Genomic DNA, 120358 nt, shown 5'->3' on the forward strand with positions numbered 1-120358 from the left:
ATTAGGAAAACATTTCCTTACATTAGGGTGGTTGAATATGATTTCACTTTTCTAACTTTAGTTAGTGTGTAATGTTGCTGTTTGAGCATAAATAACATCTGCAAAGTTACGGCGCTAAAAGTTCAAATCAAAGGGAGATATTTGCTTTTAAAGAAATTGCTTTTAAGGACTACAACAAACGGCTGGTAGGGACTACATGACCTTCCTCCCAGGTTAGTGAAATTTACATTACCCCTGCCCCCTGAACACGATTTATAGACTATCAAGACAGAATATGCTAATCAATGACTAGAAGATAACTACACATAAGCTACATAAATTCATCAACTAACCATTCAGAAATGTCATGTTGCATTCTACATGTTGTCACTTCTTCTTGAGTCTCTCCATCTTACTGACTTCAGTTTTAACATAAAAAGTTAAAAGTTTTTGAAAAGGACACAAGCTGTTGTAGCTCCACCCCCTGTGCTGGGAGCAGTAGCTCATTTGCATTTAAAGGGACAGACACAAAAACGGTGCGTTTTTGCTCACCCTCAAAAAGTGACAACTTTAACATGCTATATGAAAATATATGTGGGGTATTTTGAGCTCAAACTTCACATACACACTCTGGGGACATCAAAGACTTATTTTACATCTTGTAAGCTCCACCCACTCTTGACTTTCCCTTGAGAGATGAAAGTCGAGTGTCTGTATCTCGTGGTTCGGGTCCCACAGCTGTCAAGGAGGCAGGGCGCGTTCGATCACGAGGATTGTTGGCGGACCATGGGAAGGAGTCTGACGGGAGTTTTTTCCTTCTTTTATCAGCTTCTCCTGATAGCTCCATTACTCTCAAATCCCATTTTTGAGATTTGCTGAGGTTTTAGCCTATTGAACGATTGGTCGTATTGAGGTGATGATGCGACCCCTTCATTTGTGGTTGCTCTCCCTCTAGTATTATCGGAATTGTTGGCAATGAACTGCTGAGACGGTAACCTATTGAAGGAGAGGTTACAGTGAGGCGGTGAGATGATGCAACCCCTTCTTTTTGGTTGCCCACTCTCCAGTGTTACTGAAGCTTATCGCTGGAGTGGTCGCAGTGAGATGATGCAACTCCTTTACCATTAAGCCATGCTTCTTCCAGCTCAGCTGGTGAAACTGTTGAGAAAAAATCGTTTCTTAATAGGGTTAGTTGTGGTAGAGCCTTACGACACCCTCACTTTCGGTTGCTCTCCCTCTATTTGGAGGTGAGGCGGCAGCTTACTGAAGGAGTGGTTGCGGTGAGATGATGCAACCCCTTTAATTTTGGCTGCCTTGCTAAGGGATGATCATTTAACAGAAGGTACGGTTGTTTTGTGACCCCTTTTTTTTGCGATTTCCTCATACCTATGGCAGGAGGTGTGTTCAGTTAGCCTCGTAGTTACCATAGCAACAATTGTCTGGATGGCTATGATGGCTATGTGAGCAGGATTGTCACTGAAAAATGCCCATCCTCTCTCTATTGCCTGTATATCACATGCTTAGTCTGAATTGCGTTTTCTGTGTCAACCACGCTCCTTCACATGTGCTCTGCTGAGAGCTGTATTTGCTCTCCTCCAGTTTATGGAATTTGAGGGCCACAGGCGTGTTATATACCCAGTAATAAATTATACTTCGGTATGTATCGTTATTCATTCTCAGTTATCTAGAACTGACAAATGATGGTTTATACCATCCCAAGTTGTTTTAATCTTTTTATATTCATACAAATATTTTACGTTAAGAAATCTGCTTCAAAAAAAGCAGTTGTAAGAAAGTGATAGGACATTTCTTTTTTTGCTTAGTTAATATGGGTGAAAACTACGGAGCCCCGGACATGACATGCACGATTTACTATTTTGTTCCCTCGATTTATAAATCGTGCGCACGATATAGCAAATCATGGGTACGAAATAGTAAATGACCAATAGATGTGCAAATTTAAATTATGATGATTTTTTTTTTCAAGTGAGCATCAGATGGTAAATGTATTTGGGCAAATCCAATTTCATCTGATAATGATAAATTAAATAAAAAGCCTATATTTTATTATCTACAGTGTAAATAATTTAATTGTGGCTGAAGTCTCCAAACATATATGTGGGAAGGTTTTGCATGAGAGTCAGTCTATTAGAGAAGAAAAAGGTAGCCACAATATATGGACAAACGAAGGCAGCTTAAACAATGTAAACAGTCTAATCTTCAGGCCGGATGTGTAATGACTGATTGCAGTGCAGTGTGTACCTGCGGTCGTCGTGTGTTTGCTAATGACCAATGGAAACAGCCTGACTTTAGCTCCTATCTCATGTAAAGACTTACGCTAAGAAAGTATATTTCCTAATATATACACAATATATTAAATTATATAACAGTATATTAGAAAATATATATAATACCATATTGTGTAAATATATTACAATATATTGAATAATACATATGGAATTGCCGCTTTCATATATTGGAAAATATGTGAACATATATTTACTTATATCATAATGTATGTTATTTCATATTCAGTAATATACTTCATAACATATAGCTGTACATGTGATAGATATGGCACATGTATAAATATATTGAACATATATTTACTCATTATTACTGCAGTATACACAATCATATAGAAATATATTATGTAGCTAATAGGCTCCTCATATTTTGTAACTAATTACATTATATATGTTTGATACTTTCATACATAGCTAGTTAACAATAGTCGAAGCGCACCTGCTATTACTATTTATAAGCTATAAGCCTGCTTGCTATTTATTTAGCAAGGAGACCAACACTGGGATAAAGAGTGAGCAGACATTTCTTTTTAAGTAAAGTAACATAAAGCCAATCGTCGACCTAACCAGAGGCTCTACTCTTCAACACAATGGTAACCCCAAAAACTCAGACATTTATAATAGAACATTAAAAACTAACATATCTCCCCTTATATTAATATTGAAAAAAAACATTTCATTTTAACATTTACTCTCCTTTAACAGAAGCAAAGCATGCTGTGAACTAGAAATCTGCTGCAACTCATTCCATTAATCTGTATATATATATATATATATATATATATATATATATATATATATACACACACATATGTGTGTGTGTGTGTGTGTGTGTGTGTGTGTGTGTGTGTGTGTGTGTGTGTGTGTGTGTGTGTGTGTGTGTGTGTGTGTGTGTGTGTACATACATTCACATTTATATGGGAACATGTATGTGCAATATGTGCACAATAAATGATCAAACTTTATGAATATTACATGTAGCCTAATGCTATTTTTGTCTTCATTTCTAAACATTTTTTTTTACATTTATCAATATATAGCCATACATGCTCAATGTATATATTGCAGTGACGAATATTAGCACTACTTGTTGTTTCCTATATAGACTATATCACATTATATTTTGCAGTATGTTCCCATATATTTTCGTTACATAGCCTAAGGGGAAGATGGTGAATGCACGTGACTTTAAAGAACAAGTGAAGTTAATAGACTACATTTTTAATGATTCTTTATAAGCATGCAGTATTTTGAAGGAACCACAGGGTAAGAATGATGGGATTATAAAAAAACAAAACAAAAACTCGGCGTCAAAGAAAAAGGTTCTTGGGATATTCTTCATATCATACACAAGAATATAGCTACAGGAGTTTCAAATGTTATAATTATAATAAAGGTAATAATATAGCATGTATGTGTCGCCAAAAGTCTCGGAAAACTATACCGCCAGAGGAGGTAGGCCTATGCTGCTCATGCACATTTTCACGCGGTGGGCATTGGCAATATCGATAAAGCACCAGTAGGCTAATATAGCAACTTAGGCTATCACTTTATTATAGATGTAACTAGCACAAATATGTCATAAAACCGTTAATGTTTTGTTAAAAAATCTTTTAGGCAACTGACGTTAAGATAACTAGCGTCAAATTACAGATTGTTTCGCGAGACGAACTCGAAAGGTTGTTCCCTGGAAATTAGCTGTAAAGTTAGCATTTACTTTTTTAATTTGCTTTTTCAAATTTCCTTTAAAAGTCGACATATCTATAAAATAGTCAGTCCCATCAGAGTCATTGTTTATTTTGCATGAGGAACAGCCCATCCCATGACTAAACTTTTGTTGTAAAATAGCAATTAATCAATCAAATCAGATGATGTAAGAACCTGCAGCGGTGGCCATCAGTTTTGTTTGAACTAGATTGAGGCCAAAGACAATGGAGTCCCTTCTGTGTCTCCACTCTCCTCCAGTTGTTTGTGAAAGTTGAGCATGACCTTTAAAAGTGTTCTTTTTATATAATGATGCCATCTGACAAAAGTTTCCCACAGAGAAAAGAAAAAAGAGTGCAAACCGCCAAACACAAGAACCACATTTTCCCACTGGGACAAACTGAATCGGGGACCATGAAGCTTAGTTACACTTCACAAAAAAGAGTTGAGGAAGAGGGACGGAGACAAAAGAGTAAGAACTTTATAGAATGTATATGTTAATATCTGTTTTCATATCAAACACTGTATCTAAAAGAGGAATGACAGAAAGTGAAAGTCTCACTTAAGAAAGAAAGAAAGAAAGAAAGTAAAAGAAAATACCTTTTCTCTTTACAGGTAACTTGATTCCCGCTGTGGCATATGGCCCTGGCTGGCCGGCTGGAAAACCCAAACTCTGTCATGGGATCCCTGCTTAGAGGAAGGAATCCCTCAAAAAGAACAAATGTCCCCTTTCTTTTATTGACGCTTTTCTATTGCAAAACAGGTGTGTGTGTGTGTGTGTGTGTGTGTGTGTGTGTGTGTGTGTGTGTGTGTGTGTGTGTGTGTGTGTGTGTGTGTGTGTGTGTGTGTGTGTGTGTGTTTCGTGACAGAATGATGAAATATACCCTTTTCTGGGAGTTGCTTTCAAAAAGAAAGAGTTACAGAACACACCAAAGTATGACTCATCTTAACATAGAGACCTAATTATGCTGTTCTAGTTATATTAATATTAGTAAATTACGCTTAAATGTAAATGATCAGGAATGAATTAATTATGCAGTTCATAAACACAGAACTTTATCTTTTAACTTCAAAATAAAAAAAGCAGATTTATCATTTCTGATCCTTAGAATAGTTAATTATCTTAAGTGATGCAGAAAAACAGGATGTTAAATTTAAAATGAAAACCATGAGAATCAAAACAACTCTGATGTTCTAGCAGCTCAAATCATCTGATTGCAATTGAGTGTTTGTTAAGGATGTACTAGAAGGGAATCTGATTGAATATTTCAATGAGGCTGATAAGACATCATCTGTAAACCACATCAGCTCTCTCTGTGGCCCTTGATTTGCATGGGTAGTGCAGGAGTGCTAATACAATCCTGTAATGATTTTCTCAGTCACAGAGAAAGTTAATCAAAAATCCTGTCTCTCTCTCTCTGTGTGTGTGTGTATGTTTAATTAAAGGTGAGTAATGACTGAGAACGGAGCATGTGTTGTGAATGTGGCACGCCTTGGGGGCCAGGCCAGACCTGAAAAACCAGCTTTCAGTCCAGAGAGCTCTGATATAGCACGTCGTCTCTACCTCTCTACCAAGTGCTGAAACCATCCAATGCTTTCAACTTCTTCACTTTTCAATCACTCATTCTACCTGTTCAAACTCCTTTCAGACAAGGTTTCCATTTTGTTTTTGTGTCCCAGCTCTGTTAGCAGCAGTGTGTGCGAGGGAAAGTGCGTGTGGACTATGCTCACTTCAGTCGATTAAAGGAGGGGGAGTGGAGGGATTGATTCTGTGGAAAGAGAAGCCCCACGACAGGGAACTGATCGTACAGGTAAGCCAAATTACAACTGGGTTTTACCTATTTTCACTTTGTACATTACATTTTGTGTGTGATTTATCATCTTGGGACCTCAGAGTGTCTCTGGCTGCATGCCTCGTGTGTGTAGGAAAGTTATTGAGATGGACAGATTGTGTATATTCAAAGCGAGTTGAATAAGTGGCTATTATTCAACTCATTTTGTATCTGTTGTATACAGCAAAAATAGTAGTAAACACGTTAACTAAAGTAAACAAACTCTCAGATCTCAGTAGGTCAGATCATGTTTCATGACAGATACACTAAAACGTAAATTCTTGCTGTTCTTACCTTAAAGTGAAATTTCTACCTGATCTGACCTTTAAATATTATTTTTGTTGGTATTATGTAATATATTCAGGTCAATTTAGTCGTAAACTGTTTTTACAAGTTGTAAATACAAAGATTACTGGAGTGTGTTTAACAAGAAAATACTTTTTCAGTCTTTCTACTTCAAAATTTCACTCAGTTAATGCTTGCTAATTCTTCGTAATAATTTGTGAAATTTAGCAATTTCTGCACTGTTATTTTCAGTTACCACATGAAGAATCTGAGGTATTACACTGTAAACCAAGTTGAGACTACTCAAATGATTTGAGGAAAGTGGTTGCGTAAGTTTTTTTGAGTAATGGGAAAATTCTAACTTAATTAATTGAGTTGACCTAATGTGGCCTTCTCATTGAATTAACTTAAATGTTTAAGTAAATATAACTTAAAAGGCAAATGGACTAAACTCAAACTTGCCAGTTTATATTTTGTTGACTTATTAGTAAATAAATACATTTTAAATAAATGATAAATCATTAAACCAAGTTTTTCACATCAACAGCTTTATTAGGATTACATTACATATCTTAACTTCTATAATGCATAGTGACTGAACATCGTATATTAACATTTAATCAGTAAAAAATACAATTACAATACTTGCAGTAAATTAAATAAATAGATTAAAAATGTATTTAGAAATCGGTCATTTAAAAGTGAAATTGACCAGATCAGAACAATTAAAAGCACACTGTAATGAACAACAACAGACATGTTTGTCATCTACTTTAACTTATCTTTCACCCTTTGTAATAGTTGTGTGTGAATTCCTCAGTTGTCCTCGGTGTGAATAGAAAGATCTCAACATCATACAGTCACTTTTAGAATGGGTTCAAATATTCAAAATATGCTGGAAAACCAAAAAAATGTACAGGACCTGATGCTCAGGAGAAACAAGTGACACATGAACATTCATCACAAAACAAACAAACAAAAAACAGTCGTCGATCATCCAGGTAACGACACAGAATTAAGAGAGAAAAGTATTATTAAAAAAATTATGTAAACCGTTCCCGGCAGCAACCATTCATCTGAAGGACCATTCACCAATGAGAACCTTTTGAACCAACAGTGGCAGTTTCCACAGGATGAGATCTCACTGATGTTAGCCTGAAGTACTGACTCTATCACACACATACAGTTGTGGTCAAAAGAGGATCCTGTGACATTGTACAGTTCTCGTTGTTTAAGCACAGGTTAGAGTGATATAATAATAAAAATGTAACAATACAAAGCAATTTTGTTAGTTGGACAGCAACAAGAATGGAAATAATCAAAGCAAGTCAAAGTGCTTTCTTGCTGTTTCAGTAACTAAATAAAATACAAGATAACTTGGGAAACTGAATGGTATTCAAACAAAAACTCTTTCTGTGTGCGTTACCTTATTGATGACTCTGTTCTTTGAAGATCAGCAGTATTCGAGAAGAATGGCAACATTTACCACCTGGCCTGAAAACAATCATATATCCACAGTAAATTACATCATAATAAAACTAAGTACATGGTAGATTTCTACACTTATAACATTGAAACAAACAAAACGAGTGAAATTTACACTGCACTTCAACAAATATGATATATTTTTAAATACGTTACTTAAACACACCTTTTCTGCCTTGCCTGCCTCACATGAATCAAAAGTCAGCTGCAGTTCTTCCTTCAGTGCTGTTTTTGAAGCCTCTGAGGACAGTTGAGAAGAAAGTGTCTGCTGATTTGTCAAAGGAGAATACGTTAACAACTCTAGGCTAACATTAATTAATAAACATGAATATTTAAGTAATTTGACTAACTTCTTAGAAATGTATGTAGTTAGCAGTTGCTAAGTAACGTACCAGTTAGCAGTTACCAAGCTAGCTAAGATAGCTAGACTAATTTTACAACATAAACACACTCAATTTAAATCAACAACACCCAATCTTATGTTTTGGTAAATACTCTATTTAAAAAGGTTTTATGAGTTTGCACTAACGTTACCTTCGTCTGATATAAATGTCTGAAAACACAGGACGATATTCAGCGCACGCAGTAAAGTTAACTGAAGGCAGTGGGCTAAAAGATACGGTTCAGATAAAATATGACATTGAAAAACTTTGCCGTTGTTTTATGGTAAACATGTTATTTACAATGATTTTATGAATTCACACTTACCTTCGTCTGATGTAACAGTTAGCCAAAATCTCACAGAAAATACCGGACGGGAATAAACGGCTCGAAAACAACGTCGGGCTAGAAAATACAGTTAAAAAACTGTTACAACGTTGAACAAATTTTGATGTCATGTTCTGGCAAACATGTTATTTAAAATAGTTTTATGAATTCACACTTACCATACGTTTTCTCAGCCTCAGAAAATACCGGACGCTCTCTGCGCGCGTATAAGTAACTTAATGCTAAGTTATGATACCTTGATTTCTTTACTAATGACAAAATTGGGGTTTACAGTGTAGTCCTAATAATATGAGAAACTAATAACAGTAGCATTGTTATAATGTATAATATTTGAAGGCCTGATGTTAGTTTTCTTCCTCTCCCTTTGTGTTTAATTATGACTAACGTCTAATGACATTGAACTAATGAGGTTCCTAGTAGGAACTATCACATTGTTGTTTTTTCCTTTTCCGAGAAGACCAAGAGGATGTGCTTTTCTGCACATCCTCTGAGAATCTGATAAACACACAATCACTTTTTTTAACTTTCTTTTTGACTTTGATTGCATCCTTTAGACTGACATTGCAGACGAAGCTCTGGCAGGCCAGTCACTGCTTATTGTGTCCTGGTGTTCTGGAACAATACTGAGGGTTCCTGTAAACAGTCTGGCAGGGTTCATTTTCATGCTGTGTATTTTGAAGCAGTAGTTTTTTTTTAGTGAGTGAGGAGTTGGGGACGTGTTTAAGAATCCGGCTTCAGACGGACACATACCTGTAACAGAAGTGATGAATGGACCATTGTTCAAGTCAGGGGAACTGAGGACTGATCTTGTGTGTATAGAAAGGCTGTAGACAGGGCTGTGACGTGCACTGAAGGCCAGACATGCGTGAGCGCACCTGTGATCTAATCGTGTTTTACTGGTTAAATATTGACTCCTGATCTTAACTCAAATTGATCAAGTTACACCAAATCGACTGACAGTGACACACATATACGTTTATGAATTTGACCTACGGTTTAACTCATTAGTTAATAGATTGGTGGATTACATTACACCAATGACAAGTGGTTACATTTTAGTCAAAAGCAATCATAACAGCTTATTTAAAATGAGTGAATAATTATAAGCCAATTGTTAGAAATCGATCAAGCAGAGACTTAATAAATCTTCTGGAATGAGTTATGACCACACCTTTTGCTGGCAACAATAAAAAAAATAAAAAAATAAAAACACTTCAAAGGAAGATAGACAGATTGAGAAAGAGTGAAAGATCACACTGAGTGCTTTCTAGAGTTGCAGTTTTCTCCACAGGTTTTTTTTTTTTTCAATCTAAACCTGAGACGAAAAGGTGTTCAGATTCATACACTCCTAAATACTTTTTTGAAACTGGAAGTATTGATAAATATGATTAATACAATTATGTGTATGAATAATATGGTGATTTGTATTTCTGTGGAGCAGTGTTGGGAGTAATTAATTACTAAATAATCTAATTACAGTAATTTAATTACCTTCTTCCTTTACACACTTTGATCAGTTCAAGAATAATTTATGCAACTGCATATTGTTTATTTGAAAGAATTAAAAGTGCAGTTTCGTGCCTATCCTTGTATTGTTCAACGTGTCACGGTTGATACCGGATTTATAAAGAGAGAGTAATTAGTACAGTAATAATTGCACTATTAATGATGTAATTAGTAGCTAGTAATTAAGTTTTTAGAGTAATTTACCCAACACTGCTGTGGACAATGAGATTAGTTAAAGCCAAACACACTTTTTTGATTAATATAACAATTTTATTTTAGCTCTTTTATAAAACATTATTTATGATACTGTCCTTTATTTATTTTTTTCTGATTTTAGAATAAGCTTGTTTAATTTTTATTTTAATTATCAGTTTTTGATCCAGAAGCAAAGTGTTCTGGGGTTTTTGTTTTGTTTTTCGTTTTTCAGCCAAGATTTAAATTGTTGAGTTGAATTTAGCAGAAATGTGGCTCTGGCAGGATTCAAGATTTGTCTTGTTCTGTTCCAGCAGCCTCTGTTCGTCTGTGAGATTGTAAAGTGGCTATAAATTCAATCAAGTGGCACAGCCTGACACTTCAAACCTGAGAGTGTATTATGGTCTGTTTTATGGTGGTGTGAAACCGAGCTCCATACTGATGTCCTGTGATTCACCTTGTAGCTCAGGCAACAGAATTTACAACTATTTGCTGTTCTTTGGTGGTACAGGCGCTGTATTTTTCTTTCCATCAGCGCTGATTGCTTCTGTCAGAAATACTCATAAGAGCCAGCCTCGGACGTTATGGCCTGCCTGGAACAGAAGAGGCTGTTTTACGAAGCGAGGCACTGAAAATAGGAGGATGAGCTTGGCAACTGTGTAAATAAATGCAGGTTATTAGGTGCCTCTAAAAATGTCTATTCTCATCTCAGATCTACTTCCTTAAAATGATCAATAATAGATGGACATCTGTTGATAAATAACATCATATAGTAAATATGCACATGAATCTGCATATAAATTGTAAGGCACAAAAATGACAGATTACCGATATTAAAAGTAATTTATTGATGATTATGTCCATATAATATTAACTCCATACTGTTTTGTCTACATATTTTTTTGTGTGCAAGTGAATTCAAGCATCACAGCATTATAATATACCATATTAAAATAGATACTCATTTTGAGATTTCCAAAAATGACATTTACAAAGATTTTCTTTGCCATCAGAGTTCTCTTTGAAAGTGTTCATCTAAATGTAAAAGTAGAGGAAATGAGCATGAACAATGACATTTTCAATATCATCTGATAATGATTTTAAAAAAAGTATAATATCCTTCTAAAAATCTTTATCAGACCAGCCAAATGAACTCAAAATAAAGTGGGGGTTCAGTTCTAATTCGCTCCAAAAGTCCATCACTGGTAAAGGCGTCCCAAAAGTAGACAATTGGTAAACATATTTTTCACTGATTTGCTCATTTAGACTGAGAAGACCCTGAACGCTGATGTGAAGCCCACGCTGTCAGAATGTGTAATAGCTCTTATGAAACTAAAGGTTTTGCATGTTTTGTAGTTTCCAGTTTATTTGAATGTAATCAGCAGGGGAAGAATAGACTTCACATGTGCTGGAAAGTGTGTGATCATGTAGGAGGGAGAGAGTCTGCAAGGATTTTCACTGTATGAATGCACTTGGTTGAGTGATTTGGGAGAAATGGACGGAGATTATGTGTGTTCTGGGTTATTCAGCTTTTTATAGCCAAAGCCATTTTCACTTGAAGCAGCTCTGATTGTATCTCCGAGGATACTCCAGAGTCAGTTAAATCTAAAACCAACAGCAAGCTGTATAATTTTGAGGTTGCGGCGAGCCACTGCAGTTCAGTACATCAGCGATGCACCAGAACTGAGAGTTCACCGAGTACAAACAAATTTGTTCCAATATGGACCATGACTCTGCTGGACAGACTAATGGAGCTGGACACACTGTGCTGCATTAACCGATTTAAAAAAACGGAAGTTGATGGGTGTGAGATATTTATTGCTGACAGATATATGGGAGAATTATATACACCTCTCAGGCATTCTTCAACAGATTGACTTAAACTATTTAAACATATAATCACTCTGTCAAGTGCCTAAAGCACATAAACAGGGAGCTGACATGAAATCTTGGTGGCAGATAGGCCTTGTAGATGTAGAATTAGCAGTAAAAGCAGTATCAAATAAAATGACCGTTTTGAGACTATAATTCACAAATAGGGTTTCTAAACTAATTAGTAGTTTACTGAACATTATGAATCATGTATTCAGTGTGGTTAAAGTCCCCAAAACAGCAATTTGGACTAATTAACACTTTGTTTTATACAAGGCAAACAGCTTTTTCAAAATCCGTAGAGCCAAAGGCACAGCAGTTGTTGTTGTTGAAGTAAAATGATAACATTAAAACATTCCTTGCCTGTTTATGAATTGTAAATGAAAATCTATAATTGTACGTTTAACCATTTTTTCACTTCTTATTTTTTTGTATCTTTTTTTCCAGGACAAATCTAAAGATGCAAAGGGCGGCCACAGCATCCGTGACCCAATCCACAACAACACAGAACACCACAGCCGCCACCAAGTCTAGAGACCAAATCCTCACGCAGAGTAAGTTTCAGAAGGACACTCTATGGCCCCGTTTACACCTGGTATTAAGATGCTTTTTGGTCGATCGGATCACAAGTAGACGAGGGAAACACATACCCGTTTACACCTGGTGTTTTAATCTGTCTTTTTTGTCCACTTTCAACCACTTCTGTCCTGATTTCTTCGAGGGTCTTTTCAGATCTTTCGATCTAATGGACAGCTTTCGTTTCTGCTCTAATAGCTAAAGTTTAAATCTCGTCTGGCTAGCGTGCTTCCCATAATGTTCACGCATTATGTTAGTAGGTGGAGAGCAGGGGGTCTCTTGTGGCTGTTCGAACACATTCGACCACGTGAGCATCTACACTATGAAAGCAAACCGGTCGAATGCGTTTTCGACTACCTCTGAAAGTGGTCAAAAGTGGACAAGCTCAAAACGTTTTAGATCCCATTTACACCTGTATTTAGTGTCGTCAACTTGTGATCCGATCGACCAAAACGCATCTTAATACCAGGTGTAAACATGGCTAATGATAAAGTCTGACTGGATGCCCTATTCAATTTCTGACATATTCACACACTTGTGCTACTTCTGACGTGAAGGAAAAATAGATTTGGAACATTCACTTTGATACGTCCAGTGTTGACAGCCTGAAGGTGTTGCACAACGCTACACTCTGTGTGAGAGGGAGAAATCTAGAGCATGAACATTCTCCTGGAACTTGTTCTACAGCATGTTTTAAAAGATTCACATTCAATTTTGTATTGCGTTTTCTACTATTGCTTTACTCATTTTGTGATCAAATGAACGTACTTCTCTAAATGTCTTTATTGGTGTCTTTTATTGTTCTTTTTTTAACTACAGAATTCTGCTTACAAATTTTTTTCGTGCCGTTTTGGCTTTATTCGTATTGAGGTTTTCATTGAATGATTGGAAGGGAACATGTGATCTTCCCAACCCTAAGCTTAATGTTCACAATATGTCTAATAAAACATTCCCTGTTTGTTGTGTTCACAGGCTCAGGAGCCATGATAGCTATAATCGTCATTGGTATAATCATCATTCTCACATTTTTGCTTATAGTCCTCAAGACGTACAACAGGTATGGCAACATTTTGATGTAAACTATAATGAGTTACATACCATGATGTGAACAGAACACCTTTTCTATCTCCTCACAATAGCAGGACAATTTTAGACAGACCTTTAAATGAGGCCTAAAAATAGAAATGACATTCTCAAAATCCATTTGAGGACAAAGACACTCTTAAAATGTTCTCAGGGCTGAATGGAACAGGTTATGGAAGATTCAGATCTGTTTAATTAAGATAACTAAATTGATTTCTATGGTTTATTATTTTAGTGATCATCAAGTCATCAGTATAATATGTTAATTTAAGCATCACATTATAATGTACAGTATGAAAAGCTTCATGCATTTTTTAATCAACTCTTGAATGTGGGTAAGTTTCATAAAAAAAGCAACAATTTAAACAAAAAAATGGAAAAAAAAATAGTTTTTTCCCCCTCAAAAAGACTACACACACTCATAGAACATACTTTTTTAGCGGTCCTGAAGTAATTACTCATTCAAAATAAGTACCTACTCAAGAGAAAATGCGATTTCAGGCTCAGCCATTTCCTCATAAATGACGGAAAATTCTGTCACTGGGAGGGAAAGAGTTCAATTATTAGCATTTTGTAATATCGATTTTAAAGGGGTGGTATGCCCTTTTCAAAAGATGTAGAATAAGTCTGTATGTGAAGTTTTAGCTCAAAATACCCCACAGATATTTTTATATAGCATGTTAAAATTGTCACTTTTTGAGGGTGAGCAAAAACGCACTGTTTTTGTGTCTGTCTCTTTAAATGCTAATAATCTGATGCTGCTCGCGGCACAGAGGGCGGAGCTTCAACAGCTTGTGTCCTTTTACCTCACACAGACATGCACTGAACATTTCAAAAACTTTTAGCCTTTTATGTTCAAACCGGAGTCAGACAATGATGGAGAGACTCAAGAAGAAGTGACAACATGTAGAATGCAACAGGACATTTCTGAATGATTAGTTGATGAATTTATGTAGCTTATGTGTAGTTATCTTCTAGTCCTTGATTAGCATATTCTGTTATGATAATCTATAAATCACGTTCCCGGGGGCGGGTTTATGTACATTTTAGGGTTAGTGATGTCACTAACCCGGGAGGAATGTCTTGAAGTCCCTACCAGTCATTTGTTGAAGTCCTTAAAAAGCTATTTCTTTAAAAGAAAATATCTCCCTTCGCTTTGAACATTGTAACTTTGCAGATGTTGTTTATGCTCAAACAGCAACATTACACACTAACTAAAGTTAGAAAAGTGAAATCATAATCAACCACCCCTTTAATATATATATAATTACTTAAATATCGGCCGATAACCAACATGGTACCCATCCTTAAATTTTACTCTTTAATTTTATTCTTTTTGAACAACATTTATCTATTTATCAATCCATTTTTTTTCAATTATTTATGACAGGAGGACGCATGCGAAAAGGATGATGGCAGGAGGCTCCAGCAAACCACGGAAGAAAGTGTCCTCAACCACTACAAATACAAACATGGCCATGAGCAACGTGGGAGCAAACTCAGTCTCTGGAAGCTTTGCGCAGTCTAACGCGTCCTCAGACAACGGGTTCCGCATTCCACGGGTCGAACTGGGAAACATGGAGCGGAGTAATGGGGAGCATCTCAGCACCAACAGTGGCTCAACTATTGTGACAATTCACGACATGCCATCAGTTGATAACACATAGCAGACATTCTCTGGACTTACATGTGCTACCAAACATACAGATACCAAACATACCAACATGAACAAACGACCAACGGAAGAGGCCCGGTCATATCTGAGCACACACCATTAACTGTACATTCCCTGCCCGTTTAGGATATTATTGAACTTTGAGGATTTTAAAGATTGAAAAGTCTAATTTAAGAGTCTGGATTTGATAATGAGGAACTTGAAGAACAGTACTGACAAGTGTCTTAGCATTTGATGGGATCATAGTTTTATTTTAGGACTCGATTTGGTGATGAAATGTAGGTTAAAACAATGTAGGTTTCTGCCTTGAGCTGAAAACGTTTTTTGTTAAAAATTTAATTGGTGGAAACCAGAATCAGTTAGAGATGTTAAGGATGCTACATCAATGTTATTTTTGTATTACCAGGACATTTGCACTCTTAATAGAAAAGGCTTTAATATAAGATTGTTCAAATATTATACTGTTTAAAATATGCTGAACATTCAAACTTTACATTTATGCACCTTGCAGACACTGATCCAAAGCAGCTTAGATTGCATTCAAGGTATATCTTTTGTGTTCATGCAATTCCTGAAACTCAAACCCATGACCTTGACAGTGCTAGTGGCATTTTAGGGCTCAAGCCATTGGTGAGATGGGAAAACACTGATATTCAGATGTTGTCTTGTATGTTGGTGGTAATCAGGCTACATCTTAAGACACGGCAGTGTTTCCTGCACTAAACAACTGCGATGCTTGATTTGTTAACAATTTGTTGGCTTATCCTTGTTCTTTTCAAGGTGTCAGTTGAAAAGATTCAAACATGTTTGTGAGTTAGCTGTTCGAATCAGACTCAGTGACTCATTTATTCATTACTGAGTTTGCAGCTGATTACATCACTGAATAATGAATCATTTATTATAACAGATTTGAAATGAATCGGCAACTACTGTTTGTTTTTAAAGCTACACATATATATACAGTTTTGTTCTAATAAAAAATATTCTAAAAAGATATTCAAAAATGTCTCAAAATATTGCAGATCAAAGTTAACAGAGTAAGGCCAGAATGTAATAAATTGTAAGTGAAAAAGATTGACGTTGCCATTTTATTTGGCACATATAGAATCAGAATCACTACAATGACAGCATCAAAAGGGAAATAAACCATTTTTATCAACTAAAAAGTAATCTGATTTCCAAATATGGTTTAATTGTAGGAGTCACGATGTCTATGATTGCATTTTTCTTTAGTCTGGAGCCCTGTATTATGAATGCAGAAAACTTCAGATCCAGACATTTCCAGAAGTAACCTCAAGAAAATTTATTCACAATCTGCAACAAAACTAAAGTATTGCATAAGAATAAAAGAAAAACAAAGAAGAAAAATACAGCAGTGCTTGATTATATAAACATGTAGAAACTTTTTTTTCTCTGTGAGCACGGTTATACCAAGCTCTCTGGCTAATGTTCTAGTGCAACATCTTAACAAAAACACTCAGGCACAAGATAAACTTTTTCTCGAGGAGATTGACTCACATTTTGCATGAGAAGAGACATTTACAGCTATAAAGAAAAGATGCAAGAACACATATTTTGAGTACTGCTCCAAGGCAACCAAGTCAAGAAGATCAGTCCTTTCAACACAAGTGTCTTCATTACATCTATGATAGTGTCTTGAGTTATTGTTTAATATCAAGTGCAAAAAGTAAATTCAAAGTAATGGATACTGGAAGTAAATGATTGTTAAAAGCCTTTCTGACATACATTATATGTGTCAATTTCATCATACTGATTGTGGATCTGTCTGGATCTACAGTGTCCATCTATTGCTGAAGAATATGGTTAACTGAAAGAATTGCTTTTTATTTGTATTTTTCTGGAAAGGAATTACTTCAAGACCAAAGAGAGTACATATAAGGCATTGACCTGTTAAACACACTCAGTTTGTTTGAAAAAAGAAAGACATAACACTATAAATTAAGTACAAATATAAGCAGATTTTACCTGAGAAGGAAAAGGTGCCACAGGTTATGGCACATATCAAACATACACAACATGATGGCCTTTTAAGTTAGCTAAATACTGAGAAATAAATTAAAGTCTTTCCTAAATTTTGGACACTGGTTAGACTGTTGTGGTCAGTATTTTTAAACAGTTAAGTGCTCAGTTAAGTGCAGTAATTCTATGGGACTTAAGACAGTTGGGCCGTACTGGCTTTGTTTCACGCTGGTAACATCCTCACAAGTGCTCATAACTTATCTATGAATTGTGCCAGTTATTTCACCTGATTTGAAGTTTCATTCATTATTAAGAAGATATTTTTCTTCATCAGCCAATTGTTTGGTCTTTGAAACCTCTCTCTGCGTCGGTTTTTAACGAACACACCAAAAAATAGTTTTAGCAACAGCAGAAAATTACAGAATAGAAAAATAAATATCAATCCACCTGTTCACCTTTCATTGAAAAGCAAATGAAGAGGACAAAAATAAAAAATTTGGACACATTTTATGATGCAAGTACTCCACGTTGAATCACGTCCGAACCGTAACGTCTAGTCATCGGGCTTCGAAGTCTTTGGGCGTGACACCTCTTGCCCTGCTCTGATTGGCCAAGATCAGACTCTTCCACGTGGCTCCGGTTTTCACTTCCTGTCCGCAGCCGGGTCCTAATTTGAGGGGAGGCGGCGGCGGGACTTGTATTAAAAGTTTTTAAGGAAGTTTGGTCCACCACGTCGTTTCTGTCCTGCACATCTTTCCCTGCTGATGTTCTCTCACTCCGTTTGGGGATTCTGAAACTGCCCCAGTTTTTCAGATGCCGCCTAGTTGTTCCATTTGGCACTAATTTTCCCTGATGTTGGCTCGCGTTTGTCTTCCTCGGCGATCCGTTATACATGGTCGGAGAACTAGAAGAGGTTCTGCTGTGAGACAGCAACAATCTTTCATCCATGTTGTCGAGCTCTGTCTTATCCTCAATAGACTTCGACTGTCTGAGTTTGTCTTTGATGGACACCTGTTCCCACAGCTTGCTCCTCCTCCTGTCCTCCAGGGGGCACTCGCTCTCCTCATCTCTTCTATGAGATTCACCACTCCTAAGCCTGCCCTCCGAACGTTTCGCTGTAGCTGACGCCGATGTCTCGTTTTTCTGAATTTTACAAGCTCCAGAGCCTGAATCAATGACCCCAGAACTGGGAACGTTGTCCATGACCATGCTGTCCAGTGTGGGAATCTTTGCAGGCTTGTCTGCTTCGATATGCCTTGAGACTCTATAAGGGTTGCTCCCCTTCTCAGTGGAGCCCAGGGTGCTGTTCTGCCCACAGTGACCCTTTAGAGGTTGGGGGGACGCAGGCACGGGTGGCGCTGTTCGAAAGTAAAACATGGCCTCCTCCAAACGTCTAGTAGAAGATATACCTGATCAGGAGAGAAAAAGGAAGAGGTAACAGTTAAAAAGGAAGGGGAAAAACTATTTCAGTGAGTGTAGTAAGCATCATACTAACCAGCAACGCGTCCCTGCTCGAGCAGCCTGACGTGGTGATGAAAGATCTGTTCCTGCACTCTGCACACGGTCCGTTTAATCCTCTCCCGGCGGCTGACCATGTACGTCAAATTACGCACCTGAACACATACATGTATGCAAGAAATATGAAATATACTAAAAGAAACTTTTTAAAGTGCTAAGTTTTTCATTCATCTTCAAAACACAAATAAAGACATTTCCGATATTTCTATCATCCTTCTTGACATGCGACAACCTATAAGGTTTGCCTTGACATGCGACAACCTATAAGGTTTGTTCTCTCGTGTCAAACAGGCACAGTTGAGCTTCCATATTTTATGTGCTCTATGTATGTGCTTTGATCAATGTTTATATACAGTATTAACAAAACCCTAAATGAAATCGGTTCTTCATGTAAAGCTATTATCTCTTGGGTTTAACCACTTGATTTATTTGGATTACTTTTATTGTGTATATTTGAACTTTTTAATGCATGAAAGGTTTGTTTGGATGGACTTTCAGAATAAAAAAAATAGTGTTATATAATAAAAATGTGTTAAGAACATGAATGGGTTTGCAAAGACATAAGGGAGTCAGTTTTCTTACATGGAAGACATGCTCTCATCATGAGAAACCAGAGGCTTATGGGTAAATGACACATTAAAAGAATGTTCTGGGATGAAGACAAGATCTATCGAAAACATTTATAATTGATAAAAAAAACAGGCCAACGTTTCAAAGCAAAAATGAGAAAGCTTGTGCTCAAAGCACTTACATCAACTGCTCTGTAAAAATGTTTATTATTTGTCTAAATATTCCTTTTTGAAGTGGGAATAGTTTTTAGGTTACCAACATAATTATTGTGGCTGGAGTTCACCGTTATATCACATTCCTTACTGTTTTCTTCCTATCAGACTAATAATTTAAATTCCTTGACAACTCATGTTTAAGCCCGCCAATAAAAAAAAAAATAAAAAAAGAAGGGGATAGTGTGTATATTTTCTATTAGGGTTTGGCCTAACAACATATTTTATGGTCTAAAGGTAAAGATACAGGTGTGATAATGATGTGGTGTGACAATGAAACTAGAACAGAAATTATGTAAAATGTTAATGATAAAACTAGTTTAAAACCTTGATAAAATATGAACTACATTGAACTGTCTGCAACTCACTAACTGTTCATTTGAAATCAGGGAAGGCAGAGATTGGATCCTGCTATCTAACTGTCCTGAGCTGTGATTGGCAGCTGCTATCTTTCCTCACACTGATCTAAACCCCTTCTGAAGGTGGTAATGTGGCTCTGCAAAACGTACCCTCTCTAGATCCTGTCGTAAATGCGTGAAGAGGCGGAGTCGCCGCAAAAGCACTTCCTGTTCTCGCCGGGCAAGGCTATCTTCTTCTTCTTTCTTCGGCATGATGAGCGGCTGGTTAAAGTTCACTTTCCTTTTCAACTTCCAGTATTGTAACAAGAAGTCCACCATCTCTAGGGGCAACTGCAGGTGCTCGGCAACTTCATCAGCGGCGACAAAGCGATAGAATTCATCCTCGAGCTGCTGGACTCGAAGCTTACGCTCACTGAGTCTGGTCTCTTCTCTGTTTTGTGCAAGTCTGGGCTGTGAAGAGGATGAGATTTCTGCTCCCCTATTTCTCCTTCTGTCTTCACTGGTCGGGACCTTCACTGGCCTGTCATCATCCCCCTCTTCCTCATTCCAGTCCATGCCTGAGTGCTTAGGACAAAACGATTTGAACTTGACTTCATCTGCATCTGTGAGGATCGTGTTCATCTTCAACCCACAATGCAGACCGCAGGTCACATGGAACGCCACACGGCAACTTTTGGCAGAACACTAGGGGGATTTGGAAAGAGAGGATGTCAGGATTAAACCGCAGAAGATGCGGAAAATGTGAAGCAGAATTTTCTGTTTGATTTTTTTTATAAATTAACTAAATTCTACATTTAAACATTAAACATATAATAATGATATATCAATTATATAAAGATATATATAAAGATATTAATCTGGTCATTTGGGCTCATATGAATATACAGAATTTCAAAAATGTTTACTATACAGTACTATTTAATTCATATGTTTAAACTTTTTATTAAGAGAAAAATTACTAAGTGCTTTAACTTTAAGTGCCCTCTGGAAGGTTCTGAATATCTGCATGAACAGCATAAAAATAGATAAACATCAGCACTCTGTACCTGAATACAAGCTCCTGTTTTCTCTTTACACAGACAGCATATTAGAGCCCATCTGTTGCTGGGTATTTGAGACACATTAGTGATAGGCTCCATCTTCTCAGGGTTACCAATGCTTACCTATAGATAAAGAGCACACAACAGTCCAGTCTGAGCTCACATTGTACTCTTCCGAGTCATTAATGCAATCTCTTTAAAAGTCTTAATTTGGGCGTGCATCCTTACCTCTGGTATCCAGAGGGCACAGCTGACGTGGACCCACTTGGTGCCACTGCGGGTGGGTTTCATTGCTCCGCCTTTTTTAGGACAGAGATGGCATTTGGGAAAGATGCCCAGCGCGCAGGTACGGCAAAGCCAGCTGCCCTCAGGAACCTTCAGTATACCGTAACATGCCTGTGGGGAGGTACATTGTTATGTAATTCATAAAGATTTTTCTGGTCGACTAGTAGTCGTTCATCCATTAGTCGACTAATCGCATGTTTATATTAATGTAATTACTTAAATATATACTGGGGGGGGGGGGGAGACTAAACCATAATGAGCCTTTAATATATATAGGTGTAATATATAGCCTATTCTGCACTCAAGTGCATGCATAAAGCTTGTTGCAAAGCACCAGCAAAAGTAACGACTATGAATGTATCAGAAAAAATAGCAAGGAGACATTTTAATGACTTATTAATAAACTAGTGTTTTCTGAGTTCAATGAAGCTTCAGCTTCAATGAAGTTGCGATGCCGACTCACCAACTCCGCAGTCGACACACCTTTAGAGAGAAATGCACCTTTCATACGGATTACAGAGGGTAGGTTTTTATATTAACTGGTTCATTCAAAAGAATGAATTTTTAAGCTTTCTAAAGATAAAAGATAGATAACCTATTTCACATTTCTGTGAGGCAAGAAACCTATATGCTGAGTTTCGTTTAATTTTTGTGATGAGACGGCAGAAAGCACATGCTGTTATTTTACAAAAGCACAAACACTCAGATGCCCAAACACACATACCTGATGCACACAGATGTTGCACTTGTCACAGAACACCATTTCGTTGCCATCCTCGCCATCAGGGGACTGACAGACGTCACACACCACATCCTCATCGTACTCTATGCCAAGCCCCTCCTCCGTTTCCATGGCATGGCTCATGTTGTCATAGCAACGGCGCTCAAACTCCTCCATGACCCGCTCCATTGTCAGCTCATCCAGGAGTTGCATGCCTACAGGCAAACCAGTTAGCCTGACGTGACATTTGTTTCCACAGAGTGCAAGAAATTTGAGTGCATAATGGGTAAAATGAAAACTCCAGACTGGATATGCTCACCCATCTTACTGAACTCCTCATTAGTGATCTGCAGCCAAGCTACATCCTCCTCATTCAAGTCATAACGACACATGCCATCAGCTAGTGTCTGAATACCCACGTATCCCAGCATCGATGACTCAGATGAGCGAATGAGTTTCTTCGGCCTGATGAATAGAGGAGCAGGGCTTTTCGCAGCTACAGTGCTGTAGTGAAAGAAAAAAAAGAAAGAAAAACACAAATAGATTAAATTTTTAATTAGTAGATTTAGATTGAATGGCAACCACCACTAAATAAGATTAGTTTGACAGGTAAAAGAAAAGAAAAAAAATGTCATACCGCACTGTACACTGTGGTATGGAGTCGGGACTGACAGGGACTTGTACCCCTTTCTCCCACTCCTGTCGCCAGGGATCGGCCAGCTCATAATAATCCTCTGGATTCAGCTGGTAAGAATCATGCAGCTTCATAGCGGTGATCAGGTCTGTCCTGAACACCTGTAAGAGAGAGAGAGAGAAGAGGGGTTGCATGAAAAGATTTGTGTTTGTGACAGAGCAACAAATCTCTACAACATTATCATCTTTATCTGTTAGGGTCGTATTGGGGAAGTAGTCTGAGTGCAAGACAGTCCCACGTACCTCTGAGGGTCTCTTTCCATTCTGTTTCCTGTGCTTGGAGTGCTGAGACCAGGACGTGGAGATACCTGAAAGAGACAGAAAAACATGCTACTCTATGAACTGAGGACATAAATTGTATGACTGCGAGAGAGACTACTCATGTTATCAGCAGCAATAATGATCATTTTCATTTCAGCAAATGGCAGTATTAGTTTATATAAGGAGAGGGATTGTGGGGCTATAGCTAAAGGGCTGAATGCTAAAACATCTTTGTTTCTCTTCTATTGTAACATATTTCCAAGTGAAACGGCTTCTTAAAAAATTTTTTTTTTTTAATTAGTGCTAGACTTGGAATATCGTTGTTTCCTAATTGCGGCAATCTCATGCGAGTGACAGTTTGCTATTGTCCAGATCTCTTGTCCGGTGCACACTTCATCAGAGAAAAGATGTTGCTGAGAGGTTAACTTGAAACTTGAGAGGACAAGTTTTGGAAAGATTTCAAGGGCACATCAATTTTAAAGAAAAATAACGACGAGTGCAGATACATTATTTATAATAAACACTGCAATATTCTGTAAAAGAAAAAAGGAAATCAATCAAAGTCATCGTGAAGAAAAATATTGCAATTTTCAATAGCATCTCAATTTTCCAATTGCACCGTGAGGAGGAAAGGAACGAGGACTGAGGAAGCGCCTAGAGGAGCTATGAGCGAGGATGCACAGATGTATCCTATACAGAAGTGTCTCTTAATGAAAAAACTGAAACCTGTTTAAATTCTCCTCTCCCTTCACATCTTTAACAATAATTTTAGTTTATGTTTTCCCTTGCAATCTCACATATTTCAACAGGGGCACAATTAATATTTATTAGCAATTTCTTAAATAACCATAGATCAAAAACATAAGGGCAGAACATAAGATACAGATGATGATGCTTTGAAAAGACACTTGAGCGATCAAGAATATTCCAATACACAAATATGATTTCCTTCGATTCTTCCATCCTTATTTTCTTTCCTTGCATCCTTCCCTCGCATCCTAAGGGGGGAGGGTCTGAGACGCAAGGAAAGTTAATAAAGATGAACAAATAAGACATGAGAACCACCCTAGGTTTCTCTAGGCAAGTTGGTACTAGAACATAGCGTCTGTTTACTTACTTCCATTGTCAGAGTCCTCACTGGTGCTTGGGACACGGCTTCGCTTCATCCTCAGCTGCCGTGGCCTTTCAGTGATGCAGAAATCTGCAGAGGTTGATCAAACATTAGTGGAACATTCCTGAAAACTGATCCTGCAGAGATCACCACTGTGTGCTTGTGCTTCCCTCAGCCAGCCACAACTTGACAGACTGAATCCAGTAGAGACAGGCAGATTTAGAGTAAAATGAGACTTGACTTAAACCTAATTCAAATTAAATGCTGTTAAAATTCTTAATATTAGACTTCATATAATTGCATCTCAGCCTTGATGCATCACAATATGCAGATTCAACTTCTAAGTAATACAGAGTCATAGCTGACTCCTTCAAAAAGTCAGTTTTTGAAAGTTTACACTTTCAAAAAGTGTAAACAATGTGACGCTATACAACTGTTGCTGTTTGGTTGAGCATCTGGACATAACAACGTCGGCTCAACCAATACCGTGGGTCTGAGGGCGGGACTACCTGTTGAACCGAACATTGGCAAACGGGGCGTGTGCATGAAATTTTACACGCTTCACCTTAAAGTTTAGGTTATTCTGCTCTGATAAAGATATCAGTTTAAAACAATTTGAATTTGTAATTTTTCAAATGTAATATCGAGCAGTCAAATCACATAACAACACGGAGAAAAAAAACGGACCTACTGCTATACCATAACTGGATACCTGGATCTAATCAGCTTCTGTATCTAAAAGCCAATCAATTATATATTTTTAATCTATCATGTGTAGCAAAATAAATTGTCACACTTCTGTGCAATGCACACATGCCTGGGATATCAAAAGCAATAACAGTAGACTGACAGCCCAGTTTCACTGAAAAATAAAATTAAATCCTTGTATTTTTCATGCACTTTCTAGCTTTAGACACAGACCGAATTTTTAGCCACTTAACACAGTTAAAGCAGAACTACTTTTCATTAAAGGGCATAAAACAACATTAACAAAGGAAATAGCGTTTTTTATGAATATATTCATGCGACTAAGCAAAGCAAACTCGTTTATAAAAACATTGAAAATAGTTTAGTCTGCCCAAATTGCGTTTATATGAATTTAACCAAAATCATAAGGTTTAAAATACTTCAACATCTCACAACTATCAGCTAATTTCAACTGCATGACCAGATGGCAAAAGAAAAACTACAAATATTAACCCTTTAATTCTGACTGCATATAGCAGAACGTCTCACTCCGTATAAACAACAGCAGTTCACGCAGTGCAAACGCTTCATGTGACGCTGCTGCCAGACCACGCCTCTTGACGTCACATAGCTGTTCATTTTAATGCCAGTTAGAAATTAAAAACATTATTTATTTTAATAATAGTAATTCAAAAAATATATATAACAGTAATTCTACAGTGTTTAATACACAACCTATGCTCCACGTTGGTATCTTTAAACACCAACCTATAGCATCAACAACAAACAAATATGTCGCTACATTCGTTCGATCAGAAAACTAAGTTCTATTGCACAATTACATACATTTGGCAGATTTAACTTTTAACGCAAATCCTAAAGAAATTTTTCTACCGTTATTTTCCCAACATCACGGCAGAGATGAAATCGGACCAACCCAGACCGTTGCATGCGGAAAAATATCAAACATCCCTCTGAAACCTAATCACAATTCATTTATAAACTAAAATTGCAAGACATCGACAAGCGTTTGGTATCATTTGCTGGTTCAATACCAAAACTTTTAGGCTAAATAACATAAGCCGCAGTCAGGCCAGGACGCGCGCGCCTAACTTACGACATGACGCTTGGACACACATACACGCACACACACATGCGCGCGCACGGCCAGCAGCTATGCGATTCAAAGTAACTACCAAATATCATGGCAAACAGCACCGTTAACTTATAGGAATTAATAAGGAGGCCAAATGCATGTAAACATTCATTGAGGGAATCGTCTGCTGCATCTCAACTTAATCTTTTGGCGCCATTTTAATGACGTGCTACATTTGCACCGGACCATCTGCATTAAGAGCTCGCGGAAATTATGGAAAACATTTGCACGTCCCTGCCTGTAAAACATATATACTACATCACAGCAAATATTTTTAATGTACCTACAAAAAAGGTCTTCTTGTTCCTGCGGTGGCGTTTCTATATGGCGCTTGCTCAGAGTTTGAGTAGTCGCCTCTCCTCCACCCCACAAACACATGCAGGTTACGTATGCGCGCCTCTACTGCTGTTTTCCTCATGCACCCGCAGGGGGAGCTGGTGCGCGCGCACGCGCGCACACACAAACACACACAAAATTATTATCATGACTTCCATTTCAGCTGTTTCATAATACCCAAATCTGGTTTGTTTGGAGATGATGGCAGGGATTTTTGTAAAGCTCAGGATAAAACGTAATATTTATATTTTATTATGAATCCAAAGGAAACCTGTGTAAATAAAGAATTTAATATTATGTCATACAAAAATAAAATTGTATACTACCAATCAAAAGTTGGTTTAATAATGTAATACATTTTAATTATGAATCAAATCGAATGAATCACTCATACAAAAGTATGAACACATTGGGGTTGTTTACTTGCTTTCTAAGTAGGGGACTTGCATCATCATGAACATCTTAGGCATGGAAAGGTACAAAATAAAAAAAGCTCGAAATCACACAGGATCACTTCACAACAAAAAGCTTTTTTTCCATCAATTTCCTTTATTCGATTTTAGATCCTGTTGAAGGATGTATAAATGAATTGTGTTAGGAATACGTGACACAAAACCCACCATATTGATGAAATGGAGTGAGGCCAGAAATAAAAATCAACTAATGCTATTTTTAATGGATTTTTTTTGGTTGTGTGTACATTTTTAGTATGTTTTCTATTGAGTTAGTGCAACAAATAACCACTAGGGGGTCACACTTAACCATGTGTCAAGATGGCAGTGCATAGAAACACTAGACAGGATGGAGGGAGGAGCTTATTTTTGACACATCAGTGGCCAATCGAAAACAGCTCCTCATCCCACCCCCTCTCAAACCACTTCTGTAGGCCTCAGGAGAAAGGTTCACAAATAGCTAAATCAAATCACTACTAAAACAGTATTTTGGAGGAAATGTAAGGATCAGGACTGGGCTAACGCTGTGTTAGATAAAGTACTGCTTCATAACTAGCCAGGAGACCCAAAACGAGGCCAAGGTGGAACAACAGAAGTCTGACATTTGCATGCATGAACATGATTTCTGACGTGTCTGATCACAACAGGTCTGCAGATGGGGCAGAAGGGGTCCTGATTACGGACTCCGCTTTGGTGCATGTTCATTTGAGAGCCAGAATAGCGTCGTATGATTTTCCAGTGCGACAGACCTGCACGTCCCTGAATCCTGCATCAGTGAGCAGACGTGTATAATGAGAGGGTGGATGCTCCTTCCCTTCTGTCTGGACCAGCATGTTCAGAGAAAACATCTGAACTGTGGTTGGACCCCGGCGGTTCTCAAACAACAGTGCCTCTGCGATCAGAACGCCTCCACCTAGATAAAAAAGCAAGTCAGATGCTTTGAAATGTATCATTTTAGGGCCATTAATTATCGACCTATTAATGACATGATTTCTCACCTGGATGACATGCTGTGTGAATCTTCCTCAGAAGTTTGAGATTTTTTTCCTCTTTCCAGTCATGAATGATTCGGGCCAGAATGTACAAATCTGCAGGAGGGATTTCTCCTTCAAAAAAGTCCCCTACAAGCACACAGAAACAAATACCTAGTTTTTTTTTTTCATAGATTAGAAATGCCATACTAGAGTTATAATACTTAAAAATTTTCATTAGTTTAGTTTTCACACCATCATGAACATCATTGCTGGTTTTACACAACCATTTACAGTTTTTTATGATTGCTATGACTGATTTTTTAATACTTTTAACAATTTGAAGGAAATGAATAGTGGAATAAAGTCGTTATTTTTGTTTGTTTTTGCGCACAAAAAGTATTCTCGTCGCTTGATATACTTAAGATTGAGCCACTGTAGTCACTTGGACTATATTAACAATCTCTTTAATAACTTTTCTGGGCCAGCAAGTTTGGGCCACCTAGCAGTCTATAGAGAAGTAATCAGCTCTCAGATTTCATCAAAAATATCTTAATTTGTGTTCCGAAGATGAACGAAAGTCTTACGCGGTTGGAACAACATGAGGGTGAGTAATTACTGACAGAATTTTCATTTTTGGGTGAACTAACCCTTTAACACACATTTAAAATGCTTGAACTTCTTTTACACACAAGACCAAAACAATGGATTTTTACTGCCAAATTTACCAATGCTTTAACACTGTATGTCAGAACAGATAACACCATGTTCTAAACCTAACCTTACAGGCTAAAGTCAAGGTAAACAGCTGTTTATATTGTGAATTGAAACAAATATATCCCCTGTATTTTATTCTATTGTTACTGAGAAACAGCTGATTGAATTATGCAAATAGATAATTAGAAGATGACTCTTTTTTTTCTTTTCTTTTTTTGTTCTGGTGCTTTTTCTGTTCGTATTTTTACATAATGAATGGCAGCTATATATTTTTGTTATCTTGCAGTAATGTCCTTTTGCAAATAAAGTCTTTATTGCAGCAATTCTGTCTCTGTCTTCGTTTTTTCATTAACCGTACATTCTATAAAGCATCTGAGATGGGTCTTTTTTTATTGAATTTCTGCAGCAAAAGACCTAAACCCAACAAAACAAAAATGTAGAGAGGCTTCAACAGAAACTGCAGTGCAAAACACAATCTATGATCAATACAATATACTGTATGTTGTTTAAGGGCATACCTGACACATATAAAATAATATAGTTTCTGTAATTCCATCTGATGTTAGTATTTTTATGACATTGTGCTATGATTGACTAAATCTTCCTGTTGGACGAGAACATATGTTGGTGTTTTGAAAAATTATTTGATTTTGAGACATGTTTGCAGTGTTTTGGTAGACATAGTGTATTGTTGCTAGTGTATTATTGTATTTTGAAAATTAGTGTTGGAGTTTAGTTTACAATGTGTGATTTTGAGCATGAAATTAACTGTTTTGCCAATTGTGTTGATGCGTTAAGAGTTTAGGAAATTTGTTAAAAGTATTGCAAAAATTGTCATAGCGATTGTAAAAAACTATAAAAGTTTGTGGTCAGTTCGATTTTTAATGTTTTTTAAAAGTCTCTTATGCTCATCAAGGCTGAATTTATTTGATCAAAAATACAGTAAAACTGTAAAATATGTGAAATATTATTATAATTTAAAAGAATTGTTTTAAAATACATTTTAAAATGTAATTTATTCTTGTGATGTCAAAGCTGAATTTTCATCTTTAATGACACATGATCCTTCAAAATCCAATGTAGATTAGGCCGATAAAAAACATTTCTCATAATGTTGAAACAGTTGTGCTGCATAATAATATCTGTGGAAAATGTGATAAAAATGTTCAGGGTTATTTAATGAATAGAAAGTTAAATAAAATATTTTGTAATTATGTAGTCTTTACTGTCACTTTTGATCAATTTAATGCATCCTTGCTAAATGTAAGTATTCATTTCTTACTGATCCCAAAAATATGAATGAATGCAGTGTAGAGGTTTCTAGTTTCAGCTGACTTAGTTAATGTGATAACAACTGGTATCATTTAAAAATGCCTACATTTATCAGCACAGTGTTACTGCTATACAGATATAATATTTATAATATTTAATTCAGACAGTTTTATAATACACTATGTATTTAAAAACTAAAACACAATAATTTGAGACCATTTTTGTTTGAGTTAGTTTTGGAGTCATGCAAATGTATTTTAATGACAGTTTTTCCTAATTATTTTATTTTCAGTTTAGCTAAGATTATTAGCTAAGGACAGCCACTAGACTGTTTTTTGGGGGTTTTTTTGCAACAAAATTTGCATTTATTGTTAATGCAACCATTACCAATGTTACAATGTTACAATGCATCAATACACACCCTCTTGAAAACCGATGGTGTCATCTTGCTGAGCAAAATGCTGCTGAGCAGTCTGAACCACAGCTGGGAGATCCAGAACCGTGACAGTGGAGGAAGGATACTCTTTCGCCAGCTCCCGCGCTAATGCACCAGAGCAGCCTGCAAAAAATACCAGCTTGCAATGCTACTGCCTCTTGCATACTAGATTAAAAACTGCAATTGTAAAACTACATCCACACTCACCTCCCAGATCTATGACGGACTTGAATCTAGATAGATCGAACGCTGTCACTATGTCATGGCCGTCAATGACCCAAGTAGAGTTCATCAGTCCCATGAACTTCAGCATCTCCGCTTCTGACCTGAAACAAAACAGCACACACCGGTGTCAACAGATGGATCTTTTCCAGATGGATTCACATGAAAAGTAGGACAAACAAACCTTAAAATTGAAGCTTGTACCATCTGTTAGAGAACATGTGCACTGACTTCAAACAGATGCACAATCGTAAAAAAAGGGTATGCATTTATCCAATTATAGGAAAATTAATGAAAAGAAAAAATAAGACATTGTAATAATTTTTAAACAAAAATTTGCGTAACACTTTACAATAAGGTCTTGTTTGTCAACATTAGAGCTGCAGAGCCGAAGCACAAACAAAACATGTTCTTCCGCAAAATACATGCGGTTGTTTTTTTAACCGCTAGTGTCATTTTAATAAAAATATGTATTAGTAAATGGTGAAATTAACTTGAACCATAAATGAACAACAATTCCACAGCATTTATTAAGCTTAGTTAATGTTAACTAATAGTTAACTATTGTTAATAAATTGATCCTTATTGTAAAGTGTTGCCAATGTACCAGTTATTGAATTTACATCTCCATACACAGTTCCATGCACCCAAACTAGTAGACTGTGAGATGCCTTCATGCACACTCACAGCATCACAAAACCCCCAACAATTACAAAACACGCAGTTCATACAATTACACAAGTCATTCTTTCACAATCACATACACACTATAGCACACACCACCCCTCCAGATGTGGGAACAGCCTTTCATAAAGCCTCAAAATTGAATGGGTTTAAAGTCCATGACCTAGAATTACACAGCACCAGCGGCTAATCGCTTAAGACTGCCTCACTGCAGTCAAAGAAATTACTTTTAATCTAGTGACGTCTAAGGACAACAAAAACATTCCCCCATATGGTACTGCTAATATTATAAAAACTATTTTTTTTTTTTTTTTTTTACAAATTCACACAAACCTGTATATGGCAGAGAAGATCTCTTCAGACGGGAGGCCAAAGGTTTTCTCATTCTGGTTCTTTCCATCCCTGAGAGGTTTTCAGACATTCAGATTATTCAACTGTTGTTTTAGAAATGCAGATGACTTCCAAATAACTGTTTAGTTTTAAGAAGGCAGGCTTTTCTTTTTCATTGATCACTAATCCTGATGTGTCCAAACATCACATTTATCATGAAAGGAGGATTTTAAAGTGGCCTGGGAACAAGTGCTTTTCAAAACAGTGATGGGGGATGAAAACGCAGATGCCTACCTAACAGCATCTACCAGATTGTTCCAGAGCGGGTAGATGGTCTGAGAGTAATAAATAATCAAATCATGTAGAGATTTGGGGCTGGTCTTGGCCAGGTATAGATTAGCAACATCTGTACTGCTGTAATGAGCTATAAGAGAAGAGAAGACAAGAGTAAAGGTTTAGAGACTGGGCAAATAATAAACTAGACACAACGAATGGATGATTTTATGAACAAACAAATCCTGTTCTGACATTTATCACCTTTACATTATAGAGGAATCGGGTTATTTCCAGCTACTTGTGGAGGAATATAAAATACTTCAGCAGCTCACCAGTTCCGTGTATCACTTCCACATCCACAATCTCAATGGCGACCAGCACATCCAGTAACCGCTCTATACCATCTTCACTGGTGCCAAGCGTCTGTGCCACTTCAGCTGCATTTAGGGGCTTCTGGGACTGAAGGAGAAGGTCGAACAACCCTAACTCACAAGCTGAGAATATTGCCTGAAGGAGAATGATTAAATAAAAAAGTCACTGGGAACTACTCATGTTATTTCTGTGTTTGCCATGTCTTTAAAAAGATATAGGAAACACAAGCATACATGCAAAATGCATTTAACACACACACACACACACACACACACAATTGTTTCCAGTTTAAGGAATTTTCTACTCAAAAACAAATTTTTGGGATTAAACTTAAGAGTAATATTGTGAAAATATATTATTACTATTTAAAATGTCTCATTGACTTATGATTTCTATATTTTCTATATTGTTAAATGTAATTTATATCTGTGATGGCAAAGCTGAATTTTCAGCAGCCATTACAGAAATCTTTGTAATATTCTGATTAAGAAACATGCTTATAATTATCAATAATTATTAATAATTTTGTGGAAGTCGTGATACATTTTCTTTCAGGATCCGTTGATAAATAGAAAGGTTCAAAATAACAATATTTATTTAAATTAAAAATCTTTTGTAACATTTCAAATGCCTTTACTGTCACTTTTGATCAAATAAATACATATTTTTGCTGATTTAAAAAACTAAAAACTAAAACTACATACCCAAAGTTAAGGGTAGTATAAATATTATACATAATTACGTATTGTAGTAGTATAATTATGTATAATTATGAAGGATGACGAAGAAGATCACAATAATAGTTTAGTTTATTAAATAAAGAAACTCAGGTAATCCACAGAGGTACAAAATCAACGAAACAGTGTGCAAACACAAACAACAGCAGAAGACGAACCGAAGAGCTTAAATACACAAGATAATGAACAAAATACAAACAGGTGTGATGTAATTAATGAATAACCATGGTGACAAACTAGTGGCGGAAAACAGAGAAAAAAGGAAAACAAACTACACTCTAAAAAAATGGTTCTTTAAAGGTTCTTTACACGTAGTAACAGTTCGATTTAGTACCGTGTCATCCTGAAGAACCCTTTATATGCTGAAATGGTTCTTTGTGTTAGAGTTTAGGGTTCTTTATTCCCGCCTGTTTGTTTTTCAAATCTGTAACTGCCAAAGCCTCCTCATTACTGATTTTCTGGAGCTCAGCTATACAACTACAGTACACAGACTGTAAACATACTCTCAACAGGTAAATTATTTCTTTCTTAAAATGTCTATAAATTATAACTTTAAAAATTGTAACAATCATTTCCTAACTATCATGTCTTTTTCTCTTTTTAGTTTAACAGAACATGTAAGTGTGTGAAGCTCTGTTCAGTTAAGGATACTCATCTTCTCTTCTCCACAAAGTAAGTAATAGAAATATTGAATTTATGATCCATATTGTTAGATTTTTTTTAATTATGACTTTATGCCTAAACATACCCAGTCAAAAAAAAAAACAAAAAAAAAAACATTAAAGCTATACCATGTCTTTATATCACTCTTTCCTTTTAACATTGTAAAGGGCTCATACTGTCCATTTTCTTTATTTATAATTTTGGCCTTCATTAACATAATTGTTTTTACATAATCAAATGGAAAAGACACATAACTCTAAACTCAATTGTGTATTTCGGATGCTGTCACGTATCAAAACCTCATCATCTGCAGAGAGAAACTGTGTAGGATGTAAAGAGGATTATGAAGATATTTCACTGGAACTTGGTTTTCATTACATCTATATCGTGTTCAATGTCAATTGTTATTTATTAATGTATTCAGCTAACCTCTGTTGTAAGAGCACTGTCATTTTTGCAACAATCTGCAATGTCAATAAAAAAATAAAAGTACCTAATTGACACAACATGCTGTTTTTTTTTAAATGTAAAACCCAATTAGAGGATTTCTAGGATTTAACAATCTTACAGAATCTCATGGTACAACAAAGGCCTGAGTCATCTCAGGGTTCCACTCAGTGGCTTTTAAAATATCATAGGCCGGTGCTGCTGGAGGCGAAATAAGCCCTGACGGCCACAGAGGAAAATGAGACACGACAGGGTTAGACACTGCTACAAATAATAGATGCTCTCACATTAAACATTTACTCATAATCCAACAATAAATACCACGTGTGGTAAACACATTATTAAAATGGTCTGCTAATGATATTTGAGGTGATTCCTGTACCTGTAGAAAGGAGCAGAGAAGCACTCATAAAAAAAAGTGTATTAGAGAGATACAGCATGAACCACAGACCTTTGAGATCCGGAATCCATTCAAATATTCCAAGAGCTTGAAAGGGTAGTCCAGTTCACTCTGGGATAAATGCTCAGCCATGATGAGAAACGTCCCTCCTGCAAAAAGTGAAACACCATCATCAGCATCACAATCATGAACAGGCTCCAACTTACAATGCAACTCAACTGTCAGATCCTCACAATTCTTTTTGGAGGAAAAATTCCTGAATTAACACTTTAACCGCATTACCTTTTCACAGAAAATACAGAAAACTAAAATATGATGACATCATGTACCAATCTTGCAGGCCCATAATTTCTTTAGTTTGTATTGGATGATGTACATCATCTTACAGATATATACATGCTATACAACTTATTTTCTGTACTCCATTCTTTGTAAAAAGTATTTAAATGCTTTAAAACAAAATATGCACGACTGAGAAGACCCAAAAGCAGAAAGCATCATTGGCTACTTGTCTATGACAAAGGCTGTTTTCAAACGGTCCATGGAAAAGTTTAGAATGTGTAAAAATAAATAAAAATAAATGAATAATTAAGGTTGATTAAAATAAGACAATTTATTAAAATAAAAATGTACATTTGATTTAAATAAACAAACAAACATCTAACAGTACAGCGAGTAGGAAAACATGTAATGTAACAATATAATTTATTTTACACTTTTTTCCCCTCCACAGTATATAAATTGTGACTCTTTATAGATGAAAATGTATAGCTACTTTAGATTGGTCCGTGGCATATCTAAATATATATATATATATATATATATATATATATATATATATATATATCAGTCTAGATTAACTAGACTAATTTCAGTCTGTATGCATTTTTCCTCTCAAATGAGATTTGAGAACACATTTTCATACAGCCGGTGAAACAATGTATTGTGTAACCACAAAATCATCATGCGAGCTCCCCACGAGGGTACATGATGCACTGACCAGTTTTGTGAGAATAATACGAGTCGATAGTATATATTGTGTATAAAACTGCAAGATATCGACAAATGCAGAGTTCAAGACCATATCATCACTCGACACTTAAGCACTAGTGTTTACAGTTCAAGAAAACGAGACTTACCAAACAAAAGATAGCCGGTTTGATATGCTGTTCTGTTGTAAATAATTCTAATCCAAATTTGACTCTTCTCTGACAGTCATCCCGTGAAAAAGAAAGTACCGAGTTCGAGAAATTAAATACGCAAGAATCGCACTATTTTACACTATTTTGTTCTGCTGACGTCCAATTTGTTGACCTAGCGTTCATTTGAGTCGGATCCTTTCAGTGAATCTGTTGAGCCAGTTCATAAAACCGGATCGATCCATTCACGAACTGGACTGAATTAAGTCCGAGCGGCTTCTACTGAATCATTAAACTGAGAACCATAAAAAACAGTCGTGCTACTTATCGCTTTACTGTAACGTTTAGAGCATTTAATATGGCACGCCAGTCACGGAGGACGTCATAACTCAAAAGAATCGCTGAAATTCTGAACCGGTTCGAACGAACTGTTGAAAACACCCGAAAGAACCTATTGGCGGGAGTCGAACATCTCATCACTGGTCTGCCTGTCAAGTGAACCATTAGAGTTTTAGTGACATCTGGCGGTTAATATCCCACAATTTCAATTACTATGCTGTTAGTGTTTTATCATTTTTGTTTAATGAAAATAATAATAATGATATCCCCCAGGAAGTGGCATTATTTATGGTGGGAAAACACCACCACTGACATCAGTATTGACAGGTATTCCTGTTCACTTTCTTGCCAGTGTTAAAATCAAGCTATCAAAAGTCTTAGCTTGACCACTGCAAAGTCTAGTGTGCTTTCAATAAAATAAATTAAATGACAATACACAAACTCATTTAAGAAACAGAGTTCAAAAAGTTTTTTAGGTAAAGGATTGAGCATCATTTAATGAAGTAAACTGGGCTTAATTAGAGGCCCAAACTGTCCTGTGAAATAAGCTTGTAGTTTAGACATTCAGTGATTTAGTTTTGTTGCACCGCTAATTGTGTAAATGGGGTGAGAGATCCACAGTACTGATGTCTCGGTGTTGTTCAGTTCTAACAAGATTGTGACATTTCACACTGTTTGAAAATATATCAAAGTTTGCAAGTAACAAGAAAATGCAATTATTTTCTAGACAAACTACTATGATTGCTAAATTTTTTGCATATGCAATATCAGAAATTATAACTGGAGCCTGGCATACCTCAACCAACCACATATTTCCTCACTTTCGCTTCATATTTAATGCCAAGCAAAATGCCTTACTATGGAAATGCAAAATCTTCAAATTGGTTCACACTCCCCAAAAAATATAACAGTGGCATGACATTTGATCCATTAAGGCACATTTAGTAAACCAATAAATCTACTGGTTTCTTAACATTTGACTTTTTAGCAGTAAGTCTTCTCAGCCATTTGTATAGCTTCGAAATTTAAAATATTGCTCTTTGTGAGAGACAAAACGATTTTTCACACTCAAGACCAACATATCAAAGGGGCAGATAACAGTATAACAGTAATATAACAGTAGAGGATAACAGTAGTTATTAACCAAATGTATTTATTTCTGCAACAACATGTTCTTGTCCTCCCCATGAGCACACGCACGCACACACACACACACACACCCTTGCAAACTCCATTTAAATACATGACGTGAGAGCCAGCATTACCTCACTGTTTGCTGCACATGCTTTAATAAAATGATACACATATTTACATAATCCACAATTTTTGAATTTCGCCTCATCCCCTCCCCAGCAAAGACAAAATATTCTTCCAAACTCGTAGTTTCCCTCTCCAGAAGAAAAACAAAATATAACACTTGAGGGTGGATTTGAAAATTACCCACAATTAAAAATAAATTCAGCAGAGAAAAAAAAAAAAGAAAAAAAAAAAAGAGGGGGGAAAAAAGAGAGATGGAAACCGAGAAAGAGCAATGATCTTTTGGCCAGTACAACACAGCAGTGCGTGGAGTTTAATAACAGCGCAGATATGGCAGTAACACTGAAATAGCTCATAAAGTCTATGTACAAAGTCACGATAACGGCGGTTGAGCCTCCCGTGTCTGATTCGCTCACAGACGTGAGCACGCCTCGTCGTACGAACTGAGGAAATGGAGGGGAAAGATGCCTTGGCTTCTGAAAACCCCCCTAAAAGCAGATAATGTGGAAAGGGCAGAGCAGAACATGTTTTATCTTTGCGGTTTCTCCCTCTGGTTTTCATACCTGTATCTTTCTACATCTCTTGACTATTCTGTAGTAGAATTAAACGGAAATAAGGCACAATAACTACGCTGACTGTTTCATTAACGGGGAGAGTTCTGTTGACCGATGAGCAGACGAGCTGATCCAATTGAACTACCCTACTGATCTTCCCTTTTCATCCCAACCAGCCGTTCAGATTTATACAATTCAAATAAAACAACAGTTTTATGGCAAAAATGCTAACGATACCCAACCCCCCACAAACATTTCCCATCCCTCATGTTTTACAATCACATTGTGACAAGAATTGCTACACACTAGTGGTGCACACAAAACAAACATTGCTGAGCACCCGCCCACCCCAGACCCACCCAACCTTTGGATTGATTGGCTGATGGCAGACAATCTGGCTTTTGGATTGGTTACCATTTCCATTCGACATTTACTTTGATTTAAAACGACAATGTTTTCACAGTCTGCGCATAAGCATGAGATTTAAATGCTCCAGAAGTGTTTGTGACGCGTGTTGTGGTACAAGAATTACACGCAAAACAACAACAACAAAAATACTTAAATGGAAACAAAAATAATTAAAAGAGACCCCAGTTGTGGTTTTTAACCTGTTGTGCACTGAACTCCAGGCATCTGCCCCGCTCTATGTACGTGACTTTTGAGGTCATGAATGGTGAAGTCCCCAAAGAAAATTAAGTGAATAAAAATGTATGCGTTTTCTCCTTCCTTCTCTTCACATTGTCAGTCCAAACCTGAACAAGCGAATGTGCAGGATGCTATTAAAGCCTCAGGCCGTTTCATTCTCCATTGGACTGTAGGGTAGATGGAGGGTTTGACTGATGATTTAGGGTGTAGAACTGGTGATTTATGGTATAAAGTAGTGTTTGATGGTATTTATGCTATAAATTGAGAGTTTAGGTGTGACCAGAAGACGGAAAGGCAAGGACAAAAGAGCTGGATTAAGGAGAAGTATCAAGAGCAGACAAGAAGAGTACAGGAAACTCTGACAGGCTATTGGTCTGTTTTGGTAAAAGAACAGTCAGAACAGCAGGGGCTTTTAGACAGACGCGTTTATCTCAGCTGTGATGGAGCAGTAGTGGGGACACTGTACGATTGAGGTAAAGGGCAGATGCTGAGGGTTTTTTCTTGCTGGGGTTTAACAATTCTGGATTGTGGCCTTCTCAGTCCTGGGCTTCAGCTGCTGTAATGATTCAGCAGATCATTCGTGTTTTTGATGATCCTTCATGTCCTCCTCATCTGTGTATTCAGATGGTTCGTCTCCGGGCTTCAACAAACGTCCAACGTAGTCATATTTCTCTGAGAGAGACAGAGGGAAGGGAGAGAGAGAATGAGAGGAACAATAATTAATGATGCTATTTTTAATGAAAGATGGCATTTATTTCTTGTTCATGCATTGTACATATTTAATCTTGTGCATACATTTTATCACATTTGGAAGGACCTGTTAGGACCCTGTTGGCTGTAAAAACATCCTCTGGCTGCAGACCATCTTTCTCCATCCATGGTGTTATTAATAAACCAAGACTAAAACTGAGATTCTATGTTGTTATTTGAAATAAAGCTAAAATAAATTTTATTCTACATGTCCCACAATGAGGGCTTTTAACCATTAATTCATCTCTGGTATCAACAAGGCAAACAAGCAGTGTGAAAAAGTTGTGTGCTTTATCATCAGAGTACTTTATTTGTCAAACAGCATTAATCTGTCATATATTACAGCCCTGATTTCCCCCACATGCAGTGACAGGAAAGTTGAGCAGCTTATCACACATTCCCTCATCTCATATAGCGACACAAACCGATATGAGACTGTGCTACACCAAATCAATCTAGCTCAGCTGAGTGTAAACTAGGTCTGGCTGGGCATTCACAAACTTGTGATTTGTTTCATTCGCACTATTAAAATGTAATCCCTTTTTCACTTTAAATCCCTATTACCAGTGTTTACTGGAATATTTCTAAATCAGGTAAATACATTTATTGTCTGTCAAAATGACAGAAATCACTTTGAAATTGTATCACTCAATGTTCCAGTAAAATATCATTTTTGATTAAGGCAACATGTTATATAATACAGACATATATTATTACATTGATCATTTACATGTCCGCAAAAAAACTGCTGAGGAAAGAATCGATCTTTTGACATTATTCATGGTCTGTTGTAGTAATTTTCTTCTTCCTCTTATTATTATTATTATAATAATGCTTATTATTAGATACATAGAGCGAACCTTTCACTGATTACAGTTTAACGGAAGTTACTCCCATAATTCGCGCAAAGCATCATGGGGCGTAGGAAAGAGGTGGATAGGCAATATTTTCGTTGGACAAATGTAGCAAAACAGACAATATTGCACTTAAAATATAATAAACTATATAAAATAACTTTTATATTAACACAATATTAACTTTTTATTTATTAAACTGTTGTATATAATCAATATCACATTTGATATTTGGGCAGCACCCATGTGATTTGCGCATGTTACTCGTGTGATATTGCATACACACACATATACATACATATATATACATACATATACATATATACATACTAGAGGTGGAACGGTACACAGAAGTCACGGTTCGGTTCATACCTCGGTTCAGACATCACGGTTCGGTACGAGTTCGGTACAATGGAGGGAAAAGCAAAACAAAAATGCAGAAGGCATTTTTTTTATTGTGCATGTCTCAGGCTGTACCACCTAGTGTCATACAGTCTCTCCCCTCATCTAGCTGCAACAGCCTGTAGAGATGCGCGGATGGGCTATTATTTCATCCGCAACTGCATCACAAAACTCATCATCCGTCCGCCATCCATCCGCACCAACGTTTTTGCCCAATTTTCAAAACCGCACCCGCCCGCCATCCGCTGATTGGGCGTTGCAAGGTGCTGCTGATGACTTGGTTCACCCGCCCGAATTTAATTAAAATATTATTTTTCGTCACGTCATCCGCCCGATCCGTGGTTTATCCGCGGAGTCCGCGGCTGTAACCGCCAACCGCGCATCTCTAACAGCCTGCCCTGAAGTGTGTAAAGTAAGATGTAAACAAAATAAGACAATCAGCTATAAAACATCTCTAAAGCATCTCTTAGTTATGTGCAGACGCACGAGCGCGAGGGTGCACGCGGCAAAAATGTCGTCATTTCGGTGTGGGAGGTCGTGCGCGTTGGGTGCGCAAGGCCACATTTCGCGTGGCGGTGTGCAGTGCACGGCTTTTTAGCGCGCACGGCTCCGCATCCGAAGACGCACGACTTCGAGCCGAATCTGGCCGAGCATGTACATCTCACAGCACCGGCACCCAGTTCTTGCGTCTAAATTAGTTGCTTACATTAACAAAATGAGCCTACAATAGCAGACATAAGCCCTTTAAATAAAAATAAATGGCCATGTTTTATAAAAAGGTTCACTAAACTAAATAATTTTTTTTAGAAATGATGTAAGATAACGTTAATTTAGTTGTAGGTTACGTTCTCATATCCATTTTTTTTCTAATGTCACAAGTAATAATCTGGTTTACTGCTTTACACGATTCTTTTGTAGTGTGGTTTTGGTGTACTAAAGTGTTATTTTACTAAAATAAACATTCACGAGTGTACCTTACTTCTCACCGCTGATTCCTGATGGTTTAGAGGACAATTACACAGAGTCGCACCCTGTCGTTTCAAAGAATAGTACACCAGCGAGCGCGAAGTATAAATGCCTCGTCCATTTGGGGAGGCGCACGGTCAGCGGAGGCTCGCACTGCGGAGGCAGGCAAACGTAAACAAACCTAGCTTAAGGCGGGGCTACAGATTAGGTGTCCCTAAAGAACCTGCGTATCTAACAGTCGTTCCACGTTACATTAATTAATTTGCACGCGAGTTTTATTTATTTTTATACCGTGTATTCTCCATGTAAATTCATGCACCGAACCGTGACGCCCGTACCGATTTGGTTCAATACGAATACATGTACCGTTCCACCCCTAATACATACATAATATATGTATGTATGTATATATATATATATATATATATATATATATATATATATATATATATATATATATATATATATATATATATATATATATACATATATACATACACACACACACACATACAATACATACATTATATATATATATATATATATATGGTATGTGCGTGTGTGTGTGTGTGTGTGTGTGTGTGTGTGTGTGTGTGTGTGTGTGTGTGTGTGTGTGTGTATATATATATATATATATATATGAGACAAAAACTAATTCAGGGGTATTTTTGTGCCAATATCTTGAATTTTTCACTCTTTTAAGGCACTTCACTTTTTGAATTTCTTTTTCTTTTATCCACGAGGGACTGTTCTTTGATGAATATGGATGGTCACCGGTGCAATTCCTGCATTTTGGAAATATTTTCCCTCATGTCCTTCCTCTCCAGTCCTTCCTCTCCATAGTTATGGCAAATAGATTTGTTTTTGCATCCAGCAGGACTATGACCAAACCTCTGACAGTTGAAGCCAAAGCATTGCGTTGATCCTTAAAAAGCCAAAGCTAATCGCATCTCTCAAATGCCAGGACTTCTTCCTCCACAGACACAGTGCGAACAAGTTGCCCCACTTGTCGCCTTTTATGAACAGCAAGGGGGTACTAGGGACCTATTTAATCGACAGCCACAATATGCAATGATATTGCCATAATATTGTAAAATATTAATTGATTGCAAACTGCGAGACTGTAGAATGCATATTAATAGCACCATTTTTTTTACTTTGAAATGTGCAGCACATTTTTTGGAATTTAACCATCACATTAGGACGTATCATGATCCTCATGCCCAAATGCAAGTCCGCTTAAAATGATAATTAAGATATTTGTTATACTATCTTAAAATATTTAAGACTTATGACCTTAAATGTGATAAAACATAATTTAAGATATTTTAAAACTTCATGAACCCAGGGTGATTCTGTATTGTATTACACAACGGTACATTAAGGCCTGGTTTCACAAATAGGGCTTAGATTAAGCCAGAACTAGGCCTTAGTTCAATTAGGACATTAAGTAGCTTTTATAAATGAGCCTTAAAAAAACATTACTGGTGTGCATCTTGAGACAAAAAAAAAAATGGTACTGATATATTTTAAGATATGTCAGTGCAAGTTCCTTTCAGTTAAGACAGCTCAAACATGCATTTTAGTCTGGGACTAGACTTAAGCCATGTCTGTGAAACCAGGCACATGCGAACCAAGACTAATTTGTGTGAATCATGAGTTAACCAGACAACACCAGCATTGTATTTGTTTTTGAGTGCAGCTAGTGAGGAAAATGCAAATAAAAATACAGTCTTCTTTTTGGCTTTATTTTGTGGCACTCACTTAACAGCCTTTGTATCTCATCATCATGCAATTCAGACTGTCTGACATGCCACTGCTAAATAATGGCTAAATCATTTCTCTCATCTACAAGAGTGAAAAGGACAACTAAAGGTTACTGTCACTCATCTTTCAGAGAATTTATACTGTAAACCATCAGCTTTATACTGTAAAGGCATCAGCTACCTGATTACATGTACAGATCAGCCCTAACCAGCACAACAGGTACAACATGCAAAGCTTGTGGACGAGGAGGAGTGACTGATAACTACCTACATAACTGTAGTTATGCAGTTATTATACCTATCCTACCTCCAATTATCCTAGAGGCAGATAAAATCTTAAATAAAAATAGTAACTATATGAATCCTTTCTGAATTCACAGAGAAATTCTTCTGCTTACCCATGAACTGCATTTCCCATTCTCGAACACTTTCCATCTGTACAGCGTTCAGGTCTGAAAGGTCATCGTACTCATCCCGTAATGCGTCCTTCTCTAGGCAAAATGTTGCCAAACCCCGAGAAGCATCACGTCCCGCAAAGATCCCGTAGGGGCCCTCTGGAATGACAGACATACTGTGAGTATAATGGTCAACAAGACAAATTTAAGATCTTCTACAGTACACATTATAGGTGTAGGGACCAAAACTGAAAGTGCAATACAGCCAGGGCTCCACCAATTATTGTTTGATTTCAAATTCATTTGTGAAAAAATAATCTGAGAAAAGTGCAGTTAAAGCTAAGCTAAATGTCCCTTCATCCACAATAAAATATATTTATAAAAAGTATAAAGTAAAATTAACTTTTAATAATAATTTGCCTTTGCAATGTAGCATCATAAAGGACGTAAAGTGGTTAAAACAACAATACTTATAATTATTATTCATAATAAATAATAAGCAATAACAACAATTAGTAATAATTATTAATACTACTAATAAGTAGTAGGCTAGTAGTTGCACTAGTAGTATAATTCATAATAAAAATTATTATTATACAATAGGTCTGATAAAAAGTTAAAGAAACCAGCTGACTTGCAATCAAAACAAAACTCAGTTTTAGAGTCAGTGGGTCAGAAAACCCCAGACAAGCTAAAACCAAAACAGAGTGTTTTCTCAAAAACAACCATACAGCTGGGATGAATGGAGCCGCTCGCACAAACCAGAGGAATGCAGGTAAACACACAGGTACTTCAGAACAGCTGTTGTAAATAACACACTGTGCTGAATAAGGAAATGAATGTGAGATGTCATAACAAAACACAACACCAACAAGAATCAACTTCAGCTGTGCACAGACTATCCAGGCCACAGCCTGAACCTTTCCTCCCAAACCAGGCAGAGACGTGACAAAGCGGAGGACAACAGACTGATGAACTTCAGTCACCTAATCGAGACAAACAAAGGAGATGATGACGCAATAAGAGACGACAACAAGAGGACATGAACGCCTCAGACACTTGAGTTTTACTTCATAAGCTCCTGAACAGGAACTAGAATCCATGATTTATAAATAATACAACTGCCAAAGCCAGATCATGCCTGACGATGACTAGGCTGCTCTGGCATGTGCAATTTATTATGTTCGCTTTCTTGTTGGTGAGACGAAGCTTTAGTCTTTGTTTTATTTAGAACAGAAGGCAAAAGAAGAGAAGAAAGGCCTCTTTCGATACTTCTTTTTTTTGGTTCATCATCTGATCTTCATGTGGAAAAAGCATGTTAGCTCTCTCTCACACAAACACACCACACACTCTCTCTCTCTCTTTTCAGCAGTTGAGCAATAATAGTCTTAAAAGATACAAGAGGTCCAGCCAAACATTGATCAAAAAGATCCAAGTTGCCCTATGGTCCAGTGACAACACACCACATCTGCCTACAAAGTTCAAACTTTTGCCATAGTCTCATCAGGTTATAAATGAATGCAGCAACAGGTAAATAAAACTGATGTCATATTCTCTCCATGTGAAATGCTGCAAGATGACGGACACACTAGATTACAGGTGTCTAAGAAATGACGCACTGATCGGAGTCTGGACTACTGCTGACACCACACCTTGAACGCTCCTCCATAAACACCACAGATGGTCAGATAACATCTCTCATATACAAATATAGCCGAGGGAGATGCGAGGCCAAATCACAGATCCTAGCTAGCACTGTGAATCAAACTTGGAAAATGCAAACAAAGGCCATGTTAATCCAGATTTTATGTGCACTCTCGGTTTCACTTCTGAGCTTAGTCTCCAAATATAGACTCCAGGCAGACAAAAGACTGCTGTTCTGGCTTTGAGGGCAAAATATTTAAATTATTATCTGCAGCAAACAGCTGTTTTGCACAGTGAGCTTGTGTGAAAAAACACAATGTGCTTAAAGAACAGGGAAAAGAAACAAGAATGTTCTCCTGCAAAGGAGAAAGGAATGAGGCTCAGTGCTTGATTTCTTAACCAAGGCGACTGCTAAACTTAGCTGATCTTACATCCGTCATAACAAATCGAGCTGTTAACTTTACAAATTTAAATTAAGCAAATTGATTAATCGCACAAATGGATGATCTACTGGTACAGTACATACCTGTTGGGTGTGCCAGCACATGGCTCTCACACCATTTGTCCACATCACATATGGCTCTCATTCAAAAATGCACTGAAATGACAGGTTGGTGCCTGGGAAAGAGTTCACCAAGGCAAAACAAAGCGGGAGAATGTTGACCGCAGTTATGAATAAAACAGAAAGGGACCGTCAAGAGGTTGGCAAACTCCGACAAGACATCAGACCAAATGTGCATCATACAACAGAGGTCTCTGGGAGAAAGGCTTTGTGTGACTTTACCCTGAGCAGTATTTACCAGAATGAGCTGGTCATTAGCTTTCCTCTGACCAGAAGTAAATACTAGTTAGTTTTAAGAAATAATAGCTTGCCATAGGAGAAGAGCTTGTGTGTTAACCAGCTTATACTTGCCAATACGGCAAGTATAAGCTGGTTAACACACAAGCTCTTCTCCTATGGCAAGGTATTATTTCTTAAAACTAACTAGTATTTACTTTTATATTGTTACTACTATTTTCTAGTAAATGAGTATTTCCAGTAATCTAATTGTATATTTTACTAATTCACACTAGTAACCATTCATTAGTACTTCCTCCAATATTGATAAGTATCTATTCAATATATTCCTCACAACGAACCAGTATCTATTTTTGTTACTAGTACTCAAGTAATCCAGTTACACTATTTTACATTGTTATAATACATAGGTGACATTGTTAGTGTATTTATACACAGAAGTATTTAGTCATATTAATTAACAACACATAGGCCTTACTATAGGTGTAGGTTAGTTGTTTGTAATCATGCATATTTTACTGTTATTAATATAGTAAGTACATGTTATGTGTAAAAAGGACACTTTCTTACAGTAAAGTGTTACTGTAATGTAATTGTATCTTTCACTATTTTACTAGTAGCCTAACTACTGCTCATTATGTTAGTATTTATTCCAATAGTGACTAATATCTATTGAATAAGTATTAGTGACTAACTGAATAGATACTAATCAATATTGAAGTACGTACTAGTATCCAAGCATTCTCTAATACTTATTTATTAGATACTACCTACTTACCCAGTTGTGACAATTAGCCTAACTATTATTATTAGTAACAAATCTAAATCTGTGGTACTGATATGAAATAATAACTTCAGATTGGTATGTTCCAACTGTTGCTGGAAGTGGAACCTAATCCAGTTTTAGTAATAAAAAAAGTGACACTTTATTAGAAGGTGCCCATGTTACGGTGTAGTGTCGAGTACAAATAAGTGCAGAGTAATATTAATTAATAACCACATCTACTTTCTATAGAATTAGAGTTTGTGGTTAGTTGCTTGTAATTATGCAATAACGTGTAGCAGGGACATTTTAAAATAAAATGTTATCCAATACATTACTAGACCTGTACGAATACTTGTTTAGTATTAACCATCCCAGTAGTTACTAGTATGAATTCCAGGTTTACTAGACTTTTGTTCACTGGATACTAGTATCTTCTCTACTGCTTAAGTTGAAAACCCCCGCTGAATGTGGGTGTGAGCGTGAGCATGAGCTCCTTACCGCGTCCGTAAAACTTTTTGCCACTGGTCACATCGAAGACCTTGGTATTGACTGCCATGAGGATGCGCGGGTTCTGCACCCCGTCGTACTCGCGCAGCTGCTGCAGGGTGAAGTCGCGTCTCCTCATCTTGGGTAGCGGCGAGGCCTCGCTGCCCCGGCCCGCGTCCTCGCCCGCCCTCCTCCACCACCGCGCGTAAAGCACGTAACACGCGGCCAGCACGAGCACTAGAACGCTGAGATTGAGCATCATAACGCTTATACCGAGACCGGCCCCCGCATCCAAGTCCTCCGTCGTCCCCTGCTCGCCGCTGGTGTCCGCCGCTGCACTCCTACCGTCCCCATCGTCCGCCATACTGCAACGATAGCGCCTTCCCACCGCACGCGACCGCCCGCCCAGCTGGCATACAGAAGCGTGTCTGATTGGCTGCCTTTCGCCGGAAACACCGCGTTGGCTCCTGGAATTTGTAGTTTTCTGTCAGCGTGGCGCCTACAAGACCACCGAGCGCATGAGACCAGACAAAGGTTTCAGGTTTCAAATAATTCAAACGCGCGCTAACTGTCATGATTATATTTATCATTAGCTAACCGCGATGAAATACAACAGTATTCAGAAATATGCTTATTAATTAACCTGAAACTCAAGTATGTTTCATATTGAAAAATCTGTCACATTAAAAAAAATGGATGTGCAATTTTGTGCATTGAATACAAAACTGATTTAACTGCTTGAAAAATTACATGGTAGGCTATAATATCACTTTATACATATATATAAAAAATTTAACAAGGATAACAGTATCCCCTATCAGACCTTTATCTTCACAAACTAGAATCTCCAAGCTTACACAATTTATATCCAAGTCCCTTGACTCCCCCAGTTTCTGGAGACTTATTGTTACTGTTTAAAAGTGTCTGATCTTTAAGTCTAAAGTAATTGTTTACAGTGTATACTAAATGAACCATATTGCTTACAAAAATAGGGAGCGGCATTGCTTTAAGTGTGTTGTGTTTATCATTTCTTTTTAAGAGGGTTCCCACAGTCACGGAAAACCTGGACATGCTATGGAATTTTAAGAGGGCTTGCAGGCCGGAAAAATCTTTAAACAAATTTCTATATCAAAAACACTATGCTCAGCTCTAAAATATTGGGTAAATATCAGTCTTTGTGAGTGCAAAATATTATTGTTATTAGTAATGGTACAGATGAAAAAAGTCATGAAAAATCATTGTTTTAAAGGTGTAGGAACCGTGTAAGACCCAGTATAACGACATTACACTGCACACTTGACAAGAAATACAATATATATTATTTTGGGGTTTTATAAACAGATTTTAATATATTTTATGTTTTTTTTACATTTTACAATTATGAGGAAAGAAAAAATTAAACCAACATGCATACCAACACACAAGCGCACAAACAAAAACTTCACAATAAAATGAATCAATAAAAATGAACTGATTGAAATTAGAGAGCTGCTTCTAATATTTTTTATGTACAGTTTTCATAAGCAAATATGATACAATCGGGACATCAATTCAGTGTCTGATTAATGATCATAAGTGAGGAAAAAAAAACACTGATTTAATTTATCAGCAAAGATCCAACCTGCAAAATAAAAATGCAGATAAAAGTATTCTCTGGGCCACCATGTTTGCACTCATTTACACTCTCTGTAATATCAATAAAAAAGATTCTAATCAATTAAGTTTTCAAAAGAGAGTAAAACAATAAATTATCTCAAACTCAACTCCAATAGGATTAAAAATTTAAAAGGAAGGATAATTCCTCTCAAAAAAGATAACATTTCTTAGAAACTTCAAGTACACAGACGTTTTCCAATTTAAGTCAAAATTAATAAAAAGTTCAAGATGTTTTCTCTTCCTCTACTCTGCACCTAAAGATGTGGCATCCTTGAGAACGGCACAATATTCGTTTAAGAGCAGGAACATCATGTAGTTCCTGAAGATGTTAACACTTTTTACAATCCCTCGCCACTTTGGCCTGATATCAATGTACTTCTCCGATATTCAGCTCAGACACTCAGCTAATCATAAAAGCATAAAGAACATAGTATTCCATCACTGTCATATTTCCTACACAAGCTAAAAGAGCAAAAAAATGCAAAAAGCTATATAGTGTGTTATCTTGTGTCAACCTCAGTTCAAGTTAGAGATTTTTTGTTTGTTTGATGAGCTTTTTTTTTTTTTTTTTTTTTTTTAAAATAAATGAGATAAAATGTGTGTGCTGTGCAGGAAAATGCAGAGACACAAATTAAAAATACTTTTAAACACCAAAAGATTATTCGTTATTTATGCTGACAGAGCTGTAAAATAATTAAATTTTTTGTTGCTTTTGAAATGTAAGGCATTTGCAAAGGTAAAATTAAAATAAAATAAAAAGATAAAACTGCATTCGATGTCGGAATGCATCTTCTGTAAACTTTACAGCAAAACAAGTTCACCATGCGTACTTGATTCTGAAACTACTAACTGTGGGGAAAAAACAAAGAAAAGAAAAAGAAAGCAAAAAGATCTTCTGAAAGTTAACCTGTCCAGAAAAAGTGTCTTGTACAACACAAAGACGTCTCTGGTTTACTCTTCAGTTTGTGAATGCAGCGTTCTGACAGTTGGTCTTTGCTCTAACGGTTTGACTGGCTCACTTCTGAGGTTACGGTGTAAAACGTAAGCCTGCATCAGCACTGAAAATCTTTTCACAGCTCTAGAGTTAGAATCATCACACTCAAATACTGTATATAGTGTAGTAAGGCCCTCATTTCTTTGGCTGTTGGGCTTCTTTGTTTTTGCTGGTCGCCGCCTCTCCTTTGCGAGCATCCGATGAGGTATTCTTCTTCACATTCTCTTTGGGTGGGGCTTTTGTAGACGGGTCATTAGCCAGCTTCTGATTGGCTGAGGCTGCCTTGGCTGATGGTTGATTGGTGGTTTTCGTTGGGGCAGCGGCCTGATCAGTCGTGGTTGTTTTTGTCATTCCTCCAGTGGTCGGCTGATTGTCTGAAGATGTCTTGGAGACGGTGGTTTGTTTCGATGATGATGTCGAGTTGTGTCGTCTACGTTTCACCTCGTCTCCTGTGGATGACGAGTGTGCTTTCCTCCTTACTCCTTCCTCTGCCATTGGTGGCTAAGAGCAGGAGATTTACATTTGATTTAGATTGCAAATAGACTAATAGTATATGAAGTTAGAAAGCAATTAAATGCATTTAGACTAATATTAATATATTATTCTGGACTCCAAAACTTATTTCCCTTTGCATAGTTTGCAAGGGATCACATTCACATCAAAACTGATGCCTGTACTCACATCTACTCTGAAATCATCAATGCTCTTGAATTTGCTGAGGTATTCCTGGAGTTTGGGGTCAATGGACTGATTCTTCACCTTTGCGTATTTCAGGAAAGCCCAGAATTTCTCCAGTCCATATAGCTGACCTGCATAAACCCCCAAAAAACATCAGCATGTAGAGTAAAAAACAACAAAAAACATCACATGACTAAATTATCAAGAAATACATTCAGAATTAGTTTTAGTGATTGACATTTGATGTAAACATTTAAAAACAGAAATGCAGACATGACAGTCATGCAGAGGTGGTGGTTGACTAATAAGTTTACACCAAAGTCCTGAGTAAGTGAATTTCACCCAAAAAAAAACACACCAAACACTGATGATGAGAGATATGCAAAGTTAAAACTTCGCATGTTTTTTAAAAATATTTGTTTAGTAAAAAATTATGAGTGACTGACCTTTCTCATAGTCTTGCATGGTCTCCTCTTGGAAGTCCTTGAAGATGTCCTGTCTAAATCTCCGCTCTAGTCCATAGCTGTAGAACCGGAACAGACACTCAAGTCCGTACCTGTGACAAACATTTGAACACACATTAGGAAACCTTTTTTATTTTGGTTGTTATTTATGCACCCTCTTGCAAAACTGCGAGGCTCTAGAGAAGGGGTCAAATGAACCTGGTTGACTTACTGCCTGGTTAAGCATCTGAATTCTCAAAGGTGAATCAATTCTCCAAACAAGATCTACAGATAAAACATAATTCAGGACCATGACTCTCACCTGTAGTTCTCCTTGGCGTCCTCCAAGGCAAACTGCTTGAACTCTTCGTACATCTTTCTGTTTAAGTTGTCTCTGAGGAAGAAGGACCAGAATCTGAAGAGGGTGTTCATCTCCTGAGACAGACCCACACCCAATCGTTTCCTCTCTGAGGAAAAAATTAAATAAAATGAGAAATTCATGTAAAGCAGTAATATAATCTATGGAGTAAAAACAAAATAATCAGTGTACCATTGAGGCATCGACGGCGGTATTTGTGGTAAACTTGCTGGGTGAAGCCATTTTCTTTTAAAAGCTCATGGGATGGATGCCAGAACTTGGGCAGGGACTGTGGGGTGCAGCCGTAACTGCCTGACAGAGCGGGGGCTCCTTCTGACGGAGAAGCATTAGAGCTGCTGTACAGAGGGCGAGGAGGAAAAAGGAGAAAGAGACACAGTTGAGCCAATTTTCATCTCAGTGCTTTTTATTAGGACAAGGACAAGAAATAAAAAAAAGTTACAAACCTGATAGAGGAAGTGCGGGGTCTGTGTTCTCGTGAGTCCATTACCCAGCCTACATGGCACTCCAGTGGAGGGTTAGAACTGTGACGGGTTTTCCTCTTTCTGGGAGTCTAAAAGGGTGAGAGGAAAAATTTAATTATGAAGAAATTTGTAACTGGTTAGGATATATGCAAGAACTCCGGCATCGACATATATATATATATATATATATTAAGTCATCCTTAAAATCACAAAATCTGTTTGCCTGGTACAAACTTACTTTTTCATCAAGGTTGCCACTATCTTCTTTGATGACAGGGTAGAAGCGTGGGGTTTTGGTGGGGTCCTGTCTTCCAGGGGTACGTGGTGTGCGTGGGGTACGGGGCACACTGGGGGATTCTGGGACATCCGTGGGGAGAGAATGAGCCATGCTAGAATCATCTACAGAAAGATAACCAAATTAATAAAAAAAAAATTTTTTTTAATATATGGAAATATAAAACTTTGGAATTTAAAATTAACCAAGTAATTTCTTATATATAAAATCTTGCTTTCATCTGTACAAATCGGCGACATTTCACATAGAAAAATGAGTAAAATAAAAAAAAATTACATTGAATGAGTAAAATTGAAATAAAATAAACAATTAAATAAATAAAATATTTAATTGTTTATTTAAATATTTGTTTAATTAATAAAAAAAAGATCGACAGATTCCATAGTTATCTCATAGACCTATGAAGTGTGCAATCACCTGTTTCACACGGTGGAGGGGGTGGGATGTCCTGGTTGACGTCAATGGGAAGTTTAGGGGTCAGAGTTTCAAATTCATCTTGGCTTATCACGTTGAGTTTTTTAAAGTTCTCCATATCCTATAAAAGTGAACCATATTGACATTATACACAGAGCAAGAACATTACTTCAAGAAGGCTGCAAGCATAAAAACTACAAGCGGAGAATCAAACTGAAAAACATAGACAACAGACAAACTGCCCTGATGGGCTTCCTGTTTCTGGCTGTATGAACAATATATCATAACTGCTCTGTATCTGACTGCAGGCAGTGGATCAGGTTTATCAGCGGTTATTACTTGCAGCTGTTTAGAAATTACAACTTTATTGTCCATCATAAAGGCTTCAGTCTATTTGGCCGTTGAAAGTGAAGCTTTTAGGCCCATCAGCAGCATTAAATCCGACAGCGTAGTCAATCAGAAGTTTTCCAAGAACATAATTTGCTGTTCTTTTGACAGATATTATGTTCTTAAACCTTAATGTGTAAAATTCCACACTAACATCACAGCTCTCAACAATGAGAAATTATTTAATTTAATTTTATCTCAGAGTGACATCACAAACTCTTAACTCATGTGCTTATTCTGTCATTTTGTGCAGCTGTTTATCAGGTGTTTGTCCTATGAACTCCAGCCCACAGAGACCTTGATCTTGTTAACACAGGTGTAACGACTCCCATGAGCAGGAACAGGTGGGAAATCCCGATACCACTGTGCAGTTTAAACACACTCAGTGTCTGACTCATTCGATTCAAATTAAACAGCCGAATTATTTAAGAGTTTGCAAACGGCTCAGATTCAGTTAATGCTAGTATGAATGAGCTCATACATCTGAATACGTCATACTTTTTTAATCCAGGAGGAGCCAATCGGATCAGAACTCTACACATGTTCTATCAGAGAGCTCTTGTCTGATTGGCTGACTGTAAAGTGTACATACAGGTACTTGTCACTGTACAGTTAAAAACAAATGATAACACTTATTGTGATAAAATTGCAATGTACTAATACTAAAAACTTAATCATAACATTATAATATTGATAATATGGATATTAGCACATATCAAAACCTAAAGAGGTCTGTGATCACAATCCTAGAGTGCACAGATTGTTTGAGAAATAAGCGAAGACACGATGTGTGATCTTAAGCAAATATTTCAGTATATTTTTGGTAACCACAAAGCAAATCAAACATTTGCCGTGGGAAAATTCCCATGTTACTGCTGAGTATGGACATTTATCTGAAGCCAACAGCTGCTGAACGAACACCACACTCAGCACAAACTATAAATCTAATAGAGTTACTATTACGCACTCATTTTCTCTTTGAAGCAAACTTTTTTGTTTACACTACTGTTCAATCAGGAATTTTTTTGACGTACTAAATTGGTCAAAAGTCACATTAAAGACTTTTACATCATTACAAAAAAATTCTAATTCAAATAAATGCTGTTTCTTTGGAACTTTCTATCCATCAACAAATCCTTTGCCATGTTTCTTGAGCATCAAATCAGCATATTATATTTTTTTCTGAAGGATCATGTGACGCTGAACACTGAATGATGTTGAAAATTCAGCGTTGCCATCACAGAAATAAATTACATTTTAAAAGATTTTAAATATTGTAATAATATTTCACAAGAGCAAAGTTTTTACTGTATTTTTAGCCAAATAAAAGCAGCCATAGTTAAAAAAAAAAAAAAAAAAAAATTATATATATATATATAAAACTTTTGAATGAAAGTGTATTTTATGGTATTAAGGGGGGAAATATGATGACAAGATCATCGCTCATAGTCACTTATATGATGGAAAATCCACTGTGCCATTGTAATAAATATAACCTTTCAACATAATTTATCAACATTCCCCCTTATTTTAAATGTTGAATATAACTTATGCAGTTAAAGAGATACTTCAGCCCAAAATTAACATTCTATCAAGCTGCTCTATTCAATACAATGAAAGTGGGTGCTGACCAGTGACAGCCGTGGTCACCTTTCACTATATTGAAAAGAGCATCTTGGACATTTTATTAAACAACTCTTTAATTTGACAAACTTTAAATTACATATTACATTAAAATAATAATTCATAAAGCACAATCACTCTCACCTTGGCAGTGGGACACTCTGGCAGTCCGTCTTCCGTTGTCCAAAGATCCTGTTCATAGTAGAACAGTCCATCGTTAATGGCTTTGGCGAGGTCAGTTGTAATTTTGGCACGTGACACATGATTCCCTGTCCGATCGCCCCCAGGGTGTTTCCGCAGGTGAGGGGGGGTCTGAGTAACGATCAGGATCTTGTTAACGTCTCGGTCATCAAGTTCATCATCAGAATCGTCATCTGACCAATCAGTGAAGGTGTTCTTGCGAGGCGCTGCGAGCCGTTCCATTTCTTCATCAAACAGGAAGTCCAGTTCCTCCTGGACTGCTTCAGGTGGCTGATTAGGGCTGGACTGAACCAACTCTGTGTTCTCCTGAAGCAAACACAAAACATGTCTTATTTCCTTGTAACAAATATGGAAAAAGGAATGATGCAAAGTAAGCAGGACAAATACTCAACTGCAGATTGGAACGACTCAATAATAGGAGGAGGAGGAGGAGGTGAAGAAGAACAAGGAGGAGGAGGTGAAGAAGAACGAGGAGGAGGAGGAGGAGGAGAAGGAAGAGGAGGAGGAGGAGGAGAAGAAGGAGAGCTAGGAGGAAGAGGAGTTACTGAGGTCTGCACACCCACAGGATAGGAGTTGGAACAATGGATGGAAAGAGGACATGATGGATGAAGAAATATGGAGGAGGAAAAGGAAAGAGGTGTGTGATCAAACCATGCTAGAAATCCTCTAGCAGAAGCATAAATTATAAATAAACAGTTTTATAAAACGAGAAATACCCAAAAAGCAAGAAAAGCTTTTTTTGTTGTTTTACAATATTCTACAGTTGTGATATAGTTTAAAATGACTTTGCAATGAATGAAGCAAACTAATAGGGATGCACAACACTTTGGTTATTGGACAATATTGAGATTCAACACACTCCTGGGCACAAAAAAATGGGCCAAGCCCAAAATGGCTTTTTAAAAGTTTTTAATTGTCTTAAACTACAAATTATTGGGGGGGAAATTATGTGTTATTGTCAGGAAATTAGCTAAATGTAAGCAAATGCACTACTTAAAAAGCCATTGCTGTCTCCGAAAAACTTGGCAGAATATGGGAAGTTTGATTCAGAGAGGTTCAGCAGAGTTGTGTGGACATGAGTTGCATGGTGTGACTGTTGCAATGTCTTCGAAATTCATCTCTACCACGGTGAAGCATAGAGGAAGAGGTGTCTTTGTGTGGGGAGCCTTTTTAGCTGCTGGTCCTAGGGCTGTGCCGGTAAACTTGACAACCGCACCACCGCGGTGGCTGAGTAGCACCGGCGGTGGTCCGCCAAAACAATTTTTTTTGTATGTGAATACTGTTTTACATGAATATGACACGAGTGAAGCACAAAGCTTTGTTTATAAAAGAAATAGTCGCACCCATGGAAAAGTTTGGATTCGAATGAGAGAGTTGCGCGTGAGCCCATAAATTTAAGCTTTGTCGGCTTTGAATTCTGGTTTGCGATCTGGTCACCCGATTATCAGTGAATTTAACAATATTCCATTAGTTATTCCATATAGAAAGCTTGAATTGTCTACTTTAAACAAAACAATTCAAAATGAAAATAAACCGACTAGCATATGCTTATGAATTCCGTATGAAGTGTGCATTTCTCTCTATAGGCACGTTCACTACAAAGATGAGTCAGCATCGTCAACTTCATCTTTGCAGCCCGACACTGACACAGAAAACACTAGTTTATTAGTAAACACTTCAAATGTCTCCTTGCTATATTTGACACATTCATAATCATTACTTTTGCCAGTTCTTTGTGACAGCTGTTATATGCGTTATTGGCAGCGTCACCCTCTGGTTACATGAATGCGTCATCAGCACCAGAACATGGAGATTTTATTTTAGAGAATAATCGCACAACCCTTTTAGATATTCTATAATTAAATCGATTATTAAAAAATCGTGACTCATTCCTCCATGGAATCTCTTGTTTCTTTACCCATATCTTCACTCGCGTCTCACCCATTTCCGAAGGGGATTATAAACGTTTCTCTTAGCAGCTCTTTCCTGCTCGTGTCCCACATCCCTCTCAAAGCGCAGAGCGGTAGGCTATATCACGCGTGGAAATATTAAACGAAAGTTTCTTTTAATTTTTTTAAAATAGATTCAACTTTATTATATTAAAGTTACCAGTATTTACTGATATTTATTTCAATGCTTTACAGGCTTTAGTGTGTTGTTTCTTTGTTTTTTTTATTTCAAAACAACCCCCCCAACCACCGCACCACCGCCGTTAGTTGGTCCATTACCACTGCGGTGGTAAAAAACTGCCACCGTCACAGCCCTACTGCTGGTATTGGTGAACTGCTTCACTGTGAGAAGTCATTTCCCAGCAAACACATTTACGTTGTGGCGACGTCTGTGGCACGCTGCATTTCTGCTATGGCAACGTCGCTGTCTATGTGCTCGTAACATTGTAACAACGTAGAATTGTTGTAAGACGTGACCGGGCTGTAGCAACGTTGTTGCGTGACATTCAGCAACTGAGAGATGACGTTCTGACAATTTTTTGTTTTTATGCTAAATAGACCTATAGATATCCCCCATTTAGCATTTTATGTTTTGAAGTTTATTTTTAATTATTCAGATGTTAGATAATTATATAGTTTTTTAAAATATTGTTTATCATTATTATTTAATGGGGCTATCAGTAAATTAGCCTAATTATAATCAACACCTGCACATGTACACTTTGAAGAGTAAAAATTACAGAAGGTTAAGTTAATTCAACTTTATTAAAACTAACTGCATACAGTGAGGAAAATAAGTATTTGAAAACCCTGCTATTTTGCAAGTTCTCCCACTTGGAAATCATGGAGGGGTCTGAAATTGTCATCGTAGGTGCATGTCCACTGTGAGAGACAATCTAAATAAAAAAATCCAGAAACTACAATATATGATTTAACTATTTATATTTATGATACAGCTGCAAATAAGTATTTGAACACCTGTCTATCAGCTAGAATTCTGACCCTCAAAGACCTGTTAGGCTATGTTCACACTTAGCGTCTTTTTTCAAACTGCCAGCGTCTGTTCTACATTATAACCCTATGGAGTAAACCGTTTTTTCAAAAAAGTCCTGAGCGCTTTTTTAGACGCCACCGCCGGCGTCTTTTTCTGCAGCTCAGAGCGTCTTTTTAAGTTGAAAAAAATTCAACTTTTCTGAAAAGAACGCCCTACGTCAAGCGCCTTTTTGACAGCTGACCAATGACAAGCGAGTAGCGAGACCTGTCGTTTCCATAACAACAAGAACAACTGTCTGTCGTGCACCCACAAACGTCTTTGTGAACCGACATTCTCCTCCCCGGTAACTTCAAAAGCCAACGCAAGAGCCAACTTTCTCTTTCTCGACATTTTTTGCATCACACAGCACTAGGCTACTGTTGCAGCTCTTGTTATAGCAGCCCGGTCTCACCCCAAAACGTCATATACTTACGCGTCTTGACCATGCGTCAACATACGACGAAAAGGGTAGCTGCTACCCCTTTAACGTCAATATGAGACGCAGACAGAAGCGCACCAGAAGCGCCTCCTAGCGGTACCCTAACGCATACCTAAACCTACCCATAACCCGAATCGTCACATATGGACGTTATGGGGGTACCCTTTTCGTCGTATGTTGACGCATGGTCAAGACGCGTCAGTATATGCGCCAGCCACAAAAGACGCGCTCGGCTGCTATTTGTAACCGAACGCTGCCAGCGTTTTTTTTTGCTAAAAAAACGCCGTTGTCAACTTTTTCTTGTCAAAAAAGACGCTAAGTGTGAACATAGCCTTAGTCTGCCTTTAAAATGTCCACCTCCACTCCATTTATTATCCTAAATTAGATGCACCTGTTTGAGGTCGTTAGCTGCATAAAGACACCTGTCCACCCCATACAATCAGTAAGAATCCAACTACTAACATGGCCAAGACCAAAGAGCTGTCCAAAGACACTAGAGACAAAATTGTACACCTCCACAAGGCTGGAAAGGGCTACGGGGAAATTGCCAAGCAGCTTGGTGAAAAAAGGTCCACTGTTGGAGCAATCATTAGAAAATGGAAGAAGCTAAACATGACTGTCAATCTCCCTCGGACTGGGGCTCCATGCAAGATCTCACCTCGTGGGGTCTCAATGATCCTAAGAAAGGTGAGAAATCAGGCCAGAACTACACGGGAGGAGCTGGTCAATGACCTGAAAAGAGCTGGGACCACCGTTTCCAAGGTTACTGTTGGTAATACACTAAGACGTCATGGTTTGAAATCATGCATGGCACGGAAGGTTCCCCTGCTTAAACCAGCACATGTCAAGGCCCATCTTAAGTTTGCCAATGACCATTTGGATGATCCAGAGGAGTCATGGGAGAAAGTCATGTGGTCAGATTAGACCAAAATAGAACTTTTTGGTCATAATTCCACTAAACGTGTTTGGAGGAAGAAGAATGATGAGTACCATCCCAAGAACACCATCCCTACTGTGAAGCATGGGGGTGGTAGCATCATGCTTTGGGGGTGTTTTTCTGCACATGGGACAGGGCGACTGCACTGTATTAAGGAGAGGATGACCGGGGCCATGTATTGCGAGATTTTGGGGAACAACCTCCTTCCCTCAGTTAGAGCATTGAAGATGGGTCGAGGCTGGGTCTTCCAACATGACAATGACCCGAAGCACACAGCCAGGATAACCAAGGAGTGGCTCTGTAAGAAGCATATCAAGGTTCTGGCGTGGCCTAGCCAGTCTCCAGACCTAAACCCAATAGAGAATCTTTGGAGGGAGCTCAAACTCCGTGTTTCTCAGCGACAGCCCAGAAACCTGACTGATCTAGAGAAGATCTGTGTGGAGGAGTGGGCCAAAATCCCTCCTGCAGTGTGTGCAAACCTGGTGAAAAACTACAGGAAACGTTTGACCTCTGTAATTGCAAACAAAGGCTACTGTACCAAATATTAACATTGATTTTCTCAGGTGTTCAAATACTTATTTGCAGCTGTATCATACAAATAAATAGTTAAAAAATCATACATTGTGATTTCTGGATTTTTTTTTTTTAGATTATGTCTCTCACAGTGGACATGCACCTACGATGACAATTTCAGACCCCTCCATGATTTCTAAGTGGGAGAACTTGCAAAATAGCAGGGTGTTCATTTTCCTCACTGTATATGGTAATCAAATTGCACCAAAAGTCATACATTTGTGAAAAAAGAAAAAAAAGAAATAAATGAATATACAAATTTCTTTTAAGTATATTAAATAAAACATAAAAAGCAAAGATCAGAACATTTAATGAACAAAACCGGTTCTGTACATGGCAGACAGTAGTCGAAAGCCGGACGATAAAGTTCGGTAAACGGAATCAGTCCAGGAAACATCCACAAATCCAGAGGAGCAAAGAAACGAATGAGACCAAATAGCAGACAAATGAAATGAAAAACTAAACAGTGCAAGCGAGGCTACATTAGTCACATTAGAAAATGAAGTTGTAGGTTGTGTTTGAATATTTACGCATTTTATTTAGCGGAGGTAAATAAAACGCAATACTCAGGGATCCTTGCTCGATGAAGAACAAGACAACACAATGAGCCCAACGGGCGGTTGAAATTTAAAAGGCTGATTTTCGCGCTTCAGGGCAGTGACGAGTACATATGTAGTCCAGTGGTTGTCAAGACACCGTTGGCACAACCTTAAGCAATGGCCCTGAACGGTGGTTTAATGTCAACATTGTGACAACGCTGTAACAACCTTCACCACACAATGCATTTATAGCAACCTTTTGGCCACGTTGATAAAACGTTGTTAGAAGGTTAGGTACGTTGTGCCAACGTTCTGTGTTTGCTGGGTTAATGCTTTGGAGTACAGGAGAATATTGCAGGATGGCTTGCTTCCCACAAATGAAAAAAGTTGTTATCGAAACAACTTTTTCAACAAGACAATGCTCCGGCCCAACTTACAAAGACAACCAAGAAGTGGCTTGAGAACAAGTACATCAGGCTCATGTTTAGGACTGGTCAGAGTTGAACCTTATAGTGAATATTTGGTCTCACATTAGACTCAAACGAACTGGGAGACTTTTTCCAACTACCTATGAACTGTTTGAAGCCATTAACATTGAGTGCAATTTTGCTAATTTCTTGACCAGTTATTTGAGATTAAAATGGAGAAGACCATTAAAAGACCACTAAATATTTAGCTATTTTTGGCCCATTTTTTTACCCAGGAGTGGCAATATGAGCAAGGATGCATTAAATTAATCAAAGGTGCCAGTAAAAGTCATTTAAAATGTTACAAAAGATTTGTATTTCAACTAAACACTGTTTTCTATTAAAGCCACACTAAGTAGAAATTGTGTTTTTGTCAAACAGTGACCCCTAGAGTCGCTGTGGAATATTTGCACTGTCGTAAATATATTATAACGTTTTTACATGATTGCAGCTAAATCACAAGTAAATAGTTTATAGTCTAGGCCTACTGTATAATTTAATTTGTGTTGTTTTTATTGGAATGTAAACATTACAAAATGCCAGATAACATCAATTAAGTTAAATGTACGTCGCATTATTTCATAACATTGGCCGTTATGATGTCATTAGACATGATTATTGCAATTTATCATAATAGTTTGCAAATTGTGCTCGTTTACACTATTTACAACCTCTACGTTAGGCGTATTTATGTCCTGATAATTATGTGAGATATTGAAAGCTGTTCTCATGATAATCTCAGGAATCAACAGCGTCGTCGGATATCCCTCAGGACTACGTGATAAATACACCTCACAACACCTGAGTTCAGCTGGCAAACTAATTCGTGAGGCATAGCAATCTGATTTATCAAAACGATTCCATTTACACCTGGTCACATAAATGTATTTTTGCGAAACGGATTTAAATTCGATCTTCAATTCTCGCGCTATATGCAGATTTAATGGAGTGCACGTCACCGAAAGCAACAGATATGAGCTGCATTTTATAGATCATCAGCTAAAATTTCAAAATAAAAGACCGCAATAAGAGAGAGCAGTAACAGCCAAAGATCATTTCGTTTCTTTACTTTTAATGATGAAGATTGTGTGTTAAGCGTCTGCGACTTACTTTCACTTTGATTTGCGATAGTTTGCACGTTGGCTTGATGCAGTTGCTCATCTGCGGTGATGCGTGTTCCAGCGCGTCGTCATATCTGGATATAACATATGCTCTCACACGTTTTTTTTTTTAAGCATTTTTGGGAGGAGTACAATTTACATATGTGGTTTCAACAACCATATGCATTTACACTTGTCCAGTTTCATCTGGAATGCGTCTCAGATCTCCTCCTGAAGTGGTTTGAGGGATCGGATTCAAATCCGTCTCAAATGCGTTTCGGAGGGCATTTAAACCTGGACTTTTCACGATCGGATCTGAGAAAACGCATTAAGTGGCCAGGTGTAAACAACCCCCATGACAAAAACATACGCACGAAAGCCGAAAACAAACGCTGGTTGGCCTCTCACGTCCAAATTTGACGAAGTGGTGGGGGAAGTGACGTATGCCGTAAAGCAATCGAATTTTGTAGTTCTTTTTGTGCTCTGGTTACTACCCGAACCCCGAAGTTACACATAGTGCCAGTAAAAGCGATACAGACCCTGTCAGGCTATGGCAGACGTGTCATTCAGCCTATTGTAAGTCGATGTACCATCACAAGGATCTTGGAAATATATTATGAAGGTTGAAAAGTTACATAGTGTTGCTTTAATCAAAGGACCATGTTTTTAACATTTATAATAAAAACAAATGTTTCTTGAGCACCAAAACAGCACATTAGAATGATTTCTGAAGGATCATGTGACACTGAAGACTGGAGTAATGATGCTGAAAATTCAGCTTGACATCACAGGAATAAATTACATTTTAAAATGTTTTAAAATAGAAACCAATTATTTTAAATTGCAATAATGTTTCAAAATGACTGTTGTATTTTTGATAAAAATGAATGCAGCCTTGGTGAGAATTAGAGACTTTCAAAAACAGTTACAAAAATCTTACCAACCCTAAACTTTTGATCAGTAATGTATATTTAATTGGGAATGCTCATTTCCCATTGTCCATTTATTTTTATATTTTTTTATTTAGATTACCTCTGTTGTCATCTCACACATTTTTTTTTTTTAACACTGTTATAATGTTGTGATGCCTAAATTAACTTTTTAAAACAACTGATTCTAGTTTCTTTGTTTCATTTTTACTTTTAGACAAAATAGTATTGCATTTTAATTTAAAATCAGCCTTTACATAAAAACTAATGTTGGCTTAATGGTATTGGTCATATTTCAGTGCATCCCTACAAAACACTGACATTTATCACTAGTAGAGTCTGAACGGATTCGGAAGTACCTTATTTTTTCCAGAGGAGTTTCTGTGTCGTTTTTCCACCTGTATCCACGGCTGGACATCTGGATCAGAGAGACTGCTGGACCGCTCTTTTGGGGTATTCCCATCTTCACTAGAGCTGCTTTTTGAGTCGGAAGGAAAGGATTCTTTGGACTGAGGTTTGGCTGTGTCGGTGTCATCACTAGTTTGGCCATTCACCAGAGTGGGTTCATCCATGTGCTGACTGACTGGGGAGGACGATACTGTGACACATGTAGAGAGAGAGAGAGAGAGAGAGAGAGAGAGAGAGTGTAAGTGAGTGAGTGTGAATGCTAAAGTCAGAGATACAGTAACAGAATAATTCATAATTGCAAAACAATAAGTACAAGAAAAAGGCTAGAACACATCAGAACCTGTGCTGAGGGAGGTGAATGTCTGTCCTGGGACGAACTCAGGGCAGTGAATGAGCTGGGAGAAATCTGTGCGCGGGGAGTCTAGAGGGGGACCTGGGATGGGCCAATGCTCCGGCTCTTCTTTCCTACGGATCTGCTCATCAACCAGCTCCACGACATCACTGTTCTTCACCGCCTGCTCATACACATAAAAACAGATATAACGCAGACTAACGATAATAATCTCTAATGTACGTGTCCTGAAAAAGAGGTAGGTCAATGTCACCTCTTTTATGAGGTTGATATCGGTGGTGAGGGCCTGGACTCTGTGGAAACTGGCGATCAGAGAGATGGGCAGAAAGCCTTTTGTATCCATCTTTCTCCGCAGGAAGAAGTCACGCTCCAGGTTTGGGAGACTGAAGTAGTATTCACTAAAAATAAACAAAAACAGCCATATGTAAACTCCAAAATAATAATTAAACAGTAAAGTTTCACATCTGCTTCCTCTAATTACTGTGTAATTAAATACTAACCACAAAAATAGCTAGTGCATGTCACATCTGTGTGCAAACAAGATATAATTACTTACAACTTGGATATCATTAATACACATCACATATTTAAAGCTGTGTATTTATTACAAATAAATGAAAATAAAAAGTAAAAGAAAATATATATTACCTCTAAAAAGCATACAAATATATATGAGGTTCCTTTAATAGTTTTGTTAATTTGTTCCATGCACATCTGATAAAATGGCAGTGAAATGTTTATTTTTTCTGCAATTATCCTTTAATGTGTATAAAAAAAACAAAAAAAAAAACATACAAATAAAACAAACGTCTCAGATCACTAGAGCAAATTTTGCATTTTACTAATTTAATAAAAAACCTGTATTAACATTTTTTATTAAAATGTTATCACTATAACAAATCGCTATTTTCAAATCAACAATTGAAACATTAACATTTCAGAAGGTCTTAGTATTTGATCCATCTCTTTTACTTCAATGACATCAGCATGTAAGCTGCATGAATAGAATATTTTGAATTCATTTTTTGCCATATCATTTTTCATTTTTTAAACCCTAAAAACCTAAATTAAAGAAAATCCTTTTTCCAAACAAATCTCAGACCAGACTGTACAACAAAAGCTTGCAAAAAATTACATTTTTTAATTATTTATTATTTGATGCAATATAAAGGCTATTTTCATGGCAGTCTAATATAAGTATTTTCAAGAATAGAACTCAGATCTCAGAGAAGTACAAATTAAAATACTCAAAATATTGTGTTGTATATTGCATATAATTGTATTAACTTATTGTTTTGTTATTATCTTTCAACAATATAAAAAATGTAAGCTCTTTCGGTCTGATTCAATGTAGAGCAAAATACATCTTGGATATGTAGTGCACATATCCAAGAACAGCTTTGTTCAAATTTTCTGTTGGGTATTATAGTCTTGTTCTGTAACTGCTGCAGGCGTTGCACTTACACTAATGGTTAAATGTGCAAACTCAAAGAGAGAACTGAAATGGACATCATGGGAATAAGACAGAAATCTCACATCCCTTTAGCTATCATCCATCTCAATTCCAGCAACAAATGCATTCACAGATCAACACTCTTTCTCTGTCAATCTCTGTCCTCTGGGTTTTGTGTATTGTTTCAGGTGAGGAACGATGCAGTCCCACTGCAGATGGCAGAGCCTCTGGCAGGATTCCAGTGAGACCAGGTGCAGCAAGATCTCCACTATCACTGCTGAATTTCACATTTAAATATTGTACACTAATAATTTAGAGACTCTGTGGACAAGCGGTTTGGAGAAAAGTTGATCAAATTTCTACTAACACATGCAAGTTCCTAAAAAGTACCCTGATGATTCTTAGCATACATGAGGATTTGTTAAAAACCTCCCCTTTCAGCAACAGAAGTGTTCTGGGAGGAACGGTGTGGCCTCCACCCAGAACACACCTTACATTCCAGCAGCTTTAGTCAGCCGAGGTTGCCCCATAAGCCACACTGCAAATGAATCTGGGGAGTTTCAGCCGAGGTGTTATGCAAGTTTCACTCGCTAGTGTGTTTGGGTGTGAGGAAAAACTGTCCTGGGGCAACATCCAGTACAAGTACAACTTAGAAACGTGACAAATTACACAAATAACAAAAAGATATAAAAAATAAATGGATACAAAATTGGGTGGATAAATACGACATTTTAAGGCTGCATTTACACTGCAGGTATTGATGCCCAGTTCCGATTTGTTAACTAGATCCAATTTTTTTTGATGACCAGCTTTCATCTCCTTTTAAAAGTGACCCATATCCGATGTCTGCATTTACACTATAAACTTGACGCACCCACCGCTAGCCTAGCTTAGCACAAATACTGGCGGTAAACAGCTCCAGCTAGCATACTGTTCCCAATAAGTGACAAAATAACGCCAACATTTTCCTATTTACATGTTGTGATTTGTATAATCACAGCGTGTACAAATAACAAGGTCACATGAGACACAGCCATCTTCTAACCGTATACATACTGGGAACTATATTCTCATGAAGGCGAAGCACTGCTACTTGGGCGGAGTGATTTGCTCGCAGCAGCTGAGAAGCCCCGTGGTGAGGAGCAGAGAGTTCGCTCAGAGTTGGAGTAAATCACTCCGCAGAAGTAGCAGTGCTTCGCAGTCTCACGTGTCAAAACAAACACTACGATGCATCATTGTTAGTCTTTCTTTCACCTCTAGAGGACACTCTCTTACTGTGTAATGACAGTGGACCCTTTTCAGACGCTCCAGCAATGGTCGCAACCTGGAAAAACTATCAGTATGGATTTTTGCCGATAACTGATTGTTCCAGCAATTGGTTATAGATCACAAGCAAAACCGATCAATTGGTCAACCTCTAATATATCTAATATATATATCTAATATCTATTTCTTTTTCTCTCTCTCTTCACCCCCTTCTCTTCACTGTTTTTGAAAGACAGGTTTCAGATCAGTGTTAAACAGTCAGTCATCAACCACATATGTTTTTGTGTGTGTGTTTGCTCCCTGTGGACTTTCAGCTCATTACATTCACAGTGTTGAGTGAAGTAAGCTTGGCTGAATTCTGAGAATAAGATCACATGGGCATGAACACACACACACACAAAACAATAAACACATACTGGGTAGGGAAAACATGAACACAGACTTTGACTGTATGCATACAATATACATTTTCATTTCCACATGAAATGCAAAAGTCTTTTTTTGTCTTGTCATTTCTGACTAAGAAACGCACCCACACACACAATGCACCCAGTGTCCTCTGCCCTAATCTTTCTGACCCCTTCCCCATCATCCATAAGGCAGAGGAGCTAAATTAAGGACACGTGCAGACAAGGCAGTGCCAGGCCGCCTGATGCTGCAGCTGCTCCCCCTGCTGGTGGTAATGCATTAAACACTTTTTTAAAAGACAGTGACCATATTTTAATACAACCATGCTCACACTGTTTGGCTTATGTTACTAAACTGAAGATAAACCTTGAATGTACAAAATTCTCTAATGTGTCCAAATATAAATATATATATATATATATATATATATAATAAAAAAAACTATCTGGCACACTGAAAGCCGGAGAGCTGAACAAGCAAATAGTGTGCTGTATTTAGTTTAAATGCAAAGAGAGGAGAGATATAGAACTTACATTTGGCGTTTGATATATTCTTTAAGCAAATTCTCCTCAATCGTATACATCTGCACACGATTACCGTCGTCGTAGTAATAGATCATGTTAGTGCCGAACTCGGCTGGAACCGTGGACTTATCCTGGTAAGAGTCCCGGTAACTGTGGGAGTAATCATAGCGACCTGGAAAGAAAGAGATAAGATATCAAATATTATATGATATCAAATATTACATGATATATATATATATATGCTGCAAATGTGACAAAAAGCATCATGATTGTGGGAAACAGTGTGTCAGGTGTAGGTTTTTGTGCACAGACGGCAGAAAAGACAACTGATTTAAAATTTTAAGGCGACTAGATTTGAGTGTGCATTCCTGCTCAGTTTGCTTAAAATGTACATCCAGCTCCAACTTCACTTTAATTTTACATGACATCAATAATTTGTAACTATAAAACTGAATTACTAGACAGTCTGACTGTGAGAACAATGTTTAGGTTGTTTAGGGATGTTTATTTGTTACCTCGTCCACGACCTCTGCCCCGACCGCGACCTTTGCCCCTGCCCCTCAGGCCTCCACGGACATCGCTGCCCTCACTGCGAACGCTTGCTGTGTCAAAGAAATCTCTCTCTCTTCTCCAGCCTGAGGGACACATGAAAGAAAAGGACAAGATAAGAGCTCAAATTAACAGTGCAATTCAAGGTAAAATATTTCCAGTGGTCTTGAATTAAAAAATGTATACTTATGTTTCAGGCATTAAACATACATTTACAATATTATTACCGTATTACAATCCTGAAACATTTAAAAAACAGAGTTTTCGTTTCAAAAAGCTCCTCATCCACAATATCGTTTTCAAGATTGTAATATGGAGAATCAACAAAGGAACATTTATCTTTAGCAACAATATGAAAGTAAATAGCATGCACAACAATGCTGGTATGACCATAGAAATCAATGGGTGCAGTATGCGTCACATGACTACATTTTTAACTTTTGAATACCTCCGTTTTCATAGTCCACACTACAACGCGAAAATAGTGTTTTCAAATTTGTCCACTTTGGAGACGCTGTCTCAGTGTGGACGGAAGGCCAAAACTGAATGAAAAAGATGTGTTTTCAAACGAGGACGAGGCCTCAGTATTTGGTTTGGTCCCTCTATTGCTTTAATGGCAGAAGCCCTTGAGCTGCATGAACTCAGCAAGTTGGTGTAAAACCTGATGATCATGTTTTCCAGCATGATTTGACAAACTTGAGTTTCAAAGAAAGCAAGAACATCAGACCGTCTGTACAAATGATTGACATTTACTTTTTTGATTAGTGACCTAGAAAAAAAATTATTATAAAAAAAAAAAAGTATTTATGCTGTCTTTTCATATATATATATATATATTTTTTTTATATATATAAATAATTTAATACATTTAAAGTTGACGGTGAGTGCACTGGTTAGGTACACCTGTTCAACTGCCCTTTAACGCAAATATCTATTCAGCCAATCACATGGCAGCAACTCAATGCATTTAGGCATGTAGACATGGTCAAGATGATCTGCTGAAGTTCAAACTGAGCATTAGAATGGGGAAGAAAGGTGACTGGTTGTTGGTGCCAGGCAGGCTGATCTGAGTATTTCACAAACTGCTGATCTACTCTGATTTTCATTCACAACCATCTCTAGGGTTTACAGTGAATGGTCAGGAAAAAAAGGAAAATATCAAGTGAGTGGCAGAAAGGTTCGAGCTGATAGAAAGGTAACAGTAACTCAAATAACAAAACGGCATAAACAACTCGAAAGCATGGACCCATCCTGCCTTGTATCAATGATTCATGCTGGTGCTGGAGGTGTAATGGTGTGGAGGATTTTTCTTGGCACACTTTTGGAGATCAGTTTAGCATCGTTTAAATGCTCAAATCCCCTCAAACTGGTTTATTGAACATGGCAATGAGTTCACTATACTCAAATCCCCTCCACAGTCATCAGATATCAATCCAATCGAGTAACTTTGGGATGTGGCGGAACGGGAGATTCACATCATGGATGTGCAGCCGACAAATCTGCAGCAACTGTGTGATGCTTTCATGTCAATAGACTGACTAAAATCTCTGAGGAAAATGTTTCCAGCACCTTGTTGAATTTATGCCAGAATTAAGAATAAGGTAGTTTTGAATAAGGTAGTTTAACACACATATTATGTAAGAAACAGAAACAGAAAGAAACTTTACTAAAAGCCCTCATTCTGGTTTTGGAATGTCTATATACTCCTGCACATGTCATGCCACAACATTTAGACAATAATTCATAACAAATGATCCCACACTAAAATTTAAAAAGACATAATATGAGATTTATGAAGTAATTAAGGACCCATTTAATTAAGTAATCTGTCGTGTGTAATACTTCAAGGATGTTGAGTGTCTGAATGTGTGTGTGGCTGTGTGCATGTGTTAAGACATGCGTGTGAGATTTAAAGCATTTACGTGTCTGAAATCCGCCCAGGCATCACAAGAATTTCTAAGCTCTCAATCCTTTCAGTGTCTGTCTTTTCTCACTCTTTTTTAGCTGGAGGTTGCTGCAAGTACATGAGATTATGTTCAAGTTAACACATTTCTCGAAGTTTGTTCGAGTGTTTGTAAGGTGTGCCAAGTCATTTTTTTCCACTTCCCATCTAATGAAACTAGAAGTACTTTTGACAAGTTTGCATAACCCTTTGAAACATGACATTCAATGCAGCAGACAGATGTTTAAAAGCAATTTTTAACCACTCAGGGTTTTATGTTACAGTCAAACCAGTGACCATGGGTCATTACCTTTGACCTTAACCCATAATTCTATATGGCTGTCTGCTTCACATGCCATTGTGTTTAGCTTTTTTTTTAAAAACAAAATACATAATTTTGCAAATGAATTTGGGAATGATTATGATCTTCTTTAATGATTTGTATAATGGCTCCGGTAACCACTACCTTTTGCATGATGTTGCATTCATGCCAACAGGTATCAAATAGAGTACCTTCAAGAACTATGAATGGAACATTCAGAATTGCATAAAAACACACTACTCATACTTTTGCAGAAGTATGTAATATGTACTTCTGTACACTATTGTTCAAATGTTAGGGGTCATTTTTTAAGTAATACTTTTCTTTAGCAATGATGCATTAAATTGATCAAAAGTGACAGAAGACATTTAAAATAAAATAGATCGTTAAATATTTCAATGTCAAATAAAAGCGGTTTAAAAAAAATGCATCTAAGTTTTTACTAAAATATTAAGCAGCACAGCTGATTTCAGCATTGATAATAATAAGAAATGTTTGAGCACCAAATCAGCATATTAGAATGATTTCTGAAGGATTGTGTGACACTGAAGACTGGAGTAATGATGCTGAAAATTCAGCTTGACAAAATATAAATTTGTATAAATATGTTAAAATAGAAAATGGCTATTCAAATTGTAATAATATTTTGCAATATTACTGTATATTTGATCAAATAACTGGCACCTTAGACATCTTTCAAAAACATTTTTTAAAAAGCTTACCAATGCTAAACCTATAAACAGTAGTGTATACAGCATATAGTACTGAAAACAGTGTGTATTATTTGATCAGACTGCCAAAACTTTAAGGCATTTATACACTAAATTGGATAACAACTGAGTTGATTTCCAACAAGATAACTGGAATGTATTAACCATGCAATGTGATGAGGTCATATGACAAATGAAGATGTCATATGTCCAAGATGTATCACTACTCTCTGAAATGTTTGTGTAAAACTGTCATCTGTTATTTAAGTTTTTTATAAATAAAAACAACTATATATATAAAAAAAAACAGTAAGCAGAAATCAAATACTGATATGTAGTTGAGCGTGAGTTAATGCTGTCGGTCTGTCTCACCTCCTCTCCTGCGGGGGGCACTGCTGTGTGTTTCCTCTCCATCCTCGGTCTCCTTCTCGTTCGAAAGTCCAGTTATCGGATCCGACTGTGCTTCCCTGTTCTCCTTACTGTCACTCCCATCACTTCCACTCTCCTTCTCTCCCTTCTCTCCCCCAAGATCCTTCTTCCTCTCCCTCCGTCCGGACGTCCCTTTCCTCCCATGTGTGTTTATCACATTCTGTTGCTGCTGAGGAGTGCAACAAAATCAATATCTCAGTTAAATAAATCTGAACTCAGCAGAATAAAGCCAGCAATCCAGTCAGAGAAACCCAAGACAGATACAGTACATGATATGGAGTGAACACGGTTCATCATGACACTGCATAAAAGTTTCTTATAACTCTAAATCTGAACACTGACAGACAGACAAATAGAGAAGCAAAAACGCAGGAATAAGGCAGTCCTTAAAGGCATAGTACATTTACTCTTCCTCATGATGTTTCAAAGATGTATGCTTTATTTCTTCTTCCATGGAACAAAGATGATGTTTAGCTGAATGAACAGGCTGCTGTTTTCCATACAAATATAAAAGTGAATGAGGATCTATACTGTCATGATCAGAAAATTTGATGTTCAAAAATATTTTTATGTGCTAAATTTAAAGTATTTTGAAGAAATACAATATAATATACAAGCAAACACATGCCTTATTATGCATGAATTATGCCTTAAATGCTATCATATGATGTCTAAGTTACTGGAAATATGGTATACGAGTCATATGGGCCACTTTTATGGTATGGCTTTTTTACTCTCTTTGGAGCTTGACTGTAAAAGTCAACTTGACAACTTGGAGCTTGACATCCACTTTTGCTGTATGGAAAACAGCAGCTAAGATGTTCTGCTAAATATCTCCTTTTGCATTCCACAGAAGAGAGAAAAACACACAAATACACACAGAGGATCTGACATAACATTAGTTTGAATGTTGCCAGGATTTATTTCATTTTATAAAGCATATAAATCTATTTTATATTTGTTTTATAAACTATTCCTTTTACACACACAGTTGTTCTCAACCTGTTTGACTCCAAGGCTTCCACTGTCCAAGACCAAATATGATGGCACTCGATTTAGGATATTTCTGCTGTAATGACAAAGCTGCTTGTTTTAAAACTTTTAAATCTAATAATATAATTAGATTTTTTTTTTTTTAAAGATCTAATTAAATAATTAAAATCATTACATTTCCACAATTCCAGACATTTTAAAAACAATGTATTTCAGTGTTCATACTTGTGACCAACGTATTTGCATGATGTTTCCAGTCTTTTGTGATTACGGGATATGGTTTTATATTTTTTTCAGTCTTGATTTTTTAGATGTTTCCATTTTTTTCTTTTTTTCTTTTTTTTTTTATTATTTTAAGCCATTTTGACATCCCCTTGGAAGTGTGATGAGGACCCCTAGTGGGTCCCGGCCCTCTGATTGAGAACCACGAATTTAACATGCAACACACCCTCCAAACATCATTTCATTAATAAGAGAGAATTTGTGACAAAAAAACCCACATACATCATGATGTCCCCTTTTGGGCAAAAAAACACACACACAAAAAAACCACATCAAATATCAAAGAAACAAAAGAATGAGTCACTGTTTTCAAATGTAAATTAAATAATACAGTTCTAAAATTAAACAAAATTCAATATCTATCAAGCTAAAACTACACAAAAGGTTGTGATTCTTCCTCACCTCCTTATTGGCGAGTTCTCCTGGGGTAGGCCAGTTTGTAATGTCACTGAAGTCACTTGACTGCAAATAGGAACGAAAGAAAGAGATAAAAAAAGAAAAAGAAAATTTACATCTGAGTTGAAATTATTCATCAAGTTCCCATCCCCTTCCTGTGCAAGGACATAAGCGCAAAATGCACATAACAAAAAACAACTTTATTTGATTTGAACAAACATAAAACCAACCAAACAACATTATTCCCAAATGATCCTCATTAGAAAGACGACGTGCAGATGCATGCCATGTCAACGTCCAGTTTGAATGATTTATGAACAGCAGCTGCCCCACTCCACTGACATCTAAGCTATGTCTCAAATACCCTTTATTTGAGTTTCCAACGTACATATCAACTTTTTCACTATTTAACATACAAAATATTATTCAGACGCTGTGGGGGAAGTGTGCGTGTTTCTTTTCAGAGATCATTTCACTTTCTATTACCGGAGGAACGTCAATCATTCCTCAAGCCGCGAAGCAACCCAGAATTCCAAGCGGCGTATCGGATTCCACTATCGTCCTGAAATGGGTCCTGGGTGTCCCAGATGCTAAAGCTAGACGGTACAAACTAAATTTGCGAGGGAGTGCCTTGTAGTTAAATGGTGTAACCAACGTGAACTTTTCAAGGCATAAACAAAACGTGTACCATTCCACTCAAAAAACTGTAATGCATGATGGAACACCAAATAACATGCTAGGGGTCATGAACGTACAAGGGAACTTGTCAAGTGTTGAATGTGTTTGTAAGTGGAGACAAACTAACATGCCTTGGAGTCAGCCATGGGGACAACTTTACTGCCCCTGTTAGGACTGAATTTGAGCCCTCTATGTGCTGTCCCTGGAACGTCCCACTGAGGTAAAAGTCAAAAACTCATGTGCTCAAAACTGTTGACTATCGCCCACAAAAAACACAGAACAGAGCGAACAAATATCCACTTAAATACAAACACAAGCCGAGCTGCTCTATAACTGGCTGTTGCTGACCCCTGATCCAGGACATAGAGACGCAAGACTCTCTTACACAAATAGACTGGAGGAAAAAACTCCAGATTTACACAAATAGACAGACTAAAAAAGACATGATCTATCCAAATAGATTAATGTACTATCTATCTATATGTAATAGCTGGTATTAAAGTTTATTCATTTGTCTTTATTAAACAGATAAACGCATGTCACATGGCCTCAGTTGGCGATTCACTTACATAAGAGAGCGCCTTACCTTACTGGTCTTCCTGGATCTAGGTTTGCTGGCACGGACAACTTTGGCAGGACTCTGGGGTTCTGTGGACAAAGAACAAAAACAGGAGATTGTGATTTGATTGTTTGATGTAGTTCATTAGAGGACTTTTACTCAAATAAACTTTTATTTCAGATTGTTGCTGTTATTAATATTTTTGTTATTATTACTACTACCACAATTGCCAAGTTAGAAAACTGCCAAGTTAATAACTCTACATAAATGCAGAACACATCAGTCAACAACTGTGAGGCTATGGCGTCTGTCATAAATACTTAAACCACACTGTTACAAACTACTATATTTAATTCAGCTTTCAAAGGCAGTTAGGACGCTTTCATTGAATTTAACTGACATTGTATGAACAGTAACACATTAGTCATTTATAAATAGTTTGCATTTTTCCAACTGTATTCAGATATAATGACTTTATCGATCATTCATTCAATAACTGAAGACAATCACCCTTGCTGTACACATCTCTTCAGCTAGTTTCGTCTATGCCAGAGGAAACGTGAAGTATGAGCTGAACCTTCTAAATTTAACTTAAGTGATAATGAGCATTTACAGATTAAACCAACTCCTACACATATTATGCAGGCATCTGTACAGTAACCACCTGTTAAAATGACTTGCGCACTGACAAAGCAATGCCTTTTAATGCCTTACTTTCTAAAATAACTTTTCTTTCCAGGCATTTTACAAACTGCATTATTTCAAAACAGCTGCTGAATACAGCACTAGACTATCTATAAAACACCTCCAGGATACAAAAACTTTATAACTTGAGTTAATTAATAGCTCAAAGTATGACCATAAATACTGCATTACTTTATTAAAGTGACTCATGAATGAACACTGAATTTTGGTCCTCTGGATATCACAGATCTGCACTACAAATCTACCAATGTCTCTCTCTGTGCGTCCAGTGTGGCGGGTCAATGCGGACTAAGTGCTGTGGTCAATTATCTGGGAACAGCTTCACTTAGATTGTAAAGCCACACGCCAGCACCTGCACACCAAGGTCACACATCCACACACGTAAAACATTAACTTCCTCTGTGAGACGGAGCAGCAAACAACATTTCTATGAGGGCCAGTGAAAGTGGAGTCATCCGTGGTATTCAAATCCCCCCAACACAATGACATGGCCCCATATGGGTATTTGTGCCACTGTTCACACAACCAACAAAGCGGTTGGCCTTTTCCTGACAAACTGCCCCCGCCAACCCCACCAAAATAACAGATCTACAGAGTCACACAAACTGCTGCTTTTTAAAATAACAAAAGGAATGAGTGCTAAAAGCATTAATCTTGGTGTAGGTTAGCACAATGTATGTGACAACCGTCTGTTTGCATTTTAATGAACATCTATCCATTCATTGCAACATCAGGGAATTCACATTTGCACAGGAGGAGTTTCAAATTCTTTGTAGTTGTGGAGGAACAACCATAAACTATCTAAGTGAAGCATTCTGGCCTTAAATGATCATCAAACCAACTGGGCGAGAAACAAACACTACTTTATGTTATAATTGCCAACAAAACCGGTTTACATTTCTTTACCTTTTTTTTTTTTTGCTGTTGGGATTAAACAGGCAATAGAAAGGGACGCCCATTTCTGGGAGTGTCCGGGGTCCTTTATCATTACTGAAAGGATGGCCTGTATGATAAGGCACTGGGCGCTTGCTGACAGTGTGGGGTGTGACCATACACACTGACTTACTGATACCGTCCCGTCGACACCTTTCTCTCAGTTAGTGCCGCCCGAGGCCGAATAACCTACTTTGATGCAAACTAACATTTAAATCACTAAAATGTCAAGCCAGAAACATTAAGAAAAGCCAGTCGGACTGCTAATCAAATCATAAGCTGCCACTGAATAGAAGCTGAGCAAAAGTTAAGTTGTAACTTGGGTCATTGACATTTAGAATATAAAGATACGATAAAGAAAATGACATTTTCATCTTTTCACTTTCACATTCAAGGTGTATTTGTATGTGCATATATATATATATATATATATATATATGAAGAGTTCAGATGCAAAAGCCTCTAAATGCCATCTGAAATTTTCTTCTAGAATGATCATTTTTATCAAGCTTGTATATTTAAGTTCAGTAATTTCACTTAAATGACAATGAAAATTACCTATTAATTGTCATTTAAGTGAAATTACTGAACTTAAATATCCAAGCTTGATAGAAATGATCATTCTAGAAGAAACTTTCAGATGGCATTTAGAGACTTTTGCATCTGACCTCTTCATTCATTCATATATATATATATATATATAACACACACACACTTCACAATATTACTGTTTTTACTGTATTTATCAAATAAATGCAGCTTAGTGATCTTAATTCTTTCCCCACCAGTGTTTTTATTTTATTTTTATTTTTTTTAAAGGTGCCAGTCAGCGCCAGCATTTTTGATAATTTTCATGGACCTCATAGTACTTTGTTGTATGAATATTGGAACATGTATTATATCAAAAGACAGAACAGAGTCTCTGCTTTAAAAAAAAAAATAAGCTAAGAATTATTGTCTAAGTCTTTTGTCAAAAACGCGCTTTTGTCAAAGATTACATACAGATCGGATTCAGAATGATGATCAAAACATAGATGTAGTAGGTCGCATCCATCAACACCCCCAAAGCTTTCACAATCCTATAGCTCATCCTGGGTCGACATTTCATTCAGTAATATTAGGCAGTTTAGATTTATATGCTGTTTAATGTGTAACGGTCGCGTTATTTTAGATAGCCTATGCATCTGCTTACATATGCTATCGCTTGTTTTTTGCTTCTTCACATGTCTTTTGATCAGGAGATTCTGTACTCTTTCAGAAGATGTGTCATAGCTTATAACAGTGAAAACACAAAAAGCCGGGAAATTTCCGTCAATGGCGGGGAAGAGCTGTCTCATAAATGACGGAATTTTCTATCAATGGCGGGGAAAGTGTTAAGAGGCATCTTTCATCTTAATGTCCCCTAACTTTTAAAAAGGTAGTGTACATAATATAGGCTAAATATTGCATATCCTAAAAGTGGAAAGAGTTTGAAAATGTGACACTCACTCACATTAAGCCAAAGAGGTTTCTAAACTTACAAATGACCGCATGCAGGTATCACTGCTGTCAAAGTAGACAATGCTGCTTACAACAAAGATGCTGTCACAACACAAACACTATGGTTGTTTGACAGGAGAGCAGTCTATACTCAAATGTCAGCCAAGAAGTCATGTGTACAGACTCTAAGAGCAGTGGCATGGTTGTTAAAACACTGCTATCAGTCGATACATCATCTGACAGAATTCTGATCATTCAAGGGATGCACACATTCCAGATTTTCAACACGGATCCCTAAGAGCTTCTTTCATATCATGGTCCCATTCGTAAATACTTGGATTTATGACATGTATCCCACAATGCAAAAAGCACAAAGACCTTTGGCTTGATAAGTTCAGTGAGATCTAACAGCTCTGTTCATTCATCAGAACAATGACATGTGCAATGCATATAGATTGACATAACTCGCACAACAACAGACTGTAATGGTTCGGTCAAACCACAAAGGAGAAATGCTCATTTATGACATCTCCATTCAAACTGGAACACAACTGTTTTTTTTCATAAGGAAAAACAGGAAATTGCTCATGTAGTTCAGATGCCCAGTATTCAACTGAGGGGTTTCATCATTCAAAGACTGAAACTGAGGAATTTAATCACCATTCACAACATTGATTTCCCTGGAGTGGTTTGAAAACATAATCTCTATTTGACAAGATGCCCAATCACCCAATACAGTTTCAACCAATAGTTTTGGATGGCTAAAATCATTGACCGAAACAATGGCGTTTAATTAGCATTTTTCCACTGACGTAAAAGGCTAAAAAAGGTAAACATGTCAGCAGTGTAGATGCACTTCACTGTGCCCAAAAATGATGCCAAAGAAGCAATGTGTAGAATTTGCAAGTATGAAATATTGAGAGGCGGCTCATCTTAGACTGGTTTAATTTATCCCTTCACAACACATCACCCCAAATAGCATAGCAAGTTCAGTTATCCAATTACCCAAAATAAATTACAGAAACTTTGTTTTTGGCTAAATAAAAATGTTAATTTCGGTTTCTTTGAATAATAATAATAATAATAATAAAAAAATAAAAAAATGCATTACTACTTCATAGTACTTTAGGTATCAGAAGGGAACCCATCCAACCAAACTAATGCTATCTGACAGAATCCAGCTGGTAGCGAACAATGCGGTAACATCTAATGTTACTCAACTACATTTTGTGGGCAAAATCTAGTCACTTCAATAGGAAACCAATGCGATTGGGGGTTTCGTGTGAAGCCAAAAAAAGTTCCCTACACAGATTTTACTCGTTTTCAAGTTGGTCACGTGAATTTGAAGGGCTGACCAACAGAGAGATAGTTAGTTTGAAAGTGACTTCAGCATGATCTGTGCTTTACACGTCGCTACACTACTCACAACAGACAAATGACCTTTTTTTTTTTGGTTGCCAAAAGTGACTTCAAAACTCAGTATATATGCTATTTTTGGTAAGTAAACATTGAACGTAAACTGACGACCTAAAGAATATTGTTTCTGAGATGCACAATCTGAAAGTTGTTTTGATCAGACCCTGAAATGAGATCCTCAACAACAAGCTTGTGAACTGCTCTTCTGGTTTGCATTTTTCTTATTACTTTAAGTGACTTTTAGTTATTTAAAAGCAAAGTGCATTCTTTTTCTGCACTCAAATTTCAAACAGGTAGTCGCCAAAATCTACACCACTGTTTAAGCAAATCTACTTTAAAGTGAATACAGTTTTAGTGAGTGGTCTAATATTACTTTAAACCTACACTATACTGTCATAGTCATGTCTACTCAACAGGTGAGCTGCACACTACCACAAACACTATGAAGATCCAAGAACCAAAACACAGTGCGTTTAGCAGTGGGGTTGAAACCAGTGTACAGCAGTGAGGGTGTAAAGGCCTCCCATGAGCTCCTGCTGGAGTTGCAGTGCTCAGCACTACACGTGCTCCCGTGCAACTCGATCAGATGAGATGGGGTGGGGTGGCGAGGGGGGTTGAATCTGCCCACATCAGCAAGTCTGTCCAAATACACCCAAATGATCAAGGCACACAGGAGTCTGTCGGCAGAATGATGTGGGAACGGGCGTTTTGATGGGCGTTTATTCCCATTACCACCATATTTGGTCACATCACTAATGACATAAACGAGCTCCGGGCTTCCTGACAGCAACAGGCAGTGCGTTTAACAAACTAAAACAATCTGAACTGAAGCAAAATCTATTAAGATAACCTTTATAAATAAACATGAGTAAAGTAATATGGTCAGGGTGTGGGTTTTATGTATTCTCTAACTTAAACAACAGCAGTGTTTTTAATCAGGCGAGCCAGGACAGCACAGCATGTTAGCCATACCACAAACGCTCCAACCCTAAAAGCATAAAACACCCTAGTGATAGTCACATCCACGTGAAGACCATTTTAAATGTGTGAATAAAGCAGAACATTTGGATCTCCATTGCTTCACACCGCTTTAGGTGATTACACGAGCTGTGGGTTTAGCGCAATGCTAAATAGTGATGTCAGTCAGATTCGTGAATGAATCGGTCTTTAGAGTGGATCTTTTCAATGCATCGGTTGAAGAGAACAACGCGATCTCGGAAAGATTTGTTTACGACTCGGAATGTTACAAATACTGGAAATATGTTTACAACTTTACCTCAAGTCATAACAGTTTTATGAACAAGCATACGAAGAATAGTTGGTCTCAATAAACAGTGTTTTATTCGATTATAATGAGCAAAAGCTGAATTTATTAAACTGATTCATGAAAATGCTCATTTTGAGTTCCAAATGGGTTAAATAATAATAATAAATAAACAAACTACGTTATTAATAAAAGTACATTAGACAGCAATAAGTGCACACCTTGTAAGTCTTTATTAAAAAGATTTTAGGGGATAATGTCACGCCAGGTTGCCTGGAATGACGTAATAATTTAAAAGTTTGGCTGAATCAGTCTTAATTGTTCGAAAGAACCGACTCGCTGAAAAGAGTCGGACGTCCCATCACTGGTGCTAATGCTAACAGGCCACACCCCCGTCTCTGATTGGCTCGTTTCTCTGACCATGTATGAAAAACACACTTTACGGATATGGGCACAAAGTTTATGAATTGTAATTAATTGAAAGAATAGCCGACGTTATCATATGTTTCAAAGCACTGGTGCACGAGAATGCAAAAAAGGTTATAAAAGTGAACTGAAATGAGTTTAATGGCCGCTCCTGTTTGCAGTAGCACATGCGAGCTAACAGAGCACATGTGTGCATGAGAATAAATGCTGTTGGAGGCATAAATTTGTGTAACGGGCATAAACTCTCTACCTGTTTGTAGCGAGCTGTTGGTGGGATTATTAGGAGGGCATGCGTTCCTCTTCGTCCATGGGTTCACTGTCGGCGGAGGAGCCTCGATCACTTTCTTCTTGGCAGTTTCTGCTTTGTGGCTTGATGCATTCTGCTCGTTCTCCTTGTCGTTCGTGCTGTCCGTGCTTAACCCATCCGCTTTGCTTTCCATGTCCCCCTGTTTTTGATGTTTAGAGTCGACCTGAGGAGGATCCTGCTGCCCCTCCTCGTGGCTCGCTCGATCAGGTTTCTTGGGTCGATCCGCGTCCGACTTGTTTTGGTTCCCTTCGCCCAAACAACTGACTGTCACGTCCAAGTCACTCGCAACTTCAGTGGTCATGGTTCAAAAGCGCAAACGCCCACGCGTTGTTATTTTGTCACTATCCCGCAATATTTGTTTTCCAGCGCAAATGAAGAGAAAGACTCGGTGAAAGCTGTTGCAGCTAGAGCACAAGTTGACAGCAAGCAGCTTGAAACACGAAGGAAAGCTGCATCGGACTTTTTCGTGTTTTTTAATGTCAAAATGCTCGATCCCTTAAAGAAGCCATGTTCTTCGATCACACTAACTGATTATAGTAACCCAAAAGAAGGAAATAAAAACTTTGCAAATGTTTTCAACCCACTTCACGATTTGGCTGATCGGCAACCCACCTAAATAAAAGGAAATACTACGAACGGCCACGAGTCATTGGACGAGTGTGTGTCGCCTCTCTGTCACCCCTCGCGGTCAAACAGCGTTACTGCTGGACAGTAGAACGTGGTTAATTAGAGACAGTGTTGCCATGTCCACTTTTTTTGTTGAACATTCTTGTTTTATTGCTTGCCGATAGGGACAGTCGCCGGATGCAGTTTGTTTGTTTGTTTGCTATTTCCTTAATATTTGGACTGACCATTAAGAGCAGCAGTCAAATATCTGTTTGTTTAACTGTTTGCTTGTTTTGAGAAAAGTTGTATTTTCAATGTTAGGCAATGCAAACTAAAGAACTGCAAAGAAAAAAGAAGACTGTAAGTCGTTTTCCTTTGTATATAAAAAAATACGAGTAAGATCCATGTTTATTATTATGAATCCCTGTAGTTTGTTTTCCCTTTCAATTTTGTCTTATGTAGTGTACGTGTTATGCAAATTCATTGTACAATACATCAGATTAATAGATTATATAATTTTTTCTTGCAGTTCTTGCAAATAGGTTTTATGCTTATTTGGAGCTTGTTTTGTCAGGTTGCTGCTTTTTAAAGCACGATTTGGCAACACAAAGGCAGTCTGACGTGGCCTTTCCCCCACAGACTGTTACACAAAAACCGAAAAAAAAACCATAAAACGTGACATCGCATAGATTTCATCAACTGGTTTTGAGCCTTTGCCAAATTAGAAATATGAACACTCTAACAGAACGTTATAGAAAGCACAGAATAAAATTTGGTTGAGCATCACACCGAGGGCACATTAACAAGGCTTAGCCTAGGCCTACTGTTTATCAATAAGTAGTTGTGCTATTAATGGAAGACCGATGAAAGTAACAATTATTTAAATAAATTATTTAAATCTCGTTTCCTACTCAACATTGGACAAAGAACAAAGTGGTTAGAATAAAGTTTCTTCCTTACATTCGTCAAAGAAAAGCAATTCAGAAAATTATTGTCTAAGAACAGCTTCAGTTCAAATGACTGATGTGCATGAAATGTCGTCAGGTTTTCTCTGCAAATACAGTCTAAAATGTTCTGGCGAAGTGTTGAATTGAATGAACATACGACTGTTAATGCACTGCTTTTCAAATAAATAAGGTGGCAGATGATATGAAAGATTATTTTATTTAAAAGAAAACTGAAACCACCAATATATTACAGTACAATCAAGTATTTAAATAAGCAGTATATTAATGAGCTATAATTAAAAGGTATACACTGGATCTAAAAATAATAATAATAAAAAAAAATTCAAAGTTGTTCAGTGTTTTAATCATGAAAGTTCACATTAAATTAGTTACTAAGATTCTGTCATTTATTGTACACATGGTGGAACAAAAAAAAAAGTCCAAAAAGCTTGAAGAGAGCTTGCAGGTGACGGTTCTTTGGATCTTTTGTATGTAAGAGTGATTATGTACCATGTAGTTCCAGAGCCATTTAGTCTGCTCCTCATGACATTTCACAGTGAAATGAAAAGAATTAGCTGTGAAGAAACTCGTGTACTTTTCCACCCCCAAAGGTGCTGCTGGGTAACACTTAAGATGTTATGACATCAGTTCCAATCTCATACTTTTGAGACTCATAGCAAACCCAAACATTACATTGACAAAAGCTTTTTTTTTTTAAAGCTGAATGTTTGGAAATTTTGGATGAAAAATGTAATGCAATAATCATTATAAAACCCAAGTTTCTTTCTATCACCAACAATGTATATCAGTTAAATGCACATCTTAAATTTCAGGTTCAAATCCAGCACTTCCAGCAGCTAGCATGGGGAGATGAAAAGCAAGTTGCAGTCTAAAGATCAATTTAAAGCACTGCAACAACCTCTTGGTATTTCAAGATAATCCTAATCTGAGGTTGTAAATTTGTAGGTCAGATCCAGGACATAGGACAGACAGAAGATATTGATGCCCTCTGCTGGCCAAAACAGTTTATAGCAGATTATAGCTGGTTTGAAACTTTCCCTGCGTCCCAATGTGCATACTATCCACCCTATCTGCCCTAAATAGTATTGACAATTACTAATGCCACATACTATTTAGGATGGATAGTATGCACATTGGGACGCAGTGTTTAATTCTAGAACCAACCAGGTCACTCAGCTAACTGAAACACACTACAAACAAACCATGATAAACTCCCACACAAACATTCCATTTAAAAGAAGACAGAAAACTTAATTTAAAATGTAATCATTTATTCCCAAAATCATGGAAAAATACATTTAACAATGCATAAAAATAAATAAAATCTGTATTTTTTTCAGAGATTGTTGAGTCTCTGTTGGTTGGTGGTCAGGGGTTACTGATTTCTAGTGTATTGTGGTAAGGGTTTGGATGGCTACTCCTCCAGCAAGATGTCCACCTCCTCCATGGGCACTCTCAGACGCAACTCCTTCTCAGTCAAAAGATCTAAAAACTCTTGCACACGTTCAGGAAACAGCTGCACGGCGTCCATGTACAAGCCCTTACAGACACACACACACGCACTTAAACTGTAACATACACATTGAGAGGCTGAAAATAAACGTGTTAAGTGTGGAGACATTGTCACAGTAACACCTGTGTGTGAGTCTAGTGAACCTTACCTTTACCCAGGGCACTTCCTGCAGAGCCTTGTAGAAGATTCCACTGCCACTCTCTGCAGTCCCATCACATACCTGTAGAAAACACACAGGGCATCAGCTGGTTATTGCTGGGTATTTCTAAACATTTCTAAATTGTAACACGTTCACAACTTTACCATGAAGTTCAGATACATTCTCCACAGCAGAGGACAATGGGCCCCATGTTCTGTTGCTGTAGCAGTTTCAAACAGACAGCGGATACGGTTGCTAAGACCAATCACTGGCTGGCCGGGGAGAGCTTCTCCAGGATGACGAGACCTTTGGATAAAAAAAGAAAACAGCTTGTGCTAATAAACCAGGGGCCAGTGGTATAATCTGAGCCACTATGTTAAGACTGTTTCTTAAGAGCTAGTTTGACCAACAAGCAGTAAGTCAAGGGGTAATCAGGCTTACTTTTTCAAGTTGAAGTAGACCAAACTACCTTTTTTAAGTAACTGATTTAAAAAAGTTAGGACCAGACTTAAAAAAAAAAAAAATATATATATATATATTTGAAAACTAAATGTTTAAAACTAGTCTAAGCAGTTTATGCAACCGGCCACAGATTGTTATTAATCATGTAGCTGGCTAACTAACTTGAACTAATTGGCTCTGCAAGAATCTCTACCAACTGCTCCTCCACCATGGCGGTAGGGTGACCTGAATTAGATCACTGACTGTAGGAAAAAATGTAAAAAAGGCTGCTATAGCGGCCCTTGCTGCAACACTCAGAATGCAACACACTTGTGTCACATTTTGAAATCCATTTCGACACATTAGCTACGATGTGTTAAATTGGGCAGTGCCAGAAGTGTTTGTGTTCACGCACTATCAATGCAACACAACACCAAACAAAATCAAAACCAATCCAAACCAAAATATGAAACCTAAAACGAAATGACAAGAAAACAAAAATGAAAAGCTCACGAGAACTCGTTTTTTCCTCACCTCTGCACAGAGTCCAGAAGCTGTTTGAGTCGTTGTTCTGCAGTGATGGCGAATAGATAAGGCACAACACTGTCAGTTTTCTTTGCCACACTGTGGAAAAACCTTCGGGCACGGCCTGCGCTGTGGAAGCGGTTCTCTGTTTGCAGGTAGAGATGCCATAACAAGGCGCTGGAGGGCAGTAAGGAGATGGCATCTGTAAGTGCCAATCTTAGCCGGGAAAGAGGAAACACATGGGTGTTGGTGTGGTGGCGTAGCAGTGCTGCATGCTGGACAGCAACAGACTCCCAGTCTGCAAAGACCTTGCATCTCCCAGAATCATCTGTCACTTCTGAATTCAAGTTGGTGGGAATCAGTTTTTGGATGGCATGACTGTATACGGCATCAGCTGCATCTATCCCCATTGTCAGGTACTGAAAAAGCCCAAAGCATCCAACCAGGCTGGATGTCCTGCGGAGTTTCTTTGGAGCTCCAGCATCACTGTCTGTGCTCTGCTCAGGTAAAAAGCTCAACAGGGCCTGCTCATAGGCCTTCCTGGCCTTCAATATAGCCACTGGGCTGATCTCGCCAGAGAAAGGCGTGTAAGCAGCACCCTCGGCTAATTTAGTGAGAATGTAGACAGCTTTGGAGGAAGTGGAGACTGTCCCACCACTTAAGGCCTGCTCTACCTCTAACTGGGCATAGAGAAGGCAGAGGTTGCAGAGAACAGGGTCATTAAGACCTCTAGATACACCCATGCCCAAGGCAGTGTCAAATACGTTGCGCGCCTCTTCCAGGTTACCCAGAAGCCACTCTAGATAGGCATACTCTCTCCAAAGTGCCAGACTTCCCCTGTTATCAGGCTGTTTTAGCAGCCGTTTCGCTAGTCGTTTACTACGCTTTCCCTGAGACTTCAGTTGCCTTTTATTTCCACTGCGTAAACATCTCAGCACCTACAACAGAAAAGCAATGAAGAAGGTTACAGAATGATGCAAACATGGAATTAAAGAAGGACAAATTACGTTGAATGTCACAATAATCGTTAAAAAAATGTCAGAGCTGTAAAATGACTATTAATATATTTATATTAGGGCTGTCAAAGTTAAAGTGTTAAAGGTCCCGTTTTATGCCCCTTTTCACAAGATGTAAAATAAGTCTCTGATGTCCCCAGAGTGTGTATGTGAAGTTTGAGCTCAAAATACCCAACAGATCATTTTTTACAGCATGTTTAAATTGACATTTTTTGGGGCTCAGAAAAACGAGCTGTTTCAGTGTGTGCCCTTTAAATGCAAATGAGCTGCTGCTGGACGACACAGGGGGCGGAGCTTCATGAGCTCGCGCTCAGTCTGTCAGGAAAAATTCATCTCACGGAATGATGATAATATCAGAAACTCTCAGTAACGGCGTTCATTTCGAGTCGGACAATAATGCCTACAGAGTCAGAGTGCTGTATAGAGATGAAACAGGTATGGTTTAGTAGTTTAATTACGGTTATTATAACGTATTTGTCATCTGCTTGTAGGCTATGTATCCATTATTTATTAAAAGCCTACAAGTCTGCTGTCTGAATGATGATCAAACATGTACTGATGAGTTTAATAAAGTTTATTGTACATCACACAAAAGATGAAGCGTCAGTTTTACTTCAGAAAATCACCGTAAGAGCTGAGTAAACACAGTAGCCTAAGTTATAAGAAGTGCGCAAGTAGCCAGTAGAGTTGAGGGAGCATTCCTGTGGGCGGAGGTTAGTCAAGAAACGGTTCTAGTGACATCATTAAAGAAGGAAGTAGAGGGATGTAGTCCAATCGAGCCGTTTTTTGTAGTCAACTTCTGTTAAATAAAATATCTCGCTTGGCATTGAACTTTGAGCTTTATAATTTTACAGATATTATTTATGCTCTAACAGCAACATTACACACTAACTAAAGTTTGAAACATGGGATCACGCAGAACGGGACCTTTAACGCATGTGATTCATTTTTTTTAGTTTAATGTGTTAAAAATATTTAACGCAGCATCCGTTTTTATGACCACACTATCATTCATCCAAGTGCTATTAAACCATTCAAACATGATAAAACGCAAAAATCTGCACTGGCTTGTTGTCTGTGAAGCGGTTCTCTGTGAACAAACACCCGAAATGCACGTACAAAATGCAGCTTCAGACAGAGCGCCAGCGCCGCATCGAGTTCCCTTTCATGCTTGAACGGACAAAAACACAAAATTATGTCAAAATTCCCATTTTGTTGAGTATCCTCATAAGCACAGTCTTAAATTAGTTAAAAAGTGTTAAATGAATGTAAAGAGTTGTGAGAAAATGGGATGCGTGTCAGATCCACATCATCTGTGCCTAGGGTTGGTAATCCAATATACTGTTACACATGCATTTTCTTTGTCAACTGTTTACGTTCACTTAAGAAATAGGCATCAGTGTTTGAGGATATTTTGACATATTTTTGTGTGTATTTGTCCGTTCAAGTGCAAAGATACATGGAAGAGAACACGGTTCAGTATCGCACATTATACAGTATGAGAAGCGGCTTTCTGTGCGCTCGTTTTGGATGGGTGTGAAGCACAGAAAATGTCTCCTTGTGCTTGAATGGTTTAAAATCACATTAAAATCACTTTTTAAGCATGCGCTTTGGATCTGTGTGCAGCACAGAAAACAGCATGCAGGTCTTCTTGAGCTTGAATGGTTTTTAAGTCATATACACAAAGGAATCGATAAGAGGAATCAAAATGCGCACGTCTTATCGAATCCCCGGTTTGGGGAATTTTGGAACCGGTTCTCGATAACCAACCCTATCTGCGTCAGGTCTTAAATTGAAAGCAGCCTAATAAACCTGTACGTTTTTTGTGCATTTTAGCAGGTCAGGTCAAATATGAACAGGACTGACTGGGCCAGTAAAAAAAAAAACCTTAGCATTAATCCCTGATAAATTAAAGGCACAGCTAAATATGACATTAATTGGCAAAATGGGTTTATCTGAAGATTTTTCTTAAGTTCACATAAATTAAAAGTATATATATAATTATATTTTTTAAAGCCTATTAAATGTTAAAATTGTTTGCTTTCAATTATACTGTAATGTTGAATGGCAATAATTAATGGCTTTAATTAATAGAGACATCAGTGATACTGGACTTCATTCACAGTGCTTAGTAAAAAGATGCCATTAAACAAATATTTAAAATATACTGTCTTTATGTTGTTATTTTGGAGATTCAATGTGAAACTATTACAATATATTAAAAACTTTAATGTTAGGTGTGATTAATCGCGATTAATTACAGAAAAATGTGCGATTAATTCATTTTTTTTATCAATTGACTAAACTAATTTATATTCATATAATTCAAATGAATCACATGATTATGATAACATATATTATAGGTTTTTTTTAATTGTCATGATTTTTTATAATTATGATAAAAAATTATAATGATAATAATTATTATGAAAATAATGTTAAAATATATTGGGTTTTTTTATTGATTTTGCATGTAATATGACTGTCAATTCTTTCTGAGATTGTATAATGAAAAATATCTATGAATGCAGAAATGATGGTTTATCATTTTTTTCTTTCTCACACACACAGACCTTGAGTTTCTCGTACTGCAGCCAGCAGAGAGTAATAGCAGCTTGATCCCGTGCAGAAACGAGCGGGAGAGTTTGCTGTAGAACGTTCTGGAGAAACTCCTCCCCTGCCTTACACAGCCCTGGCTGCCTCCTGTCGTCACTCAGAAATGTCATGTGACCCACTGCACGGATCCCAGCCATTGGGAGGTCATAAGAGGTCAGAGGTCGCTCCTGGTCTGGGCCCTCTTCAAGGAAGGCGAGATCGTCCAGTAGAATGTTTGAGGAAGAGGTTGTAGAAAACCTTCCTGAAGGTCCAGGCAGACCTAGGAACTGCAGGAATGACAGGATCACCTGCAGCTGGAGATCTGGCCTGTCCACACGAATCAAAGATGGGCCGATATCATCAAACAAAACCTGCATGGACAGAGAGAGTTTATGCACAATTAGAACATTCATAACATCTTGCAAATGTTTTGGCTAATATTAACTGCATTACACAATAAAAAAAAGTGTTGTTGAGCATATAAAATTCATTTTGCAGAAATTTCCCTCAACAAAAATGCAAAAACATCAGCAGATTTAATATGGGCTAACTCATCAGGTTGTCAACAAAAGTCGCACCTGCCTGTCGGGGTCCTCGCAGTCCTCTTCTGAATGGCCCTTGGTTTTATCTGGTCTCCATGGCAACCAGTTGTTTGCCTCACGGGACGTTTCTACATCTAACCAGATCTTCCATTTAGGCCTGGTCTTGTCTTTGATCTCTGAGTCATCCTGCTCTTCTTCATCTTCATCATCTGCAGGCCATAGAGTTCACTGTAATGTTAGCTCTCAGAATCAATAAAAACACTTTGTCTTGTAATTGTGCATCAGTTCTGAAAAAAACTTGTGTTGACAACTACAACTATCTTTATCCCATGATATGACAAGCACTCGCTATTGCTGTCCGTGTAGTCAGAAATACCAAACTTAAAAAATGCCTTTGAACCAAATGCTGAACCAGCAGCTACATTAAATAGTAAACTGGCAATTATCTCCATCTCTGTGTGTGTGTGTGTGTGTGTGTGTGTGTGTGTACACTGTGTTTGGTTAGAACACCTGGCTCAGGTGGAATCACCCATCCTCCTCTCTCCTGCTGAAGCATCCAAGCATTCCATCCCCGAGCCCCCCGCTCCCCTATCCTGGGCTCTCCACTGTCCCAAAATGGCTCAAAAAATTCCACCTGGACACACAAAGAAATAGAAAAGATTATAAATATCCTAAAAAACACAAGTAGAACAACAAATAAAAGCTAACAATCCATCAAATTTCCCACACATTTAGACCAATAGATTTTCATGATTTTTCCATTCATTCATGATTTTTTTTTAAACTTGTTTTGATATAATTTATACTCTTTCTTTATGAAATATTTAGAGCTAAGCATATATAGAAAATCTAAATTAGCCATAATAGGGTTCGTGCCTTTTTCAGTCTTGGGTTTTAAAATACTGATATTTCCTGGTTTTCACTGAGCAATCCATTTGAAGAATCACTAACAGTACGACTCTCATTCACATAAAAGTGTCGTAAAGTGTGTACTCAGCTGAATGGTGAAGTCTCATTTAATTTGCAGTTATCACACTATCCCCCGGTTTCACAGACAAGGCTTAAAGGGTTAGTTCACCCAAAAATGAAATGTCACTAATTACTCACCCTCATCGTTCCAAACCCCTAAGACCTTCGTTCATCTTCGGATATTAAGATATTACTGCCTATGGGTGGTTCAAAAATGTCATCAAAAATATCTTAATTTGTGGTCCAAAGATGAACGAAGTTCTTATGGGTTTGGAAATACATAAGGATGTGCAACTAATGACAGAATTCTCATTTTAGGGTGAACTAACCCTTTAAGCTAGTCCCAGACTAAAATGAATGTTTGAGCTGTTTTAACTGAAAGCAACTTACACTGACATATCTTAAAAAATGCCAGTGCCATTGTTTTGTCTCAAGATGCACACCAGTAATGTATTTTTAAAGGCATGTTTATAAAAGCTACTTAAATGTCCTAATTAAACTAATGCCTAATACTGACTTAATCTGAGCTGTCTGTGAAACCAGGCCTAAGTGCCAAAACTACCTCATACCGCAATACCAAACTCAACCAGGACCAAGAACTTGCTCAGCCAATCAGAGAAAGACACCAGGAGTGGTAAGCCAATCGCAGGATTACAGGATGATTAATGCAACAGTGATGTGCATGCCACTAATTGACATCTCCTAAAGTTTAAGGATAAGAAATTCAAAGAAACAAAAGGTTCACAGTTATTTACCATGAGTAAGAATGTCAGGTGGGTATAATTTGAGCAATCAATCACAGACTGAAATGCATATCACGTTTTTAATAAATCACCAACAATCAGCTTCTGAGCCTATCAAGTTCATGTTGAAAGTGTCTTGGACCGGGCGCGATCGGACTTTCTAGGACTCTTTAGGTCTTGCTCAGCAGAATGTGTATGTGGCTGTAGACAGGAAAGATATTTCTGCTGTTAAAGAAAAAGTTTGTTTTAAAAAGCAACAGTGCATGTGAATATGCCTCTTCAGCAAACCCTGTGACCGAAACGAAGAGGCCAGAACAACCACAGTTTCACATTAACACCTCTTCCTGTATAGTATATATACAAGATAGTATATACAGTTATGCCTCTGTTGTATATACTTTTAAATTGTTAAATATTCAATTTCTTAAATGGACTACAGAGTTACAGTTTCACTGCACAGTAAAAGCGGTTACATATTTTGAGTTGGTGGGTTGCCTGAAAAATTACTTGACTATTCTGTTTTAAGGAAGACCAGTATAATTCCATGGGTTTCGGGCTCGACCTGACCCCAACAGGACACGTTTCTTAGGGGGTGCTGACATAAGATGCGTTCATAAACAATGAGACAGAGCGCAATCGAATGAAACAGAATGCCAAAGACGTTCATCTTAATTTGTATGGCTGTAGCGACAGTGCTTCAAAGGAAATGAATTAAAGGACGCAACTTTTACAACAGGGTTTTAATGCTTTTGTATTTGTTTGTATACCTGCTGTCTAGTGGGCAGATCTTTCACACTGTCTGGCTTGAAGAAAGTGAAGTCCAGCAGGGCTTGGAAGAGACACACAGCTTTCTCTGTGTGACCTGCTTGCCGCAGGAAATGGCACTGCTGTAGGAAGATATCTGCCAGAAAAGAGAGAATACTTTGTTTCACTTGAATTCTGATCATGGATATTAAATATATACCTGAAATAACAACACTGAAATACTTAATACTGCACTGACACTTCTGAACACAAGAGGGAAGCACAGAGTCACAGAGCTGCTACTTTAGAGGAATCATTTCCCCAAACATTATCTTTCACTCACCCTAATGCTGTTCCAAACCTGTATGATTATTTTTATTTTTTAACCAAGAAACTTAGAAAGGATTTCTAATTTCAGAACCTCAGATGTGCTCTTAGTATTCAACATTGGCCCCTCACATTACAATAACAATGTCAGACCTTTATCTGTATTGCACTATAGACATTAGACCTCATAATCAGTCAGGGCCAATCAGTGTAAAATTAATTGCATAGTATGAGTGTAAATTTCAGCTCAGCAAACGTGGGCCCTGGGAGTGCTGATCCAGATAAAGGCTGCACATTGACCCGACCTATCGAGGTAATTGTTTAATTAGGCTAATTGAGAATCCAGTGATGGAGAGCACAGAACAGCAAGGGGTCTGGCTCAAAATCTGATCATCCATCCACACACACACACACACACACACACACACACACACAGTCACATTGATTTTAATGGCTGTTCATTTCGGCGAATCCCAGTGCGGGGAAACCCAGGACAGTGATGTTTGTGTTATGACTCGCTGTCTGTCTCTCTCTAAACAGACCCACACTATACACCCTCTAAACTAGCTGACAAACAACATGCCAGTCCACATCAAAAACACAACATCATCACCTTTTACTGTTGCCCGCCAGTCAATCCCTGCCACACACACACACCAAAATGTACACTTGCACAAATTGTACATGAGCTGCTTAACTCTACAAATATTTATGCACACACACCAAAATGTACACTTGCACAAATTGTACATGAGCTGCTTAACTCTACAAATATTTATGCATGTAATCAAAACAAGTCTACAGTTTTCACCCAACTGCTGTCACAGCAACATGAGGGGAGGGAGAGAAAAAAAACACCACTGATGCAAAAAGAGATAAAACCCAAACTATGACAATGCAAAAATGATCTGAGGACCCTAGGAGACATTAGGAAGACCGTGGTGGAAAATCTGGACAGTCCAAAAATGATACATTTGCCAAGTATCTACAATTGACAAGTAAAAAAAAAAAATCACTGTACCCAAGAGGCCTTCCTGTGTGCCTGGAAGTGGAGGGTGAGACACCATACTGCCATCCTGGACTGCACTGAGCGTGCTCAGACATTTTCCGAATACGCCGTTGACCTTTGACACTGAGAAAGTGCTGAAATGACTCTGTGTGAAGAGGAGGTACTTCCTCCATAAAGGGGCACTGTTTGGATGGACAAACACTAGTTTCTTCCACTCTTTCTGCAGGACGGCAGGCTCCCATAGTTCCTTGCACAAGCAGAGTTTCTCCAGTTTCAGGTCCACGTTGGCAGGGTTACTTTCCACAGCCCTGTCCACTATGGACAGCTTCTTCTCCAGCACAGCACGAAGAGACATCTTTCTCATGTCACTGTCGCCGTCACTTTCAGCAGAGAAAGACCCAGAACCAAAGGCCAGCTCATCCTGATCAGAGACAAAAAGAGAGACTTGTAAGATAGGTAAAAAGGAAACTATTAAAGTGGTCCATTTCATCTCTGGAGGCCTACCTGGAAGTGTAAGAAGTCCAGCCACATCTGGATGTCTGTAGGATTCTCCCGTAGCTTCCTGTTAAACTCCTCCACCCGTGCGCTCAGAAGGGTGCTGCTGCTTCCTTGAACCTTAACGCCCTGCGGATCTCCCTTGACCTCCGGTTGACCCTTGCCCTCCAACCACAGAGAGGTTCCAGGGTCATAGACGCCGAGCGGATTGACCCATGATACAGGTGCCTGGGTGGAAGAGCCCTGCTCTTCAGTGCAGGTTGGGAGCTTGATATAGGAATCAGAGGTGGCGGCACTGCCCTCAGAGAGTCTGGGCAAAGCCGGCAGACTATCTGACCGGAGCTGCTGAAGGGTGGAAGGACAGAAATAGCGCTCGGGTTTCTTGACCACCCGCTTCTTTTCTGGGCCTCTGTCGGCCCAGTTTACATCCTGCATCCTAAAGTCCAAACCTAGGCATGAGTCTCCCTTCCTCTTATACCTGAAAAGCAGAAGTTAACATAAGAAAAGCGACAAGAAAAAGTGACAAGTTTGAATTAAATTGCTCTACGCTCTCCCCCCAAAATCAGTGCTGCAAACATGAAGAAAGATTTAGACTCCATCTGGGCCTGCTGACAGATGAAGGACAAAGTAAAAACAGGAGTTGGCAGGTGACTGAGGGAGTATAAGATAACTTGAGAATGTGAAGGAACGAGATCGAAGACGAGGGATATCCTCTTCGAAGCAGCACTTGACCTTCTCAAGAAAAGAGTGCTGGGGTGCACCTCGGTAAAACACACTCTCTTTGTGCATGATACCGATCAGCTTTAGAGCAGTGTGTATGGGGGCATCTGTATGAGAGGGGGGTGTCGGGAGAGAGGGGCGGTGAGAGAGAATGTGAGTATTGATTGTAGTCTCTTAAGTTACAGATGGCAGCTTTGACACCAGATTAAAGCTGATAGAAGCTGGAGAACTGCCAGGCGTGAGATTTGTTGCCTCTGAGCAGTTAATAAACCCTGCACTAAAGCCAGCAGTGCCAGAACACTGGAGTAAATAATATCCAGAATGACACTTATGAAGAGCAGGGGCGCCGAACTTTAACTACAGCTGCAGTGAGTGCATTTACATTGATAACTATCAAAACCTATAAAAAAATAGCTCATAAAAAATGCAAGAAAATGGCATTTAACTTCTTAAGCCAGTATTATTATAGTTCAATTAGGTCAGGGGTTCCCAAACTTTTCCATGACAAGGCCCCCCAAATAACACTAGGTTCTGGCCAAGGCCCCCCCTTTGCAGGATGTTATTGAACCCATCGACAATACTACGGCAAATGTAAAAATAAATCAATAAAACCTCTATCTGAACATCAGATTATGTGATGGTGTTTGATACCAGCCTATCAGAAAGATTATAGAGATGAACCGATTACAATTTTCTAGGCCGATTCCAATTTTTCATTGAGTTTGACCTGCCGATACAGATTTTAGCCGATTCTGATTTCATTTTTTCTAACCACTTTACAGCACACATAAATATTTATATATTTTTTTTTTATAAATATATAAACTCCATATAGTTTTACCCAAACTGAATAATTAAGACAAGTTTAAATGGGTACATTTTCTATAAATATTTTTGAGTCTTCATTTTCTTTTCTGACATAGCCTAATGTTACTCCAGTTCTTGTTAAAACACACTAGACATGCAAATTATGTGCAGTTTAGGCACTTTTTGTGTGAAATAGACTCGGCGCCGAAACCCTTCGCTTCACTGCTGCTCATGCGACGCTCCTGCTCGCGGTGTGAATGCACTCATTGATAACATGCACGCCGAAAAAATACGCGCCGCTCGCGCTTGCGATCTGAAACGGCCGCGAGGTTTCCTACATGTGCGTTCCGTGTGCACGTGGGATGCTGATGTTGCGCAATGTTAATCATGCGGTGCCCGAGTGCATTTGACCGGCATAAAATCGGCATATGTCAGACTGACCGGCCGGTCGCCGATCACATGAACATCGTCCAATTCCGGTCACCAGCCAATCAATCGGTGCATCTCTAAAAGATTAGCATTACAGGTATAATGTTCAGATAGGCTATGTGACAAATTATTATAATGCTATTTCATAACAATACTCATAATAATATAAATATTTGTACTTTTTGTAACTTTTTTTTTCGCTTTTTTTTTTTTCCAACTCGCTGCGGCCCCCCTGGCGGGCCCCCACTTTGAAAACCCCTGAATTAGGTTATAGCTTTTATAAACGTGCCTTAGAAAAAAACATAACTGATGTGCATCTTCTTGAGACAAAACAATGGCAGTGACATATTTTGCCCCTTTTTACTAAATAAAAAATAAGTCTCTGATGTCCCCACATATCTTTTTTTATAGCATGTTAAAATTGCCACTTTTAGGGTGTGAGCAAAAACTGTTTGTGTGTTAAATGCAAATGAGCTAGTGCTCCCAGCCACCTTTCAAGAAGAGGGCGGGGCTTCAAGAGCTCACGCTCCGGCATACCGGCAACAATAAAACAGGACAATCTCATGCAATGAAAATGTCAGAAACTGTCAGTAGCAGTGTTCAGCCTTATATGTTCGAACCAGCGATTGCGCACGAAGCGTTGGCATTGACCCATCTTTCAGAATCAAATTTTTTTTTTAAACCAGCGTTGAAAAGACCCTCGTTTGTGAAGCAGTCCGGTGCAAAATGATTGGCGCAAATGTATAAGACTTTACCGATTTTCTTCAGGACATTTTATTCGAAAATTAAATTGAACCACAATGTCCTCAGTGATTCAGATGGCGGGTCTATGGAGACTCTTATGTAAGCATTGGTACATCCCAAAACATACTCTTGTAATGCCTCTTTGGCCCAGACATGATGGGAATTATAAAAAAAATTAGTGAGTGGATTTTTTACCATTATAGGCTGGTAGTTCTCAAACACTGCGGACACACATCGGTGTTCAAACACCTTATAAAAGTGAATTTTGCCTAATAGGTTCCCTTTAAGATATGCCAGTGCAAGTTGCTTTCAGTTAAAACAACTCAAACATTTTAGTCTGGGACTAGCTTAAGCCTTGTCTGTGAAACCAGGGGCATATGTTTATTGCCTCTTTAAGATTAATCACTTGTTGAATTCCTTAATTGTAAATCGCTTTTGATAAAAAAGTAAACTAAATGAATAAATGTAAAATATCTAGGTTTTACTCATGCCATTAAAAAAAACTGTTAAAGATGTTTACATAACCTCACACATAGCAAGTTATTAAGCATAATTGGTGTAAGATGTGAATGTAAACACACTCCATGTACTCAAACTTTGATCTTAATTACAAAACAACTTTACAAAAAAATACACAATTCAATTTAGCAGATATTCGCAGGAAAAACCCTTTTGCATGCCATGCACACAAGAAACTTGTGCGTATAAACAAGAAAAGTTTATTGTCCACATGCAGATGGTTTTTTCGGCAAATATCACATTTAAAAAATGTAGACAGAAATGATCTACAGAACAAAGTTAAATTTTTGTTTAAAGTTTGTTAATTGGTGAATTCATTGCAGAGAAAAAAAAGAATAATGCATAATTATAGTGCATTCTTTTTATAGTGCTTCCCTGGACTATGGAGAGTTTGGCACCTGCTGCTGCTGCCAAACAGAAAGAATGAAAGAGGAGAGCATCTATGTGTGAGACAGACAGACACACAGAGATGGTGAGTAAAGTTACCTGGCTATGTCTCCTCTATAAAGGGATTTGTATTCCCAGTTGGCACGGTCAGCTCTCCTGTCGATACAGAAGGGGGAGTCAGTGGGGGTCTGGAGGTCATCCAGCCACATAAAGGTCTCGCTCACCCGAACCTGAGCTTCCTCTCTGCAGCCAAGAGGATGAAAGACAAGGACATTAAAAAAAACACACACAAATAATTACAAATTCAGGGTTAAAAGTGTCTTGAATAGACTGTCTAGAAATGTGGTTGAAGTTTTGTATATTGCAAAGTTCTAAAACAATGCAAACTGAACAACCTTTGAGGGAATTCGCTAATATTTTGCACAAAAATACACACATCCTGCTTCTGTTGTCTAGAAAAGAGCTGCATATTCATTCTGCTAAACATCTACTTTAATGTTTAATGTAAGAAAGTAAGGTGAGCACATGACAGCATTTTGCTCAGGATTTTTCTATGAACACACCTGTCAGCATTGTCCTTTTTTATCAGGTCGCTGGGGTAAATGGTGTCGGATTCAGAACCACTGCTCTCAGAATTATCTCTGCTCCTCTTCTTGTGTTTTTTCTTCTTCTTTTTCTTTCTCTTCTTCGATCTGCCATGGCTATCTTCTCTCTCTTTCCGCTTCTGCTCACTGAATAGACATAAAAAAAGAAAGTTATCCTCTCTGATAAACAGAAACTTTTTAACAAGAAAGTTAATACAATAGTGTGTTTAAATGCGTGTATGTGTAAATTTCAAGCCGGGTCTATAACAGGCATATAGTACTATATTACTGTACATACATGGTTATGAAGCTTAAATACCCATTAAAAGAAACATAATGTATGTACAGATTACTATACTTGTGCATGACATTTTAATGTGGGAAGGACAATGAAATATTTAGCTAAGCTTCAGCTTTGGTTGAAGTTAAATTAAAATTGTATTTTTGTTGAATGCATATTTTATTTTAACAAGATTTACTTTGAAATCAAATAAACTGACATATCCCCTTTTGTAATCTATTATGAGGGTTCTTTAAATCACACATTAAGTTCCACACAGGTGATAAAGTGAATTTATTGAGTCAATAACTGCACTGCGCAAGGATCAGATGACCTTGTGCCTGCTAGTTCCTCTGCTTGCACTCTGTCTGTGGCACGCTGGTGAGTCTTCAAAGCATCTTCTCTGTTGAAGCTCTGATTACTCAGCCATTCCAGATCTGCTGGAGCTGAGAAAAGAAACAAGTCAAACCAAATTAGTTCTGCCGGCCTCTTAAGAACTAAATAAATCAGTCAATCGTGACAGCCTGTCCAAATGAAGCGAAACCTCAGAGGAGTGCATCTGATGTGATTCACACACACATAAAAACTGTCAGTTAAAGAGAGTTGATTCCCTTAAGCAGTGAGAAGGACAGAAGCAAGATGCTATCTGTTACTCTGTGGAAAACCTGGGAAGGAGCCAGATGCATTGCTGACCTGGCTGATATTCTGCACAAATCCCCCACAGCAGCAAAGGTGATCTGCATGCAAGAGCAGTTTGTTCTTTTCTACTGTACTCCATGTGAGAATGGTCCTTTCCCAATAATTTGATATTGATTAGTTGGGATGTTTATCTTCATCTAGCTAACTGCTCAAAGGAACCACTCATACGGAATGGCTGACTGATTACATTGTGTTGAACTATAGCCAAATCCATAAGGTCCAGTTTTTAGCATACAAGATCATTTGTTTGTGCAGAATATGTGTTATATCTAGCGGTGCTTGTAAACATCACTCAATCTATTGCTCACTTTGAACAAACCCTATGCATTAAACTTTGCTGTGTAACTTGTCCAGAATGTTTGTGTATGGATATGAATGACACATTAATCATGCGACTTCTTGATAACAAGTGTGTTTTTGCCTGGAAATCGATAAAACGTGAAATATCCCATACACTTACATTGGTATAATGTACCCTGGCTGCCTGGCCAAATCCGGGCACACGACTATCACTGAGACATGAAGGCTCTTTTGCACAGGCAAAATTGTTTTCAGAAAAAGTACAAACTTAGTTTACTTATTAACTGCTAAAATTAAACAGTAGACAGTTTTATTCTTAAAATGATGCATGTTTTTATGCTTGAAATGATTTACATTTTATAATAATCTAAGTGACACCGTATTGAGGAGTAAAGATGCTTCATAAAGGATTCAGTTCAATGCAGTATATTCCAAAAGATTCACCACAAATCACTGATCTAGAGGTAATAATACTACTATAGATGATTCTATAATTAAAATCTAATATAAAGGCTACTAAATATTATTACTGTTTATCAATTGCAATGCAGTTGCATACTGTTATAACATTATAACATTATTCTACAACTGCTGCTTGATTTACTATAGTAAATCAAGCAGCAGTTGTAGAATAATCAGCACAAATGTAAGGTTTCGTTTACAGGTTATCTTTCAATAATGCACCATCAAATGCACCTGACCTTATCTTGTATGAAGACTTGAAGCAGGTCAGAGAGCTTACCTCTATCCTCAGCAGAGCTGTTAATGCCTGACAGACCAGAGAAGGACGGAAACAGAGCCATGTTGCTTCACTCAGTTCAAAACAGACGCGCGCCGATTGCGTCATCCGTCTGCGACCTAGCAGGAACGCATGCAATGATGAGAAGTCCGACTCATTTATGTGAATCGGTTCTTTCGAACAATACAAATTATTCAGCAATTATTTTGTCATGACATTATTACAACATACTTGCAGCCTTGATTCAGCTCATTTATAGCAAAAAAATTTAATAGAAATTATATATATATATATATCACAATGATTCAATTTGCAAACAATACTAAAAATTTTTTGCATGTTTTAATAAAATGCTATGCTCTATTTCTTGCGCGTGTTGGTAAAAATGTCACAAAATATATGTCATATTTCACATTTCAAGTATAAAGTCGTAAACGTATTTCCAGTTTGATTAATTTGTAACATTTCTGCTATTATAGTAAACTCCTCCTTGTCAGTTAAAATCACCCAAATCCAATAATGTTAATATCATTCATCACATTCATCCAAATTACGAATCGGGTTCGAAAGAAACGGTTCTGGGTTCAATTAATCAGTGAGAAAAAATAAATAAATCGGGTCCCTTTAAAGATTTCTGATAATGAATTTTGGGGGGAAATGTTTTCCATGGCGATTAGGAAATTTAATGCACTTTTGTTTTACTGTTAAATATAAGAACAGAAGTTTGTTCATTATAGTAACAGTTTTTTTGCATTTAGTTAGCAAATGTTTGGTCCTACTAATAAGTGTTAATCTTTCATTCTTATCATAACGGATAGATACATTTATTTCCGTTGTCGCAACCTTAATTTCATCCAGTTTGAAGTGTTATTTATTGTACAAATCGGTTTTTGTACAAAGAGGACAGCAGCAGTCTGTGTTTAACACAGTTTTCTAGGAAAACCTTAACTTTCTTGAAGTAAAGAAGGCTCACGGTGAGTGTATAATATGAGATCTGATCCCGGGAGAGAAATTGAATCAGCCCTGTCTTGTCTAACCGAAGGGTTTGTTGGCCCGCCGGTTCCAGTGCTGCGTGATCCGGGACACACAGAGCGCAATGGCTTGACGCATTGCAGGTCTAACGTAACCAATCAGAGACTCTGTTACAGTCACGAGCGGATTGCGGGTCTCAGCTGGCCAATCATAAAAGCTGTGACATGCTGAGTCGAAATCTCTCTAGCGTCAACTAAGGCACTGAACTTGATGCAATAAGTAATATTCCGACGAAAGAAACTAGTGCCTTTTTGAGAAGTAGTCCCTCAAGATGTAAAGAGTATTAGACCATTTATAGTAATGTGGCCATAATAAATTACTTTTACTGGTTGTCGACACGTCCTTATTTTTTATATATAGAATCTGTGATTTTTAATTAATAAGTGACTTTTTAATTCGTCTCCTATATTCCTAAATGTACTCAAAAACATGCTAATTTAAATTGGTGTGATGAAGAACAGAAATAAAGTTAAAACAATATTATTTATAATATTATATTAATATAACCTATAATTATTTTCATGTTTTATTTACTACTTATCAATGAACATTTCATTTTCAAATGTAGGCTAATTGTTCACTGGGAATTATTTAAATTAATAAATTAATTAAGAGGCCAATTACTTAATTAAGATAATAATTAGAGACTAATTACTTTAGATTTTAGTTAGGTCAATTTCTGTGTTTCTACACAACTTATAGAAAACATTGATTGGTCATTTGTGGGAAGATTTGGGTCTGCTTAGAAATTTAACCAGAATTATCAGCATGTGAGAACGCACGCTGTGAGAAGTATGTTTGTAAATAATCTCTTTTTTTTTTTTTTATCAAAATATCTTTGTGCATTGTTACTACAACAATGAAGTGTATGTGAACCTTTGTGAGTGAGATAAATATCTCTTTCCCGCAGTGTTCATATTACTTATTATAGGCTACTACACAATAACAGTGTTAGGCCTACATGCAGAAGAATGTAAATATGCTGTTTGTTTTCTTGTAACAGTGCTGAAACTCCCACGACATTTTCATATAGACCTACCAGAAAATGTCCTTAAATACCGGTATATATAATACATTTCTCCAAATAGAATTATTGCATTTCACAAGAAGACTTTTTTGTCTTATAACTAAACACTTTCCCTTCTCGGGACTGAGGTGGTTATGATAATTAGATGGGCGGGGCTTGTGACTGCACTATGCGGAAGTGAGTGATAGGGGTCCGTACGGCGGAGGAATACACCGATGTATATAGAACCGGATCACCTTCAATACTCAGCGAGCGACAGTCGCACGGTGGAGCTTTTAACTGAGAGCGGAGCATCGCTGCAGTCTAGTGTAGATTTACAAACCTAGCCTACTCTCCAACCTCAGATATGGTACGTATAGGCTTTTGTCATACACTACTCGTTTATGAAACGGTGTTAATCTTTCATGTATTTAACGCTTTGCGATTAATATGCAGATACGACTAACCACCTGCTTGCTTGCCACTGCTGCGTTTTGCGCTCGTGCAACAGCAAATTTAATTTCATATGCATTAGAATCTGTTCTGTATTTCAATGCACTTCGCAAGAGATGGTTGCGTCCGTTTATTATTTTGAACGTGTTGCAGTGTTATTGATGTCATAGTGCGGCAGGAAATGTGACATATGCGTTTTATTATGGTGTGATGTGCTAGACAGCAGCAGATATATGATCAGTGCTCATCTCCTATTAAATAAAAACACATTGTGTTTGCCTTCATATTCGGCGTGTATGAGACAATATTTGCTTTGCTTTTGCAAATGATTTTTGCTATAATTGACAGCGCCTGGACAAATCAGGCCAGTCTTAATAGAGCGCATGGAAAGACCTTAAAGGATTAATTCTCCTAAAAAAATGTAAATTAAATCATTTACTCGCCCTTATGTCGTTACAATGCAAACTCGTATGACTTTATTTCTTACCTGTAGCACAAAAAAGGAGATGTTAGAATGACTGCCTCCGTGGCCATTCACTTTCATTGTGTTGAAAAAGATGCAATGAAAGTGAACGGTGACTGGGACTGTCAACATCTATTGTGTTCCACAGAAGGAGAGAAGTCGTCATAAATGATTGCAAAAGTTCAATATTTGGTTGAAATATTTCTTTAACTGTGTGTAATGAAATGAATGAGATCTATTTAGCAGTTATCATGCGAGGTGTGTTGGCTGTAGATGGTCATAGTTTCATTTTTGAAGATAAGGCATTATGACATGCATATGTGACCTTGTTATTTATCTCAGCTCCTTTTTTTATTGAGCTTTTTATTATTAAAGTTTGCATAACTTTCAGATCTGTTAAAATAAGCAGGGTTAGAATTGCACATTGGCTTTATTCATTGGTTTAGGTTGGCAGAACTTGGCACAAATATATTTGATTCATTTTGTGCTGTATTAACTTGTTAATGCAACAGGTCTTTTTGTTATCTGTGCTCTGGACTTTTTGTACACTGTTTTTTTTCTTTCTCATAAGAGCTCAAAATGGAGTGCATAAATCATACGGCTGTATACCAAATGAGAAATAAACAAACCTTTGTTCAAATGGTGCATTTTAGCTCAAGAAAGCAAACATTGTTTGTGAAGCATGGAAAGAATGTCCCGAGTGAGTTCAACAAAAGTCAATACTGACTCAATGAGTCCATACAAATGTTTCTGTTTCAGCTTATCCACAGCATCCTGCCAGAAGGCTCATTGTTAATTATTTTTATATTTTTTTTATTTTGGGTGCTATTTAAGCCTGTGCTGTTTGGTGAGAATTATCTCAGTTCTTTGAACTATGATTGGTTAGTTGCTGAGAGGTGTCTGAGGTGTCTGTTTCCTCCCCGGTTGCGTCTTCAGGATCTTTCTGACCCTGTTGCAGCTCTAATTTCATTGTGCTGCCTGCAACTGTGCCATTAGATTCACTGGGTACTTGTGGGGAAAATAATCATGTTTTTTTTCACCCATCATGTAAAACAGTCTAGAAACAGTCTGTGCTTCTTTATATTCTTTGGGGTGTACCTCTGAAATGACAGTCATGCTGAACTGCTTGAATGCTAGAACAATAACTGCAGTCTTTTACTGTGTATATAAGAGCTCACCAGCTGTCCAGTGTTCAGTACTGGATTAAAACACTAACTCGCTTATCCTAAAGAATTTATTGGGAAACCTTGTAACTAAAATTGACAGATTAGCCTTAAAAGTATGGCTAATTCAGGGCTCGCTGTCTTTACGGCACACAGTTGGTGTGGCTCATAAGGAAGCCGCCTTCACAGTTGTGGTCGTGAGTTTATATTAAGCCATCTTCCTGTCTTGGGTGTGAAGTTGTGGAAATATTGGTATTTGTTTTGTGCATAAAGACAGTTACTGGAACTAGGCTCGGTAGAGCATCAGTGTGACGGCGTGATGGTTCAGGGCCTCAGGGACACCCATTTACATGGTGTGAAAGTGGCAATACCACACTCATTATCGTACACTGGGCGTCCTGAGCGCCAGGCCAGCCTTTTCTCAGCTGCTCCTGCCGCTTGGCGGCTCATAAATCAAGGCCAGATTCCAGGCAACGTAGCGCAGCGTTTCAGATCCAGGCCAAATTCCTGGCAGTGGTGTGCAATGTTTGAAGCCTTGCTGGATGGCAAATAGCCTGGAAGGTTTCCAATTGAGGTGCAGGATCTTGTTCTCCCCTCCCATCAGCTTGAGAGAAGAAATTATCCTTTATGGGCAGGGCCAATGGGGAATCTGTGGATATGCATATTCTGGGGAGAAATCTGCATGAGAGTCCTACACTTTTATTGGTAGCTGAAAGCTTCAAGTTGTTGAAATGTTTATTGGATGAACACAAATGTGGATATTGTTACAGATTTCCTTATTAGTTTTGATTAAATTTGATTTGATTCGGATTAATTTGGGTATATTTAATCCTATATTTATATACAAATCCATTCCCTCTCTAATAATGCTATAAATTATACAGAGCTATGTTTCAGAGTGATTCAAACCAGTAACTATTTTTTAACTATTCATTAAAGTAAAAATGTAATTAAAGTTGACAATTACACCTTTTCTTTTGACATTTTTCTTTCGTCTCCTGAGAAAAAATATTAATGCACCGCATTAAATTGTTTATTCAAAGCAATGAAATAATGAATGTCTGTAAAAACAAAAAAAGTGGATAATGTTTAAACTAGCATTTATGAATCAAATATAATTTTGTAAATTGGAAAAACAAACAAAACAGCATGAATTTATGCAGTTTAATGCAAAGAGCCAAAGCATTGATCACAGTGTACTTTTTGCGTTTAAAAACATGAGATGCAGTGGAATGGGGGAAAAAAGCCCACAAAGTCTTGAGACGGATTTTAAAAGTTGAACTTCTTTTAACTTTACATGGCTTTCTAAACATACAGGCCTCTTATGCAAGACCCAAGTGCAACGGTCAAAGATGTCAGTCTAGCGCATGTTTAAATAGAAAACCATGGAAAAGCAGCGCAGAAAAAGAGTTCTGGGTGAACGACTTGTTATGGTTTTGACATAACCAAGATCTTTGCTGCATTGAGCTTCTCTATTTCTGCAATGTTTTGAATGAACAACGCAGCAGTGCCACATTTAGTGGGTACAACTGGGTAGGCTAACAAAAACATTAAAACCACAAAAACAGCTTGCATCATCGCATCTCATGTGCCATTGAGAAGGCTTTCTGACGCACCTAAAATTCGAATGCACTGTTTTTGCATTTGACCGTGGAAACAATCGCAGCAATTACCAAACAAGAAAAGTCCAGTCAATTTCCGATGGACAAAGTTCAACCCTACATTATTTTCTCACTTAACAAGCCATATTACTCTGATAAATACGTTACGATAGGGAATAAAAGACAATTACAATTTTTGCTTCATGTTGACTTTTAAAAGAATTGCCTCATAAGATTAATTAAAGCTAGCAGAGCTTTTCTTGCCAAGCTTTTCGGGAATACTGTTGGTGCAACCAAGGATAGAGAGGAGTCATCACTCTTGTGCATATCACAACTTTTAAAAAAAAAGTTTGTTGATGCTATTTTTTTTTATTCAGAAACTTGATCTTCCTGTAAAAAAATGATAGACTTCTCTGGTGACATGCGGGACTTCTTCAATCAGTTCATCCTCATAAACCCCAGCCCTTCATTACAACTGACCCCAAGCTCACATTCAGATCAACAACCAATGAACCCTGAGCAACATTTTTATTTTTTCGATCATTTTCAACCCTAATGTAAGTCACAATATAGAAGAAAAGATGTGTTACATCCGTTACATTGCGACTTTACTAGCCAAGGTTTTAAGGGTAAAGGATGTATGTTCATATTTAGGTTACATTTCAAGGGAGTTAAGGACAGCACACTAATTGGAACAACATGTGCCGAGATCCCTTGCACAACAGCATAGTCATAATAGGGCAGGAAGAGACCTTTGTAACTCTCCAGGTCATAGTTTGTCCCTACCTGAATTTGAAGGATCCTTAACCCTCAGGCTAACAGGACCCTTAGGGAGAGACGGGGTGAGAAAAATGCATTTGATCAAAAGCACATTGAGACAGGTGAGATAATGTATCCACGCAGGGAAAGGTAAAACCTGCCATTGTGTTCACAGACGAAGAGGTGTTGGCACAATTAGCAGAGATGTGATGCCACTCAGATGGTCAAAGAGATATAAATGTAAACCTACAGCTGGCTGTAAACTGAGATGACCACAGGAGCAGGTAAAGTGACGAGCCGTTTGATTTTGACAGACATGCCTTAATACCCTTCTTTGATTTAGCTGTCACTCTGTGTACCTGCCGGTCTATCTCAGAATACTTTGCTTGAGTTACCCGATGGGACGCCCATTTGACTAATCTCAAATAATGTAAATGATCCCTGACCCTCGGCTTTGTAACCGTAGTGAGCTGCTGACATTAAGCTTCTCAAAAAACGGCCCAATATCTTGCTGTACGATACCCAATGCGGCCCAGGAGGTTGGTACAATAACATCGGCCTCAAGGGTCAGGTGATCTCTCTCTCGGGGTCCGTTGTTCTTCAGCCTGATCAGCCAGAGTCACCGCTAAATGCTTCGGGTAACGTCTGCTCAAAGAGACCAGAATGCCTCCAAAGAGACCCATCCTCTACTCTGAGAAGAACTCTGTGTCGTTATCCATGGTCTACGATCTCCTTGACCAGCAGCAGTTCTTTTATAAAGAGCTGATCGAGCTACAGGAGAGAAACTACAAGTCATTCCTGCAGATGCTGGTGGACTCCACCAACAGCCGCATTGACAGCGTGGTGCGAGATGTACAGGATTTGAAGAACTGTCTGCAGCAGTGCAGGACTGACTTAGGGGATGTCAGACGCCAGGGCACACAAAACGCCAAGCGGGCCGAGTGTCTGGCAGAAGGACTGGTGATGGTTCGAGGAGTGGTGGAAGGCCTGACCTCATTGAAAAGCCCTAACGTTGAGGTCAAACCCAGGAAAGCACCAGTAAAAATGGACAGGCAAGATGTAAAGACCACTGATGGCTGGAAAAACGAACCCAAAGCAAAGAGGCTGGTGGCTGACCTGACCGATATTCAGTTTGATGGCATAAAGGTTGCATTAGCATTAAGACAATTTTTTGTTGTTGTTGTCTCTGAATACATTTAACTGTTTTTGTTGTGGCCTTTAAGGAGATTTATATTCACCATTAGTTTTTGAATTGGTGGTCAAAGTGGTATTTTTGTCTTGTATGCTGGAATTGATTGGTTAATCTGGGACTTTTAGTTTCTAAGTGGAAGCTGTGGGTGTCAATATCAGGAAGTGACGGCAGATGAAGTAGATGTTTATTTTTTTTAAGAAAGCTTTATGAATAGCATTTATGGTGCTGCAGTATTTATCTCTTATCCATATTATGGTCAAGCTCTTCTATTCCTGTTTTTTGATATTTTAGACACTGGGTGTGTGGTTGTGGGTTTCTTGATGACAGGACAAGCCTTTAGTGTTTGCTCAGTTCCACAGTAAAGTGTACAATAAAAATAAAATGAGTTATGTTTATGAAATCCATTATCTAATCACTTTATTTTTTTCTTCTCTATTTCCAGGCTGACCAACTCACAGAGGAGCAAATTGCTGGTAAGCCAATCCGTATGCTTGTGTTGTATACACGCCCTGAAATTACATCAGTGCCGAGGATGAAAGTCACATAATAGCTGCTTACTATCAGCACACCTGCGCTTCATTCAGGAAACTTAGGGAAAATGTATCTTTCTTGTGAAAATAGTTTCAAATGGGCATATATATGAAGTTTAAATCTTGTTTTCATCCATTTCCTTACAGAGTTTAAGGAGGCTTTCTCCTTGTTTGATAAGGATGGTGACGGTACCATCACAACCAAAGAGCTGGGCACAGTGATGCGTTCGCTCGGTCAGAACCCCACGGAGGCCGAACTCCAGGACATGATCAACGAAGTGGACGCTGACGGTGAGTTGAATTCAGTTCAGATTTCAGAAATCATTGATGGATCCGATTGCAACAAACAGTAATGCTATCAGGATGTGCTATCGATTCTATTATAAGGTCTAGATTAGGTTTTAAGTTTGAGTTAGCCTAGTATTTGTATCAGTGTAGTCAATCAGCTGTTTGCGCTTAACTGGTTTGAGGGGGGAAAAAATCACAAAACTTACGTTATTGCCAAAAGAAATTATGTAAATTGATATATTAAGTCTCTAACAGCAATATCAAGTATTCAAGTAAACATCCAGATATTGTAAAAACACAAAAGATTTATTTTGGCTTTATTTTAAATACAGCAGTTCTAGTGTATAGATCTGATATTGACATGCATCACAATTGTTTATATTTCACTTAAGACATTACTTAAGAGTACATTCCCTTTTTATTTTATTTAAAAAAATCAAACATTCTTATCTTCTTTTCATTTTATTATTGACTCACTCATTAAACTCACTTATCCTAATACCTCTGTACAGACAATGTCATCTATCGTTCCTGCTTCGTAATGTTGACCTTTGACCTGTATCGCTCTGTGTGCAAGCAAGCTTTCAAATTGCACCAAATATAATATGTCTGGGATGCCTCTCTTGTTACAGAGCTGATGTAATTAGTGTTCCAGTAGGCTATGGTGTCTTTAAGCGCTAGTATAGCGTTTTGTTAGATCACGCAGAGCACGTTGGGTTTCTGATATACTGATTATTTTCAGATGGTATTGTGCGGTATGGAGTCGTTTTTGTAGGTCAGACAGCAGTAAAGCCCGTTGAATAACAGCAGGTAATAAAGACCTCATGGAATCCTTTACATAATCCACTTTGGCAGTGGCGGCGATGGAATCGAGAGAGTGTTTGTGAAGAGCTCCAGTAAGGAGAACATGCCATGTGAAGAAAAACACACACACATACGCAACCACGTGTGTACACCCACATTGTCAGATTACACACGCAGTGTGAGCCCTCTGGGAATGGCTGTAGTGATAATTTTCACACACGCATGCACACAGGAGGATGTCATATTTGTTCTGTGTAATAGAAATGTCTCATCTCAGCTTGGTTAAACCTCGAGGGTAGCAAAACGCCCATTTCAGCCTGAAAACCCCTGAACTGTTATTTTTCCTGCCTTGTTTAGATTCAAATTTGCAATGCACCAATATTAAAATTCAGGCCAGAAAGATTTTATAAATGGCTGATAGTAAAATTCTGCATTATTTTGTCTAAATAAATTAAACATAAAAGTCTGTTTACTAAATGCTACAAGTGAATTTAAGCATCACATTATAATGTACAGAACGAAAAATGAATGCTCATTTTGAGATTGCTAAAGATTATATTTAACTGTGTAATTATATTTATTAAACTAGTGTTTAAAACATTAACTTTAAATGTGCAGTATGTAATATTGACAGCTAGTGGCTGAAATGGGTACTGCAGTCCAAATTCAAAATATTGGAGAGGGTTGTTTCTTCCGCCTCTCCTCATCAGACTCAACACTCAGGCTGGTTGCCAGATTGAGGACGCGCAACAGGAACGAGCGCAGTTGACAATAGAAAGCGCTGAGCTTTACACTGTAAGTTGATCAGCTAATGTATACGTTTGGAATGTTTTATTGACGATGCTTTTTTAGGTCAGGTAGAATCGGCGAGTTCGCTTGCTGTCTTCCGTGGCTGCAATGCGCTGTGTTTTCCACCATCTGGCAACCTGGGGTGCCGAAATACCATTGGGTAAATTGATGGTGGACGGGATTACACAGACCAAAACAAAAACAGACGTTCTGACACGGAACACACATTTCAAAGTAGAATAACTGGTTGTTGCATTGTTTTCTGGATAAAGAAGTATTTGAACTTAATCCTAAATCTCTGCAAACATATTATGGTATTTTTATGCCTTAGTACAGTCAGAAAAAATTACATACAGCACCTTTAAATGAGCGTAAGATGACAGCAAAGGTAATAGAAGTAAAAGAAAAAGACAGAAGAATGAGCATTAACAATTTAAAAACTCTAATATTGATATGTTGTGCATCAATAATTTAATGTTTTATCTCACAATATAAGAATATAGTTTCCTGATACCGTGCCCGTACGGGGTTTTGTGCATCCAAGAGAGTGTTGGCTGAGGTTCAACTAGACCCAAACTCACTAAATATGTGCTATTAGACCTCATTACTCCTCATTATGCCCTGTTTACTGCCCCACTTTCTTTTCCCGCATTCTGCTTCCTGGATTCTTTATCTGAGTTTTCAAACATCTCGGACCAGATCTGATGATTTTCTCTGTTTCTTTCAGGTAATGGAACCATTGACTTTCCTGAGTTTTTGACAATGATGGCCCGGAAAATGAAAGACACGGACAGCGAGGAGGAGATCCGTGAAGCGTTCCGAGTGTTTGACAAGGTCAGTGCTTGCTGAAAACAGGGAAAGATTATGTTTTTGCTTCCATGGAAAGAGTGAGGAGGCAGGAAAAAACAAAACTTGGAAAACTAAATAACAAGCCCTTGTTCCACATAAAGCTGGTTTCAAGCGATTCATGGTGCAATCATTTCCACAGTCATGCATATTTCCTTATAGCTTTGCAGGGATATTTGATTGTCAAAAGTTTAAGAAAAATCATCATTGGCCTCTTTTGCTTCCATTTGTTGAATGTTACCCTTGTTGCCCGTTTTCCCTCTGCATTACGCCTTCACGATACGTCACTACTGATTTCAAAATCGCCCACTTTGGGTTTAGAGCTTTAATATTTTTAAAAGCATGACATGGCTTACTTATTGATTGTCTATCTCTGTCAGGACGGGAACGGCTACATCAGCGCAGCAGAGCTTCGCCACGTCATGACAAACCTGGGCGAGAAGCTAACGGATGAGGAGGTGGACGAAATGATCAGAGAAGCTGACATCGATGGTGACGGTCAGGTCAATTACGAAGGTACAACGCAGCTGTGTGCTTTCCTGATTATTTGGAAAGGGTCACCGTTTTATGCAGATTAAATATTACTTTTATGAATTGCCAATTCAATTACAATAATGTAGTTTGGATTTGGATAACGCAAGATTATTTGCGTGTATATAAAAAAAAAAAAAAAAGGAGATTAATTTAAAGGAGCAGTCTGGAACCTAGTAGGTTTTGTGCTTTGAGTTGTTGTTGTGGTCTTATGAGTGTCATTTCTGATGTCCACTTCTCTTTCTGTCCACAGAATTTGTACAAATGATGACGGCAAAGTGAAGCTCTTCTGTTCTCTCCTGACCTCTTTAGAAGACAAAAAAAAATCAGTCAAATGTTTTACTTACCTCTTACGCAAAAATATTCATTTATTCATACTGTTTCTGTATAGAAAACTGAATGTTAAAAAACAAAAATGTCCATATATAGAAAAAAATATATGAAAAAAAATAAATAAACCAAAAAAAATGACATAAACAAACATAAATTACCTGCATGTACTGGTTAGTGGTCCTGTTCCCAAAGAACTGCTTAGACATCTACAAAAAGATCAATCAATTAATCCTGATATCAAACCTTCAGAAACTAAAGTAAAAGCATCTGGTGAACTGCTTAACTGGTTCCAGTTGCTAGTGGCGATGTTTGGGCTGGCCAATCGTCTTCTACTTCCTGTTTCTGTTCTACATGCATGCAGCTTGAGTCTGGAGCCGCTATTGGGGCGGAAACCTCAGCGATGTCTGTCGGAGTGTTCAGGGGGTGAATTTAAAAGAGGGTTTAATATTGTTTGGGGGAGGTGGGATTGGGTGGCGGGCGGGTTTTCAGAATCTGCATAGAGGACGAATGAATGGGACCTTTGCAGTTTGCTTCAATAACTAAATAAAGAGATATTTTTAAGAAAAATGAGCAGTTAAGAGATTTTAAACTATGTTTGGCATGTCAAGATATTTGGAGTTTTGTTTCTTTGTGCATTGTGCCCGAATAGTAGGGGCGTTTAGTGGGAGGGAGTGGCTTTGGAGTTTCAGGGCGTGACCTTTCACCTTACGTGGAAGCGTTTTTGGGGTAAGGGCAATGGTGACTGTACCATAAATGTTTTATCTTTAGTTTTTCTCTGGGCTCTGACTGTGAGCGTGTCGATTACTCTGGAGAGTGCAAAAGAGGGCTTTGGCTGCCAGGGGTTTGTTTCGACTGCCCACCTTCAGTTCTGTTTATGTTCATTCCAAGTTGTATATGCTTGTCTTTTGATTTTTTTTTTTCTTTTCTTTTTTTCAATAAAAGAACATGAACTCGAAGCTCTCAACCTTGTTTGTCCTTTTTGTCATCCTCTATTGAAACAAACATTTAGGGAAGCTTTTGCAGCCAGCCTACAGAAATTGCCATGGCAACCGCTCTTTTTCTGTATGTCTCAGTATATATGTGTCATGTTGCATGAGCACTGATCTATCCAAGCGCAGGCTTGAGCGCGTCTGTCTTTGGGGATTTTAGGGGTTGCCTGGCAACCTGGATCTATGGCTCTGGTGGATGAGGGAGATATCAAAAACCATGTGGGAGCTGGAGAAGAGACTCTGGAGAGATGGTGTGTGTGTGAGGCTACAGCTGATTAGATCCACCTCCTGTAGTCAGGCAGAGTTTATCCCTGCTGCAGATCTACAGTATGGTCCTTCATTTTCTGGAATTATTCATTTGCATTTTTCCAATCGAAGCTTTACCCCATAATTCGCATCAGATGTATTGTGAGTGTTTTTTGCACACAATTTTCAGACTCTCTCTTAATTTACAGCTATTTAAAGACTGAGCTCAGTGACAGTGTGCTCGGGGGGTGGGGGGGTGGAGATGATTGTGCGTCTACTATGTGCTCAGCAGTGAGAAACAGGATACAGTGACAGGCGTGTGGGAGGAGAGAGAGAGTGCTAACAGCCCACGTCTCTCTGCCCCTCTGACTTATGAGCTGCACGTGGCTAAGTGTGTGTGTGTGTGTGTGTGTTAAATACATTTCTTAAACCAAGAAGAAGAATCAGAGAATGGCTTAAGACTTCAGAAAATGATCGGCTGATATTATTCAGAAAATGCCCCTGGTCCCTTCGGTGCCTCTCAGATATGGCAGAATGTCTTTTTGTCATTTGGTTACAGGCGCTGGTTGGTCACACTCCCTCTGTCCTCTGCAGGATTTATGGGAAGAATCTCTGAGCAAAAACAGCCAAAATGTCCCACATAAACAGAGAATGTTTAACATAGCTCAGTGCACCACACAACGATAAAACACACACATGTAGGGGGTCCAAAAGTCTGAGACCACATTTAAAAATATGGGATTTTACTTTAGAAACCCTTTAAATAGGTTGTTTTTAATAAAAATAAATATATATATATATATATATATAAAATATTTAACATCTTTTATATTAATATTCTAAAGAATATATTAAATATTCTACACAATCTCACTAATGAAATGTAAATTTTTCTAAAACTTCTTCCAATTGATGCTGATAATATAATTTGTAAGAACAAAGTACTGAGTAATATTAATTAACTGCATGTACTTACTATAGTGTTACAGTTAGGGTTTGGTTTAGGGTTAGTTACTCGTAATTATGCATAATTAACTCTTTTTACTATAGTAAGTACATGTAGTAAAGTGTAACTAAAATGTCACCCTAAAATAAAGTGTTACCGAAATGTTTTTATCTTAAATTAGAAACACTCAAAAGATAAGCTTATTCCCTAGTGGTCTCTGGCTTATTTTGCATTTTCTTATTTTGTATATAATCTAACCAATTTTGGGGGATTTTTGATTGATTTAGTGTAATAGTCAACTCTCAACTCTTGGCATTTCAATTTAATAATGAGCTAAAAATGAGATTGCAGCTGATGTTACTTCTGGTCTATTCATCCATTACATAATAGGAGGTCAAACTGAGTGCACTGCATTGTGGGATACAGTATTAAAGAAATAAAGAAATTTGAATACTGCCTATGCAATCCATGTATGTGCAATTCTGAACACAATTACGGACACAAAACATTTGTAAAGAGCTTTTTGAGTTGTGTAAACATATGAAATGTAATACTCAAACACATTGATTCATTTGCCTAAAGAAACGCTAGTGAGTTTCAGTGCCCTTCTGTGACCTCAACTGAGCACAGACAGCGAGACACAAATACATTGTTTACTGGGACATATAATGCGCTTCTATGTAGATGTAAGATGGCAATCAGAAGGTTATAGATTCAAAATCCACAGTGATGCTGAAATTACACACTGCAGCTTTAACTCATGTTGCTCCAGGGGTTTTGTTGTGTGGCATATCCTATTCAAAACACAGGCTTACTCATGCATGGGTGAACAGATTTCGTCAAATGCTTTTTACCTCTTAGGACCCAGGCTTTCCCCCTTAGCAGTGCTGAATATATAGTCTCTATCTAGTGTGCCACTTTAAACCACATGCATAGACGACACTCTAAAGGCCTGTCATTCACTCATTTACTCTGTATTCACGCAGTGCCAATAAGGTCATCTTATCCCGACGGCTCCCTCTCGACCCCTGAGCTGGCAAATCATCCGGCAGAGTATTTTTAATTTATAACTGACCGAGGGTTCAGCACCTCCTCTGCAACATTAAAGGCACATGCAGTTGTCCAAAAAAACACAAAAAATACGTACTGCAGGCTAACAGCTGTCCAGAGAGATGCATGAGAGAAACCAGACTATGGGTCACACGCAGACTATAACTCACATTGCAACACAGAATGTATGTATCATGTATCAAACGTCATCTGTCAACACCCCACCCTGCTCAGATGGATTCAACCACGGGTACATGGAGGTACCCCATACAAAAGTATGTGGACATTTCAGTCACACTTAAAAATGCATGATTCTGAGACACACCGGTCTCGAGTCCCACGTAGGACAAACACAAATTACAAGGTCAAAACACGTGGATTTTCATTTCATTTCGTCATCTTTAAAGATTAAAAAAAGGTTTTAGATGAAAAAGGATTTTTTTTTCTTTTACATGAAAAATGTATTCTGATTGGTTAATATGCTATTGTGCAGTGATTTATGAATAGGACTAGAAACGTTCCAAGAAATAAACACGATCAAAGATTTTGGCATAACATCATAGGCCTAGAAAACTGGAACAATATCACTTTCAAAGGGTGCTTATTTCTCTAGCGAAACTTGGTAACACTGGTTGGATGATGTACACTACAGTCAATTGTTCATTATCACAAAATAAACGTTTATTTTGTGATAATGAACAATTGACTGTAGTGTACATCAGCTAGAGACATAAGCACATTAATATAAAGCACATAAAGAAATAAGCATATTAATATACACGATGCCTTGTCAGGCTTTATTTTGGAATAATGACCTGCTGACTGCCTTAAACCTTAGTAAAGTGTATCCATGTCACTCATAAAAAGATTTAATGTCAACACAGCGACCTTGTGAATCTCCCAAAACCCATGGTTAATTACAGAGTGTGTTTTTGTGTTCCTTTAGCTGTCACGGCACGCGTGTTGCAGGTTCTGCTCTACGGAGCATCACTAGAGTTGAATAATTACTCAGTGCGCAGTGTGCATGAGTGTTTGGCACAACTCCAGAGTGGTCTGGGAAAGCCATGTGTGCTTGTGGTGGGGAAGCCCATATGGTGGAAGAAAAATGCACAGCGGGGGAAATGAGATATGAGTGTATAGCAAGTGGGCAGTTGAAGAATGCAGCCATCAGCATTTGAACTGTTCCACCTCGGCTCGACTGTGTCTGCCTGTGTTTGTGAGGGAGTCCCTGCCCTGCCGCACCGCCGAACAGAGAGAGTGAGGTCATCCTGCAGATGGGATGGGGCTTATTGATTGACAGGCTGCTCTATGGGGTTAAATGATGCTGAAGTGAAACACTGCATTAATATTTCACACACACATACACATTGCAGGGCAGCAACAGACTGGCCACTGAAAGAATACAGGCTTGCATTACAGTAACATGAGAAACTGAACACAACCACGTAAACACACACTATCAAGCAGGCTTGAAGCAGCACAAAGGATAGTTTGCCGTTCACACTTCACACACATAGCTACATGGAGAGAAAAGGCTGTGTTGTTGATTGATATTGTAAAATGCATCCACATTTAGGACAGGTCACATTGAACAGCATGTTGTGTAGCCTAGGATCTCAAAATAACTTGGACGCTGTGTGAAAGGCTAATGCATTTGCCATCACTGATATATCTTCACTCAATCTTTGAAGGACTGATTTATGTAATATTATTTTAATTTATAATTAACATTCTGTCATAATTTACTCACCGTCACGGCACGCCGTTCCAGATGAAAAGTGAAAGAGGCGGTGACTGTCAAGCTTCAGTAATGATAAAAAAAAAAACACCATAAGACTATCCGAAAACTATTTCTAATTGTTTGTGCACTATAGTTTTAATATTCTGAAGCCAAGAATTTACAAAGTAGTAAAACTGTTCTCTACCATTACATTCAAAATATAATTCGCGCTACATTCAAATGGAGCCTGGCCTAGTTTACCGGTGCTTCGCGCCAGGTTTGTCGGCAGTCACGAGAGAAATCGATGACTTTTCACGTCATTTTTGGACCTCATTCTGCATCTGCATCCAGTTTTCCTAAATATTAATTTAATTTAATTTACAGATATTAGAATTACTCAACTAAGTGCAAATAAAAGCGGTCTTGGGTGAAAAAAAAACAAAAAAAAACTGGTGCATTCAGTGTTAACAGATTGATCGGATGAATTTCTTCTGATGACCAGTTTTCCCAGGAGTCTCACTGTCCCGCAGGACTACAGCTCAGTGTCTCTTTGATCTATTCTCCCCATATTCAGCTCAAGCGGCTCTTGCCAGGATGTATTCTTGTGTCAGTCTAAGTGCATTTCTTTGCTTGGTTGCTCACTTGGGCCTTTATTCCTGCCACTTTGTAAAGCAGCTTGGAGACAATCACCACTGTTATGTGTGCTATAAATAAAGTTAATTAACTTGAATTGAATTTTCATTTTCTTTAAACAGAGTACTGCGAGTCCTTCCCGTAATCCCCCCCCACTCCCCCACCCCTCTCTCACTGGGTGTTCCTGCTATGTCCATCTCTTTCCCCAGTCTCCATCTGTTCCTTCTCCTCCCACGCTTCCAGGCGAGGGATGGATGGATGGATGGGGAGATTGTGAGGCTTTCGATATGTGTATGTTTGTGTTTGTGTAGGAAGGACGTGCTGATAGGACAGTCATCTGCTGTTACAAGTTTGCTAAAGACTGGAGACCCCTGTGGGAAATACATAATTTGTACCACCTTGTGTCAGCAGTCTTGAGTAACTTCAGAGTGGAACAGCAGGAAGAATTAGTGTGTGTGTGTGTGTGTGTGTGTGGTCCTGATAAACCGTTGGGGCAAAATATCACCACAAATATGGCAATATCCGAAATCCTTCTCCTTGTGGGGACATTTTTTGGTTCCCACGAGGAAAGCTTATAAACATAATTATACTAAGTGTATATAATGTACAAATAGTGTATTAAACTATTTTTGGAAAATCTAAAAATGTAGAAAGTTTTCTGTGATGGGTAAAGTGTTAGAGGTTAGAATATGCAGTTTATACAGTATACAAATGATTATGTCTTTGGAATAAAACATGGAAACCTGACTGGTGTGTTTGTGTGTTGATTTGTATTACCGGTAATTAGAGAAGTTACACAATTCTTAGAGGGTAGACGAACTTTTAGACAAGACATCAGATGCACCGATTATTCAAGTTAGCAGTAACAAATTCATGACCCTTTTTTAATACCAAAACTGACCATATTCACCAGCAATTCATTTATCAAAATAAAATGGCATGTGATCCACTGTATCTATCTTCATATGACCCTCTCCTTTCTCCACTCTATAGTCCTGTCAGTTAGACCCACTCCCCACTCACTTGGTCAAAGCATGTATACCTTCATTATCTGGTATAATAACAGACATCATAATATACATTCTTCTCTCACCTCAGGTGTTGTTCCTTCATCTCTTAAGACTGCCGTAATAACTCCAAGGCTTAAGAAATCTGGTGCTGACCCTAATAATTTTGCCAACTTTCATCTAATTTCTAATTGACTATTTCTATAAAAATATTGGAAAATATTGTTGCAGCTCAGGTCCGTCTGTTTGTACATTTTCAGTCTAGTTTCCGTCCATTACATAGCACAGAGACTGCTATGGTAAAAGTTACCAATGATCTGTTGATGGTAGCTGATTTTGGACTCTTAACTATACTTATCTTGCTTCATCTATATGCGGCATTCAGTACCATTTCTCATCAAGTTCTTTGAGATTTCTCCAGTCGCACTCAATTTGTCCAACTTAATTTCATATTCCTCATCTATTACCACTGTCTTTTCTTTATTACTTATCACCTCTTGATCACATTTTTAGGGAATCTGGTATTCATTTCCACTGCTATGTGGATGACCCTCAGCTCTATTTGTCCTCCGAGCCTAATTGTACTTTTCTTTCTTTTTCCCTCTTGGACGGTTTAGATGAGATCAAATCCTGGTTCTCATGCAATTTTCTCAAGCTAAATACTGATAAAACCGATGTTCTTTTTGTTGGCACTAAATCCATTTGGAAAAATCCGACAGCTTTTCACTTATTATTGATAATTCCATAATTTCCCTGTCTACTCAGGTTAAGAGTTTGGGTGTCATCTTTGATAGGAGCTTGTAACGTACGCCATCGAAAATCTCTGAAATGACGCTTGATACCTAAATATGAGGAAGACATTTGGTTATGCCCAGTTAGAACTGCGATACTGATCCAAACGTTAACACAAGACTGCATAGACCTGAGTGAAGGGTCACGACCCCCGAGAATGCTCAACGTGTGACACTGACACCAAGAACTGTCATGCTACAAAACAATGAACAACATTTCTATGTCTCTCTCTCACATATACTGACTAATCTGCTGGTGATAGATGACACATTGCTATCAACACTTTAAGTCTGTGAAACAGCAGGAGTCATGGCTAGAGGTGTCACCTTACACAGTTTCACTGGCTCACAAACTTTCATAAAGACACGCTTTTCCTACATGTCCAAAAGCCAGTGCAAACTATGGGTACATTACATGTGAAGCTAATGTTGTTTGGACAAATGACAGTAAATGTCCTTGTGCAATGTCAACACCCCTCACTGGGATAATCGCCAGCGAACATGTGGATGGGCATGTGAGCGGAGGGCATATGAAACCATGGGCAATCACTATTGCAGATTTTCTGGAGAAATAACTGAATGTGTCAGAAACTTTGCACCAAAATGAGGGGTTGTTCATTAAAAAATAAAGTCTGGTGTTCCACAGAATAAATAAAGTCATATGGGTTTGAAACATGACACAAATTCATTTTCGATTGAACTATCCCTTAAATGCTTCTAATGGTTCTGTATATGCCTTGACAGGACATCATCCTGAATGCCATAGACACATTTTCCCATTGCTGTGTGAGAATGGGAGCTCACCCTATAAAAATCAAACTCTCTGGAGTCTCTCGTATTGATTCAGTGTTCTCTGATGTGAGAATTGAGCTGGGTTGCCAATCAATGACAGGATCAGAGCAGTAATACCAATGAAACACAAGCCACCGTCCAGAGAGAACAGAGAGAGAGACCACTGCAGAGATGAGATTCAAATAAAAGCTTTTTCTATATCACATAAATGAAATGTATTTAAAATCACTAGATATTCACAATTTCTAAATATTTTCACTGAACATTTACATTACATTTTACCTTATATTAAATCATCACAAATGTGACTGATTCTTGCCCATGCAAAACTTGCTGCCACAATGCAAGGGTGTTCTGGGTGGTCACCTAGGTGCTTCTAAGGAGTTGCTAAGGTCTTTTGATAAGTTTTTAGCTAAAGTGTTTGGTATGGGTAAGGGTTATGTTGCAATTGTTTGCTAGAATATTTTGGGTGGTTGCTATAGGGCATATTTTGGGTGGTTTCTATGGCATTACTAAGTGTTAGGGTATTGTGAATGATTGCTAGATCATTGCTATTTAAGTATTTGCTAGGGTATTCTTTGGTTGCTAGGATGATGCTAATTGTTTGTTAGGGTATTTTTGGTGGTTGCCAGGTCGTTGCTAAGTGTTTGCTAGGATTATCTGTGTGGTTGATAGGGCATTGCTAAGTGTTAAGGTATTTTGAATGATTGCTAGGGTGTTGCTAAGGGTTTGTTAGGGTATTGTGGGTGGTTGGTTGCTAGGTGTTGTCAAGTGTTTGTTAAGGTATTTTGAATGATTGCTGGGGTGTTGCAAAGGGTTTGTTAGTGTTATATGTAGGTTATCTGGCATTGCTTGGTGTTTATTGTTGTTTTTTTGGGTGGTTGCTAGGGTGTTGCTAAGTGTATTACTATGGATATTTTGAATGATAGCTAGGATTTTGGAAACGTTTGTTAGGGATAAGTTACACATTGAAGTTTAATATTTAGGGTTAGGGATGTGACAAACCCCTAACCACAAGTATGTGCAGTAATAACAGTGACGGTTGCCTTAGTAAGCACTTCAAATTCAGTGTTTTGTTTGGGGGCCTGATATACAATCAGGTACCACATTGTACAATGGTCAGTGAAATACAGCTCAAACCTCTCAACCATATTTCAGGCCACGTTGATGCTCTGCAACTGAAAATGATCAAAGGAAACCCTTCAGAGATACATTGGTCAGGACTAGTTTTTAGTGTTTACAGAAGCCAGGGGAATAATGCTGTCACTGAGGGCTCATTAGGGTTCAACATGCTCCTGACCCAGATCAAAGATCCAGTATTGGGCTGTTTATGATGTTCGCCACTTTACAGCAGGAATGAAG

General features: G+C 37.9%; 7 protein-coding genes and 1 long non-coding RNA gene across 15 annotated transcripts; 2 read left to right on the forward strand and 6 right to left on the reverse strand.

Moving 5' to 3' along the window:
- The first annotated feature begins 5504 nt into the window (after nucleotides 1–5504).
- Nucleotides 5505–16215, forward strand: ncmap (non-compact myelin associated protein). Its single transcript, XM_082144286.1, has 4 exons — nucleotides 5505–5800; nucleotides 12338–12444; nucleotides 13439–13523; nucleotides 14940–16215. The coding sequence occupies exons 2-4, from the start codon at nucleotides 12351–12353 to the stop codon at nucleotides 15214–15216; spliced, it is 456 nt and encodes a 151-aa protein (XP_082000412.1). The 5' UTR covers nucleotides 5505–5800; nucleotides 12338–12350; the 3' UTR covers nucleotides 15217–16215.
- Nucleotides 6638–12325, reverse strand: LOC309479964. 3 transcript variants are annotated; one of them, XR_014199483.1, is made up of 3 exons: nucleotides 8479–12324; nucleotides 8300–8377; nucleotides 6638–8200 (listed from the first exon to the last, which is right to left on the reverse strand). It is a non-coding gene; the product is annotated as an uncharacterized lncRNA (long non-coding RNA). The 3 variants fall into 3 exon arrangements; XR_014199484.1 differs by having other exon boundaries at nucleotides 6638–7859; nucleotides 8126–8200; nucleotides 8300–12324; XR_014199482.1 differs by having other exon boundaries at nucleotides 6638–8377; nucleotides 8479–12325.
- A 297-nt stretch (nucleotides 16216–16512) lies between the features above and the next one.
- Nucleotides 16513–26258, reverse strand: jade1 (jade family PHD finger 1). Of its 3 annotated transcripts, none has more exons than XM_082144272.1 (11): nucleotides 26105–26258; nucleotides 23981–24064; nucleotides 22846–22910; nucleotides 22547–22704; nucleotides 22229–22413; nucleotides 21913–22124; nucleotides 21132–21299; nucleotides 20910–21026; nucleotides 20014–20547; nucleotides 18700–18817; nucleotides 16513–18613 (listed from the first exon to the last, which is right to left on the reverse strand). In XM_082144272.1, exons 1-11 carry the CDS (start codon nucleotides 26193–26195, stop codon nucleotides 17712–17714), a joined length of 2634 nt encoding a protein of 877 aa, XP_082000398.1. In that variant the 5' UTR covers nucleotides 26196–26258; the 3' UTR covers nucleotides 16513–17711. The 3 variants fall into 3 exon arrangements, with proteins under 3 accessions (XP_082000398.1, XP_082000400.1, XP_082000399.1); XM_082144274.1 differs by having other exon boundaries at nucleotides 26101–26230; XM_082144273.1 differs by lacking the exon at nucleotides 26105–26258 and adding an exon at nucleotides 25556–26086.
- Nucleotides 26259–26554: 296 nt separating this feature from the next.
- asmt2 (acetylserotonin O-methyltransferase 2) lies at nucleotides 26555–36598 on the reverse strand. The gene is made up of 9 exons (XM_082144282.1): nucleotides 35272–36598; nucleotides 34184–34281; nucleotides 31846–32020; nucleotides 31532–31661; nucleotides 31241–31309; nucleotides 30209–30327; nucleotides 29987–30124; nucleotides 27604–27726; nucleotides 26555–27518 (listed from the first exon to the last, which is right to left on the reverse strand). The coding sequence occupies exons 2-9, from the start codon at nucleotides 34262–34264 to the stop codon at nucleotides 27307–27309; spliced, it is 1047 nt and encodes a 348-aa protein (XP_082000408.1). The 5' UTR covers nucleotides 34265–34281; nucleotides 35272–36598; the 3' UTR covers nucleotides 26555–27306.
- A 273-nt stretch (nucleotides 36599–36871) lies between these two features.
- Nucleotides 36872–47294, reverse strand: pgrmc2 (progesterone receptor membrane component 2). The gene is made up of 3 exons (XM_082144285.1): nucleotides 46907–47294; nucleotides 43203–43358; nucleotides 36872–38738 (listed from the first exon to the last, which is right to left on the reverse strand). The coding sequence occupies exons 1-3, from the start codon at nucleotides 47256–47258 to the stop codon at nucleotides 38641–38643; spliced, it is 606 nt and encodes a 201-aa protein (XP_082000411.1). The 5' UTR covers nucleotides 47259–47294; the 3' UTR covers nucleotides 36872–38640.
- A 1088-nt stretch (nucleotides 47295–48382) lies between these two features.
- On the reverse strand, nucleotides 48383–80858 carry larp1b (La ribonucleoprotein 1B). 3 transcript variants are annotated; one of them, XM_082142624.1, is made up of 18 exons: nucleotides 80136–80858; nucleotides 73690–73751; nucleotides 72432–72491; nucleotides 70698–70923; nucleotides 67318–67437; nucleotides 66812–66974; nucleotides 63405–63549; nucleotides 63140–63314; nucleotides 62751–62989; nucleotides 54369–54731; nucleotides 52218–52335; nucleotides 51744–51904; nucleotides 51488–51594; nucleotides 51216–51376; nucleotides 50988–51132; nucleotides 50669–50778; nucleotides 50226–50353; nucleotides 48383–50045 (listed from the first exon to the last, which is right to left on the reverse strand). In XM_082142624.1, the coding sequence occupies exons 1-18, from the start codon at nucleotides 80491–80493 to the stop codon at nucleotides 49680–49682; spliced, it is 3207 nt and encodes a 1068-aa protein (XP_081998750.1). In that variant the 5' UTR covers nucleotides 80494–80858; the 3' UTR covers nucleotides 48383–49679. The 3 variants fall into 3 exon arrangements, with proteins under 3 accessions (XP_081998750.1, XP_081998751.1, XP_081998749.1); XM_082142625.1 differs by having other exon boundaries at nucleotides 51216–51379; nucleotides 70698–70920; nucleotides 80136–80857; XM_082142623.1 differs by having other exon boundaries at nucleotides 51216–51379; nucleotides 80136–80857.
- Nucleotides 80859–83020: 2162 nt separating this feature from the next.
- nrde2 (NRDE-2, necessary for RNA interference, domain containing) lies at nucleotides 83021–100024 on the reverse strand. Of its 2 annotated transcripts, XM_082142684.1 has the most exons (15): nucleotides 100006–100024; nucleotides 99036–99151; nucleotides 97629–97740; nucleotides 96994–97161; nucleotides 96530–96673; nucleotides 92834–93302; nucleotides 92342–92750; nucleotides 91017–91150; nucleotides 89048–89171; nucleotides 88574–88746; nucleotides 87974–88366; nucleotides 84394–85322; nucleotides 83583–83724; nucleotides 83428–83499; nucleotides 83021–83306 (listed from the first exon to the last, which is right to left on the reverse strand). In XM_082142684.1, exons 2-15 carry the CDS (start codon nucleotides 99094–99096, stop codon nucleotides 83181–83183), a joined length of 3456 nt encoding a protein of 1151 aa, XP_081998810.1. In that variant the 5' UTR covers nucleotides 99097–99151; nucleotides 100006–100024; the 3' UTR covers nucleotides 83021–83180. The 2 variants fall into 2 exon arrangements, with proteins under 2 accessions (XP_081998810.1, XP_081998809.1); XM_082142683.1 differs by lacking the exon at nucleotides 100006–100024 and having other exon boundaries at nucleotides 99036–99170.
- Nucleotides 100025–101293: 1269 nt separating this feature from the next.
- calm1a (calmodulin 1a) lies at nucleotides 101294–111778 on the forward strand. Its single transcript, XM_082142717.1, has 6 exons — nucleotides 101294–101440; nucleotides 107144–107174; nucleotides 107379–107522; nucleotides 109840–109946; nucleotides 110339–110474; nucleotides 110743–111778. Exons 1-6 carry the CDS (start codon nucleotides 101438–101440, stop codon nucleotides 110769–110771), a joined length of 450 nt encoding a protein of 149 aa, XP_081998843.1. The 5' UTR covers nucleotides 101294–101437; the 3' UTR covers nucleotides 110772–111778.
- The last annotated feature ends 8580 nt before the right edge of the window (nucleotides 111779–120358 follow it).

Source organism: Leuciscus leuciscus (genome assembly GCF_965113295.1).
Source record: "Leuciscus leuciscus genome assembly, chromosome: 17".
NCBI classification, from domain to species: domain Eukaryota; kingdom Metazoa; phylum Chordata; class Actinopteri; order Cypriniformes; family Leuciscidae; genus Leuciscus; species Leuciscus leuciscus.

What these genes read in the sequence shown, in the direction of transcription:
- ncmap (XM_082144286.1), top strand. Translation starts at nt 12,351, where the DNA reads ATGCAAAGGGCGGCCACAGCATCCGTGACCCAATCCACAACAACACAG. An exon ending in AGACCAAATCCTCACGCAGA is followed by an intron (nt 12,445 to 13,438) that starts GTAAGTTTCAGA and finishes TTGTGTTCACAG; the next exon opens with GCTCAGGAGCCATGATAGCT. An exon ending in GTCCTCAAGACGTACAACAG is followed by an intron (nt 13,524 to 14,939) that starts GTATGGCAACAT and finishes TATTTATGACAG; the next exon opens with GAGGACGCATGCGAAAAGGA.
- jade1 (XM_082144272.1), bottom strand. Translation starts at nt 26,195, where the DNA reads ATGTGTTTGTGGGGTGGAGGAGAGGCGACTACTCAAACTCTGAGCAAG. An exon ending in GGAACAAGAAGACCTTTTTT is followed by an intron (nt 24,065 to 26,104) that starts GTAGGTACATTA and finishes CAACCTCTGCAG; the next exon opens with ATTTCTGCATCACTGAAAGG. An exon ending in GTGCCCTCTGGATACCAGAG is followed by an intron (nt 21,027 to 21,131) that starts GTAAGGATGCAC and finishes CTTTATCTATAG; the next exon opens with GTAAGCATTGGTAACCCTGA.
- asmt2 (XM_082144282.1), bottom strand. Translation starts at nt 34,264, where the DNA reads ATGGCTGAGCATTTATCCCAGAGTGAACTGGACTACCCTTTCAAGCTC. An exon ending in ATGGATTCCGGATCTCAAAG is followed by an intron (nt 32,021 to 34,183) that starts GTCTGTGGTTCA and finishes ATTCTCCTTCAG; the next exon opens with GCAATATTCTCAGCTTGTGA. An exon ending in CACCATCGGTTTTCAAGAGG is followed by an intron (nt 27,727 to 29,986) that starts GTGTGTATTGAT and finishes GTGTGCTTGTAG; the next exon opens with GGGACTTTTTTGAAGGAGAA.
- pgrmc2 (XM_082144285.1), bottom strand. Translation starts at nt 47,258, where the DNA reads ATGGCGGACGATGGGGACGGTAGGAGTGCAGCGGCGGACACCAGCGGC. An exon ending in CAAAAAGTTTTACGGACGCG is followed by an intron (nt 43,359 to 46,906) that starts GTAAGGAGCTCA and finishes CTGTCATTCCAG; the next exon opens with AGGGCCCCTACGGGATCTTT. An exon ending in ATGGGAAATGCAGTTCATGG is followed by an intron (nt 38,739 to 43,202) that starts GTAAGCAGAAGA and finishes TGTCTCTCTCAG; the next exon opens with AGAAATATGACTACGTTGGA.
- larp1b (XM_082142623.1), bottom strand. Translation starts at nt 80,493, where the DNA reads ATGACCACTGAAGTTGCGAGTGACTTGGACGTGACAGTCAGTTGTTTG. An exon ending in TGCCCCCCGCAGGAGAGGAG is followed by an intron (nt 67,438 to 70,697) that starts GTGAGACAGACC and finishes TGTGTCCCTCAG; the next exon opens with GCTGGAGAAGAGAGAGAGAT. An exon ending in CATGCAAGACTATGAGAAAG is followed by an intron (nt 50,354 to 50,668) that starts GTCAGTCACTCA and finishes GGGTTTATGCAG; the next exon opens with GTCAGCTATATGGACTGGAG.
- nrde2 (XM_082142684.1), bottom strand. Translation starts at nt 99,096, where the DNA reads ATGGCTCTGTTTCCGTCCTTCTCTGGTCTGTCAGGCATTAACAGCTCT. An exon ending in GCGAGGACCCCGACAGGCAG is followed by an intron (nt 88,367 to 88,573) that starts GTGCGACTTTTG and finishes CTGTCCATGCAG; the next exon opens with GTTTTGTTTGATGATATCGG. An exon ending in CTTCTGGACTCTGTGCAGAG is followed by an intron (nt 83,725 to 84,393) that starts GTGAGGAAAAAA and finishes TTTTATCCAAAG; the next exon opens with GTCTCGTCATCCTGGAGAAG.
- calm1a (XM_082142717.1), top strand. An exon ending in CAACGAAGTGGACGCTGACG is followed by an intron (nt 107,523 to 109,839) that starts GTGAGTTGAATT and finishes TGTTTCTTTCAG; the next exon opens with GTAATGGAACCATTGACTTT. An exon ending in CGGTCAGGTCAATTACGAAG is followed by an intron (nt 110,475 to 110,742) that starts GTACAACGCAGC and finishes TTCTGTCCACAG; the next exon opens with AATTTGTACAAATGATGACG.